The sequence below is a fragment of the Meles meles genome, chromosome X, assembly GCF_922984935.1.
Source record: "Meles meles chromosome X, mMelMel3.1 paternal haplotype, whole genome shotgun sequence".
Taxonomy (NCBI): domain Eukaryota; kingdom Metazoa; phylum Chordata; class Mammalia; order Carnivora; family Mustelidae; genus Meles; species Meles meles.
Genome location: NC_060087.1, coordinates 82,799,278 through 82,943,456, shown reverse-complemented (window position 1 = coordinate 82,943,456; position 144,179 = coordinate 82,799,278). Strand labels below are relative to the sequence as shown.

Below are 144,179 nucleotides of genomic sequence, written 5' to 3'. Positions count from 1 at the left end.
AGAGTCCATTTCTTGGTTTGTCTCTCTCTCTCTCTCTCTGTTTTCCCCTTTGCTCATTTGTTTTGTTTCTTAAGTTCCACATATGAGTAAAATCATATGGTATTTGTTTTTCTTTGACCTATTTCACTTAGCATAATACTGTCTAGCTCCATCCATGCTTTTTTTTTGAATAGTTTGAGAGGAATAGGTATTAACTCTTTTATAAGTATAAATATAAATATAACTCTTTTATAAACCTTGCAAATGGCAAGATTTCTTTAGTGTTTATGGCTGAATAATATTCCATTGTATATATACACCACATCTTCTTTATCCATTCATCCATTAATGGACACCTGGGAGGCTTCCATAATTTGGTTACTGTAAATAATGCTGCTATAAACATTAGGGTACATTTATCACTTTAGATTAGTGGTTTTTTTCCCCTTTGGATAAATACCCAGTAGTATGATTGCTGAATTGTGGGGTACTTCTATTTTTAACTATGAGGAACCTCCATATTATTTTCCACAGTGGCCATGCCAATTTGCCTTCCCACCAACAGTGCATGAGGGTTCCTTTTCCTACATGTCCTCGCCAATATCTGTTGTTTCTAGTGCTGTTGATGTTAGCCATTCTGACAGATGTGAGGTGATACTTCATTGTAGTTTTTTTGGCATATTTCCTTGACTGATGAGTGAGGTTGAGCATCTTTTCCTGTGTCTCCTGCCATCTGGGTGTCTTCTGTGGAGAAACGTCTGTTTATGTCTTCTGCCTGTTTTTTAACTGGATTATTTTATTTTTTGTATGTTGAGTTTTATAAGTTCTTTATATATTTTGGATACTAACCCTTTAGCAGATACTTCATTTGCAAGTATGTTCTCCCATTCCACAGGTTGCCTTTTAGTTTTATTGATTGTTTCCTTTCCTGTGCAGAAGTTTTTTATTTTAATCCCAATAGATTATTGTTGTTTTTATTTCCCTTGCTTCAGGAAACCTATCTGGAAAGAAGTTGCTGAGGTGAAGTCAAAGAAGTTACTGTCTGGGTTATCTTCAGGATTTTTATGGTTTCTGGTATCACATTTAGGTCTTTAATCCATTTTGAATTTATTTTTGTGTATGGTGTAAGAAAGTGGTCCAGGCTCATTCTTTTACATGTTGCCGTCCAGTTTTCCCAACACTATTTGTTAAGAGACTGTCTTTTTCCCATTGGATATTCTTTCTTGCTTTGTCGAAGATTAATGGACCACATAGTTGTGGGGTTATATCTGGGTTTTCTATTTTGTTCTATTGATCTTTGTGTCTATTTTTGTGCCAGTAACCATACTGTTTTGATTCCTATAGCTTTATAATATACTTTGAAGTCCAGAATTATGATGCCTCCAAGCTTTGCTTTTCTTTTTCAAGGTTGCTTTGGGTATTTGAGTTCTTTTGTGGTTCCATACCCATTTTACATTGTATGTACCAGTTCTGTGAAAAATGCTGTTGGTATTTTGATAGGGATTGCATTGAATGTGTAGATTTCTTGGGGGGTAGTACAGACATTTTAACAATATTTGTTCCTCCAACCCATGAGCTTGGAATGTTTTTCCATTTCTTTGTGTCATTCCCAATTCCTTTCAGCCTTTTAAAAATAGTTTTCAGAGTATAGGTCTTTTACCTCTTTGGTTAAGTTTATTCCTAGGTATCTTATCATTTTGGGCGCAGTTGTAAATGGGATTTATTCCTTAAGTTCTCTTTCTGTTGCTTCATTGTTGGTGTACAGAAATACAACTGATTTTTATATGTTACTTTTATATTCTGCAACTTTACTGAATTTGTGCATCAATTCTAATGGTTTTTTTGTGGAGTCTTAGGGCTTTTTTAAAATATAGAGTATCAGTTATCTGTAATAGTTTGCAAAAAGTTTGGATTCCTTACTGATTTGGATGCCTTTAATTTTTATGTGGTGTCTGATTGCCATGGCTAGGACTTATAGTACTATGTTAAATAACACTGGTGAGAGTAGACATCCCTGTCTTTTTCCTAACTGTAAAGGAAAAGCTTTCAGTTTTTCCACATGGAGGATTATAGAAGCTGTGGGCTTTTCATGTATGGTCTTTATTATGTTGAGGTATGTTCCCTCTAAACCTACTTTGTTGAGGTTTTTTATTTTTTAATCATGAATGGATGTTGTACTTTATCAAATGTTTTTTCTGCTTCCATTCTCATCCATTCTGAATCAATCATATGGTTCTTTTATTAATGTAGTATATCATGTTGGTTGATTTGCAAATATTAAACCACCACTGCAACCCAGGAATAAACCTAACTTGATTGTGGTGAATGATTTTTAAAAATGTATTTTTGACTTATTTCACTAAGCATGATACGCTCTAGTTCCATCCACGTCGTCGGAGAAAGACAACTATCATATGATCTCCCTGATATGAGGACATGGAGAAGCAACATGGGGGGTTAGGGGGATAGGAGAAGAATAAATGAAACAAGATGGGATTGGGAGGGAGACAAACCATAAATGACTCTTAATCTCACAAAACAAACTGGGGGTTGCTGGGGGGAGGTGGGATTGGGAGAGGGGGAGGGGGCTATGGACATTGGGGAGAGTATGTGCTATCGTGAGTGCTGTGAAGTGTGTAAACCTGGCGATTCACAGACCTGTACCCCTGGAGATAAAAATACATTATATGTTTATTAAAAAAAAAATTTGGAAGGGGAGGCGAACCATAAGAGACTATGGACTCTGAAAAACAACCTGAGGGTTTTGAAGGGTCAGGGGTGGGAGGTTGGGGGAACAGGTGGTGGGGTAATGGGGAGGGCACGTTTTGCATGGAGCACTGGGTGTTGTGCAAAAAGAATGAATACTGTTATGCTGAAAAAATAAATAAAATGGAAATAAAACAGAAAAAAATGTATTTTTGGAATCAGTTTGCTAGTATTTTGTTGAAGATTTTTGCATTTGTGTTCCTCAGGGATATTGGCCTGTAGTACTCTTTTTTAGTAGTCTTTATCTCTTTTTATATCAGGATAATGCTGGCAGCATAGAATGAATTTGGAAATTTTCCTTCCTTTTCTGTTTTTTTTTTAATAGTTTGAGAGGAATAGGTATTAACTCTTTTATAAATGTTTAGTAGAATTTGCCTATGAAGCCATCTGGTCCTGGACATTTGTTTGTTTTGTGTTTTTTGATTACTGGTTCAGTTTCTTTGTAGCTTATCTGTCTGTTCAAGTTTTCTATTTCTTCCTGTTTCAGTTTTGGTAGTTTATGTTGTTCTAGGAATTTGTCCATTTGTTCTAGGTTGTCCAATTTGTTGACATCTAGTTTTTCATAATATTCTCTTATAATTGTGTTTTTCTGGCGTTATTTCTCTTCTGTCATGTGTGATTTTACTTATTTGGGTCCCTTCTCATTTCTCTTGGTAAGTCTGGCTAGAGGCTGTTCAATTTTATTAATTTCTTCAAGGAACAAGCTTCTGGTTTCATTGATCTGTTCTATTATTTTCTTTGTTTCTATATCATTTATTTCTGTTCTAATCTTTATTATTTCTTTCCTTCTGCTGGCTTTAGGCTTTGTTTGTTGTCTTTCTCAAGTTTCCTTAGGTGTAAGGTTAGGTTGTTTATTTGAGAATTTTCTTGCTTCTTGAGGTAGGACTGTATTGCTATAAACTACCCTCTTAGGACCACTTTTGCTGTGTCCCAGAAGTTTTGGATTGTGGTGTGTTGTCATTTTCATTTGTTTCCATGTACTTTTTAATTAAAAAAAATAATTCATTTGTTTTTTTCATTCTGGTGTGTGATATAATGATTCAACAATTACATACATTACACAGTGCTCATCATGACAAATGTACTCTTAATCCTCTTCACCTATTTCTCCCTTTGTCCCACACTTCTCCTCTGGTAACCACCAGTTTGTTCTCTATATTTAAGGGTCTGATTTTTTTTTCATTTGTCTTTTTTCTTTGTTTGGTTTCTTAAATTACACATATGAGTGAAATCACGTGCTATTTATCCTTCTCTGCCTGACTTATTTTACTTAGTATTATACTCTCAAGATCAATCCATGTTGTTTCAAGGGCAAGATTTCATTCTTTTTTATGGCCGAGTAATATTCCATTGTGTACATAGTACCACAACTTATTTATCCATTCATCCATGAATGTACACATGTGTTGCTTCCATATCTTGCTATTGTATAAATGCTGCAATAAACAGGGGTGGACATATCTTTTCAAATTAGTATTTTTGTATTCTTTGGATAAATATCAGTAGTGGAATTACTGGATGATATGATACTTCTATTTTTAATTTTTTGAGGCATCTCCATACTGTTTTCCACAGTGGTTGCACATATTTCCATATCCACCAATGGGGCACGAGAGTTCCTTTTTCTCCACATCCTTGCCAGTAATTGTTGTTTCTTGTGTTTTTGGTTTTAGCCATTCTGATAGCGATGAAGGGATATCTGATAAGGATGAAGGGATATCTCATTGTGGTTTTTGTTTGCATGTTAAGAGACTCCCAACATTTAATACCTAAGTAATTAATACAAGTCCCTAAACAAAAATAATCATCATACTATTAATTCCTTCTTTTATTTCCTGGTTGACCCTTTTGTTATTTAGTAGCATGTTGATTACGTCCATGTATTTGTGGTCTTCCCAGATTTTTTCTTGTGATTGACTTCTAGTTTCATAGTGTTGTGGTCAGAAAAGATTCATGGTATGAATTCACTCTTTTTGAATTTGTTGAGTTTTTTTTTGTGTGTGTGGGCTAATATGTGATCTCATCTGAAGAATGTTCCATGTGCACTTGAAATGAACATGTATTCTGCTATTTTAGGGTGGAATGTTCTGAATATATCTGTTAAATCCATTTGGTCCAGTGTATCATTCAAAGCCACTCTTTCTTGGGGCGCCTGGGTGGCTCAGTGGGTTAAAGCCTCTGCCTTCAGCTCAGGTCATGATCCCAGGGTGCTGGGATCGAGCTCCACATCGGGCTCTCTGCTCCGCAGGGAGCCTGCTTCCTCCTCTCTCTCTGCCTGCCTCTCTGCCTAGCTGTGATTTCTCTCTGTCAAATAAATAAAATATAAAAACAAAACAAAACAAAAAAAAAAACAAAGCCACTCTTTCTTTTTTGATTTTCTGTTTGAATGATCTGTCATTAATGGAAGGAGGTTGTTAAAGTCTCTTTCTATTATTATAATATTAGCAATGAGTTCCTTTATGTTTGTTACTAATTGTTTTATATATTGGGACCTCCCAAGTTGGGTGCATAAATATTTATAGTTATATCTTCTTGTTTGATTGCCCCCTTAATGATTATATAGTGTCATTACTTGTTTCTTGTTACACTCTTTATTTTAAAGTGTAGTTTTCCAATATAAGTATTGCTACTCTGGCTTTCTTTTAGCATTCATTTATGTCATAAATATTTCTCTATCCCTTCACTTTTAATCTGCAGGTGTCTTTAGGTCTACCATGAGTCCATTGTAAGCAGCATATAGATGGGTCTTGCTTTTTTTTTTTAAAATCCATTCTGATACCCTATTTCTTTTGATTGGAGGATTTAATCCACTTGCATTCTGAGTAATTATTGATATATATGAATTTAGTGCTATTTTATTACTTGTTTTGTCATTGTTTCTGGAGATTTTCTCTGATCCTTTTTTATCTTTGTCACTTTTTTTGGTCTCTCCTTTCCACTCAAAGAGTACCCTTTAATATTTCTTTAAGCACTGGTTTAGTGATCAAAAACTCCTTTAGTTTTTGTTTGTCTGGAAACTATCTCTCTTTCTATTGTGAATGATAGCCTGGCTAGGCAGAGTATTCTTGGCTGCAGATTTTTCCCATTTAGCACATTGAATATATCATTCCACTCTCTTCTTGCTTCCCAGATCTGTTGGGTAATCTGTAGCTAGCCTTATGGGTCTTCCCTTGTAACCAAGGACTCCTTTTCTCTTGCTGTTTTTAAGATTTTGTCTGTATCACTATATTTTGCAAATTTAATTGCAGTATGTCTTGGTGTTGGCCTGCTTTTGTTGATCTAAATTTTTTTTTATTTATTTGAGAGAGAGAGTGTGTGTAAGATAGAGAACACAGGAGTGGTGGTAGGGATAGGGGTAGGGGGAGAGGCAAACTCCCTTCTGAGCTGGGAACCTGATGTGGGGCTTGATCCCAGGACCTAAGAATACGACCTGAGCTGTAGGGAGACACTGAACTGACTAAGTCACTCAGGCACCCCCGCTTTTGTTGATTTTGATGGGAGTTCTTTTTGCCTCCTAGATCTGGATGTCTGTTTCATTCCCCAGAGCAGCAGTTATTAGCTATTATTTCTTCAAGTACATATTCTGCCCCTTTTCTCTCTCTTCTTCATGTGGAAATCCTGTAATATGGATGTTACTATATTTGATGGAGTCCCTGAGTTCCTAAGTCTACTCTCATGTTGTGTAATACTTCTAATTAATTCTTCTTTCTCTCTTTTATTCAGCTTCACGAATTTCCATTACCTTGTCCTTTAGGTCACTAATTTGTTCTGCTGTTCATTACATCAATCCTGATTTCAATCTTGATTATTGCATTCTTCATCTCTCATTGATTCTTTTTTAGCTCTTTATTTCTGTGGTAAGGAGCTCACTGATGTCTTCTGTTCTTTCCTGAAGTCCAGTGAGTATACTTAAGATTGTTGTTTTAAATTCTTCATCAAGCATATTACTTATATCTGTTTTACTTAGATCTCTGGCTGTGGCCTTCTTGTTACTTCATTTGGGATAAATCCTTCCATCTTGGAATTTTATCTAAGTATATGCTTCTTCTCTGTGTTAGTAATGCCAGTTATGTCTCCTGGACCTGAAAATAATGACCTTCTGAAGAAGCAGTCATGTAGTGTTCAGAGCCTGATGCTTCAGGTAGTGTCTCTGGTGTGTGCTACACATGCTGTGCTGTTGTGTTTTGGCTGGTCTATCCTTCAGGCTGGTCATCTGTGAGGCTCTCCTTGCCTGCTGTGGGCAGTGTTTGGTCCCTGGGCTGAAAGTGGCGAGTTTTAACCAGGTTTTTTCTAATCTGCTTGTGAAATGATTCCTGACACCACCTCTACCAGAACTGAGGCCCTGCAGAACTCTCTGGTTGGATTATGTGGTGTGGGCCAGGGTTTAGGCTGGTTTTCCAGGCCAGAGGTATGTTGTGCTGGGGCTGAGGCAAACTTGACTGAGAAGGGCAGTCCAGTCAGAGCCAGAGCACTGGGGGTTTGGGTTCACTGTATGCAAGATAGTCTATCAGTGTTGGTGCTGTGCTGCTTCCTGCAGGTGCGTCTGCATTTATGCTGAGGGGTTGGGGAGAGAGATGGTACCAGCCAGCCCTTTTGTTCCTGGAGAGATACCTCCATGAATGCTGACTCTCAGTGATACACTCCAAGAAGAGGGAATCGTCTCCATATTGTGTGCCTCAGGTGGTCTTTGGATTGCTGTTTTCATGCTGTCTGCCCCCAAATATTTGCCTTTCTTGTGTCTAAGAGCAGTGCAGTGCTCTCTAGGCTGTATCCCAGCCAAAACCACTGATCTTTAAAACTCTAGGCTTTAAGTCCCACTGATTGCAAGAACTCACAAAATTCAGATTCTCTTGTTTTCTAAGCAATGGCTTTGGGAAAATGTTCTCCTTGAGCATTCCCTTGTGTGCTCCTCCCTCTTGCCCTTATTTGCAACTAGGGCTCCCTCCCTCCATAGCACCTGCAATTGGTTTCTCCCCTAAATCATGTCCCTACACTTCCTACCTTATTCAATTTGGCTTCTTCTCTCCCTTTAGTTATGGGGTTTGTTCTGTTAGTCTTCAGGCCAATTTCTGGGATATTTATGTATTTTATATATGTTTAGGATCGTTATCTAGTTGTGTTCATGGGGCATGATGAGCCTAGCATCCTCCTACTCTGCCACCATTTTCCTTATCCCTCATTTTGAGTTAATTTTTATAAATGGTGAGAGGTAAGGAGTCTATCTTCATTGTTTTGCACATGCTCTGCACAAAAGATTCACAACAGTTGTGTTTCAGTTTCAAAAGGAAAGAAAACTGTATTATTATTACAGAAACCCAATAGAAACAGGAGAAGAAAGGAATATACACATAAATGAAGGTAATAGTAGTCAATAAATGAGAATAAGGCCAAGTTACATCAAATCAGTTACTTACAACATCCAACCTCATCAGCTGGGGAAGCCCTGTGGAAACAGCCAGGCTGGACCCTCTATTGAGAGGCCTGGGAGGAACATCCTCCCCTCAGGTGAGACTTCCAACTGATCATCCCCATGAAGGCCATATTGATAGGACAAATATCAGGGTTTGAAATTAAACATTTGTTTGCCTATGTGCAGTTTGGTGTGAGCTGAATTTCCATGTTATCATATTTCTATATTTTCAAGGAGCTTGGGCAATGTATGTTTGCCTCCCCTCCCAGATTCTTTTCTGGAGGCCAGCCCAACCTGGAACAGGAGGGGATGTGAGAGAAGATTTGTGAACTCTTGGCATCCAGAACAGAAGGGATAGTTCTGACCTGGAGACCAGATAATATATTTTAAACAATTAGGCTTCCAAGGTTACTCACACAGCAAAAGTCTCATAAAAAACATTCTTATCCTGTCTGTGTATATGCAGGTCCAGATGGTCAGTTATGTAGGACAAATCACAAAAAACATTTATCTGTACAAAACAGCATGTGGATATCCAATTGTACCAGTATTATTGGTTAAAATGTCTATTCTTTTCCCATTACATTTCCTTGACATCCACTGGTCTCTGTGTCTCTTTGTGCCAGTACAATAAGTGTCTTGATTCTATAGGTTTGTAATGAGTTTTAAAATCAGAAAATATGAGTCCTTCAATTTTGTTCTTCTTTTCCAAAATTAATTTGGCTATTCTGAGTCCCTTTGAATTTTTATATAAATTTAAAATCAGCTTGTTAATTTTTCCAAAGAAAGCAGCTAGGATTTTGATAGGAATTGTATTGGATTTGGGAATAAATTTGGGATGTGTTGCCATACTAACAATATTAAGTCTTCTGATCTCATGAACATGGGTTGTTATGTTGGTTTCCTATTGTTGGTGTAACAAATTTCCACAAATCTGTGGCATAAAACAACACAAACTTATCTTACAGCTCTGCAGTTCATAAATTTGAAATGGGTTTGTTTCACTGTGTGAAAATCAAAATGTCAGCAGGGAGAATTATATTTCCTTGTCTTTTCCAGCTTCTAGATGCCACCTCCATTCCTCATGGCTCATGGCCCTTACTCAGTCTTCAAACACAGTAGTGTAACATGTTTTAATCCCTCTCTCCAACTCATACTTTTGCCTCCCTCTTATAAAGAAACCTCTGTTACATTAGGCCCACCCAGATATGCAAGATAATCTTCCCATTTCAAGATCCTTAATCACATCTGTAAAGTACCTTTCTCTATGTAAGGTTATATATTCACAAGCTTTGGAGATTAAGATGTGGACATCCTTGTAGGCCATTACTCTGCCTAATATAGGTATCTTTTCATTTATTTATATCTTCTTTAATTTCCTTTAATAATGTTCTATAGTTTTCAGAGAGGAGGTTTTATACTAGTTTTGTTAAATTTATCCCTTCATATCATAGATTGTTTTCTTATTTTTATTTTCATATTGTTCATTGTAGAAATACAATTGATTTTGGGATTTACAAAAATCCAATTGTGTTTACATAAATAAAACTGGATTTTTGTGTATTATTTTTGTATCCTTAAGCCTTATTGAACTCATTTATTAGCTCTAATAATTTGTGTGTGTGAGTGTATTATTTAGAGTTTTTTGTATACAAGATTATGCCATCTACAAATAGAATGTTTCTTCATTTCAAACTGTATGAATTTTATTTCTTTGTCTAGCTTAATAGCCCTGGCTAGAACCTCCAGTACAGTGTCCAGTAGAAGTGGCAAGAGCAACATTCTTTTTTTTTGTTTTTATCCTAGATGAAAGCATGCAGTCTTTCACCATTAAGTATATTCACCATTAAGTATATTTCACATTAAGTATAGCTGTGGGGTTTTCATAGATGCTCTTTATCAGGCTGAGGATATTACCTTCTACTCTTAGTTTGTTGGGTATTTTTATCATGAAAGGCTGATTAAATTTTGTCACGTGCTTTTGCTGCATCACATGTGCTGATCATGTATGTTTTGTCCTTCATTCTATTGATATTTTGTGTTATGATATTTGTGTTATTGATATTTTGTGTTATGTTGGTTTTCAGATAATTTCATTCCTGGGATAAAATTCAACTTGGTCATAGTGTATAATCCTTTTTTAGCTAACTGGATTCAGTTTGCTATTATTTTGTTAAGGAGTTTTGCATGTATATTCATTAGGAATATTGGCCTATAAATTTTTTAATGTGATGTCATTGCCTGGCCTTGTTATCAGAGTAAAACTGGTATCAATGTGAGCTGGAAAGTGTTCTCTCTTCTTTCATTTTTTGGAATAATTTGTGAATAAGTCATACCAATTCTTCTTAAGTATTTGGTGATTCACCAGGAAAGATATCTGGACTTAGGCTTTTGTGTGTGTGTCTTAGTCGGGGGGGGGGGCATAGTTTTTTGATTATTGATTCAATGTATTTTCTTGTATGGGTCTATTAAATTTTCTAGATCTTGAGTCAGTTTTGGTAGTTTTTATTTTCCTAGAAAGTTATTCATTTCATCTAGGTTATATAATTGTTTGGACATACAGTTGTTCATAATATTCTCTTATGATTATTTTTACTTCTGTAAGATTAACATTGATTTCTCATCCATAATTCCTGATTTTAGTAATCTGAATCTTTTCCATTTTTACCTTGGTACTCTAGTTCAATGTGTGTCAGTTTTGTTGATCTTTTCAAAAAATGAACTTGGTTTCACTGATTTTTATATTGTTTTTCTTTTCTATTTCATTTTTTCCCACTCTAATCTTTATTATTTTTCCTTCTATTTGTTTTTGGTTTAGGGTTTTCTTTTTCCAGTGTCTTAAGGTGGATATTTACATTACTGATTTGAGATTTTTCTTCTTTTTATAGGGTAGAAATTTACACTACAAATTTGTCTCTAAGCCCTGTTCTAGCTGTATCCCAAAATTTTGGTATACTGTGTCTTCATTTTATTCAACTCAAAGTATTTTCTAATTTCTCTTATAATTTCTTCTTTCATCCATCGTTTATTTAGGGATCTATTATTTAATTTCCACCTATTTGTGGATTTCCCATATTTGTTCTTTTATTGATTCATTATTTCACTTCATTTTTTAAAAAGATTTTATTTATTTATTTGACAGACAGAGATCACAAGTAGGCAGAGAGGCAGGCAGAGAGAGAGGAGGAAGCAGGCTCCCCACTGAGCAGAGAGCCCAATGTGGGCTCGATCCCAGGACCCTGGGATCATGACCTGAGCCAAAGGAAGAGGCTTTAACCCACTGAGCCACCCAGGCACCACTTCACTTCATGTTTATAGGAGAACATACTTTGTGTGATTTAAATCCTTTTAAATATATTGAGGTTTGTTTCATGGCCTAGTATATGGTCTGTCCTATAAATGTCCTGTGTGCACATGAGCATAATATGTATTCTACTGTAGTTAGGTAGAGTGTTATATAGATATCTGGTAGATCTATTTGATTATATAGTGTTGCTCAAGTCTTAAGTTTCCTTGGATATCTTCTTTTTTTTTAAAGATTTTATTTATTTATTTGACAGAGAGAGATCACAAGTAGGCGGAGAGGCAGGCAGAGAGAGAGGACGAAGCAGGCTCCCTGCAGAGCAGAGAGCCCAATGTGGGGCTTGATCCCAGGATTCTGGGATCATGATCTGAGCTGAAGGCAGAGGCTTTAACCCACTGAGCCACCCAGGTGCTCCAAGTTTCCTTGTATATCTTCTGTCTACTTTCTAGCCATTGTTGAAAGTGGGTTGTTGTAGTCTCCAACTATTATACACTATGTTTAGAAAGTCTAAAGTCCATTATTTGTGGTGGGGTATTGAAGCCTGCAATTCTGTTCTTGAATTGTGTATCTTTTCCTTCATTTCTGTTAGCTTTTGCTTCATTTATTTTAGGACCTATTTTATTAGGCCTATAAGTTTATATTTGTTTATAATTGTTATATCTTCTGATAGATTAATCACTTTACCATAATAAAATTGTTACCTCTAGTGACTTTTTTGTTTTAAACTCATATTTCTGATGTTAGTATTGCCACACCAGCTTCCTTGTGGTCGCTGTTTGCATGATACAACTTTTTCCTTCCTTTCGCTTTCATGCTATTTGTATCTTTGAATTTAAAGTATGACTCCAGTGCACAGCAATTAGTTGGATCTATTTTTTAATCCAGTCTGACAATCTCTGCCTTTTAATTAGATTGTTTAATTCATTCACATTTAATGTTATTGATATAGTTGGATTTGTACTGGCATTTGAAATTTTATCTTCTCTAAGTCTCATGTATTTTTTGTTACTTTTTATTTTTACTGCTTTCTTTTGCATTATATGTGAATACTTTTAATGTAAAATTTTAACTATTTTAATGATTTTTTCCTTGTATTTTTTATGTTTATATAATATTTCTATATTATGTATTAAATAATAAATAAATATATTAAATAAAATATATTTATATTACCTTTTTATATTTATTTTTCACAGTGGTTGCTCTAGGACTTATACCATATACATCTTAATCTATTAGAATCTATTCAAATTTGTACTAACAATTCAAATAAGTATGGAAACATTAGCCTTATATAGCTCTATTTCCACTTTTCCCCTTTTTGTGCCATTATTATTATAATATTTATGTGTTGCAAACCAACAATACATTATTATAATTAGTACTTTATATCATTTTGTATCTATTAAAGAAGCCAAGAAAAGAAAGGAGAGGAAGTATACATTCACAAAATTTGTATTAACTGTCTTATGTACCATTTTTCATTGTCTTAACTTGTTTTTATGGATTTGAGTTATAGTTGAGTGTCACTTCATAACTCCAATACATACACCTTTCTCCCACCCATTCCTGTGTGCTATTGTTATCATATATATTACTGTATGTAATAAAGTTAACAATACAATTATATACAAATTGTTTTATGTAATTGCTTTTTAAAATAAGTTACAAAAGAAAGGAGAAGAAATAAGCAGTTATACAATATTTTATAATTGTATAATTGCCTTTATTAGTAATGTTTTTTTTCTGAGTAGTTTTAAATTATTGTCTGAGGTCACTGGCTTTCTGGTTGATGATCTTCCTTAAATATTCTTATAAGGTACATCTATTAGGAATGAATTTTCTCAGTTTTTCATTATCTTGGACTATTTTACCACCATTTGAAAGAAATCTTTTAAGATACATGAATCTTACTTGATAGCTTTTTTTCATTCAACACTTTGAATATGTCATTCCACAGCCTTCTGACCTTCATTGTTTCATATGGGATTTCCTTGTATGTGATGAATTGGTTTTCTCTTGTTACTTTCAAGATTTTCATGTTTTTGCTGTTGGCATTTTTACCGTAATGCACCTTGGTGTGAGGTTTTTTTTTTTTTTTTTTTTTTGTATTTATTCTGTTGGAGTTCACAGATTCCTAGGTATGTAGAATTACAGTTTTAGCAAAATTTGGGACATTTTCAGCCTATTTCTTTGAGTTTTCTCTGCTTCTTTCCCTCTCCTTTCCTCCCAGTACTCCCATTATGTGTATGTTGGTGTGCTTCATGGAGTCCCATATTTCTCTGAGACTTATTTTGCTCTATTCTTTTTCTATGATTCAGATTATATAATTGCTATTAACTGGTCTTCAAGTCTGCTGATTCTTTCTTCTTCCAGTACAAATCTACTGTTGAATCCCTCTAGCAAATTTTTTGTTTGTGTTGTTGTACTTTCAACTTCAGAATTTCTATTTGGTTCTTTTTTATAATTTTATCTCTTAGTGATATTCTCTATTTGATATGATACTGTCACTAAACCTTCCTTTATTTCTTTAAGCATGATTTCCCTTTACTTATTTGAACATATTTATAATGGTTACTTTGAAGTTGTTTTCTGTTAAATCCAACATCTTCATCACTCTTTCAGGCACTTTCTATTGCCTATTTTGTCTCATATATGAGTCACTCTTTGCTGTTTTTTTGCATCTCATAATATTTTGTTGAAAATAAAACATTTTAGGTAATATATGGTAGCAAGTCTGGATATTGATTCCTTCTCCCACCCCTCTAGTTTGTGTTGGTTGTTGTTTGCTTGTTTATATGTTTAATATCTTGACTAGACTATTTTAATAAAGTGTATTTTCCATGCAGTGTGAAGCCTTTGATGTTGCTTCTCAGATAGTGCAGACTTGAACATGTGTTTCAGCAGTGTTGTATTTAAATGTATCTCTCCCTCTTCTTTCTGTTGAGAGGACTAACTCTGTTGGTATCACACTCAGTTGTTGGACTCCACTATTGCCTATCTAACTGCTCTATTGTTTTAAACAATGCCCTGGGGCTTACATTGCTCTACAGTTTGATCCAATTAAAACTGGGCTCCTCTGTAGGGATAGTTTTTGAGGCACATGTTTGAAGTTTGTTCTTATCCTTGAAGGGTTAGTCTTAGCCTTCTATTTCCCTCATTGTTTCTGGTAAATTTGTTGGCCTAGAGTTTACCTTGTTGCTTTCATGGATTTATTAGTCTTCTCTTAATTGCTTACCACCAAAATGTCCATTGTTTCCAAGACCACCCTTAGTCTTGAACTGCCCCACATTCTGTTTTAAATTAAGTCAGTTCCTAGGAGGAGAACTTTGGAGCTCTCTGTTATTATTGGCTGCCTTGCCCCATAGGGCAGGGGGAAAAAACCCCAAAAAACAAAAAACAAAACCTCCGAGCTATTCTCTGGGGACTGTTTGGATACAGAAGCCTCTGGTCCTCTCAGTTTTCTTCTTCTGACATGGAGACTTTACTTTTAGAGTGAGGTGGAGCAAGGGCAATTAGGGCCCCAGTATTCTGGCCTGCTCGGTGTGGCACAGAACCTCTGCTCTGAGAAGGAGCTGAATAAAGGCAGGGTGCCCCAACTTCTTGGCCATACTCACCAGAAATTAGCTTTTTCAGCTTGGAGTGGAATGGGATGAAAAGTGCTGGCTTGTTTCTCCCAATGAAATATGGTAGCCCTTGTTTTGGAGCAAGAGGTTAGAGAGATTTGTGTTTTTGGCCGCATCTTCCTGGAGTGGAGCTCCCATTTAATTCAGCTGGGGCTGGGGTGGAAGGGAATGGGTCTTGGCTGAACTGCCACAGATTCTTGACTTTCTTACTGAGTTTTAGTAGGTTTTCTTAAAGACGTGTTTCTGTATTTACTGTTTACCCTATAACAATTTCCAGGGACTTTAAATGGTTGGCTCTTAAAATTATTTTCATCAGTTGTACTTGCTTCTGGAGTGGATCTACAATGCTCCCCATATGTCATTCTGGATGTGAAATTCCATCACTTCTATCTTTAACAAAATGCTACTTTGTGTGAGAAATTTTATAGTTTGGTGGATCAGATAGCACTCAGTTCATGAAGACAAGTGTGATTTGTATAGTCACTTTTTGTCTTATGGTCAGGTATTCAGTCTCTATCAGGACCCAATAGTAAAGCAGTAGCTATTTTTCAAATGCAGAGCAGTTAGCAATAGAGGAGGGCATGGCCTTACTCATAAGCCATAGTGATTTTTACAGTGATTTCTGCCGTGGCTTGTCAGGGTTTTCATATTACTTCTCTGCCTGATATAGACATGAAATTTAGAATAGTATTGGGCCTGCTGGGGTCCAATAAGACCCAAGGGCCGGATCAACTTCCACTGCAATCAAGACCTGCTTCAAAGCTGTTTCTTGCTCTGAGCTTCATTCAAAAGTGCAGCCTTGCAAGGTTCCTGGTAAGTGGGTTAGAGAAGCATAATCAAATATGGTAAATATTGCCTTCAAAATTCAAAGAGACTCACCAAGCATTGTCCCTCTTCTTTATGGTAGATGGTACAAGTGCAGGGGGTTATATCCTATTTCATAAGGAATATACAGACATACCCCATACCACTGGACACTTAGAACTTCAGCAACTGGAAGGTGTTTGAATTTCTCCAAGGTTTATCCCTTATCCTCTAAAATACATACGTCCCACCAAGACATTTATTTCTTTGTTATTTCCTACTCACTGGGTTCATATAGCATAATATCATCAATAGAATGGACCATTATATTGGGATAGCAAGACAATCAAGTAATTTCTAGACTGGTCACCGTTGGTAGTAATTGATTTATACTTGTTCTATTACTAAGTAATGTTGTTCACTTTGATCACTTGATTAAGATAGTATCTGCCACCTTCTTCATTGTAAAGTTCATCCTTTTACCTTTTGTAATTGGTAAGTATTTTGTGAGGAGATACTTAAGAATTATGTAAAAAAGTTTATTTACTTATTTATATCAGTATGAACTCATGGTTTCCTATCCTACCCAATAATTTTTTACTCTCATTGATCTGAGGCTCAGATTTTCACTGATGTGGCCAGCAGGAGTCCCTTCAGGCTGGCTTGTTTGTCCTTCTGACATGCCCTGTCAGTCTCTGAGCACTTTCTTGCTTCCTTACTGTCCAGCACAAAAAGTTGTTCCAGGCTTATTTTATCATTTTCCTGGTCCACCCCTGCAATAAACCACTTGTTCAAGGTGCTCTGATTTCTTTTAGCAGAAACTGGTATTTAGAATATATGGGTACTATGTGTGATCATTGCTTGTAGGTCCTCTCAGCAGACAGAGCTAGGAAGTATATGTAAAGGGGTGTGTGTGTATTTATTTCTTTAGCTGTCTATATATCTAAATGTATATATACATATACATATTTATATCTACACTAATTCATTTTTAAAAAGATTTATTTATTTATTTTAGAGAGAAAGAGAATGTGTGAGTATGGGAAAAGGCAGAGGAAGGGGAGTGAGAATCTTAAGCAGACTCCATGCTGAGTGCAGAGCCTGATGTAGGCCTTAATCTCACGATCCTGAGATCATGTCCTGAGCTGAAACCAAGAGTCAGATGCTCAACAGACTGAGCTACCCAGGTACCTCTGTATTTGTATGTATATATATTTGTTGTTTCTACTGATTGATTGATTTTTAAGGTCAATTAGCCGACCTGTAGTACATCATTAGTTTTAGATATAGTGTTTAATGATTCATTAGTTGTGTATAATACCCAGTGCTCATCAGATCATACGCCCTCCTTAAGATTTTATTTTTAAGTAATTTATACACCTAACATGGGGCTCGAACTCACAACTCTCTGAGAACAAGAGCTGCATGCTGTCCTATCTAATCTAGCCAAGTGCCTTTACACTTACTTTTAAATTGAAAACCATGAGTTCTCATCAGTATCTTCAATTCCAACCCAATACCACAAGGCTCATTCTCGTTTTTTTTTCTCTTTCATATTGGTAACTCTCTTCTCTGACAGTGAGAAACCTGGCTTCATTTATCCTTAATAATTTCATTAGGCCATGTGTATGTAATCTGCATTTCTTCCATTATCTCTTCTTCTATGGAGATACCCTCCTAACCCCACTCTGTCTTCAACACCTGATACCAGGCCACCTCTGCATGGATACCTTCCTCATCCTTCTTGGCCACTGACACCCTGTACCAGGCTATGTTTTGTGGGCATACCCATTCTATCCCATTAAGTTTCTGATGTTGCACACTGCCTACGCCACCCCTCTTCCACTGTGTGGATGTGCTGTTAACTCCACATAGGTTTTGACATTACATGCCAGACCACCCCTCTGCAGAAATGCTTTTCACACCCTTCCCCACTCAGGTTCTAACCCCTCAATGCCAGGATGTCCCTCTTCCCACATCAATTTTTTTTAAACACTGCTTTGGCTCTGATACCCCACGTCAGGCAGCCTCTTCTGGAAACATCATCCTAACTCTCTTTGAGTTCAAACACCCCTCTCTAGGCTGCTTCTTTACCTGTAAGGAAATTGTCCTCATCTTGTATGGACTGTCACATCACATGCCAGGAAGTCTCTCCCTTTCATGGACACTGTACTCACTCTTCTTGGATATGACACCTCACGCCAGACCTTACCACTGCATGTATGCTTTCCTTGCCCTGCTCAGGCTCTGACACCTTGCTTTAGGTTGCCACCTTACCCTCATGGATGCACTCTTCACCTTGTTCAGGATCTGACATCCTGTATGAGCCTGCCTGTCATCATGGACATCTTTCTTACTCTACTTGGGCTCTGATATTGCATGCCAAGTTGCAACTCTGTAGGCCTTCCTCATCCTGCCCAGTTCTAACTTCACATGGTGAGTTGTGCTCCAGCATGGATACCCTCCTAATCCCACCTAGGCTGGGATATCCCAGCCAGACCACTTCTCCCATTAATACCTTTCTCATTCTACTTGGGCTTTGACACTGTCATCAGGCCACTCCCTCTGCAAGGGGCTTTCATTTCTCATACCACACAGCTCCCTTCACTCCATGTGGACACTTTCCTCACTGTCCTTGGACTCTGGTAGCCTATGCCAGGCCACTCCTCCTTGGGGATGCCCTTCTTGCCCTGCCCTGGCTGTGAGTCCCTATACTAGACTGACCTCTAGTATGGATACTCTCCTAACTTTACTTGTGTGCCAGCACCCTATGTCTGGTCATTTCTCTACATGAACTCTCTCTTCTCGCTATTTTGGCTTTGACACTCCATGTTAGACCACCTCCATATCTGCACAGGTGCCCTCTGTACCCTACTTGGGCTCCATAAACTTATGCCATACCTCCCTTACCTCACTCAGGCTCTAACTGCCTGCCCTCCAGATGCCTCTGTTGCTCTGTCCCCAGCAAATGGCTTTCAAATGGAATTTCTCAGGAATGGGAGGGAAGAGGAAAGACATCAGTGCATGTTTTAAATGCCTTGGTGGGGGGAGTATTGTATGTGTCTTCCCCAGAGGTATGGTTAGGGGTAGATCCATTCCATTACATCAGTTTCTCTGAACCTTTGGATTCTTTCTAAAGGATGTCAGAGAAGTTCAGGCATTTTGACATCAATGACTGCAGGCCATCTCTGAGTCTAGGCTTTTTTTTTTTAGTTTTTAACATTTATTGAGGCTTCTTAACCAAATCTGTCCATATCATGATGGTTACAAACTTCCTAACTCTACTCATCCTTTCAGTATGTTTTGGAATGGGGAAAAATCTTATAATCCAAAAATCCACAACAATTAAAACAATGTTGGAAACTGCCATAAAAACACAAGTGAAAAACTCCATCTTTTTAAAAATTAATTAATTAATTTATTTATTTTCAGCGTAACAGTATTCATTGTTTTTGCACCACACCCAGTGCTCCATGCAGTACGTGCCCTCCCTATTACCCACCACCTGGTTCCTCAACCTCCCACCCCCCCCCCCCCGCCCCTTCAAAACCCTCTGGTTGTTTTTCAGAGTCCATAGTCTCCATCTTTTTTAAGAACCACAAGATGATGAATTCAGGAAGAACACACACAAAAAAATTGTAACTGAATCAATGAGTCTAGACTTTGATTAATTTAACAGACCATTACCACACACTTTAGTGCTTTAGTCAACACTTTAAAGTTTGAATTCTGGATGAGTACATCAATGAATTTTACCCTATTAAGTCTTATATTTCTTCCCTCTTGGTCAACACCCTTAAAACTCACTTCCATATATGCTTTCTATGCTCTTGCCAATACAGGGAGGTCTGATGAGTCTTTTGGGGTATAGGCTTTCTCCAATTTGTGCTATTTTGGGATCTAACTGTCCTCATGGACTTGGAGAACATGAGAATGTGGATCTAGAGGAGGCTAAATACTATCTTGTCTGACAATTGCCCCAGGGTATTTATTGAAAAGACTGTAAAGACTATGCATATTTTATGTTAATCAATTATCTCTTTCTCACTTCCTTTTCCTTGCTTCCTTGATGAAGAGTACTGGTGGTGGCTAATGTTATAATTTAGGTTCCAGATAGGAACATAATTGAATCAACATCACCTCATGATGATATATTGTCATAGATTTTGTGTTTTCTCTGTTGGAGATGAGAGAGTTCTTCCTTTGCACAAAAGACAGGAATCACTTCTGATGCACAAAAGACATGAATCACTTCTGATGCACAAAAGACACGAATCACTTCTGAGGAATAAGGGTAGACTTTGCTGATTATTCTTTGCTCTTGTTCCCGTCCAATTTCTACTCTTGTGAGCCTCGTTCTGTGACCTAGGAGGTTTATCCCTGCAGACTGTATATTCTTAATTCTTTTGCATGTTGGCTTGTAGTTGGGTTTGGTAAAGGGGTAGAAATGGTAAAAGATTGAATAGTAGAAAGAGAGGGGGATCAGGGTATTTCTTCCTCACTCCATCCTTGCTCTGACTCTGTCTCTGGCAATAGTTTCATCCCTGTACAACTGGAATACCTACTGGGCTCCTCTTCCATGGTTCTGGCACTCACTGGGCTCTGGTAACTCTGTTACTTCCCTGACCCTTTGGCTCTAGGGATGGTAATGGTTTCCCACTCATACTTTACAATTCACTGTTTCTTCCTATGACTCTGACCACTCACTGTAAATAGCCTTTTTACAAACTGTTAATCTGAACCATCTAAGTGAATTATTTTGTTGTCAGAGCCCTGCTGATAAAGTCTGTTTGTATCTTCATTCTTTGCTTTATCTCCATGATTAAATAACAATAATTCTGGAAGTGGAGAACTCCCCACTTGGGTGTTTTTCTGTACACTTTCTGGGTGTTCTACAGTGCTTGGAGATAGAGCATCAGGGAAATAAAAATGATTCATCTAGGAAAGTTACTTTTTTAAAAAAGAAGTTTAATAAAATCTATACAAGTAATACATGGTCCTGATGGAATATTTAGGAAACCACAAAGAGAAAATAAAATTTCCAGTGATTCCCCTCTACAGAAATAACCACTAATAACATTTTAATAAACACCTTTTTAAACTGAGTTTACATTTCCTAAAATATCCACAATTCCTGAAGCAGTGCTAACTTGAATTCTTGGGCTTTTAGAATTTTCACAACTTCCCACATCGGCGGTAGTATGTATAAGGCAGGGGCAATTGAAGAAAAGAGAAACACAGTGGAGGAGGAAGCAGACCTGGAGTGGTTTCATAATTCAGCACCTTTCTAGACTGTCATATTTGATGCACTGGATAGACCCCACCCACTCCAAGTCCTGCTGGGCTGGGTTGGGCTTGTGTGCTCTCTGGGAGGGGCTGCCTTTTCCAGTTCTCACACTCAGAGGACTATAAGCCAGAAGCATGGGTAAATAAGCCACAGTTGCACAGCTGGCTGCCCTATACAAAGCTCCTTTGGAATACATGGAAACCTCTAGAGCCTAAGGCAGCCAGCCCAGAGAGAGAGAGAGAGACGTTAAGAACCAATTAATTCTTCAGCAGCCCTGAAAAGGTTAATCCCAAATTAACTGCAGAACACAAATGTGTTCCCACAGGGAAGAATTTAATCTTATTGTGGGTAATAACTTCAATCTTCAGAACTGGAGCTTATTTTCTAGATGCCAAGGTTATTTTGTTTTCCCTCAGAATCCAAAGAGCCAAAAATCCCTGCTATTTGATTCCTGTGTCTCCTCAAAAGAAATTACACTATTATGTATGTGTAGAACATCTTGTACCTATCCCCTATATTCGCTTTTCCACTGCTTAGTGTTATGCTGACCCCAGATAATCAACCCTTTTGTCATCAAGGTTATAAATTAGACTGGGTCTATAAAATAGACCACAAATTAGGGGAATCCGCACAGGCAGAGATGTACACACAGAAGAGTTACTCTGAGCTAGCTGATTGGTGCCAAAGTACAACTTTTCTTCCTGAGGAATGTCCTCTCTCTTTGTCTCACTACTTCAGAGCAACTGAAGCATCAGCTTTCTACCAGTTTCCTCCTCTGGAGAGTTAGCAGTAGCAACAGAAGGATGGAATTTATATATCATCCTTCTTGCTTGTCCTTTCTTTCTTATTCTATTGTTCTTCATGCCTCTAGTTTCACTCTAAACAGATCCTGTTGTGAATCTACTTTTTTAAAAAAGAGTTTATATATTTATGTATGAGAGAGAGAGAGAGAACACAAGAAGAGGGAGGGGCCGAGAGTGAGGGAGAACCAGGTTTCCTGCTGAGCAGGGAGTCCAATGCAGACTGGGATCATGATCTGAGCTGAAGGTGGAGGCTGGTATCATGACCTGAGCCAAAGGCAGAGACTTAACCAACTGAGTCACCCAGGCACCCCATGAATCTGCTTTTTTAAAGACCTAAAGAAAGAGATATCATGTGAAAAATCTGTCATAGGCCAATTGTAGGACTTAAAGTACAGAGAGAACCAATCTTCCTATTTAAAAACAGAAGGCTACCTTCACTTTAACTCTGCTAGTTGAATATGTGTCTTTTGGAAATCTTGTAGCACCTTTTCAGTTAATATTGAGGTGAGCTAGTCAAACGTTTACTGAGCTTCAAATAGAAAGGTATCTGGGAAGGGTGGACTCTCAGTAAACTTGTTTGCTCAAAATGAGTGCCAGGATTCAACAAATTTGCTGAAGCTTCCTAGTAACTGCCTGCACATCTTATTTTTGTCAAGCTTCATTCTCACAGACCTTTGTCTACATATTAAGAAGAATCTCAAGATTGTCAAGCAGGAATGCAAGAAGAACAACAAAGAGAATTTTAGGAGAAGGAAGAGGGGACTAAACCACTATTCCTGTGAAGCATTAGATATGGTCTTAGGATAGTCTTCAGTGGTGCTCTTAATAATAAATAATAAAATTAATAATTAATTAATACTTAATAATAAAAGCAAAGTTGTACAATCCTCGCTTTCTTCTGATTCCCTGTAAGGGAAGGATTAGCTTAGCAATGACATAAAAGACTACATAAAAAGAACTCTTCTGATTGTTTTCTGGAGTACTGAGATTATTTTCCACTCTACAGAATTGGGGAAGGAGAATATTTATTAAGCTTTTTCTTTAAAAGATTTTATTTATTTATTTGACAGAGATAACAAGTAAGCAGAGAGGCAGGCGGTTGGGGGGGCGGGGTGCAGGATCCCTGCTGAGCAGAGAGCCCAATGCGGCTCCATCCCAGGACCCTGAGATCATGACTTGAGCCGAAGGTAGAGGCTTAACCCACTGAGCCACCCAGGAGCCCCGGGGAGAAGGAGAATATTGATGAGAACTCTGAGGGGATAGAAAGGATAACAACACTTTCGGAAAGAGGGAAAGACAGACTGAATCCCAGAGGCCTTTGGCTAGGAAGTAAGTCTGGGCCTGAGAAAGGACCCTGAAGTTGCGATTAGAAAGGCCTATATGTGGGATATATCACCTATCATAGTCTATTGTTATCATAATGAAAATTTGCAGATGAGAAACCAAAGAATAGTGAGATAAATGCCATATTCACTTTTTTCATATGATTAATTTTACCAGTTCATAACTTTTGATTCCCAGCTCAGACATGATCTCATTGGACGATAGTGCCTCCAAATGGAAATATACTGAAGGAAAATGTGTCCTACTCAAGTAGGGATAGTCAAACAAAGAGATAACTGGTTTTAGAGTGGATGCCAAAATATTGTTTTCCTTTTAAAGTTTAACAGAAGCGAACAAAATGTTGTAAGTATTAGAAGATATCGTCTGCCTTGAGAACTTGATTTTTATGTGCTTTAAGCATGGGATCATCTTAGCATGGTGTAATAGAAGGACATTGGATTTAATGACTTATTTCTTCACTTAGAATTAATGTTACCTAGCTTCTCTGAGCCACAACTTTCCCATCTGTAGAATGGAGATAATAAAATTGCCTAATTTATAGTGCTATTGTGAGGATTAAAAGAGATGATGCATATAAAGCACTTTATAAAAATAGCTCAACAAATGCTCATTTCTCTTTCCTTTTCCACTTATACAGAAGTTTGTCTAGTGTGTTTAGCTTGAGTCAAAAATAGTGGCTCTAAACCGTTCTCTGAATTTAGTTAAAACCCTTTGGGCCATTTGTAGAATGGTCCATCTCACCATAAGTGTGCATTTTTCCAAATATGGGTTTTAGCATACATTCAGATATACTTTTGCTCATCCAACAAGATTAAGTGAAACCCCAGCCCACAAGAGCTTTATCTTTATTACTTCTTTTTCCTCCTCTTCATTATCTTAGACCCCAGAAGACAGGACTGAATATCACAGGCAGCTCCATAATTCAGCACAAGAGTAACAAAGCTAGAAAGTACATCATTGTCGAGAGGCTTTGCTTGTCCTCAGGCAGGGTTTTCTTAGCCTTAGCACTATGAATGTTTTCACCTAGATTCTTCTTTGCTGTGAGACACTGTCCTCTGTACTATAAGATGTTTAGCCTCATCCTTGGCCTCTACCCACTAGATGTGAGTAGCACCCCTTCCCTGTGTTGTGACAACCAAGAGTGTCTCCAGACATTACCAAATGTCCCCTGGGGAGGGGGTTAACATTGTTACCAGTCTTAGGAGAATCAAATCAGCTACCTGTTTGGCATACAAACATCCTATAAGGAAGACAAATGAAATCTTTAGGAGTGATTGGAAATTCAAAGGACAAGGAAGAATGGGGGAAAAAAGAGTTCAGGCAGAGGGACAGTCTAGATTTAGAAAGAGAACCTAGTTCATATGCCAGGCCTCATCGATACAAAGAGTCATAAAACATACGTCCTCCTTTTGAGGAGCTCACATTTTAGTGGGAGAAACTGCCACTTGAACAATGAGAACACTGGAGTGAGTGCTAGAGGAGGGGCACCCATCCTCTAGTGCAAGGAAGGCTTTCCAGAAAAGATTACATTTGAACTGAAGCATGAGTAAGTATTAGTATGAAGAAGATAAAGGGAAGATGGAAGAGATGTAAAAGAATTTGATGTCTGGAGGGAATTGCAAATCATTTAGATTGACTGGGAGAAGAGCACTCAAGAACAAGGAGTGGTGGGAAAAGAAGGCCTATTAAGCTAGATAAGAAGCAGATCTTCTAAGCAATGTTAAAGAATCAATTCTGAGAACTACCAGGAGTCATTGAGTTTCTCCATGATCCAATTTGGATTTAGGGAAGATTACTTTGGCAGTAGTGTGGAAAATAGATTGGAAGTAGGGGGACTTATTAGGAGGTTATTGTTGTAACCCAGATGATTATGGCCTGAGTGGTGGCAGTGACATGGAAATCAAGACCTATTTAGGTGGTGAGAGCAACAGGATCTGGGGTCTAAGTAGATAGGAGGACAGTTTTTGGCTAGTGCTACTAAAGGTTATTCACTGGGATGGAAAACATGGCGACAGAAGCTTGGAAAGAAGACGAAGTTTCAGTTTGGGAAAGTTGAATTTGAGGTGGTTGTGATCATCGAGGTGGGGATATTTGGTAGGCATGAAATATATGAGTCTGAACATCAGGAGAAAATTTAGGGTAGAGTTATAAGATTGAGAGTCATCAGGGGAAATTGGAGCCATGGGAATGAATGACATCATCTAAGGAGAATATCTGAAAAGAGATGAGGGCAAGGATATTCCCATGGCTTGTTTCTTCATTTTTGTCACCTCCTCTAAGAGTCTTTCCTTGAATGTATAAAATATCACCCTTCTCACTTTCTATTTCTTTACCCTGTGTTTTTGTTTTTGTTAATAACACATCACAGTCCTTTGTTATATATGTAACCCATTTGCTTCATGGCTATTCCCAGATATTTACAACAGTTTAATTCACTAGCATTAAAAATAAGTTAAACCGTTCAGAATAACAATTTCCATCTCACATTCAATTTAAAGCTTCTCCTCCAGCCCCCAACCTCTGGTACAGCTTGATTAGAGATCCCATTGGATCTCTAGGGAAAAAGGGGCCTGTTCTTTCACTCTCCTTTCTGCACCTCATCCCCTACTTTCTCTGCTGCTTCTTTGTGGTTGAGGATTGGGTAGGGAGAGGGAGTATTAGAGGGAAAACAAGAGGCTTAATTCACTGAAGCTGGTGTATTCTGGCTATCAATACCCTTTGTGAGGTTGATGTTCAAATACTGTCTTTTATTTTATTTTTTATTTTTTTAAAAATTTAATTTATTTGACAGAGAGAGAGAAAGAGAGCACAAGTAGGGGAAGCAGCAGGCAGAGGGAGAGGCAGGCTCCCCACTGAGCAGGGAACCAGACAGAAGGCTTGATTCCAGGACCCTGGGATCATGATGTAACCCGAAGGCAGCTGCTTAAAGCCTGAGCCACCCAGGCACCCCCCAATACTGGTTTTTATTGTGCTGTGTTTTTGTGGTTTCTTTAGAGACCCCTTCACTCCACAACCTCCTAGTGGGGACCTCTACCCAAACCGTTCCATGATGGGAACAATGTATCTTCTGACTGTTTTCCCACACAACTTATTCTCATGTGATTGTCATTCTTCTGCTAGAATTACCAGCTACACTGCGAGGAAACTATCTGGCCAATAGAAAATATGGTTTCTTGGAAGTCTAGATACTTTTCTTTGCCTTGCCACTGTCAATAACTTCAACCTGGCTTCTGTCTTTAGATTTCTTCGGGTTAAAGTCAAGCATAAGTTTCTATCTTCTCCAGACAGCACAGGACATAGGTGAGGTTCCCTCATGGACTCTACTCCAGTGGCCACATGGGCAGGCCTAAACATTTCTGTAGTACAGTAAGCCTTCAGGCTGGAAGTAAGATGCCAGTAAACCTTCTTGAAAGGTTTAATTGGGATGTGTTTACTTGGCTTGAGGAGAGGAACCATAGTGATTTTTACTTCTATGAATTCCCTTTAAAAAAAATCTTCTTTTCCTTCCTCCAATTAATCTCTAGAATTCTACTATATAAATTGGAGTTGAATGGTGAAGAATGATAATTGAAACACTAGTTTGGTCACCTCTTAGCAAGTCCTATTTGATATATTTGCTTATCACTGAGAGGCGGTATAGAGAACTAGTTAAGACCAGGAAGAAATAGAAAACCTGAACAGGCCCATAACCAGTAAGGAGATTGAAACAGTCATCAAAAATCTCCAAACAAACAAAAGCCCAGGGCCAGACGGCTTCCCAGGGGAATTCTACCAAACATTTAAAGAAGAACTCATTCCTATTCTCCTGAAACTGTTCCAAAAAATAGAAATGGAAGGAAAACTTCCAAACTCATTCTATGAGGCCAGCATCACCTTGATCCCAAAACCAGACAAGGATCCCACCAAAAAAGAGAACTACAGACCAATATCCTTGATGAACACAGACGCAAAAATTCTCGCCAAAATACTATCCAATAGGATTCAACAGTACATTAAAAGGATTATTCACCACGATCAAGTGGGATTTATTCCAGGGCTGCAGGGTTGGTTCAACATCCGCAAATCAATCAATGTGATAGAACACATTAATAAAAGAAAGAACAAGAACCATATGATACTCTCAATGGATGCTGAAAAAGCATTTGACAAAGTACAGCATCCCTTCCTGATCAAAACTCTTCAAAGTGTAGGGATAGAGGGCACATACCTCAATATTATCAAAGCCATCTATGAAAAACCCACCGCAAATATCATTCTCAATGGAGAAAAACTGAAAGCTTTTCCATTAAGGTCAGGAACACGGCAGGGATGTCCATTATCACCACTGCTATTCAACATAGTATTAGAAGTCCTAGCCTCAGCAATCAGACAACAAAAAGAAATTAAAGGCATCCAAATTGGTAAAGAAGAAGTCAAACTATCACTCTTCGCAGATGATATGATACTATATGTGGAAAACCCAAAAGACTCCACTCCAAAACTGCTAGAACTTGTACAGGAATTCAGTAAAGTGTCAGGATATAAAATCAATGCACAGAAATCAGTTGCATTTCTGTACACCAACAACAAGACTGAAGAAAGAGAAATTAAGGAGTCAATCCCATTCACAATTGTACCCAAAACTATAGGATACCTAGGAATAAACCTAACCAAAGAGACTAAGAATCTATACACAGAAAATTATAAAGTACTCATGAAAGAAATTGAGGAAGACACAAAAAAATGGAAAAATGTTCCATGCTCCTGGATTGGAAGAATAAATATTGTGAAAATGTCTATGCTACCTAAAGCAATCTACACATTTAATGCTATCCCTATCAAAATACCATCCATTTTTTTCAAAGAAATGGAACAAATAATCCTAAAATTTATATGGAACCAGAAAAGACCTCGAATAGCCAAAGGAATATTGAAGAACAAAGCCAAAGTTGGTGGCATCACAATTCCGGACTTCAAGCTCTATTACAAAGCTGTCATCATCAAGACAGCATGGTACTGGCACAAAAACAGACACATAGACCAGTGGAACAGAATAGAGAGCCCAGAAATCGACCCTCAACTCTATGGTCAACTAATCTTCGACAAAGCAGGAAAGAATGTCCAATGGAAAAAAGACAGCCTCTTCAATAAATGGTGCTGGGAAAATTGGACAGCCACATGCAGAAAAATGAAATTGGACCACTTCCTTACACCACACACGAAAATAGACTCCAAATGGATGAAGGACCTCAATGTGAGAAAGGAATCCATCAAAATCCTTGAGGAGAACGCAGGCAGCAACCTCTTCGACCTCAGCCGCAGCAACATCTTCCTAGGAACAACGGCAAAGGCAAGGGAAGCAAGGGCGAAAATGAACTATTGGGATTTCATCAAGATCAAAATCTTTTGCACAGCAAAGGAAACAGTTAACAAAACCAAAAGACAGCTGACAGAATGGGAGAAGATATTTGCAAACGACATATCAGATAAAGGGCTAGTATCCAAAATCTATAAGGAACTTAGCAAACTCAACACCCAAAGAACAAACAATCCAATCAAGAAATGGGCAGAGGACATGAACAGACATTTCTGCAAAGAAGACATCCAGATGGCCAACAGACACATGAAAAAGTGCTCCACGTCACTCAGCATCAGGGAAATACAAATCAAAACCACAATGAGATATCACCTCACACCAGTCAGAATGGCTAAAATTAACAAGTCAGGAAATGACAGATGCTGGAGAGGATGTGGAGAAAGGGGAACCCTCCTCCACTGTTGGTGGGAATGCAAGCTGGTCCAACCACTCTGGAAAACAGCATGGAGGTTCCTCAAAATGTTGAAAATAGAACTACCCTATGACCCAGCAATTGCACTACTGGGTATTTACCCTAAAGATACAAACATAGTGATCCGAAGGGGCACGTGTACCCGAATGTTTATAGCAGCAATGTCTACAATAGCCAGACTATGGAAAGAACCTAGATGTCCATCAACAGATGAATGGATCAAGAAGATGTGGTATATATACACAATGGAATACTATGCAGCCATCAAAAGAAATGAAATCTTGCCATTTGCGACGACGTGGATGGAACTAGAGCGTATCATGCTTAGTGAAATAAGTCAATCGGAGAAAGACAACTATCATATGATCTCCCTGATATGAGGACATGGAGAAGCAACATGGGGGGGTAGGGGGATAGGAGAAGAATAAATGAAACAAGATGGGATTGGGAGGGAGACAAACCATAAATGACTCTTAATCTCACAAAACAAACTGGGGGTTGCTGGGGGGAGGTGGGATTGGGAGAGGGGGAGCGGGCTATGGACATTGGGGAGGGGAGGCGAACCATAAGAGACTATGGACTCTGAAAAACAACCTGAGGGTTTTGAAGGGTCAGGGGTGGGAGGTTGGGGGAACAGGTGGTGGGTGATGGGGAGGGCACGTTTTGCATGGAGCACTGGGTGTTGTGCAAAAAGAATGAATACTGTTACGCTGAAAAAATAAATAAAAAGGGAAAAAAAAAAAATCATATATAAAAAAAAAAAAAAAAAAAAAAAAAAGAACATAGACTCTGGAGCTATACTGTCTGACTTCAAATCTTGACTTAACCATTTGATCTCCTTGTACTTCAGTTTTTTTATTTGTGAAATGGGAGTAATAATAATATCTACACTGTAGGATTTTTGTGAGGAATTAATATGTATGTGTATCTTAGATTCTTACCTTAAAACGGTATTTAGAGTGATGATAAGTGCTATGTGTGTTTGCTATTAGTGCTATTGTTTATTTTTCTTTGGCTTAGAATGTAACCTCTATGTGTGTAAGAACTTTTTTGTTTACTGCTGCATTTCCAGCTACTAAAACAGTGCATATAAGAGGCACTAATAAATGTTGGTGCTCTCAGATTCCTTCTGAATAAATTAATGTGACATTTAAACCTTAAATATTAAGATGTGGACAGAGAAAGTGGGGTTTGAGATGATTAAGAAAGATAGGTAGAGAGATAGGAGAACCAGGAGGCCGTGATGTTCCAGAAACCACAGGAGAGGAAAATTTAACAAGGAAGGAGTGGGCAATAGCATCAAACATTGCTAGAATGTCAAAGGTAAATAAAACTAAAATACAGTCAGTACATTTTGTAACAAGGAACCCCTATATTTCACTTTCATATCCTGGTAAGTAATGGTGTTTTTTCCCCAGAGATGCTTTTATTAAAATGAATAACCACTCAGAATAAATCTTTGAATAGGTCTTAAAGTTTTTAGCCCTGCATTATCGAACTCCAATGAACAAACCAGTCCTGCACTTACTTAATTTTGTCCATAAACACAAAGGACCCAGTCTCAGTACAATTTGGTACATTTTCCCTTGACCTGGACTCACCTCTTGAATCAAACAACAAAACCTGTTGTGAACATCTGCTTCTAACTCCATGCCACTTCCCCTCCCAAGTATGTTCTTCTCCTTTCCTCCTACCCCTTCTCTCTTTACAAAACTATAAGTGAATGTATAAAAAAACTCTTACAACTTAGTAAGTAATAAAAAGATAAATAACCCGATTAAAAAATGGCAAAGGATCTGAATAGACGTTTCTTCAGAGAAGATATACTGATGGCTATAAGCACATGGAAAAGATGGTTAACATCATTACCTATTATGGAAATGCAAATCAAAACTATAATCAGATACTACTTCACACCCACTGGGATGTCTGTAATAAAAGAAACCAGTACTAACGGGTGTCTTTGAGGAAAAGGAGAAATTGAAACCCTCATGCATTGCTCGTAGGAATGTAAAATAGTACAGCCATGTTGGAAAATAGTTTGGTGATTCCTTAAAGGCTAAACATAGATATAGCTATTCTACTCCTAGGTATATAGACAAGAGATTTGAAAACACGTGTTCAAAAAAATCTCATACATAAATGTTTGTATCAGCATTATTCATAATTTCCCAAATGGGGAAATAACCCAAATGTCTATCAACTGATGACTGGATAAGCAAAGTATGGAGAATTCAATGGATTATTATTCAGCCATAAGAAAAGAATGAAGAATGATTTGAATGATGTCACCAATAACAATGGAGAAGAGAACAATGGAGAAGAGAAGAAGAGAATTGAATGGTTACAATTAGCCACTGAATAAAATCCAAATTTCTTTAAAAAACAAGATTTTATTTATTTATTTGACAGAGAGAGACACAGCAAGAGAGGGAATACAAGCAGGAGAGTGGGAGAGGGAGAAACAGGCTTCCCATGGAGCAGGGAGCCCGATGTGGGGCTTGATCCCAGGCCCCTGAGATCATTACCTAAGCTGAAGGCAGATGCTTAATGACTGAGCCACCCAGGCACCCCTAAAGTCCAAATTTCTTAACTTGACTCATAAGGCTAACAGAGTCTAGTCTCTACCCAACTGTCATGGGTTAAATTGTGTCCCCCGCCCCCAGTTCATATGTTGAAGTCCTAACACCCCAGTACCTCAGAATATATTATAACTTGGAAATAAGACCATTGTAGATGTAACTGAGTAAGATGAAATCATTTGGGTGGATCCTAATGTCATATGACTGGTATCTTTATAAAAGGGGGAAATATGAGCACAGGGACACACACACAGGGAGAATGCCATGTGAAGATGAGGGCAGAGATCAGGGTAATGCTTCTACAAGCCAAGAAATGCCAAAGATTGTCAATAGACCACCAGAAGCTAAGAGAGAGGAACACGGAAAAGATTCTTACAGCCCTCAGAAAGAATTAATTCTGCACCTTGTTTTCAGACTTCAAGACTCCTAAACTGTGAGACAAGAAGTTTCTGTTGTTTAAGCCACTCACTTTGTGCTACTTGGTTACAGCAGGCCTAGAAAATTAATATACCATCTTTCTAGCCTCATCTATTATCATTTTTTCTTTACACTTTCTGCTCCAACAACACTAACTTCCTTGTGCTTACTTCCTTTGCATAGAGCTGGTGTTTCTAGCCTTTTAGTTTTTGCTTATGCTACTCTTCTGCCTGCAACTCCTTTTTGGTCTAGCTTAGTCCTACTCATGCTTTAAGATTCAGAGAAGCTATTACTTTTTCCAAGGACCCTTCTTCACTGACCACTCTCCACAAGGATTGTATAAATAGCCTTCCTCAGTGCTCCCACATATCCTGTGTCTTTCCCCAGCTTTGTACTTTCCATACTGTATTATAATTTTATGGATTTTCTGCCTCTTTCCACCCCACACAATATACTGTGAACTCCTTGAGGAAAGGGTCACTAAAATCCTACAGCTTACTAGCACAGTATACTTTGCACATAGTAGATGCTCAATGCATTTCTTTGAATGAAGGGACTTCTTTTTTTTAGCGTTTATTCATTTTCTTTTTTTTCCCATAGCACCTATTAAAGTGCTTCACACATAATGGGTGCTCAGTACCTCTGGCCAGTGGGTGTCAAATAAGGACATTTGGCAATATCTGGAGACATTTTTGGTTGTCACTACTGGCATCTAGTGGGTAGAGGCCAGAGATGCTGTTAAACATCTTAGAATGCACAGGATAGCTCCCCAAAACAAAACACTATCTGGTTCAAAATATCAATAGTGTGGAGGTGGAGAGACCCTAATCTTGACTGAATAAGAGACTGAATCTACTTTTTATATCATATACTCACTGCAGACCACTAGTATACTAAATTTGCTTTGTCAGGAAGCCTGATTTTTTTTTTTAACAAAAATAAACTATTTCCTGACAAGAAATGAAGGGGGGAGTGTTCTGGCATCCAGAATTAAGATTTTGGCAATTGAAAAGTACCTGATTAATAACAGAACAGACATATAAGTTACAATATCTTTAAATCTGAAATACTCTACAACAGTGAAAACAAATGAATGAGATATATATATGTCTAATTTTCACTATACACACACACACACACACAGTGTATATATACTATATACTATATTTCACTCTCTGTGTGTGTGTGTGTGTGTGTGTGTGTGTGTGTCTCAACAGGGATAAATCTCCTAAGCATAATGTTGAGTGAGGAAAGCAAATTGCAGAAGGTACATACAAGAGTGATACTGTTTAGGTAAAGTGCTACATGTAGTTTAGGGGTAGACACATATACAGTAATGCATAAAGAGATGCATGGAAAAGATCAAGAGTAAATCTGGTGAATAGTGGAATAGTGAAAACCTCAGGGCAGAGGTATATACAGAGGGCTTCAATTGCAGTGGTAATGCCTTATTTCATAAGCTGGGTAGTGGGCGTATCTTTGTTATATTATTCTCTATATATTTATGTATTTTTGAAATATTTAACACTTTTATAAAAGAGCAATTGCTCAATACTGAGGCATCCTATTGGGTTGAGGAAAATCTCCATCTTGTTAGTTTACACTAGCCAGAATTCCCTCAATGTGTCAAAATTGAATGACTCATTGAATCCAATCATTCTCTATGGGACAGGGTCTTACATACTATACATAGGGTAATATTCCATAAGTTGCTGTTTGCATTGTCCTGCAATGTCTAAACTTGGTGATAATCACATATTTATTGAAATTTCATGTTATGCAGTCTAAAAATATCATCAATTTTAGTATTATTCATTATTTTTCAAAACTATGAAAATGTCCTTTGATGTTCATCATTTAAAATAACAAAGTAATGGGAAGGGGCGCCTGGCTGGCTCAGCTGGTTAAGTGGCCGACTCTTGATTTCCGCTTAGGTAATGATCTCAGTGTCCTGGGATCAAGCCCCACGTCGGGGTCTACACTCAATGGGGAGCCTGCTTGAGGAATCTCTCTCTCCCTCTTATTCTGCCCCTCCCCCTGCTCACACATGCTCTCTTTCTCTCTCAAATAAATAAATCTTTTAAAAAAATAACAAGATAATGGGAAAAGAATGGTCTTTTCAACAAATGATGGCAGGAAACAGGATATCTACATACAAAAGAGTATGAGATTGAACGCTTACTTTACAACATATACAAAAATGAATTAAAATAGAACAAAGACCTAAACATAGAGCTAAAACTATAAAACTATTAGAGGAAAACATATGGACGTTGGATTTGCCAATGATTTTTTTTTTTTGGATATGACATCAAAGCACAGACAACAACAACATAATAAATAAATTGAACTTCATTAAAATTAAAAAGTTTTGAACATCAAAAGATACTATCAAGAGAATGAAAAGACAACTCACAGAATAGAAGAAAATATTAGCAAAGCATATATCTGATAATGGATTAATACCCAAAATATGTAAAGAACCCCCAAAACTCAACAAAACCAAATCCAATTAAAAAATGGACAAAGGACTTGAATAGATATGTCTCTGAAGAAAATATTAAAATATTAAAAAATATTAAAATATTTTTTAAAAGATTTTTATTTGACACAGTGACAAATAAACACAAGAAATGATGATCAACATTGCAAGCCACTAGGGAAAATGTAAGTCAAAACCTAAATGAGATACTACGTCACACTTATTAGCGATGGCTATTATGTAAACAAAACCCCCCAGAAAATACCAAGTTTCTGTGAGGATATGGAAAAATTGGAATCCTTGTGCATTGCTGCTGAAAATCAGTTTGGCAATTCCTTAGAAAGCTAAATATAGAATTACCACATAATAAAGTGATTCCACTTCTAGGTATATGTCAAGAGAATTGAAAGCAGAGACTCAGGCACTTGTACACCAATGCTCGTGGCAGCATTTTTCACAACAGCTGAAAGACGGAAGCAACTCAAATGCCCATCAACTGATTAACAGACAAAATGTAGTGTATTCATAAATGGAGTATTATTCAGCCTTAAAAAGAAATTCTGATATGTGCTACAACATGGATTTGCTTGCACTGGATCTCTTACAATATATAGTTATAAGATTTTGAGCACAGAATCCTTGCGGCAAGCAAGGAGGGGCAAACAGAAGTGGACAGCACAAAGTCTGTGCAAAAAGGCCATTGCCTAATTTTGTTTTGGTTCATTGTTTATGTTTCTCTTTCTCTGTGTATTTGCAGTTGGTTCAGTGAGACTGTCTTAAGTAAAAGAGTCAGATCCTCACATCCTCTTTAATGAGGTGGACCTTAGAGAGTGAGAAACTGCAGAGGTAGAAATAAAAACATAAAATAATATCTGGAAGTTTTGCTGAAAAATAAGGGGATTGAACTAAATGTTTTCTGGAGTCCCTTCTGGCTGAGGGGGTTTCCAGTTTCTGCTAAGCACCACCAGCAAAAAAAGGAGCAGAAAAGTGCTTGGTCTGAATTCCCACAGGCCACATTAGGGAGATGGAACACTTGCAAAGCCTAGGGCTGAGCACAGGGTCCCTGATTGCTGAGTTGGCAAAGATAGAACAAAAGGATTTCCTTTTTGAAGTAGCTTCTTCACACTTCAGGCTGTGCATGGGGTACTAAAGGGCTAAAATATGGAAGAAAACTTTAGGTAGAACCTGGGAGCTTAATTTTACTGTTTTATCTGCTAGAATTAAAATGATTTTTTTCAGGGCACCTGGATGGCTCAGTCAGTCGTGTCCAACTCTTGGTTTCAGCTAGGGTTGTGATCTCATGGGTCCTGATATGGAGGGCCCAGTCAGGCTCCAGGCTCAGTGGAGAGTCTGCTCCTCCCCCCACTCTCTCAGGTGTGCTTTCTCTCTCAAATAAATAAATCTTTAAAAATGATTTTTTCTAAGATTTTTTATTTTTATTCTTTATTATTTATTTTAAAATAAGACTTTATTTATTTATTTGACACAGAGAGAGAGCAGAAGCAGGGGTAGTGGCAGGCAGAGAGAGAGGGAGAAGCAGGCTCCCCACCGAGCAGGGAGCCCTATGCAAGGCTTGATCCCAGGACCCCAGGATCATGACCTGAGCTGAAGGCAGATGCTTAATTAACTGAGCCATCCAGGCGCCCCTCTTTTAAATATATATTTTTTTATTTTTAAAGTTTTTATTTATTTGAGACAGAGAGAAAGAGAGAGAACACAAGTGGGGAGGAGGGTCAGAGGGAGAGGGAGAAGCAGACTCCCTGCTTAGCAAGGAGCCCAATGAGGGGCTCAATCCCAGGACTCTGAGATCATGACCTGAGTGGAAGGCAGATGTTTAACCCACTGAGCCACCCAGCTTCCTAAGATTTTTCAAAAATAATTATTTATATTATCAAAGCCATACAGTTCTCATTATATTGAAGTTGATAATACAGAAAAGTAGGAGGAAAAGAAAAAAATTCATTTAGTTCTACCATGTGCAGACAACCAATACTAGTATTTTGCATATTTTGTTCGTCTTTTTCTCATGCATATTGACCCATCTTCATTAATTGTGATCATATTTTATATTTAATGTTGTATCCTACTTTCAATTACTATTAGAGCATAAGCATTTCCTGTCATAAACTATGTGTAAATGTTAGTTTTATTGGTTATATGATATTCCATTATACAACTCTATTATAATTTACTTAACCATTAAGTTTTTGGTTAGTATTTTATTATCCTAAATAATACTGGGATTAACATAGTTGTACAAAAATTTCATGTATTTCTGTTTTCTTTAGGACACATTCATTCACATATTATATAAATATGAGTGAGGGTCTTCTATGTGTCAGGTACTATGCTAGGTGTCAAGTTTCTGCCTGGGGTGGCATGCTATTATTTATTGAGATAGGAAACACTGGAGGAGGAGCAAATTTAAGAGAAAACATGGTGTGTTCAGCTTTGGATGTGTTGAATTTGAGGTACCTGCAAGACATCTGAATGGAGATGTCAAGAACATAGAACTCAGTGAAGAGGCCTAGATAAAGTTATAAAATTACAGTTGTGGCCACATCCATATTTAAAGCCAGGTGATCATTTAGGGAGAAAATACGCTGCCTAGCTCTGAGAATGTCTGATGTTCAGAGGTTAGATAGCAGAAGTGGAGTCTACAAAGTGATTCTGAGGAGAGGGCAAAAGGATAGGAGGAAGAGCAAGAGTATGGCATTATAAATGTGACAGGAAGACTTTCAAGTAGGAGGAAATAGTTAACAGCATTAAATATAGGGAAGATGTCAAGTAAGATAATGATTAAAAATGTTCCCTTTAGGGACGCCTGGGTGGCTCAGTGGGTCAAGCCGCTGCCTTCGGCTCAGGTCATGATCTCAGGGTCCTGGGATCGAGTCCCGCATTGGGCTCTCTGCTCGGCAGGGAGCCTGCTTTCCCCTCTCTCTCTGCCTGCCTCTCTGCCTACTTGTGATCTCTCTCTGTTAAATAAATAAAATCTTTAAAAAAATGTTCCCTTTATTTATTTTATTTATTTACATAGATTTATTGACATGGAGGTCATTCATTGGTTGGGTATTTCATTGAGCACAGTTTCTGTGGAGTGTTGGGGAAGAAAGCCAAATTGCTAAGTGAGAGAAGAGAACAGAGATTGCAAATGTACCTGCAAAGTACATTTTCAATAAATTTGCTCATAAAGAGGAGCTGGAGAAGTACCTAGTTTGTAGGGAGGATTTTTTTTTTTAAGATGGTAGACTTGGGTACCTTTAATTGAGCATGGTTAATAGCTGATGTGAAGAAGGGAAGGAGAGAGAGAGAGGAGGGAGAGAGGGGGACAGGAATCTACAATTACTGGGTAGATGTAAACACTTTAAAACCTAATGATATATATTGCTCACGTGCCTTCTAAAAGGGTTTTTAAGCAGCACACACTCCTAGGGCAATTATGAAAGAGCTCTGGTTTTGGTAACTACTGTGTCGTCAAATGTGATAAAAACAAACAAAAACTTTACCAAAGAATCTCATTATTGCTCTAATTTGCTCTTACTTCATTACTAGTGAGTTGAATGTTTTTAAACGTGTGTGTGTGTGTGTGTGTGAATTAAATCTATGTCCTTTGCCCCCAAACGTTTCTATTTTAGACACTTTTATTTGCCTAAAAGTTAAATGATCAGAATGGTATCATATTTTATCTTCCCAAATCATATGGTCTAGAGTCTTCATCTTATTTTTTTTTAAAGATTTTATTTATTTATTTGACAGAGAGAGAGAGAGATCACAGGTAGGCAGGGATGCAGGCAGAGAGAGGAGGAAGCAGGCTCTCCGCGGAGCAGAGTCAGATGTGGGGCTCCATTCCAGGACCTTGGGATCATGACCTGAGCTGAAGACAGAGGCCTTAACCCACTGAGCCACCCAGGCGCCCCTAGAGTCTTCATCTTATAAGTACACGACAGTTTGACAACTTTTGGCTCAGCTAAGTGGAAGAGGCAGGAGATTTATCATCTGAGTGACCACAGATGGAAGTGAAAAGGGGGCCATGTCCAGTCTTGGACCCCTATCCTTAGCCCTTAGGCTCCCTTTCCTAACCCGGAGGGCATCCCTCCAGTGACTTAAGTCTTTGGCTCTCAGACCACCCTTTCGGCGGCGCGGCCCCCTACTAAGGGGCCCAGAGAGCTGTGCGGCCCCTTTAAGAGTCCAGCTCCTCCCCGCTCCAGGGAAAGTTGCAGCTTTTTCCGCCTCCCGGGAGGGTGAGTAGGGCCGGCCGCCCGAGCAGGATTGCTGCCTTCCCGGAGCCGGAGACCCTCCCTTGAATCCGGCACTGGGAAGTCTCACCCTCTCGCGGCACCTGTTGCAGGTGACAGGTATGTCCGCGGCCAGCGGCCGCCCCTTCGCCCTCGGTCCCGGTCTCCCTCGGGCCCCTAGCCCCTTTTCTCTGCCTAAGCGCCCCCCGCCCCTATCTCAGGGACCCGCTCCCTTCTCTACCCCTCTATCCGCTCTCCCAGTCTTTCCTTCTCTGTAGCTGACCGCCGGTCCCCTCTCCCTTGTCTGCTCTCCGGACCGCACCCCCGACGCTTTGACTCCAGTCTGCTTGGGGCGGTCCCTCCCGGCCAGTTTGCGTTCCTTCGGGCCTCTTCTGGCCCCTTCCCTGGCCGACCGGTCGCTAACGGGGGCTGTACCCTTCTGGGCTGTGCCTCCTCTGGGTCTCGCCTCACGCAGAGTGGCTGGGCTTTTCCCGCCAGACCCAGCTGGAACCCCTCCGGAGTTGGCCCTGGGGGCGGGTGGGGTCGAGCTCCTAGCGGGAACTGCACCCTCAGAGACGTCGAGTCACCTTTGCGGTGGTTCCTCTCTCAGCGCTTGGCCGTCGCGCTGGTCTCAGCCTGGCACTGCTTCCGGACCTCGTACCTCGCGGGGTCAGCTTCTCTGGCCTCGGTAGGTCCACCTGAGGTAAAGGCTGGAGGCCGGTTGGCTGTGGATCCTGCCTCAGTGGACTCCCACTGCGCCTGTGCTGGGGACCCACGGGTGTGCTCTGGAGTTGAACTGCTTTCTCTTAACACCCTTCAAGCAGGCATCAGAGGTTTGCTCGTGGAAGAGGGTCTCCAGAGCCCTCAGACGAGGCACAGAATGCTCTAATCCCCAGTGATGGTTTGTAAGGGGCCAGAAAACATGTTCCTCCAGACCCCCAAAGTTGAATGTGATTTTTTTTTTTTTTTTTTGGCGGTGAAAACATTTGCTTATAGTTCTGGTGAACGAACAGGTGATCTGTTTTTCATTAACTGAGATTTTCTTCCCCCAGTATGTACCCTGCTTCTTCAGGACAGGAGGAGCTAGCATTCCGGAATATTGTTTTTGGCAGGGTTGACCCTAGGCCTTGTGCATTTAAGTCTGCACTGCATCCTGGACCTCCTATTTTTAACTGGCTTCTTTTCTGTTCTTTAAGCTCCCCACCCCTACTCCTCATAAACCCATGGATATTAAAGTGTTAATAACCTAATGTGTTTACTTCGCTGGGCTGTGGAGAGAAAGATGTTTAATGCAACAGAGTTGCGGCCCCACCAATGAAGTTTTTTTTTTTTTTGTAGTTGTAGTTTTTTGTTTGTTTGTTTGTTTGTTTTTAAGCACCTGCTGGAAATCCAAGTAGAAAAAGATCACCAACTTGGCTTGTGAGAATTCTCCTGGCAGGGACTGAACATTTCTGGTGCCACAATTTTAGGTTAGAGCAGTGAAATGGAGCTTGGAGGTCTATTCTGGGATAATTGGTCAGTGAGTGTATGTGGCATTCTGGTTGATGCTCTCTGAGCTCTCCCTCTTAAGGCTACTAATAATGGTGGTTAGGATCTGTTGAGCCATGCACAATGCTAAATTCTTCACATAGTCAACTCATATAATCCTCATGATAACTCTGTGGTACACACTACAGTTATAACCATATTGTGATGGAAAGGAAACTCAGAGGTTAAGCGCCTTGCCCCAAATCACCCAACTGATGAGGGGCCTAACTGGGCAGAGCTTGTGTTCCCATCCTTTGTCTTACCACTTCTGCTGTCTTAGATTTTAGGAACACTAAATAAATAGTTCACAGGGGAGGACTAAGTGGTTAAAAATTTCCCTTCCAAGCTGAAATGTGAGTTTTGGTCCTTGACTTGATTTCAGATGTGCTGCCGAGACTTGGGACCACTGACTTCACTGATGTCTTACCCTCTTCACCACTTCACTTCTAGCAGGGGGCCAGTTGGCACATTATTACTATAAGCACGCAACCCTGAGTGTACCTGGCTGAATGAAGCCTGTGGGGCTCTCAGCTCGGTAGTAACTGTCCTGAAGTTAGAGGGTAACCCTGGATTCTAGGGATGTGTGTCTGATTCAACTTCTTCCTTTCCTGCGGGCTAGGGAAGAGATGAGGGAGTGTTAAGTGATACGGATTTCCCAACAGCCCGCCCAGAGAGCCTGAGGGTGAGTTTGTGCTTGTTTTATCCTGGGGTGGACAGAGTACCTTCTGCAGCCACAGCACCAGAGAGAAAATGTTCTTACCGATCCCATCTGTAGGCCTTTGATCCAAATGTTTCTTTTTCCTGAAAAGCTAGCTTGCCTCCCAAACTCACTCTCCTGCTGTTCATTCCTATTCACCTCTCAAGAATTAGCTCTCAGGTCCTCTCCTTTAGTACAACCTTACTGAACACACAATTCCTTCTCTGGAGCTAAATTACCAGTTATCCTGTCCTAAAGCACTTTGTTTACACCTCAGGAACACCCTGAACATCTCTCTTAGTTGTTTTTCCACCTGGAAGGTTGTAACCTCTTTTAGGGGCAAGGTCAGGATCTTGGAGCTCCCTTTCTCTTAAGTACAAGGGATTAATAAATACTCATGCTAGGCTGGAGATACCAGGCCTTTACTTGGTGGCGGTAGAATTGAAGTCCACCAAACAGCTTCCTGAGGCACTTGAGATCTGACAGGTAGGAGTTTGTACTTAAATGTCACTTCAGCGACGCCTTTCCCTAACCACACTATTTAAACTTGCAACCCCATCCCTGAACATTCTGTATGCCACTTCCCTACCTTATTACTCTAATGTAACATATTGTGTGTGTGTGTGTGTGTGTGTGTGTGGTTTTTTTTTATTTTACTTTCTTCTTGCCTGTCCCTTCCATATCCTTCCATAATATATGTTCCATGTGGGCAGGGATTTATGTTTTATTTACTGGTAAGAGAGCCTGGCACATCATAGGTGCTTAACTAATATTTGTGAAATGAATCAATGAGTGACATTACTCATTGTTCTAGGAACTGGAATGCTTTTGTGCTCTCCTGGCCTAAAAGGAAGTATCCCTAGTCTGTCACCCTACCCCAGGCTCAGTTCCCACACAGCTTTCCTTCTGCTGAGTTTTGCTTTGAGACTGGGTTCCTGATGACAACTTTTACCTCGTTGGAAGTATTTCCTCTCTCTCTCTCTTTAAGGCACTAGTCTCTGAATGGAAACTTCTAAAGTGAAAATGGAAAGAGGTCAGGCTTCTTGTTGGTGGGAAGGGGGATTTGCACTGAGAGGAGCGATGTGGATTGTCAGATGTCTTTAGGCTTATCAGGCATTTGGCGGGCTCAATAAGCTAGAGAAAGTTACTGTGTACTAGGGAAATGAACAGCCAGAAAGAATTTAAGGTGGCACAAATTTGGCTTTTGGCCTCACGTTTCCCTTAGATTTTTAGGCATGAGGTGGTTACTGGATTATAAGCTTTGTGGAAAAGCCACTGTTGAGTGCTGTGTGTCTAGTACTTGACTAGTTTAGTTTTATACTAGGAGAATTATGCAGTGTGAGGAAACCACTATGGAACAAAAAAGAAAAAAGGTATAATTGTGTTTAAATGTGGTTTGAAATAGTCAGAAAAGGGGGGGTGGCACCTGGATGGCTTAGTTGGTTCACTATCTGCCTTTTGCTCAGGTCATGATCCCGGAGTCCCAGGCTCCAGCTGCATTGGTCTCCCTGCCCAGTGGGGAGTCTGCTTCTCCCTCTGCCCCTCACCCCACTTGTGTTGTCTCTCAACTAAATAAATAAAATCTTAAAAAGAAAGGGGGAAAAAAGAAAGGAAAAAGGAAAGTGCTTGGGTGCTTCCTTGGATTAAAGCCTCTGCCTTTGGCTCAGGTCATGATCCCAGGGTTCTGGGATCAAGCCCCCCATGGGGCTCTCTGCTCAGTGGGGAACCTGCTTCCCCCCCTCCTCTCTGCCTGCCTCTGCCTACTTGTGATCTCTGTGTGTCAAATAAATAAAATCTTTAAAAAACAAAAAAGAAAGGAAAAAACCCTAGAATTCCTTAAAAAACAAGCTTGGAAGGAGTTGGGCCCTTAAAATGGTGGTATATGTGGGATTTTCTGTCATTTGATGTATGTTAACTTCTTTAAATCTCAAGTTTGTATTAAAACTTCTGCTCAGCCTCCTCTTCTACTAAATTTATCTCCCCAGCCTCTGAACATTGGAGTGACCTAGGGGTCAGTTCATGTACTTTTTTCCATCAAGAATCCTAGAAGCAGTCTTCCAGTCCCATGGCTTTAAATTTAAACAGATAAATAAATAAATAAATACCATCTATCTATACACTTATCACTCCCACATTTACGTGTCTGACCCAAGCCTTTCTTCTAAGCTGCAGCCTCATACATCCAATGGCCTATTTGACAGCTCTACTTGGATGTATGTCCAATAGATAATCAAATGTGACATGGCCAAAACAGGACTCCCAGTTCTTCTCAGATCCCCAGCCCTTTCCCTTAGCCTTCTCTATCTCAGGAAAATGGCACCATCATCCATTCAGTTGCTCAGGCTGAGAACCTAGGGTCACCCTTGATTCCTTCCCTTCTCTCACCTCCCCACATCTAATTCATCAGCAAGTCCTATTGACCTGATCTTCCAACTGTGTCATATATTTTGTTGCACATCTCCATCTTCTCTGCCTGTTACCCTAGTCCACGCAACACAAGGCTGCAATAAATATCTTTGCAGAAGGCCCACAATGGATGTAGATACAGATACACCCACACAAATATTTCTGTAGGATAGCTTTGTAGTAGAATTATTGGGTCAAAGGATATTTACATTAAAAAATGTGAACAGGCTTCGACAGAGTGACCTTCAGGAAGGTTTACACTCTCACCACAGAGAGTGCTTTTCTGCATGTCCTTGCTGAGGGTGGACAGTCTTTCTAATTTTTGCCCGTCTGATAGGTGAAGAATAGTTTAACTTGCAGTCCTTTTATTACTAGTAAGGCTGAGTATTTTTTCATGTGTGTTGGCTCTTTGCGTTTTTCCCGAGACTTGTTCCTTAAGACCCTTTGCACATTTTTCTTTTGGGTTATATATTTAATTTGTTTGTAAGAACACTGTGATATTTATTCATTGCCTGTTACACAGTGCAAGATTTTTGCTCTTGTCATATGTCATAACTTTGTTCATGCTGTGTACCCCTCTTGTAATCAGATAAAACACACTATAAAACATTTTGAAAAACATGTTCATTAGATTTGGCAATTAGGAGGTCAATGATGACATCAGTACAGCAGGAGAGAAGGCAGATTGTAGAGGATTGGGGAGTGAGCATGAAGAAGGCCTGATAAGGAACATGATATATACACTTCAAGGAGGCTTGGCTACAATGGGAAGGAAAGGGCGTTTCCTGTAGACTGTTGGGTACAAGGAACAAGACCATCTTGTTAATTTTGTTTAGTTTTAAATATAGGACATGAGCCCATTTATATGGAGATGGCATAGAACTTGATGGTGCATAGTTGGTGAGGAAGTAGAAGGGTGCAGGCTCCAGAGTGAAAGAGGTGAAAAGCCTGGCCTTAGAGAATGGAAAGTAACTCTTCCACTGAGACTGGAGGGAAAGGGGCAGGACTGATGACACTGTGGAAGGACAAGATTGTGAGGAGAGTCCCACCTGATGTAAGGGCTGAGGAACTGGGATAGCATTTGAGAGGGATAAAAAGAGGAGTTTTTAGAGGCCTGTCATCCAGATTGCCACATCACAGCAAGCCAAGAAAGGCTTGAATAACTTGAATTTGTCTCCACCCCAAGTCACAGAATCCTGTATCCATTCTCTCCAGCAGCACTCATCAGTCCAGATGTAGAAACAGAGTGTAGATGATCTAGTTTGGGGATTTTTCTGGGTAGCCATGACAGAAATATAAGAGGGCAGGAGATTGGACAGTGCTGGTGGAATAGTTGAAATGGTGGAACCCTGTGGAACTCGTGTCTGTGACTAATTCTACTTTGAACTTGAGTAATTCTTAAGAGATGGAAAATTCTTGTGGCATCTTGTACTGTTTGTTGTTTGTAGCTCTGTTAATTCAGGCATCAGAATAGCTTTAATATCAGTGTCCTTAAATTATGGTTTGCAACTTACCAGAAAACGTGGGTTGATTTAATGAGGGCCTATAATGTGCCAGTTTCTAGGGGAAGTACTTGAGATATAGTGGAGAAGACGACCATGGCCTTTTCTTCATGGAACTTACTTCAGCAGAAGAGGTATGTGTTAATGTATCACATAAGTAGTGATTTCATCACAACTGTGATAAGCTCAATGACTAATTTTTTGGAAATCACATTGTCACATTGCTCTCTCTAACAGGTTTTATCAATTTACATTTACCAACAAAGTAAAATCTTCCCTTTTTAAAATTGAATACTGTCTTTTTAAAAATTTTGGGGCACCTGGGTGGCTCAGGAGATTAAACCTCTGCCTTTGGCTCAGGTCATGATCTCAGGGTCCTGGGATCGAGCCCCGCATCAGGTTCTCTGCTCGGTGGGGAGCCTGCTTCCCCCCTTTCTCTGCCTGCCTCTCTACCTATTTGTGATCTCTCTGTCTGTCAAATAAATAAATAAAATCTTTAAAAAAACTTTTTTTTGCTGAATTGATAGGCATGCATGAAAACACTTTCATTACCAGTAAGAGTGAAACTTTTTCTTTTTTACAGCTATTGGTCATTTGATCTTCCTTCAAGAATTATCTGTTCATGCTCATTTTCTGTCAGCTACTTAAGTCTCTGTGTTTTTGGTATATTTCTTTTCTGTATTTGAACCCATTAACCACCCTTCTCTGTCTCCTCCCTTAGCTCTGGAAACTCTAAAATGTATTTTACCCAGTCTCTGGCCATTCCCTTTTGATCTTCTTTGAATTTCTTTCTTATCTACTTTAGAAATTTTGATGTGACTAGGGATTTGACTACATTTTTATTACTTGACCCAGCAAAAATAATACATAGGTCTTCTGTTCTTCCAAATTCCATTCCCCAAAGGTAACAATATTAAATTTATATATCTTTCCAGACATTTCCATGCCTATATTAAATATTTCCTTCCTCTCATCCATCCATCTACCATCCATTAATTCTGTCTGTACTTGTATGTTAAAAAATACAAATGGAATCATAATGTTTATGTATTGCAATGGATTTTTACTTAATATTTTTGTCAAGCCTTCAATGTCAGTAAGAGTAGAAGTATCTCTTTTTAACAGTGACATAGGTGTTTTCAAATGTGTGTGTGGAACGAGAAGGTAAAATGGCAGACCCTAAACCTGTCTCATCCCTCAAACACAGCTCGATAATTATCAGATCATTCTGAACACCCAAGAAATCAATGAGAGGTCTGAGAGAACAAAAACTGCAGGTCTGCATGTAGAAAAGCGACCACCTTATGGAAGGTAGGAGATGCGGAGAATTGAATTGGGGGAGAGACAGCTATGAATACAGTGATGGATTGGGAGCCTGCTTATGGAGGATACTGCTAAGTATTATAAGCAGAAGAGCACAAAATCTGAACTTTTAGAAGTATGCTACAGTGGGGGATGGGCCTGACTTAAAGGTGCTCAGGTGACAAAGTGGGGTGGAATCCCAGATGTGACACTGTGGTCTGAGTATCCCCTGGGTTGCAAGAAGAATGGGTAGTGCTTAACTGCTGCATTGTTCCCAGGCCTGGGAGCAGGGACTTGGGCTGAATGCTGAACCGTGGTGCTGGCTTTCTGCTCTGTTTTGCCGTAAACTGTGAATTGCTATGCAGTACTGTAACTGCTTTCCTTTAATAGGCTGGGAAGTGGCAAAAACGTGGTGAAACTCTCCCCCAGAGGAACACTGTGCGTCCATGTCATAGGAGTCCCTAAAATTTGGAATTTTCAAACTCAGTCGCAGGCCTGAGATGAAAAAAAGTTAAGACACAGGCAGGGTGAATGCAGGGTTCTGATGGAAATCGGGGACACAAGAGTGATTGATTGCTCCTCTGCAAGGGCTCACTAAAGATAGGGGGCATGAACTTTCAGCTCTAGGCCTAGAGAGCTGGGTGCCACGATATTCATCCCACCAATCAGCGCTGAAAGCCCTCAGGGAGCAAAACAGTGCCACCCAGTGGAGGTTGGAGCTGCTTACACCAAGTCCCACCACCTCTGCATCCTGGAGGTGCATTTCCCCTAGTGCAGTTGCACTTGAGAATCAGTACAACAAGCCCTTCCCCAGAAGACCAGCAGGAACAACTTGCTTGCACCAAGTTTACCGATGATAGACTGCTGCAAAGCTTTAGCGCTAAGGGAAAGCAGAATCTAGTTTTCTTTTTCCTTTTATTCTTTATTTTATTATTATTTCCATTTATTATTATTTTCCTTTAAAAAATTTAAAATTAATTTTATTTTTTGTTTACTTACTTACTTAATTTATTTTGGGACCTAGATTCTTTTTAACAAGCAGGCCAAAACACACCCAGGATATAGTTTTATTTTTTTTCCCATTTCTTATTTTTGTTTTGTATTTCTTCTTTTATTTTCTGGAAAAAATGAGGAGACAGAGAAATTCACCCCAAAAGAAAGACTGGGAAGCAGAACTCACAGCCAGGGATTTAATTAATACCAATATAAGTAAGATGTCTGAATTAGAATTTAAAATACTGATTATCAGGATACTAGCTGGCCTTGAAAAAAGCATAGAAGACACTAGAGAATCCCTTGCTGCAGAAATAAAATAACTAAAATCTAGTCAGGTCAAAATTAAAAATGCTATACCCAAGATGCAATCCAAAGTGGAGGCCATAAAAATGAGGATGGACCAAGTAGAGGAGTGAATCAGTGATAGAGAAGATAAAATTATGAGAAATAATGAATCTGAAAAGAAGGAAAGAGGGGTGCCTGGGTGGCTCAGTCAGTTAAGCATCTGCCTTAAGTTCAGGTCATGATCTTGGGGTCATGAGATGGAGCCCTATTTTGGGCTCCCTGCTCAGTGGGGAGTTTGCTTCTCCCTCTTCCCCCTGCTCATGCTCTCTCTCAGTATCTCTCTCTTTCTCAAATAAATAAATATTTATTTAAAAAAAGAGGGAAAGAAAGGTAATGGATCACGAAAGTAGACTTAGGGAACTCAGCAACTTATTAAAATGTAATAACATTTGTATCATAGGAATTCCAGAAGATGAAGAGAAAGAAAAGGGGCCAGAATGTTTATTCAAAAAAATTATAACTGAAAACTTCCCTAATCTGGGGAAGGACACAGACCTCAAAATCCAAGAAGCAGAGAGAACTCCCCCTAAATTCAACAAAAACCAGCCATTGCCAAGGCATATCATAGTCAAATTTTCAAAATACACAGACAAGGAAGGAATCCTAAAGCAGCAAGGGGAAAAAAAGTCCTTAACCTACAAGGAAAGACAGATCAAGCTCATAGCAGATCTGTCCACAGAAACTTAGCAGACCAGAAGGAAGTACAGAAAATATTCAACGTGCTGAATGGGAAAAATAGGTAGCCAAGAATTCTTACCCACCAAGGCTGTCATTCAGAATAGAAGGAGAGATAGAGTTTCCCAGCCAAACAAAAAACTAAAGAAGTTCGTGACCACTAAACCATCCCTGCAAGAAATTTTAAGGGAGACTCTTTGAGTGGAGGAAAAAAAACACCAAAAGCAGCAAAGACTAGAAAGGACCAGAGAACATCATCAAAGAGACCAACTTTACAAGTAACATAACGGCACTAAATTTCTATCTTTCAGTAATCACCCTGAATGTAAGTGGACAAAATTCTCCAAATGACATAGGGTATCAAAATGGACAAAAAGCAGGATCCATCTGTGTGCTGCTTCCAAGAGACTCATTTTAGACCTAAAAACACCTGCAGATTGGAAGTGAGGTGATGGAGAACCATCTGTCATTCTAGTGGATGTCAAAAGAAAGCCAGAGTAGCCATACTTATATCAGACAATCTAGATTTCAGAACAAAGACTGTAAAAAGAGACGAAGAAGGGTTAAAGGAGAAGGGAGTTGAGGGAAATTGGAAGGGGAGATGAACCATGAGAGACTATGGACTCTGAAAAACAACCTGAGGGTTTTGAAGGGGCGGGGGGTGGGAGGTTGGGGAACCCGGTGGAGGGTAATAGAGAGGGCACGCATAGCATGGAGCACTGGGTGTGGTGCAAAAACAATGAGTACTGTTACGCTGAAAATAAATTAAAAAAATACCTTTATAAAAAAAAAGAGATGAAGAAGGGCATTATATTATAATTAAGGGGGTTATCTACCAAGAAGATCTAACAATTGCAAATAATTGTGCCCCCAACTTGGGAGCACCCAAATATATAAATCAACTAATAAGAAAGAAACTCATTGATCATAATACAATAATAGTAGGGAGCTTTAACACCTCACTTACAACAATGGGTAGATCATCTAAGCACAAAATCAACAACGAAACAATGGCTTTGAATGACACAGTGAGCCAAATGGACTTAACAGATGTATTTAGGACATTTCATCCTAAAGCAGCAGAATATACATTTTTTTGAGTGTTTGTGGAACATTCTCCAGAATAGATCACATACTGGGTCACAAATCAGCCCTCAACAAGTACAAAAAGATCGAGATCATAGCGTGCATATTTTCAGACCATAGTGCTAAGAAACATGTCAACAACAAGAAAAACCTTGGGAAGACCTCAAATATGTGGAACTTAAAGAACATCTTACTAAAGAATGAATCAGTTAACCAGGAAATTAAAGAATAAATTTTTTAAAAATGGAAGCAAATGAAAATGAAAACATGATAGTCCAGAACTTTGGGATACAGCAAAGGCAGTCTTAAGAGGGAAGTACATACCATTGGGTATTTACCCTAAAGATACAAACATAGTGATCCGAAGGGACACGTGCACCCGAATGTTTATAACAGCAATGTCCACAATAGCCAAACTGGAAAGAACCTAGAAGTCCATCAACAGATGAATGGATGAAGAAGATGTGGTATATATATTCAATGGAATACTATGCAGCCATCAAAAGAAATGAAATCTTTTTTTTAATTATTATTTTCAGCGTAACAGTGTTCATTGTTTTTCACCACACCTAGTGCTCCATGCAGTACGTGCCCTCCCTATTACCCACCACCTGGTTCCTCAACCTCCCACCCCCCCCCCCGCCCCTTCAAATCCCTCTGGTTGTTTTTCAGAGTCCATAGTCTCTCATGGTTCATCTCCCCTTCCAGTTTCCCTCAACTCCCTCTCCTCTCCATCTCCCCATGTCCACCATGTTCTTTGTTATGCTCCATAAATAAGTGAGACCATATGATACTTGACTCTCTCTGCTTGACTTATTTCGCTCAGCATAATAAAAGAAATGAAATCTTGCCATTTGCAACGACGTGTATGGAACTACAGGGTATTATGCTTAGTGAAATAAGTCAATTGGAGAAAGACAACTATCATATGATCTCCCTGATAAGAGAAAGTGGAAATGCAATGTGGGGGGTTTGGGGGGTAGGAAGGGAGGGAGACAAACCATGAGAGACTCTTAATCTCACAAAACAAACTGAGGGTTGCCGGGGAGAGGGGTTTAGGGAGAGAGTGGTGGAGTTATGGACATTGGAGAGGGTACCTGTACCCATGGGGCTAATAATTCATGTTTATAAAAAAATAAAAAATAAAAATTAAAAATAAATAAATAAAGAGGGAAGTACATACCAATACAGGCCTACTTCAAGAAACAAGAAAAGTTTCAAATACACAACCCAACCTTAAACCTAAAGGAGCTAGAAAATGAAGAGCAAATAAAGCCTAAAGCCAGCAGAGGGGAAATAATAAAGATTAGAACAGAATTAAACTATATAGAAACAAACAAACAAACAAAAACCCTAGTAGAATGGATTAACAAACTAAGAGATGGTTCTTTGAAATAATTAATAAAATTGATAAACCACTATGAGACTTATCAAAAACAAAGGAGAAAAGATCCAAATAAATAAAACCATGAATGAAAGGGGAGATCACAACCAACACCAGAGAAATGCAATTATAAGAGAAAACTATGAAAAATTATATGCCAACAAACTGGTCCACCTGGAAGAAATGGACAAATTCCTAGAAACCAACAGACTACCAAAGCTGAAAAAGGAAGAAATAAAAAAAATTGGAGAGACCTGTAACCAGCAAAGAAATTGAATCAGTAATAAAAAGTCTCCCAACACACAAAAGTCCTGGGCCAGATGGATTCCAAGGGGAATTATACCAGCCATTTAAAGAAGAGTTAATACCTATTCTTCTCAAACTGTTCCAAAAAAGATAGAAGTGGAAGGAAAACTTCCAACCTCATTCTGTGAAGCCAGCATTATCTTGATTCCAATACTAGACAAAGACCCCACTAAAAAGGAGAATTACAGGCCAATATCTCTGGATGAACATGGATGCAGAAATTTCATTAATATACTAGCAAATTGAATTCAACTGTACATTAAAATAATTATTTATCATGATCAGATGGGATTTATTCCTGGGCTGCAGGGGTGGCTCAATATTTGCAAATCAATCAATATGATACACCACATTAATAAAAGAACAGATAAGAACCATATGATCCTGTCAATAGATGCAGAAAAAGCATTTGACAAAATGCAGCATCCTTTCTCAATAAAAACCCTCCACAAAGTAGGGCTAAGTGGAACATACCTCAGCATCATAAAGGCCATATACAAAAGACCCACAGCTAATATTCTCAATGGGCCTCTTGATGGAGAGGAGAAGGAAGTTGAGGGAAATTGGAAGGGGAGGCGAACCATAAGAGACTATGGACTCTGAAAACAACCTGAGGGTTTTGAAGGGGCGGGGGTGGGAGGTTGGGGGAACCAGGTGGTGGGTAGTAGGGAGGGCACGTATTGCATGGAGCACTGGGTGTTGTGCAAAAACAATGAATACTGTTACGCTGAATAAATAAATAAATTAAAATATCAAAAAAAAAAACCAACCCCCAAAACTGAGAGCCTTTACCCTACTGTCAGGAAGAAGACAAGGATGTCCACTCTCACCATTACTATTTAATGTAGTACTGGAAGTCTTAGCCTCAGAACAAAAAGGAATAAAGGGCATCCAGATTGGCAGGGAGAAATCAAACTTTCATTATTTGGAGACAACATGATATTCTATGTAGAAATCCTGAAAGACTACACAAAAATTTGCTAGAAGTAATCATAAATTCAGCAAAGTTGCAGTATATAAAATCAATGAGCAGAAATTGTTGTATTTCCATATACCAATATGAATGAAGCAGCAGAAAAAGAAATCAAGGAATTGGTCCCATTTGCAATTGCACCCAAACCCATGATATCTAAGAATAAACCTAACTAAAAAGGTGAAATATCTGGGCTCTGAAAATTGTAGAACACTTATGAAAGAAATTGAAGAGGACACAAAGAAATGGAAGAGCATTCCATGCTCATGGATTGGAAGAGCAAACATTGTTAAAATGTCTGTGATTCCCAAAGCAATCATACATTTACTGCAATCCCTATCAAAATACCAACAGCATTTTTCATAGAGCTAGAACAAACAATCCTAAAATTTGCATAGGACCACAAAAGACCCTGAATAGCCAAAGCAATTCTGAATAAGAAAAACAAAACCGGAGGCGTCACAATTCCAGATTTCTATCTATAATGCAAAGCTGTAGTTATCTGGCACAGAAACAGACAATGTTCAATGGAACAGAATAGAGAACCCAGAAATGGACCCCCAATTGTATGGATAACTAATCTTTGACAAAGCAGGAAAGAATATCCAGTGGAAAAAGGACAGTCTCTTCAAAAAATGGTGTTGGGAATGCTGTACAGAAATGAGCAGAAGAATGAAACTGGACCACTTTCTTATACCATACACAAAAATAAATTCAAAGTGGATGAAAGACCTAAATATGAGATAGGAAACCATCAAAATCCTAGAGAACATGTGCAGCAACCTCTTTGACCTTAGCCATAGCAACTTCTAACTAGACACAGTCTCTGGAGGCAAGGGAAACAAAAACAAAAATGAATTATTGGAACTTTTTTTTTAAATATATTTTTTTAAGATTTTATTTATTTATTTGACAGAAAGAGAGATCACAAGTAGGCAGAGAGGCAGGCAGAGAGAGGAGGAAGCAGGCTCCCTGCGGAGCAGAGAGCCCGATGCGGGGCTCGATCCCAGGACCCTGAGATCATGACCTGAGCCAAAGGCAGCAGCTTAATCCACTGAGCCACCCAGGCGCCCCAAATTATTGGAACTTTTAAAAAAGATTTTAAGAGACTCTTAAGATAGAAAACAAACTGAGGGCTGATGGAGGGACGTGGGTTGGGGATGGGCTAGGTGGGTGATGAGTGTTAAAGAGGGCACTTGTGATGAGCACTGGGTGTTGTGTGTAGTGATGAATCACTGCATTCTACCCCAGAAACCAATATTTCACTGTATGTTAACTAACTAAAATGAAAAAAAAGGGAATAAAACCAGTGACATAGTATTCCATTATATATGTACCATAGTTAACATAATCAGTTTCTTATTGATATATGTTTATGTTGTTGTATAACTTTTTTGTTTATTCAAACACCAAGCACCCTTATGATATATATTTGTATGTGTACTTGAATATCAGTAGGATAAGTTTTTCAAAATGGAATGGCTCCACCGAAAAGTGGTAAGTGGTGTTAAAGATCCAGAGAGTCTAGGAAGATAAAGACTGGCTACTGTCCCCTGGATTTAGGAGGTTCCTGGTGACCTTAGAGCAATTTCAGGGGGTGAGTGGGCTGGAATGCTAGACTTGGTAGGTCAAGAATTGAGTGGGGATATGAGGAGGTGGAGGCACTGAATATGGAGAATTTCTTAGAGAAATTTGGCTCTAAATAGCAGTGAGAGTGGTAGTAGGGAAAAGGCTGAGATCTAGGGATGTTTCTTTTTTTAAAGATTTTATTTATTTATTTGTCAAAGAGAGAGAGAGAGAGAGAGAGAGAGAGCTCCAGAGCGAGCACACAAGCAGGGGAATAGCAGGGAGAGGGAGAAGCAGGCTCCGTGCTGAGTAGAGAGCCCTATGTGGGGCTCAGTCCCAGGACCCTGGGATCATGACCTGAGCTGAAGGCAGATGCTTAACCAACTGAGCCATCCAGGTGTCCCAAGGGATTTTTTTTTTTAAATTTAGGAGAGACTTAGACGTTTAAAAGCTGATGGGAAGGAAGAGATAATTGATGGAGCAGAGTCCTTACAGGGTGAGGTTTTTATGCTGGATAGAAGAGGATCCAGAATGAAGTGGAGGGATTACCTTTAAACAAGAGGAAGTACATTACTAGGTGGGAAGAACAAAAAGTGAATATAGATGAAAATAGATTTATAGATTTGGTGGCAGGAACTTGTCTGAGGGCATTTATATTTTTCTGTGATGTAGGAAGAAAGGTCATCTTTAGATCAGGGTTTGAAGTGGGGCAAGGGTTGGGTTGGAGATTTGCAGTTCTTTTTTTTTTTTTAAATTTCTTTTCAGCATAACAGTATTCATTGTTTTTGCACCACACCCAGTGCTCCATGCAATACCCACCTCCCTAATACCCACCAACTTGTTCCCCCAACCTCCCACCCCCCGCCCCTTCAAGACCCTCAGGTGGTTTTTTTTTATTTTATTTATTTGACAGAGAGAAATCACAACTAGGCAGAGAGGTAGGCAGAGAGAGAGGAGGAAGCAGGCTCCCTGCGGAGCAGAGAGCCCGACGCGGGGCTCGATCCCAGGACCCTGGGATCATGACCTGAACCGAAGGCAGCGGCTTAACCCACTGAGCCACCCAGGCGCCCCCCTCAGGTGGTTTTTCAGAGTCCATAGTCTCTCATGGTTCATCTCCCCTTCCAATTTCCCTCAACTCCCTTCTCCTCTCCATCTCCCCTTGTCCTCCATGTTATTTGTTATGCTCCACAAATAAGTGAAACCATATGATAATTGACTCTCTCAGCTTGACTTATTTCACTCAGCATAATCTCTTCCAGTCCCGTCCTTGTTGCTACAAAAGTTGGGTATTCATCTTTTCTGATAGAGGCATAATACTCCATAGTGTATATGGACCACATCTTCCTTATCCATTCGAGATTTGCAATTCTTAAGGAAGGCTTAAAATAGCTATTGTGGTGAACAGGAAAGCATAGTTGGAGTGTCAGGCAGTATTGAGGTCAGCTTGGTGACCAAGAATCATATTGATAATAATCTACCAGACTGTGATTTTTTCCAGTAGACTTCAGTAGCTCCAGTGCAGGCATAAAGTTTTTATCAGATATTTGCAATGAATATGGGTCATTGAGTATATTGGCAGAGTGAAGTTGAAACAATAGAATTCAAACTGCCTAGGAGAGGAAGTGAAGACAATTAGGAGCTGACAGAGCAGAAGCAGAAGGGTATTTGAATTAATGAAATCAAAAGTGAAGTCCTGGATGATAAGCTCTTAGGTGTGTCTGAATATATTTGGTATTTTTGTTGCCAGCTCATTTAATCAACAAATATTTATTGTATGCATATTATGAGCCAGACAATGCCCTGGGCACTGAAGGTATAGAGATGAACAAAACAAAGTCCCTTCTCTCATACAGCTTGCTGTCTGGTGCGGGAGATTGTTCATTTTTATAAAGGGGCATCCTCATTGATATGCTGATTACTCTTTGTGTAGTTATATTTAGAACTAATAATGAATGATAAAGTGAAATATTTACATATATAGGGTAAGGAAAGTTCAGATAGACATTTTGAGTGCCTTCCTTATTGTACGTTATAGTAACTGAATTATGAAAATTTATACCTCCCCCCTTAAAACTTTTTAAGGTAATTTCATATGCTATGCCAGAAATGAAGATAAAACAAAGATATACACACATAATTTGAACATTTTAGCAGTTTTAATTTTTTATGCTTTAGGATTTTTTAAATATCTACATTGCTTCTAGCTGTAGACCAGATGTCGATATTGCATGTACCAATCTGGTTCTAGGGATTTAATGTAATGTGTTAAGTAATTATGGTTAAGCAGTTTAGGAGGGAAAGAGAGTATGTCCATACTTTTACCTTTATTTTATATTCTCCAATTTATGCCTCCTCTTTTGTGTATATATACTTATAGATATGTTAATATTTTATTTGAAAGAAATTAGCACTTATGTCTTATAGGCCTTAAATAAACCTTAAAATGATCTGCTACATATACAGTTAAATTTAAGTTCAACCACAGGTTATTTGATTGTGTTTTAAGGTTTCTGTGGCCGTAGCTAGATCACAGCATCCCTAAAATTAAAAAAGAAACCAAATGCATGAAATCACAGTTATGTGTGAACATGGGATGGATTAGTCATGAACTATCATGATTTGTCATCTAAGGGGACTGTGTGGGTGATTTTTAAGTGACATGGCTTGCAAGAAAGAATTAGATGATTAGCTAGAGTTCGGTTTAGAAATCCCCACCATCTATGACCCTGGTAGAAGAGGGTCTTCCCTACAAGGGTGATGGTTTATAAAAGCTCATTGACTAAGGAAAGATAATGGTGTTGTACACAGTCATGGGACTTATTGAAAAATGACAATGTGTCAGCTCTTACCAGACTTAAAAAATATTTTGTACATATAAATGACCTGGATTTTAAAACATTATATTTTTTTAGTGGGGAATTTTTAATCTGTTTAAGCCTCTGGGCTGTTAAGGAAACAGCTGGGCAGAGAAGAGGATAAACTGGGCATCCGTCCCCCCTCCATCAACCTCATGGGGCTCTTGGGAGCTTTCCTGGCTTATGTGACAGGTAGCTTTAAGTGTAGGTCTTGCAAGCTGGAAAGCCAAAGGGGATTTGACATATATATGCATTTCTCTTGTTGCCAAGGGTGTATTTGGACACATGGTCTCATTTTTATGATCTTTTATATATACTTACTTCTATGTACCATGTTTATGGAGATCTGCCTTCCAGGATTGGTAGTAGGTTTAAGACGTCTGGAGTTGCTGAGGAGAAGGAAATGAAGTGTGAAATCATGAAAATTAGACCACATTTCCATGTATCCAAAAAAGAAAAAACCACCCTTCAGGAGAAATATATATATATTAAGACACCCGACATCCCTCTGGGGCTTACTTTATTTAGAGAAGTATGTATTATTTTAAGTGGGAATTTCTTCAAACCATTTATGAGCAGAATTTGGTGGCATTGAAAGGTAACCATGTGGTTTCAATCTGGAGGAAATTGTCCCCAACTGTGATTCTAAGAACTAACAAAAGAGATTATATTTTAGTTACTTCCCCCATATGCTCCTACTGTCCTTTAGAAGGGATATCCTGGATGAGGCAAGATCAGGGGACTGAGAAAGTAAGCCAGACTGAGAGCCTCTCGAACGTTCATTTGTTACTAGCTGAGGATTAAAAAAAAAACAAAACCCAAAACTCCAGTTACTGAGTGTAAGGTGTCCCTTTTCCAAATTATAAGCAATATTATCAGAAAAAGAAGAGACTGTATAGTATAGTGGTTAAGAGGTCAGACCTTGGAACCAGACTGCCTGGGTTCAAAGACCAGATTGTCTCTCATAGGATGTATGACCTTGGGCAAGTTACTTGCTAGACATGTGCCTGCCTCCCTTTCCTTGTTTGTAAAACATGATAATATAGTATCTGCTTCACAACATGATCATGAGGACTAAATGACTACATTTATAGGAAGTGCTTAGAAAAGTGCTTGGTACATAGTAAACATTATGAAGTATAAGCTGCTTCTCCTCCTCTTTTTTCATCTTCATCAGTTGGTGGGTATCTTTAAGCTATCTGAAACTGCTAATGCCTCAGTGTGTGCAAACTCCACTTTTATAGAACCTGTTTTGAGAAGGATTGTAAGGGGCAAAAGAATCTTAGTGTAAACGCTAAATCAGAATCTTGTAAACTTCAGAGCTACTTACAAATTTCTCATTGTTAGGGGAAAAAAACCCACCAATTTGGCTAATGTAACACTTGAGAATGGACCTCACTGCAGGCATGCCTGGGCACATTGTCTGAGATTGCAGGGATCTAGATGCCACTTGACCATTAGGAAGCCTCAATTGCCCTTTGGGTTTGGGGCCTTGATTCTGACTCCTCTACTTTATTACGGCTCTTGTTTTTCTTCTTTTGATCCTATTTTTTAAATTGTACTATTTTGTTATGTTTTATGTATCTTTTTAAGTCATATTAAATCCCATCTGGAACAATGTATAAATAAATAGTTTTTCAACTGGTCATATCCAATTACTAACATTTACTTAACATTGATGCTTGTCAGCCTATCTCTGTGCAGAGAGGTATGGTGACTTTCCATCTGGAAAAGACTACAAATATCACAGTGAGATGTCAAAACAGCCATATGCTCATATCTTTTTCAAAGCAAATGGTTAATAATAATTAAAATCAAACAGCTGCCAAATTGGCTGCTTATTCCAGACTGGGCACTTTTATGTGCCTTTTACTATGCCTTTTACTCATGATGTACACTGGAATCGTCACAGCCTTAGGCAGGAGCTCCTATTATTAATCACTGCTTTTACAAATGGGGAAATTCAGACTCAGGGAGGTCAAAAAACTTACTCAAGGTCACACAGCTAAAAAATTAGTGAAGGTCTGTTTGAAAGCCGGGCAGCTTGGTCTTAGATCCAGTGCCTATAGGCACTAGTATAAGCAATACTTCTCTTAATTAGAAATCTAGCACATTAGAACCTCCAGTTCTAGTAGAAGAGACTGTTCTGTTTTATAGAACGTTCACAGGTTCTGCAGGTTTTACCTGAGTGTAATGTCTTCTGTATGCCCCTTTCCATCTCTACTACCACTGCCTTCTACTTTGGGCTCTCATCATCTGCCCCCCCCCCGGATTTTTTTTTTTTAAAGATTTATTTATTTGACAGATAGAGATTACAAGTAGGCAAGTAGGCAGAGAGGCAGGCAGAGAGAGAGAGAGGAGGAAGCAGGCTCCCAGCCAAGCAGAGAGCCCGATGCGGGGCTCGATCCCAGGACCCTGGGATCATGACCTGAGCGGAAGGCAGAGGCTTTAACCCGCTGAGCCACCCAGGCGCCCCCCCCCCGATTTGTATCATAGACTTCTCAAATCTATATTCTGCATAACTATCAGAATGTTCTAGCAAGTCTTTGCCTTACCTAAAACTCTTCAATGGTTCCCTTTGTCAGAGGCTAATTATCCATGTTTCTGAGCATAGTATTTCAAACTCTTCCCTTTGCATGATATGATTCTCACCCCTTGTCTCTTCCACACCCCCCCTTACAATGTCCTTTCCAGTACTATTATATTGCTTGCTCATATCATGTTGCTTTATGCTTCTGTGCTTTTGTAAATGCCGTGTGCTCTACTTGGCTTCACCAACTGGTCCACATTATTTACAACCAGTTCATGTGCTACGGCTGGTATCTCTTTCTAGTTCCCTTCCCCTAAACTGGAGTAGGTGTTCCACGTTGGTGTTCTCATTATACCTTGTGAATATATTTCTTGGATCACCATGTTATTTTATGGTTATCTATTTAAGTGTCTCTTTTAATAGGCTGTGAACTGCTTTTGGGCAGGGGCTGTACCTGATTTTATCCTTAGCCAGTTAACATAGCCCTTAGCATGTAGTTGGCCCTCCTAACTAGGGAGTATTCTGTAAATAGTGCGAAATACAGAGCTTCAGGTCAGGGAATGAAGTGGGGTTTTAAGAACTAAAACCACACGAACATTCAAAGTTAACTACCAGGGCAGTAGATGGAGGTCTCACAGAAGAATCTTTGGGCCACATACATTATTTAATCCAGGAACCAGAAGGGGCTTGGGGGGGATGGGAATAGGGGTCTAAAGAAAAGTTGGAAAAATTACCATATTAAGTGTCTAAAACAGGTATATTTTATTTATTTTTTAAAAAATAGTTTATTTATTTGACAGACAGAGAGAGAGAGATCACAAGTAGGCAGAGAGGCAGGAAAAGAGGGAGGAGGGAAGCAGGCTCCTCGCTGAACAGAGAGCCCTATGTGGGGCTCGATCCTAGGACCCTGAGACCATGGCCTGAGCTGAAGGCAGAGGCTTAACCCACTGAGCCAACCAGGCGCCCCATCATCAGTTTTTAAAGATTCATTCATTCATTTAACACAAAGTCACTCAGTATAATGGGTAAATGCAAAAATGAAAATAGTTGCTGTGTTAGAGAGCTTGTGGATGATGTGTTTGTTTTAAAACTTTTCCTTCAATGTAATCATAATAGTGTTTTACTCCAATAAAAACATGACATGTAATTTTTTAAAAAGATTTTATTTATTTATTTGACAGACAGAGATCACAAGTAGGCAGAGAGGCAGGCAGAGAGAGAGGGGGAAGGGGGCTCCCTGCTGAACAGAGAGCCTAATGGGAGGCTCGATCCCAGAACCCTGGGATCATGACCCGAGCCGAAGGTAGAGGCCTTAACACACTGAGCCACCCAAGCACCCCTAAAACAGGTATATTTTAATAAAATATTTAGAGTTATTTTCTTAGAGGGATATCTACCCTAAAATTGAAAGGGACAGTTGATAAAATGTCTAACACTACCCAATGTAAACATTTTATTAACTGTAAGCAGTGTTGTATGTTCACTCAGCTGTTACCAACCCAAAAAAATGTTATCTGTTGATGCCTTTGTGCATAGGTGGCTGGATCCAAATAAGGAGACTTGCGGGGGGGGGGGGGGAACCCTGCATCTCTGGAAGCTTTCTTTTCATGGAATCTTTTTTTTTTTAAATAAAGTATGCAGATTTACCACATAATCTATTTTGGTCTCACTTCTGTGATCTAAAATTCACTCTTTTACCTTTAGATTTTCAAATAGTATTTTTTTCCAAAGGGAGTTGGATTTTGCCAGCTTTTAAGCGCTCTACCGCATTCGTGTTTTGGAAACCCACACATATAATAAGTATTCATTCTGAGAATGCTTAAGATTGGTCTGCTTCAGATACTGTAATTGCCTTGGTTACAATTAGTTAACAGAGTTCACTTCGGAATGTACTTCATTCATGGCAGCACAAATCCTTATTTGCTGCCCTATTTGCCTCAGGGCAACTGCATTACAATCATCAGAGTGATTTATTCTTTCCTAATTAACGTACATCATAAATATATTCAAGCAGAATCACAATAACATATGGCAGTTTGTAAAAATGGTTTCCCTTCATCCTCCTTTAAGCAAAACTTGCCCAACTTTTTTGATCATTCTCCCTTACCACTAAAAATTTTGATCACCCCTAATATATGTATATTTACTTATAAATGGCATAGTAGCTCTACTAATATTATGTAAGACATTCATTTCTATAAAAATAGAAATAAAGGTACAAGATGAAATGAATACTTTAAAATTAATTTTAGTATTTATCGGGGCACCTGGGTGGCTCAGTTGGTTAAGCAACTGCCTTTGGCTCAGGTCATGATCCTGGAGTCCTGGGATCAAGTCCTGCATCAGGCTCGCTGCTCAGCAAAGAGTCTGTTTCTCCTTCTGACCCACCCCCACCTCGTGCTCTCTCTCATTCTCTCTCTTTCTTGAAATGAATAAATTAAAAAATTAATTTTGGTATTTATTCATGGTATAATAACATTTGCACTCATTTTTTCCTTTGCTCTCATTTTGATGAGAACACTGACATTAAATGTGCTTTGTTTAAACAAAACATTGGTTTATGATACAGCTATTCGAAAGCCTGATTCTAAGTCCTATTTATTCTTATACTTGATTCAAGTGACTGTCAGAGCTGAAAAAAGAAACAGAACATATAAATCTAACAATAAAAGAAGCCTATTGTTGAATGCACTTACCGAATAATGATACTCATAGTTCTGGGAAACAATTATGCAAACATTTTGTTGCTGTTTCATCTTCTCAGCTCTGAGCATGCATGCTGTCTTTTCACATTTTTTAATTCAAGTATAGTTAACATACATTATTATATTAGTTTCAGGTGTGCAACATAATGATTCAACAATTTTATATGTTTTTCAGTGCAGTCACTGTGGGAAACACTATGGAATTTCCTAAAAACAATTAAAAATAGGGGTACCTGTATGGCTCAATCAGTTAAATGTCTGCCTTCAGCTCATTCATGATCTCAGGGTCCTGGGATCAAGCTTGCATTGGGCTCCCTGCTCAGCAGGGAGTCTGCTTCTCCCTCTGCCTCCAACCTTTCCCTTCCTTGTGTACGTACTCTCTCTCTCTTTGTGTCTCTCAAATAAATAAGTAAAATCTTTTTAAAAATTAAATATAGAATTCCTGTATCATCCAGTAATTCTACTACTGTCTTTCCACATTTTCAACAAGTGGTTCAAAACTCACTGAAATTCTTCATGGAAGTGTCAGAAGATAAAACACATGTTTTAGGCAACAAAATTAAATAATAATGAAAATAATTTCGAATTTACTGTGTATTGTTTATTCCTTATAAAGGAAATCTTTTTGCACAATGAAGGAAACCATCAGAAAGGCAGCCTACCGAATGGGAGAAGATACTGCAACTGATATATCTGATAAGGGGTAATATCCAAAATATATGAAGAACTTACATAATGTAACACACACAAAAAAATCCCTGAATAATCTGATGGGCAAGGGAACTGAGTATTTTTCTAAAGAAGACGTATAAGTGGTCAACAGACACATGAAAAGATGCTCAGTATCACTAATCATCATGGAAGTGCAAATCAAAACCACAATGAGATATCACCTTACACCTGTCAGGCTGGCTAAAATAAAAAAGACAGGGATGTCTGGGTGGCTCAGTTGTTTAAGCATCTGCCTTTGGCTCAGGTCATGATCTCGGGGTCCTGGGGATTGAGCCATGTATTGGACTCCCTGTTCAAGAGGGAACCTGCTTCCCCCTTTCTCCTGTCCCCCTCCCCCGCCACTTGTGCTCTCTCTCACTCTCTCAAATAAATAAAATCTTTGGAAAAAAACACACAATAAAACGAAAATAAAAAAATAAAAAAATAGCAAGTGTTGGTGGGGATGTGGAAAAAAAGGAACCCTTGTGTGCTGTTGGGAATGCAAATTGGTGCAGCCTCCATGGAAAACAGTATAACATTTCTTCAAGAAGTTAAAAATAGAATTACTGTAAGATCCAGTAATTCCATTACTTTTGAATTATGAATTTTGGGTTATTTACCCAAAGAAGATGAAAACACTAATTGAAAAAGATATATGCACTCCTATGTTTATTACAGCATTATTTAAAATAGCTAAGGTACGAAAGCAACTCAAGTGTCCCTCAGTAGATAAATGGAGGGGTGTTTATGTGTGTGTGTGTGTGTGTGTGTGTGTGTGTAGATAGGTAATGGAATATTACTCAGCCATACTTAAAAAAGAATGAGATCCTGCCATTTGCAATGATATGGGTAGACCTCGAGGGTATAATGCTAATGGCAATAAATTAGTCAGAAAAAGACAAATACCATACAATTTCACTTGTATGTAGAATTTAAGAAACAAAATAAATGAATAAAGAAGAAAGACAAAAAAAAAAAAAAAAAAAACAACAACCAACACCCAGATTCTTAAATACAAAGAACAAACCTGTGGTTCCCAGAGAGGAAATGCTGGGGAGTAGAATGAAATAGACAGGGATTAAGGGTAGACTTATCTTGGTGAGCACTGAGTAATGTAGAGTTGTTGAGTCATATTGTACACCTTAAGCTAATATACCACAGTATGTTAATTATACTTCAATAAAAAATAAGATTCACAAAAAAATAATAAAACACCTCTTAGAAGGAAAAAATTAACCCCTCTGACATAAAACAACATTTTACTGTTTGAATACATTTAGAGTCTCCTACTATTTTATAGGTATTCTGGGGTGGTAAAATTCTGATTACAAGATATGGTTATATTTAATTTTAAAACTTTAAAAAAGAACTTTATTGACATATAATTTAATATAATTTACATATGATAAACTACATTTTAATAAGTACGGAATTTTATAAATTTTGACATACGATATACCCATTAAACCATCACCAGAATCAAGGTAGTAAACATTCATTACCTTCTAGTTTCCTTGTGCCATTTTGTAATTTCCTTCTTGTCCTTCTCTGTACTTTAACACCCCTCTCCAGCAACTACTAATCTGTTTTCTGCCACTATAAATTAATTTTCATTTTCTAGAGTTTTCCATAAATCATGTATTTTGTGTTCTTTTTGTCTGAATTTTTTCAGTCAGAATAATTGTTTTGAGATTGATCCATATTGCATATTGCAGTAGCTTATTTCTTTCTATTGTTGAGTAGTATTCCATTGTGTGGATAAACAACTTTGAAAAAAATCCATTTACCTCTTAGTGGGTTGTTTCTATTTTTAGGCTATTATGGGTAAAGCTTTTATTAGCATGCACATGAAAGTCTTTGTATGGACATATGTACTAGTTTTTCTTGAGTAAATATCTAAAAGTAGAAAGCCTGGGTCATATGGGAGATATATGTTTAACTTTTTGAGAAATTACTAAAATCTTTTCCATTGTAGCCGTACCATTTTATATTCCCACTACAGTGTATGAGAGCTCTAATTGTTTTAAATTTTGGTCAACATTCGGTACATTTTTTATTTTAGCCATTCTAATAACTGTGTAGTGATATCTCATTGTAATTTTAGTTTGCATTTTCCTTAATGATTAATGATGTTGAGCATATTTTTGTGAGTGTATTTGCTACTTATATATTTTATTTGGTGATGTATTTGTTCAAATTTTGTCCATTTAAAAATTTGGGTACAAAACAAACTGGGGGTTGCTGGAGGGAGGTGGGATTGGGAGAGGGGGAGCGGGCTATGGACATTGGGGAGGGGAGGCGAACCATAAGAGACTATGGACTCTGGGGGCACCTGGGTGGCTCAGTGGGTTAAAGCCTCTGCTTTCGGTTCAGGTCATGATCCCAGTGTCCTGGGATCGAGCCCCACGTCGGGCTCTCTGCTCCGTGGAGAGCCTGCTTCCTCCTCTCTCTCTGCCTGCCTCTCTGCCTAGTTGTGATTTCTCTCTGTCGAATAAATAAAATATTAAAAAAAAAAAAAAAAGAGACTATGGACTCTGAAAAACAACCTGAGGGTTTTGAAGGGTCAGGGGTGGGAGGTTGGGGGAACAGGTGGTGGGTAATGGGGAGGGCACGTTTTGCATGGAGCACTGGGTGTTGTGCAAAAAGAATGAATACTGTTACGCTGAAAAAATAAATAAAATGGAAAAAAAAAATTTGGGTTGTGTGGGTTTTTAAAATTATAGTTTTGAGAGTTCTTAATATGTTCTGGATACAAGTCCTTATCAGATACAGTATTTGCAAATATTTTCTTTGGGTAAATGGCTTGTCCTTTTATTTTTTTCATCAGCATCTTTCAAAAAGCAGAATTTTTAATTTTAATGAAGTCTAAGTTATCAGGTTCTGAATGATGTTTTTTCGTGTCATATCTAAGAAATCTTTACATTTTTGAAACTTTTGCTCATGGATATCCTGTTTTTCCAGCATCGTTTGCTGAAATGACTATCCTTTTTCCACTGAACTCTCTTGTACTTCTGTCAAAAATCAAGTGACTACAAACATAAGGTTTTATTTCTGGAGTCTTCTGTTCTATTTCTCTGTTTGTCTATCTGTATGCCACTACCACTCTCAATTATTGTAGATTTATAAGTCTTAAAATCAGTTTGTGTAAGTTTTCTAACTTTGTTCTACATATATTTGTACCTCACAATATATTGTTATGTACATTTTTTACTTTTAACAATTATTTTATTATTGAAGTATAGTTGACACATGTTACATTAGCTTCAGGTGTGCAACATAGTGATTTGACAAGTTTATATGTTTTGCCATGCTCATAATCATAGCTACCATCTGTCACCATAAGATACTATTATAATACCATCATCTATATTCCCTGTACTGTACCTTTTATTCCTGTGACTTATTCATTCCATAACTGGAAGCCTCTATCTCCCATTACTCTTCACCTATTTTGCTCATACCCCTACATCTCTCCCCTCCAGAAACCATCAGTCTATTCTATGCATTGATGGGTCTGTTTTTGCTTTTTTTTGCTTTTTTTTGATCATTTGTTTTGTTTATAGATTCCACATGTAAATGAAATCATACAGTGTTTGTCTTTCTCTGTCTGACTTATTTCACTTGGCAAAATATCTTCTACGTCCATCCATGTTGTTGAAAATGGCAAGATCTCATTTTTATGGCTGAGTAATATTCCACTCTGTGTGTATGTGTGTATATACACATCATGTCTTCTTTGCCCATTCATTCTATAAGAAAAAAATATTTTTACCCACATAGTTTGCCATTGCATGTGCCCTTCGTTTCCCTTTGTAGACCTATAGTTCTTGTTTTTTTTTTAGAGGATGGGTAAGGGCAGAGGGAGAGGGAGATTGAGAATCTCAAGCAGCCTTCACACCCAGTGCATGAGCCCGACACCAATCCCAATCTCACCACACTGAGATCACAACCTGAGCCGAAATCAAGAGTCAGATGCTTAACTGACTGAGCTACTCAGGCGCCTCTAGACCCATATTTTTATCTAGATTATTTTTCTTCTGCCCAGAAGACTTTAACAATTTTTATAGCACAGGTCTACTGGCAATTAATTCTTTCAACTCTTGCATGTTTGAAAAAGGCTTATTTCACCTCTGTTTTTTGGGTGCTATTTCACTGGCTTTGGAATTCTAGGTTAACAGGTTTTTATCCTTTTAGTATTTTAGAGATGTTCCACTGTCTTCTCGTTTCATGGTTTCCAATAATAAACTTCCTTTCATCATCGTCTTTGTTTCTCTGTGTGTAACATGTACCCCCTGCCTCCAACCTTGAAGATATTCTCATTATCTCTGGTTTTTAAAAAGTTTGACTGTGGTGTGCCATATGGTATAGTTTTCTTTATATTTCTTTTGCATGAAGCTTATTGAGTTTCTTTGATCTGATTTTCTAGTGTTCATCAAATTTAGGAACATTTTGGCCACTGTTTCCTCAAAAAATTTTCAGTGTCCTCATTTCCTTTGATGACCCCAATTACATGTACATTGACCAGCTTAAAGTTGTTCTACAGTTCATTAATGCTCTGTTTTTTTAAAGCCTTTTTTTCTTACCATTTAATTTGGATAGTTTCTATTGCAATGTCTTCACATTCAGTAATCTTTTCTATTACAATGTATAATCTGCTGTTAATCCCATATTGTATACTTTTCATCTCAGACATTGTCATTTTTACCTCTAGGTTTGAATTGGGTATTTTTCTTTAATATCATCCATGTCTTTTATTTAACTTTTAAAAGATAGAATACAGTTAAAATGACTATTTAAATGATCTTTTTTTTTCTAATTCTGACCTTTCTGTCAGTTCTTAAGTCAGTTTTTGATTTGTCTCCTCATCATGAACTGTATATTCCTGCTTTTTTGCATGCCTGTCAATTTTTTTAACTGAAGTATAGTTGACACATAATGTTAAATTAATTTTAGGTTTGCACTGTGATGATTTGGTAACTCTATATGTTATGCTGTGTTGAGCTCACCTCAAATGTACCTGTACCTCCCATTCCCCTTCACCTATTTATCCATTCTCGCACCCTCTTCCTCTCTGCCAACCACCAGTTTGTTTTTGTTCTCAATATTTATGATTTTGTTTCTGTTTTTTGTTTGGTTGTTCATTTGTTTCGTGTTTTTAGATTCCACATATAAGTGAAATCATATAGTATTTGCCTTTCCCTGTCTGACTTATTTCACTTAGCATAATACCCTCTAGGTTCATCCATGTTGTTACAAATCATTACTGTTAATTTGAATTTTACTTTGCTGGGTGCTGTGTATCTTTTATATTACTACAAATACACTTGAGCTCTGTTATGGGATTCACTTGAGTTTCTTGGAAACAGATTGATCCTTTCAGGCTGTTTTGTTTAGTTATGTTAGGCAGGACTGGACCAGTACACAGTCTAGGGCTAATTCATCCCCATTATGGAAGCAAGACCCTTCTGAGTACTTTTCCCCATGCCCTGTGAATCATGAGGTTTTCCAGTTTGGCTGGTGGAACAGTCACTACTCCTGGCCCAGTTGGTTCTGTCCTTGACCTTGCGTAATTTCATCATAGGCATGCCATGCACTGATCAGTGCTATGCTGAATACTCAAGGGAGACCCTTGGCAGCTCCACCAAACATCTGTGTGCAGCTCTCTCAGGTATTCTCTCCTATGTAGTTTAACCACCTGCGTTTTCCCAGACTGTCAGCTCTGTCACCTCAGCTCAAGTTCGCCAGGTTCTGCCTACATTCCTGTTCCCTGCACCATAGTCTGAAAAGTGTCTCAAGACAGTGAGCCTGGAAAATCCGAGGTCTCACCCTGTTTGTTTATTATCTCTCAGGGATCATAGTTATTCATTGCCTGATGTTCAGTGTCTTGCAAACACTGATGCTTCATGTATTTTATCCATTTGGGGCAGTGGCTTCTTTCAGGCAAGGTGGAAATCCATTTTTTGTTACCCCATCTTAGCTACAATTAGAAGTCCACTGACATTCTAAAATCCCAAATTTTCATTACCAATGTTAATTTGTAGCCCAGTTTCAATTCTCACCTTTCAAAAATGTAGACACCATCACATCTCTTACATTAGCCATATCAGTTCTGCTTATCTATGTTCAACAGTATACAGAATCTGACATGTAGCAGTATAAATCTTCTCACAGGCAGTCTGACTCCAGAGTCTGTGCCCTTAACCATGACACCATACAGCTTCAGGAAAGCAAAACCACGTTTCTCTTAGCTCTATTGCTGCTCTTACATTTCCATGAGTTAAATTTAAACATATAAATATAAATAGAATTTGGGGTGAAAACACCCAGTAAACATTTATTGAATTTATACTGTGGATCAGACAGTGTGCTAAATAAGTTCCTGGGGGTATGAAGTTTAGATGCAGTGCTTTCCCCCAAGGAGGTTACATATGGTAGAAGTTTCTAGTTTGAATATGCACCATATGTTGGGGAGAGGGATCAAGGTACCCAACAAATTAAACACAAAGAAACCTGTTTATTTGCTGCCTGGTGCAGGGGCATTATTTGGTATTTTTCTGATTCATATCAGTTTCCATTTGGGGAACACTGACAATGATTTTTAATATAAATACTATTCTAAGGCTTTCTATATTTTTGATAATTTTTAAAAAATATTTTGGGTCCTTGTCCAAGGTCAAATAACTAATAAATAGCAAAGCTAAGATTTGAACCCAAGTCTGTCTTACACCACTATATTCAGTATTCCATGCTTCCTATGAGTTTGACCCAGGTTTAGTTTTTATAACTGGTCTTCAGAATTTAAAATAACTGGGGAAAGCTCTCCCCGCCTCTTCATGAAAACTAGCTGCTAGTGTTAATGTTCACTTATTATTATTTTCTTCTAATCATAGATTTATGGTATAATTTAAATATATTCACTTGGATATATAATTGAGAGAGGTATGTTAACCTTCCATTTTGGCAGATTTTTCAGCTTTGCCTGGTTTTTATATTTCCATTACAATATTATTCTGAATTTTAGCAGTAAATGTGTGTAATTTTCTAAATAAACAAGCCATCTTTTCTAAAATAACTTCCAGTGGGTATGAGGTCCCACAAGCATGCAATATTAAGATATTTAATCTGAGAGGCCCCTGGGTAGCCAGTCATTTAAGAGTTTGCCTTCAGCTCAGGTCATGATCCTGGGGTCCTGGGATCTGGCCCCCTGCTAGGTTTCCTGCTCAGCAGGGAGTCTGCTTCTCCCTCTGCCATTACCTCTGCTTGTGTTCTGTCTCTCTCTCTCTCTCTCTGTCAAATAAATAAATAAAATCTCAAAAAAAGATACTTAATCTGAGTCCAGACACCCCACAACGAACATGGAACAAATTGTCCATCAGAGCTTGGGTTTGGACACTCATGTTATCTGAGCCGTGGTCTTCTCAGTAGATAATCCTTGTTCTTTTGACTAAACATCTGTGACTGAATTTCAGTGAAAAGCCTTAACAAGTATTTCTGAGCTTTGGTTTCTCCACTAAATCCTAGGATTCATCAGCTGGGAGAATATGAAAGGTCACAGGTTTCCTAACTTTGAATCTGTCTGGTTTTATTTGTGCCTCCATTATTTTTCCAAGTTATGTTTTTCAAAACAGGTTACATCATTTACCATTACCATCATTTACCATTAAGCCCTTTGCATACAAAAGCATTATTTTTATTCCATATTTTCCCTTTTGAATTTCTAGAATACATTCTATGGTATGGGGTTGATAGTGGTGGTAAAACAGGCAGCAGGTTTCTTTAAGATATTAATGATTGATTTAGTCCAGTTATAATTTTCATTTGACCTGTGAATTATTCAGAAATGTAAATTTCCAAAATGCTTTGGCATTAAAAATGATCTCTTGTTATTAGCCTCATATTTAATTTCCCTGAGGTCAGAGACCATGATCTGCATGAGAATATATATATATATATTCTTATATATATATATATATTATATATATATAAATATATATATATTATATATATATACATATATTATATATATATACATATATTCTTATATATATTATATATATATACATATATTCTTATATATATATATATTCTCATATATATATATATATAAATATATGTGAGATACATATATATCTCACATATATTTCTGAAATTTACTGAGACTTGTATTATAACCTAGTACATGATAATTTGGGGGATAGATGTTCCATATGTGTTTGAAAGGAATGTGGTTTTGCAATTGTATATAGATTTCTGCATATGTTCACTAAATCAAACTTATTTTGTTGTTCAGCTTGTTTATATATTCACTAATTTTTTATCTGCTGATACTGTCAATAACTGAAAAAAGCATATTAATCTTTCATTTTGATGTCCGATTTTTCAGTTTCTCTCTAGTATACTTGATCTTCCTTTATATATTTGGAAGTGCTTACTTAGTGCATACAGGTTTATTTACTCTATGTACTGATATTCTTTATGTGTTATAATGCTTTTATTGTCCTGAAGTTTTATTTTTAGATGTTAATATAGCTACATCAATTTTCTTTGAGTTGGCATTTACCTGGTATATCTTTTTCCATCTTTTGTGTTTTCAGTCTTTCCTCATCTTTTATGTTTTAGATGTGTCCCTTGTAAAATGGCACATAGCTGGATTCTAAAAAATTTTATCCGGTCTGTTAACCTCTGCATTTTAATGGGTGAGTTTTACTCATGTATTTTTTTATTTATTGATATACTGGAGTTTGTTTTTACCATATTCTTTTTGTTATTTCTCTCATTTTTTCCGATGCTTTCCTTTTTCTCCTTGCCTCAGAAATTTTTTTCTTATCCTGTTTTCTTCCCTCCACTACTGATTATGCAAGATTGCGTCTCTGGCAAACTGGCCGGTAACAGGATTAGTGTTTGAAATAGCAATCCATGGTCAAAGGTTGGGTGAGGGTGGGATATAGCTTTTCTGAAAGGAGTCAGATTGGCAAGTTATAGGAGAGAAGAGGCAGGGAGCTGAGGAAGTTATGGGTGATGGATTTTAAAATCTTTTTTTTCTTTACAAGTGTGAAACAAGGATGTCTGATAGGACCTGGAGGAAAAGGAAGTGGGAGTGTGGGGTGAGATGAATGAAAGCTTAAAAATAGAACCTGAAGAGACTAGGTAAAGGAACTGAACTCAGGGCAAGTAAAAAGACTTATGGGTAATAGTGAAGGTCCACCTGAGGCTGGAGACCAAACATTGTGTAGGACTTGGGTATAGGAACATACAAGGCAAGACTATAGCATTGGTACAGGTTTGAGATTTTGATGGGCAGTTATAGCAGAGGGATGAAGATACATGTATATGGGAGATACTTGTGAGAATCATTAAAATGTTGAGTCATTTGGAGTCCAGGATAGGTTGGGAAGGAAAATAGATCAGCAGGAGGCAAGTAGACCAAGAGAAAATGAAAGGTGGCCTCAAGATTGAGACTGTGGTCTTCATGAGGTTGAAGAACAGGTTTAGTGGGAGTGAGCTGTGGTAAGAAAATGGGGATTCTTGAATTTAAAATTTTAGAAGGAGGCAGTTCTGGTAGATCAAGTCCATGAGTGAAAAACAAAGGGAAGATATACAGTATTAGCAGTTCCATTTTCTTAGGATGTTGTCTTTATTTCCTCAACAATGTTCTTACCTCCCTGGCTCTTGATACTACTTTTTCTCATTACTGTACCAGTGGGCCTGTGTCATCACAGAACTCTGCTGCCACTCCACGAATCTGGTTTTGTGCTCATTCCCAGTGTGCCTGTGCTATCCTTGGTCTCTAGCTGCTAGGCAGGTCTTGACACCTGTTTTATCCATGAGAGGCTGATATTTTGGCCAGTGCTTCCCTCCCAACCACACACAGGAGAATCCATTTGCACAATGCTTTTGATTGCTCTGTTCAATATTTTATTTATTTATTTATTTTTAAAGATTTTATTTACTTGTTTGACAGAATGAGAGAACACAAGCAGGGGGGTCTACAGAGGGAGAGGGAGAAGCAGACTCTCCACTGAGCAGGGAGCCCAATGCGGGGCTGTATCCCAGGACCCGGGGATCATGACCTGAGCCTAAGGCAGATGCTTAACTGACTGAGCCACCCAAGCACCCCACTGTTCAATATTTTATAATTGCTTTGGCTATAATCCCGCCTGGACAGAGCCAGTAGAGTAGTAGCTCTAGAATCAGATTGCCTGAACTTGAATCTCAGCAACTTTGTTTACTTTATTATTGGGCAGGTTAACCTAACCTCTCCTGACTCCTCGTCTATAAAATGGGGATAACAGTAGTACCTCATTCTATTCTTAGGGTTGTTATGAAGATTAAAGTAGTTAATATATATAAAGTATTGTGTTGCCCAGCATTATAGTCACTTCTCAATAGATGGAACCAGTGGGATGATGACAGCGATGATGATCAACAATAGTGGCAGCATGTAGAACACTATGTGGTAAATACTCCATTAGGCACTGGGCCAGATACGTAGAAAAATACTGAAAAAGTCCTTGTTCTCATAGGCTATATATATTCTCCTTGGGTATAAAAACTAAGAATTCTTCCTCAAGATTATCTCTGAAAGGGTCTATTTAAAAAGCTTATTATCTTTTTTTTAAAGATTTTATGTATTTGAGAGAGAGAGAGCATGCACAAGCAGGGGGAGGGGTGGAGGGAGAGGGAGAAGCAGACTCCATGGTGAGCAGGGAGCCTGACAGGGGGCCCGATCCCAGGACCCCACAATCATGACCAGAGCTGAAGGCAGACATTTAACTGACTGAGCCACCTAGGCATCCCAGAAGCTTAGTATCTAACAGTTCAATAAGACCTAGAAATAACCAAGAAACTGTTGAGGTTTCAGAAACCTTATAACTATACTGTATTGTTTATACTTTTTATTGTCCTGTAGGTAATCAGTTAAAAAAAAAGAGTAAAAAGGGGCTTATGGTCTAGTATCAAGGGAGAGCAGAAAAAGAAAATAGGATCCTCATTTCCTTTCTCACTATGTCGACCCTGAGCTCTTTGACAGCCGTGACTACCAAATCTGTCCTTTCAGATACAGTTCCTCTTCTGAGGACCAGCCCTGTGCCTCCAACTACTTTCTGGGCCTAATTACAGTGATATCCTGTATGTAGTGCAAACTCAGTATGACTAAAATGAAACTTCTTGCTTTACTTCCACACCTGGTTCTTTTCTTATAACTTTTACCACTGTTAGGATTGTCACTAATCCATCAGTTGTTAAACCCAAACATGCAATGTAGGCATCTTTGACTTTGCCTTCTTCATCCTCTTAGTCACTCCGTTCTGTCAGTTCTGCTTCTCAAACTTTATTACTCTGTTCTTTGTCTTGCTGCCCTGGTTTCCACTTGCTCTGAAGCAGATTCAGCAAGTACATGTATTCCAAAAATGGGTTTCAAGGGTTGTAATTGGCCCTTTAACACATATTATTTCATTTTTTTGACAACTTTGTGAAATAGATCATTTTGTACATGAGAAACCAGAGGGCGACAGAAATAAAAAGACTTGCCAAGTTGGCTAGAGGTGCACTTAGTAAACCTAGATAGTCTTTTGTCTGGACTATTACAATAATCCCCCTGTTTCCTTTGAATTTTCTTTTTATAGGATTTAGAAGTGAGATTTTTTGTGTAGAAAAAAATCATAACCATTTACAATAAAAAGTAAAATATGCCACCTCCCAATTCTATTCCCCAAGAGAAACCAGTGATTATGATTTTTCTTCCAGATCTTTTCCTTTACATATACAAATGTATAGATAAATACTTTACCAAAGAAATCATTCAGTATAGTCTGGAAACTGCATTTTTTTCCACTCTGAGATATATTTTCATACAGCCCTACCACGTTTTTTAATGGTTGCATAGTGTGCCATTATATGGCAGTATGGTTTTATTCAAAGAACTTTTTTGCTTTGCTTACAAATAATACTGCAGTAACATTCTTGTATATGTACTGTTGTATGCACATTTCTATGAATATTTTACTGGTAGATTCTTAGAAGTGGTATTGCTTAGCTAAGGAATGTACGTATTTTACAATGCGTCATATACTTTCAGAATGTACTTCAATTTGTCTTTTGAATAAATCTTTTGTACTAAAGTTAGAGTGATCTCTGTAAAATGGATTTGATCATGTGATTTCCTAACATCAAAAACAAAGCAACAACAAACACGTTGGATGGACTTCTATTGTCTGTGTAATAAATTCAAAAAATCTTAAATTTTTAAAAATGAGCGTTATAGGGGCACCTGGGTGGCTCAGTTTGTTAAAGGTCTGTCTTCATCTCAGGTCATGATCCCAGAGTCCTGGGATTGAGGCCTGCATCAGGTTCCCTGCTCAGCAGGAAGCCTGCTTCTCCCTCTCCCACTCCCCCTGCTTGTATTCCTTTTCTTGCTCTCTCTCTGCGTCAAATAAATAAGTAAAATCTTAAAAAAAAAAAAAGAGAGAAGAAAATGAATCAATCGGGGCACGTGGGTGACTCAGTTAGTTAAGCAGCTGCCTTTGGCTCAGGTCATGATCCAGGGACGTGGGATCAAGCCCTGCATCAGTCTCCCTGCTCAGTGGGGAGCCTGCTTCTCCCTCTCCTTCTGCCCCTCAGTCCCACCCCCGCTTGCGCTGTCTCTCAAAAGGTAAATCAAATCTTTTTTTTTTTTAAAGAATGAGGGTTATAAAATTTAGCCCAAACATCTTTCCTATCATTCCCCCGACCACCACCAAAAAAAAAAAAAAAAATACTGTTTTCTAAGGAAAAATCCACCTATTCTGTAAAATCTTCCATGTGTACAGCTCTTTCTCTTCTCTGTCTATGCAAGGTAGAATTAATTACTTTCAAAACCCTCAGGTTCTTTTTCAGAGTCCATAGTCTCTTTGAAGGGTCAGGGGTGGGAGGTTGGGGGAACAGGTGGTGGGTAATGGGGAGGGCACGTTTTGCATGGAGCACTGGGTGTTGTGCAAAAAGAATGAATACTGTTACGCTGAAAAAATAAATAAAATGGAAAAAAAAATTAATTACTTTCTTCTTTAGGTTCCCATAGCATTAAATTTATTATCCCTTTGACAGCACTTTGTGCATTATACTGTATTATGTGTGTCTGTCTACCCTACTAGTCTGTGAACTTCTTAAGCACAAGAACTGTGTCTTACTCTTCTCTGTAACCCTAGCACTTTGTTCAGTGCGTGTTGGAGTGGGTGCTTAACAAATGTGTGTGTAATGGGTGAAGATACTCTTCAGGTAGTGGTAGCAATCAGAACTTTGGGAGATAGAGTAGGTGATGGAAGTTTTGGAGCGCAGCGTAAAGCTGAGTCTGAAGAACATGGAAGCTGGTCAGGCAAGGAGAAATGGGCTTCAGCTGGCAGATGTCCCCATGTGGTTTTCTTCTCCACTACAGAGACCAGCTGTCTGATTATTTGGATTAGACTTGGGACTTCAGAACATGTGAAGTATTGAAAATTGGATGATTGGGGATTCACTTGGTGTCAGGAAAGTTTGACTTAGCTGTTCTGTGGTTATTTCAGACTAAGATGCTTATGCTGAAAAGACTCAGCTCTTTTCCAGAGTCATGAATATGTTTTTCATCTTGAAAAATCAAAGCCTCCTCATTTTCAGGGCAGAATTCAGGTGGGAGTAGGAATGGTAAATAGGTCAGATACTTCTACATTGTCTTTTTTAGCCTGACTTCAGGGGACAGTAGCCTACTAAGAGGCTCTAGGGCTGTGGATCTACTCTGGAGTAAATACCTATGTGAAAATAGTTCTCTTATTTCAGGCAGCTGTGGTGGCTCTCCCGGTCTGGTTGCTTTGAAGAAGGAAGAGTAGAAGAAAAAACAGAATAAATCATGTCAGAGATACTTGACCTCTCTTTTCTGTCTGAGGTGGAAAGGGATTTGATCCTCAGTGTTCTACAACGAGATGAGGAGCTCCGGAAAGCAGATGAGAAAAGGATCAGGTAAGAGTTCCAGAAAAAGCCAGTTTTATCTGGACCTTTCCTTATACTGCCCATGTGACTTTCAGAGGACCTTGTGTACAGTTTATAGTTCCTCACTGGGTCAGGTTGGGCTCTGAAGTTGTTGCTTCCACAGAACCAATAGTCTTACTGTCTCTACCCCTCAACAACTTTCCATTCCAACCTATGCAGATTGTGAATGCGCTTATGCTTCTCTCTGGGGTCTTGGCAGGCGACTGAAGAATGAGCTACTGGAGATAAAAAGGAAAGGGGCCAAGAGGGGGAGTCAACACTATAGTGATCGGACCTGTGCCCGGTGCCAGGAGAGCCTGGGCCGTCTGACTCCCAAGACCAACACTTGTCGGGGTTGTAATCACCTGGTGTGTCGGGACTGCCGCATCCAGGAAAGTAATGGTACCTGGAGGTGCAAGGTGTGCACCAAGGAAATGTGAGTATCACTTATGGAGAGAGAGAAAAGGAAGTCCCAGCTATGGGGAAGAATTTCCCTCCTTGGCCTTTGTTAGTTGAATGACAGGAGCCATTAAAAAAAAATCCTCTGTCACTTTCTTTTATTCTTTCCCAGAGAGCTGAAGAAGGCAACTGGAGACTGGTTTTATGACCAGAAAGTGAATCGCTTTGCTTACCACACAGGCAGTGAGATAATTAGGATGTCCCTGCGCCGCAAGCCTACAGGTAGTGGTCCTATTTGGAAACGTTTTTGTTGTTGTTGTTGTTGTTTTGAGGTGCCTTGACTTCAGTAATAGACCACCCGATGTTGAATCCTATTATAGTCTTACTGGTAGTATCTTCACTTCATGGGCTCTGTGGGGGAATATAAAGATTATATTGCCATCCCTTCTGCAAGTGTGATATGTTCCGCCCCCCCATCACCACCACTCTGCCATGCTTTTGTTTGTCTTGAAGTGAATAAAAGAGAGACATTGGGACAGTCCCTTCTTCCTCAGTCACAGATGGATGATATCTGGCCAGGAAGAAGGATCATTCCGGAACAACAGAAGGAACCCAGGTAAGAACTAGTAATCATTTACAGAAATGCTACACATTCTTTTAACTTATTTTAATATTATTTTAAACCTTTTTTCTATTTATGAAATAATAGCTGTTTATTTACAGGAAAATTTGGAAAGCACAGAAAAGAATAAAGAAAGAGGGGAGAAAAATCCTAATCCTACCATCCACGTTTAAACATTAACATTTTGGCATATTTACTCCGTTCTTTTTTTTAAAAAAAGAAACATTTATTTATTTGAGAGAGAGAGAGAGAAAAAGAGAGGGAGGGTGTGCATGAGCAGGGAGGAGAGGCAAAGGGAGAAGAAAAAGCAGACGCCCCTCTGAACAGGGAGCCCAATATGGGACTCAATCCCAGGACCCTGGGATCATGTCCTCAGTCAAAGGCAGATGCTAAACCAACTGAGCCACCCAGACACCCTTACTCTGTTCTGTTAAGAACAATTTAAAGATGAAAAAAATTATGCATACTCATTATTAAAAATTTAACCAGTATAGGAAACAAGGAAACAATAAATAACGCTACAAATCACCCAAATTCCTACTAGCACAGTATTCACATGTGAAAATTATTTCAGATATCTTTTGTGCATAGAAGGACGGGTGGGTGGGTAGACTGAAAAATTTGTATAATATTGGATCATAATATATACATTGAAAGTACACTATGGGGGCGCCTGGGTGGCTCAGTGGTTTAAGCCGCTGCCTTCAGCTCAGGTCATGATCTCAGGGTCCTGGGATCGAGTCCCACGTCGGGCTCTCTGCACTGAAGGGAGCCTGCTTCCCTCTCACTCTCTCTGCCTGCCTCTCTGCCTACTTGTGATCTCTCTCTGTCAAAATTAATAAATAAAATCTTTAAAAAAAAAAAAGAAAGTACACTATGTAATTTTACTTGAATTTAACAGAATAAAACAGAAGAAATAAAATTGAAGAATTGCCCATCTTCAACAAATGTTTCTTTACCATAAAAGATACTAGTCATTAATATCTTTCTAAGTTTAAGAAAAAAGAACATTGAGTAGTTAGTAATTTTTTTTCCTAGTATCTTTTTGGTAACACCCTTATTGAGATATAATTCACATACTATACAATTCACCCATTATAGTGTATAATGCAGTGGTTTTTAGTGTGTTCACAGAACCGTGCAACCATCAGCTCAACTGATTTTAGAAGTTTTCATCAGGTTAATAAGAAACCCTGTACTCTTTAGTGATCACTCTCTCCAACTTCCTAATCCTTCCCCACCCCTAAGCAATCACTGATCTACTTTCTATCTCTATATATTTGCTTATTCTGGACATTTCACTTAAATGGAATCAAAGAGTATGTGGTCCTTTGTGACTGTCTTCTCTCACTTAACGTAATGTATTCAAGGTTCATCCATGTTATAGCATATGTCAGGACTTAATTTCTTTTTATTGTCAAACTATTCTATTATATATTCTAATAATATTCTATTATATGTATATACCACATTTAATTTATCCATTCATCTGTTGATAGACATTTGGGTTGTTTTCACTTTTTGGTTATGATAAGTAATGCAGTTATGAACTTCCATTACGAGTTTTTGTATGGACATAACATTTTCATTTCATTTAGGTGATACCTAGGAGTAGAGTGCTAGGTCAGTCATTTAGTCATTTTAAAAAATCTACCTGTTTCAATATTATCAGTGGACTCTCTGCTATGAAAGAGGAGGAGATTAGCTTTCTTCTACCTTCTCCCAATGTTTTCCCCTACTCCCATTTTTTTAAAAGATTATTTATTTATTTATTTGACAGACAGAGATCACAAGAAGGCAGAGAGGCAGGCGGGGGGGGGGGGGAAGCAGGATCCCCGCTGAGCAGAGACCCTGATGCGGGGCTCGATCCCAGGACCCTGAGACCATGACCTGAGCTGAAGGCAGAGGCTTTAACCCACTGAGCAACCGAGGCGCCCCCTCCCATTTTTTATTACTCAAATACTTTTGCTTTGTCAGCACTTGTAACATTTACATCTGTTATGCTAACATAAATCATCTGTTTTATCTATCCGTTTAGTGTTAGTTCATATTTAAAGGGATTGTATGCTTATAACCAGGGCTTGGACCACGGGTTCTCTATGTTTTTGATTTCTTTCCTCTCATTTATTTCTTGGTTGTTTGCATTTTTTCACTGAGAAGTTCCTTCAAGAAGGGCTTGCAAAAGCTGTATTTATTTCACTCGTTCATGTTAAGAATGTCTGCCTAGTGACTTTATACTTGAGTGATATCTTGGCTGGAGAGTGTATTCTTGGGTCACACTTTCTTTCCCTCAGAATGTAGACATTACTCCATTGTCTTCTGCTACCGAATGTGACTGTGATGAAGTGTGAGGCTGGCTAGCCTTTTGTTTTTCTCTCTTGCAGGTAACTCTGTGTGTGTGTGTGTGTTTGCGTGCGCGCACACTTCTCAATGGTGATCATCCTGCATCATTTCCCCCTAATATGTACCCTTGAAGAGTCCTTTCTTCATTGCTGGAAAATTCTTCTGTATCATATCCTCGGAACTTTTTTCTCTTTCATTAGTTAATTTTCCCACCTTAGGAACATTGGATTTCTTGTTTCTTTATCCTCCTTTTCTGTCCTTTCCTTTTACTATCAAATGCAAGAAAAAGGAAAGGTAAAAGCAATGAACTGTGATTAATCCAACCCTTTCTTCTGTGCTGTTACTTTGGTTTTCAAACATTTTCTTTCTTCCCCCTTTCCCCTTTCATTTTGCTGATCTGATATACTTTTAGAATGAATTATCTTGGGGTATCTGGGGGCTCAGTTGGTTAAGCGTCAGACTCTTGGTTTCATCTCAGATCTTGATCTCAGGGTCATGATTTCAGGCTCATAATCCCAGGGTCGAGAGGTCAAGCCCTGCCTTGGGCTTCATGCTCAGTGCAGAATCTGTTCAAGATTCTTTTCCTCCTGGCACGTATTGCATGGAGCACCTTGTGTGGTGCATAAACAATGAATTCTGTTACGCTGAAAAGAAATTTAAAAAAAAAGATTCTTTTCCTTCCTCTCTGATCCTCTCCACCCCATTCACCTTGCTCTCTTGAAGTAAGTAAATAAATAAATAAATATCTTTTAAAAAGAGAATGAATTATCTTGATTAGGTTTCAATTTGTTCTTCGCTCTCGATCTTCCTTTTTCCCTAATTTTGTTGTTTTATCATTTTTCCTGTTTGAGCTCTTTTGCTTTATCAAATCTCTATTCTTATTAAGTTCCTATATAGTATAAAGCACTCACAAAAAAGCTGCTTATTTTCTTAGAGTTATATTATTCTCCAGAATAGTTCTTTGCTTTTATTACGAGTTATTTCTACTTTTCTTTACCCCATGGCATATTTATATATCTGCCAGACCATTTCTTCTCATTTTACTCATGTTTAACCTGGAAAGTTCTGCCTGTATCTTTTATTTGCTCTGATATAGTATGTGAATCCTCCTTGACAGGCTTCTCACCTCAACTTGAGACAATTTATCTCTTCCTTACCCCAACTGTACTTTCAGAATAGAATATTCCTTCTGATATGCTTCTTTTTTGGAACTGAGGGAAGGGCAAAAGGCAGCTTGGGGGTCTTGGGTTTGGGTCTGCTAAAGTTCTCTTAAATGTCCAGGCTCACACAGTCCAGCTCTGGGTGATTCATCTAACTCATACCCATGCTCCCCCGAGATGACATACCTCAGGTGTCGTGTCTGTCTCTGTTGGGATCCTCCAGTGGTACCTGGGGCTATAAATATTGAGAACTTTTATTTTCCTAGACTCATTCCAAGACTGTCTACTCACTCATTTTGTCTGCACATCTCTACATCAGATGGAATTTTGCTGAGCTAAATCTTCTGTTTTCTTAGTCATGACTTTTTGAACTTCATAACTTGAGGCTTTACTTATTTGGTTGCCGCTGGTGAATTTTTTGGCTTTTCATTTGGATTTTTTTCCCTAACTCTCCCTCAGCCAAAGGGAAACGAGTTAATCACATCTTATATGATTGTTGAAAAGCAATATAGAAGTATATAAAACAAGTCCCCAGTAACATCACTGCTTCTGCCCCAGACTGTTGTTGTTAGTAGGCATTACAAGTTTTGGTGTATGGACTACCAGTGTGTCTAAATGTACAAATACTGATTGTATTCTTAAATTTTTATTTTTAATTTTTTTAAAAAGATTTATTTATTTACTTGAGAGAGAGACTGAGAGAGAAAGAGTGAGGGCACAGAGAGAGGCAGAGGGAGAAGCAGACTCCCTGCTGAGCAGGGAGCCTGATATGGGACTCGATCCCAGGACCCTGAAATCACGACCTGAGCTGAAGGCAGACATCCAACTGCCTAGGCCACCCAGGCACCTGGATTCTTAAATTTTTAAACTCCTTTTTTAAAGGATCATACTACATACACATTTATGATAAAAAATGAAAGAGAAAGAATTTTAAAGACTCAATAATATAGATAATCCTCTAGAAAATTGGCAAAATATCTGAACAGACATTTTGCTAAAGGCAATATACAGATGTCAAATAAGCACATAAAAAAGATGCTCAACATCTTTAGTTATTAGAGAAATACAAATTAAAATCATAAGATACTACCGTATAACCATTAGGCTGGCTAAAATTTAAAAACTGACTATACAAATTGTTGGTAGGACGTGTAGAGCAAATGGAATTCTTTTTTTTTAAGATTTTATTTATTTATTTGACAGACAGAGACCACAAGTAGGCAGAGAGGCAGGCAGAGAGAGAGAGAGGGGGAAGCAGGCTCCCCACTGAGCAGAGAGCCCAATGTGGGGCTCGATCCCAGTACCCTGGGATCATGACCCAAGCCTAAAGCAGAGGCTTTAACCCACTGAGCCATCCAGGCGCCCCAGAACTGGAATTCTTATATGTTGCTGGTGAGAATGTGCAATAGCACAGCCCCTTTGAAAACCAGGTTGGCAGTAGTTTAGTTAAATCTGCATTACTTTACCTCTTCAACAAATGGTGTTGGGAAAATTGCACAACCACATGCAGAAAAATGAAACTGGACCATTTCCTTACACCACACATGAAAATAGACTCGAAATGGATGAAGGACCTCAATGTGAGGAAGGAATCCATCAAAATCCTTGAGGAAGGGATGCATGGGTGGCTCAGTTGGTAGGACGACTGCCTTCGGCTCAGGTCATGATCCCGGAGTCCCGGGATGGAGTCCCGCATCGGGCTCCCAGCTCCATGGGGAGTCTGCTTCTGCCTCTGACTTTCTCCTCACTCATGCTCTCTCTCACTGTCTCTCTCTCAAATAAATAAATAAAATAAAAAAAAATCCTTGAGGAAAACACAGGCAGCAACCTCTTCCACCTCATCCGCAGCAACTTCTTCCTAGGAACATCGCCAAAGGCAAGGGAAGCAAGGGCAAAAATGAACTATTGGGACTTCATCAAGATCAAAAGCTTTTGCATAGCAAAGGAAGCAGTTAACAAAACCAAAAGACAACTGACAGAATGGGAGAAGATATTTGCAAATGACATAGCAGATAAAGGGCTAGTATCCAAAATCTATAAAGAGTTTATCAAACTCAACACCCAAAGAACATATAATCCAATCAAGAAATTGGCAGAGGACATGAACAGACATTTCTGCAAAGAAGACATCCAGATGGCCAACAGACACATGAAAAAGTGCTCCACATCACTTGGCATCAGGGAAATGCAAATCAAAACACAATGAGATACCACTTCACGCCAGTCAGAATGGCTAAAATTAACAAGTCAGGAAATAACAGATGCTGGCGAGGATGGGGAGAAAGGGGAACCCTCCTACACTGTTGGTGGGAATGCAAGCTAGTGCAACCACTCTGGAAAACAGCATGGAGGTTCCTCAAAAAGTTGAAAATAGAGCTACCCTACGACCCAGCAATTGCACTACTGGGTATTTACCCTAAAGATACAAACGTAGTGATCCGAAGGGGCACGTGCACCCAAATGTTTATAGCAGCAATGTCCACAATAGCCAAACTATGGAAAGAACCTAGATGTCCATCAACAGATGAATGGATAAAGAAGAGGTGGTATATATATACAATGGAATACTATGCAACCATCAAAAGAAATGAAATCTTGCCATTTGTGATACCCTGGATGGAACTGGAGGGTATTATGCTTAGCGAAATAAGTCAATCGGAGAAAGACAACTATCATATGATCTCCCTGATATGAGGAAGTGGAGATGCAATGTGAGGGGTTTGGGGGGTAGGAAAAGAATAAATGAAACAAGATTGGATAGGGAGGGAGACAAACCATAAGAGACTTAATCTCACAAAGCAAACTGAGGGTTGCCTGGGGGGAGGGGGGAGGGAGAGGGTGATGGGGTTATGGATATGGGGGAGGGTATGTGCTATGGTGAGTGCTGTGAAGTGTGTAAACCTGGCGATTCACAGACCTGTACCCCTGGGGCTAATAATACATTATATGTTTATAAAAAAATTAAAAATGTATATAATATTAAAAAAAAATATGTGTTACTTTGTGATTCAGCCATTCCATTCCTTGGTATTTACTCAAGAGAAGCAAAAGCATATGTCCATGTGATGACTTGTACGTGAACGTTCCTGGCAGCTTTGTTTGCAATAGCCAAAATCTGAAAACAACTTAAACGTCTATTAACAGGTGAAGGGATAAATTGTGGTTGGTTTATACAGTGGAATACTACTCAGCAATGAAAAGGAATAAACTGTTGGTTCAAACAATAACATGGGTGAACCTCAAAATAATCATGCTGAGTGAAAGAAGCCAAACAAAAGAGAGGACATACTATATGATTCTATTTATATAAAATTCCAGAAAACTCAACCCACATTTTAGTGACAGAATGCAGATCAGCACTTTCTGTCTGGGGACAGAGGCAAGGAGAGGGGGAAAGGATATGAAGGAGCAAGAGGAAACCTTTGAGAGTGATAGATGAATTCACTCACTTAATTGCTGTGATGGTTTCACAAGTGTATGTATATGTTAAAACTCACCAAATTGCACACTTAAGTGCTTGCCGTTTACTTATGTCAGTTATAACTCAAGGTGTAAAAGGAACATTGTGGGGCACCTCGGTGGCTCAGTGGGTTAAAGCCTCTGTCTTCGGCTCAGGTCATGGTCTCGGGGTTCTGGGATCAAGCCCTGCATGGGGCTCTCTGCTCGGCGGGGAGCCTGCTTCCTCCTCTCTCTCTCTCTCTCTCTGCCTGCCTCTCTGCCTACTTGTGATCTGTCTGTCAAATAAATAAATAAATCTAAAAAAAAAAGGGACAATTGTAGAAAAATCTAACATTCATATCTTTCCATGTCCACACCAAGTGTCTCTTTCACTCTTTTTGCCATCTTTATGGTGTTTCATTGTGTGTATATACTGCAAGTTTATCCCTTTTTCCCTTTGGATAAGGCTAAAAAACGGCTTTTATTTCCCGAATCCGATTAACACATCTGACATCATTGGTCAGAATGTAATTTCTGAAATCCGCTGCTTCTGGCTATCTATGACCTCTTGTCTCATTGGGCCCAGAAGACTTATTTATCCTAAACATGGAAGCATATTAAGTGGCCATAAATGATCTTTGCCATAAAATTATGGAGACTCAGAGGTAATCAAATTCAGCCCTCTTCCTTTTACAGAAAAGAAAGCCAGATAAGTGATTTACCTGTGATCATACAGATAGTTAGAGCCCAGGACTCCCATCTCTTAGTCTATTTTTTACTGCACAGATGTCAATAATTGCCTTTTTGCCCTACGGTTATTTGTATCAGCTCTGGATTAGTACATATTCATCTTTAGGAAAAAATACAAGCAGAAAACACACTCCATGAGCTATTGTTAAACTGCCTCTCTGGAGGAAGGGTTCTGCATTGGGATCTTTATTCATTGGAGCAAAGGGGGAAAAAAGAACAATTCTAAAGTAAAAACGAAATCAACTTCCCTGCTGTACCTTGGACTATAAAGCTAAAATATTTCTTAAGAAATGACCACCGTTTTACCTCTTGCAGGCCCTAGGATTTCAACCCCTGCTGTCTATTTTCATAAAGCGATTGCAAACATCATGTGATAACTTGGAATCTTTATTCTTTACTGCCTAAGACATTATAGATTCTGGTTATTTTGTTCTTTTTTTTCTGGGTACTTTGTTCTTTGTGTATTAGTTCATGCATTTTTAATTTTTATTTTTTTAAAAAGATTTTATTTATTTATTTAGCAGAGAGAGAAATCACAAGTAGGCAGAGAGGCAAGCCGGGGGGCGGGGAGCAGTCTCCCTGCTGAGCAGAGAGCCGGACACGGGGCTTGATCCCAGGACCCTGAGATCATGACCCGAGCTGAAGGCAGTGGCTTAACCCACTGAGCCACCCAGGCACCCCATAGTTCATGCATTTTTTAAACAAATGTCTATGAATGCCTGCTATTTGTCAGGCACTGTTTTAGGCCATGGGATACACTGGTAAATACAAGGAAGTCCCTTGCTTGAGAAGCTTAGATTTGGGGATGGGGAGACACGACAGTAAGTAGATGAATATATCAAATCAGATGTTGACAAGTGCTATGGAGAAAATGAAGTGGGCTAAAGGGATAGGGAGTGCCAGGAAAACACGTTGTGTACCATGCTGTTCTACTTAGGGAAAAGTCTTAATAATACGGTTATATCTGAGCAAGGACATGCAGCAAACGAGGGAGCAAACCCACTTGCGGGAAAAGCATTGTGGGCTGAGAAAGCAGAAAGTATAAAGAGCCTAAGGTGAGTTTGTATTTGGCGTGTTTGTGTAATCTGGAACCGAGTGAGCAAGGTAGTGAGTGGCAGGAGATGAGGACAGCAAGGATGAGAAGCAGATGGGAAGCATCTGGGGGGATGAAAAAGGCTGAGAAGCAGATCATGTAGGACTTTTTTGGCACTTGTAAGGACTCTGTCTTTCACTCTGAGTGACAAGATATATATATTTTTTTCTATTTTTAAATTGAGGTAAAAATCACATAATGTACCATTCATCATTTTTGCAATTTTAAGGCACACCACTCAGTGGCTTTTAGTACTTTCAGAATGTGGTGCAACCATCGCCATGGTCACTTCAGAACATTCTCATCACTAAAGAAAGAAACCCTGTACCCATTAAGCAGTTGTTCCCCATTTCCTCCAGTCCCCAGTCTGCTTTCTGTCTCTCTGCAGTTTTGCCTACTCTGGGTATTTCATATAAATGGAGTCATATAAAATACATCTTGCTTTTTTCACCTTGTGTAATGTTTTCAAGTTTCACCCATGTTGTAGTGTGGATCAGAACTTTATTTCTTTTTATTGACAGGAATATCTCATTATATGGATATACCATGTTTTGTTTATCCATTCCTCCATTGGTAGACATTTAGACTGTTTCTGCCTGTTGGCTATTGTGAATAATGCTGGTCTAAACATTCAATGCACAAGTTTTTGTGTGAACACATGTTTTCAGTTCTCTTGGGTATATACCTAGAAGTGGAATTGCTGGGTCATATCGTAATTCTATTCTGGATTTATATTTTATTTTAAAAATTCATTTATTTTAAAGATTTTATTAATTAATTATTAATTATTAATTATTATTGTCAGAGAGAGAGCACAAGCAGGGGGGAGTGGCAGGCAGAGGGAGAAGCAGGCTCCTTGAGGAGCCCCTGGATTTATATTTTAAAAGCCCCTGGATTTATATTTTGACTATCCTATCGAGGATAGATTATGTAGGGACAGGGTAAAAGTAGGGAGTTCAGTCAGGAGGCTGTTGTGACCATATCATGACCAGTAGCTAGATGATTGTGGTTTGGACCAAAGTAATGGCAGTGGAGGGACTAAGAACTGGTCAGATTCTAGACATAATTGAAGACAGAGCCAACAGTATTTGCTAATAGATTGGGTTTGTATTGTGAGAGAATGAGGGGAGTTAAGGGAAACTGTTAAGATTTTTGAACAAGAAAAATGAAAGGAGGAAATTGTCATTTGATGAAATTGATGGAAGAACAGGTTTGGGGAGGATTAGGGCCTTAGTCTTACACTTGCTGTGTCTGAAACATCCAAGTAGGGATGTTAAGTAGGCTGCTGGAAATCCAAGCCTGGTGTTTGAATGAGAGATAAATTTAGGAGTTACTGGTTTATAGAGGATATTTAAAGCCATGAAACTAGATGAGATCATTTAGGGATAATTCTAGATAGTGATGGGAAGCGGCCTAAGAAATAAGCCTGGACACAATCCGAAAATTGGAGGTTTAGGAGCTGAAGGACCAGCAAATGAACCTGAGAAGGGGACTGCAACAAGGTCAGAGGACCAGGAGAGTGTTGTGTCCTGGCAGCGAAGTGAAATTAATTGATATTCTTGAGGAAGAATGATTTTTCCCTTTTCCTTACTGCTCTTACAAATTCCTTGAGGCCCAGGAATGGTGTCCTCCTCTTTAGCAATGAGGACTGCTGTTTTGAATGCCCAGGGTCATCCGTAAAGCTGAGAAAGAATGCTGATCTTTTGAATATGGTCTTTGAAACATACTTCTTATTTATGTGTCTACTTTAAGCCCCACTGAGGGGATTCAGTCAACAAATACAGGAGTGCCCACTGTAAGGTGGTTTTTCTTGTAGGCATGGGGAACACAGCAGTGAACAAGATATGTGGTTACCGATCTCAGAGAACTTAGTCTAATGAAGGAGAAAAACAGTAAATAAGTCCTTTGTTTCAATTATTGGGTAAATTAAATAATTTGTTTAAAAGACATAGATAATTACATATGTGATGACTGCTACTAAGAAATCAGGGCCCTTTTGGAGCATATAGGAAGGTAACTAATCCAGACTTGCAGTGGGGACATAGAGACATCTAGAGGAATTAACATAGGAGAGACCTGAAGAAGGAGTTGATTTAGCCAGGTGAGGAAAATGGTCATTGTGAAAAGAACATCCCAGGCAGAGAAAAGAGTAAAAGGGAGAACTTTGGCATATTCAAGGAAACAAAAGAGTTTAATCATTCTGGAAATGTACAAGGAGGGTGGAGATGAGTCTGGAGAAATGAGCAGGGTGCAAAATCCTAAGGGTTGTCTTGCCATGGTGAGGAGTTTGAACTCAATCCCAACAGCAAGGAGGAACTGCTGAACAGTTTTTAAAGTATACTCAGATATTTATCTTAGAAAGATCACTCAGGCTACCAGTGTGAATGGGCTGGAAGGAAGCCCGACTCCCGGCAGGAGAGTCCATTTCCTCTACATGTCAGCTCTTGGTTTTTATTCTAGTGTGCTGTTTGAAGTGCCCAAGCCAAAAAGCGGAAGGAGTGCACTGGAGGCTGAGAATGAGAGTCTGGATAGCTACACAGCTGACTCGGATAGCCTGTCAAGGTGAAATCCCTACGAGTCCCTGTACCTCCACTCATCCCAAGTCTCCATTTTGTTGTCTGGTTCAGGATGCAGGGCTCCTGTAATGTAGCTTCACTGTGGCTGACTTCTGTCCTCAGCAGGTCAAATGAAGTATTTTCTCTGACCTCACCACAAGTCTTGTCAGTAGTACATCCACTGTTGGCTCTGAGCACAGCCTTCTGGGGCACACTAATTTCCACAGGCTGCTGCATCTTGAAGGAGTCTTCTTGGACCAGTAGCAACTGCCCCTGATGTCCCTTAGGAATAGAGGAGTGAGTGTGTTTGTGCAAAGTTGCTTATCTGATTGTCTGCATTCCTTCAAGACAAATCAGATGTGGAGTATTACCTTCTGGATTTGGTTACTACAGTGACCCCAAGCCAGTAGATCTCCTTCCATAGAGCTTCCATAGACTGGGAAGGTAAGGAAGTGATTTTGTTGTAACTTCTCTATCTACCTCCAGGAGAGACTCTCTGGATAAATCTGGACTCTTTCCGGAATGGAAGAAGATGTCTGCCCCTGCATCTCAAGTGGAAAAGGTAAGCTTTAGTTATTGGTCAGTTGGGATCAGTTTCTCTCTCTCTCGTTCTCTCTCTCTCTATTTTCTCGCTTTCTTTCTCCTTTCTCAGGAGCAGTTTACATCAAGAATTCAACAAAACAGATTTCAGTTCAGATTCACTTGGGAGCACTCAAGGTTTTGGTTAAAACATGAGAAAATATGTTTCATATTACTTCCTAGGATTAAATTAAATTCCTAAGGTTAAATTAATCTTTCCTTTAACTTTGTATAGTATAACAAAAATCTGAGCCTTGTTCTTCTTAAGGCTCTTTTCCCTTTCTCCATTCTTCCACCTACCCTACAATCCTTTTCCATTTCCTTGCCCTTATTCCTTCCTAGGAAACTCAGCCTGGGGGTCAAAACATGGTATCTATTGATGAAGGTGAAATGATATTTAAGAAGAACACCAGAAAAATCCTCAGGCCTTCAGGTAGGTTTCCCTTTATGGCCTTTGAGATTGAAGTCCTGTGTACCCTGGATGTGTTCTTGGTATGGAAAAGAGTAGGTCTCTTATGCTTGGGTTTTTGGTCTTCCATTCAGAATATACTAAATCTGTGACTGATCTTCGCCCAGAAGATGTGGGACATGAAAGTGGCTCCTTGGGAGACAGAAGCAAATCTGTCCCAGGCCTCAGTATAGATATGGTAAGTACCCTTGTATTGGTCACTATATGAAATTGTATAAATCTAGAGCTGACCTTAGTACTCAATACTCTTAATCAACCTATTTAATTCTTTACGAAAAGGCAACATGAATCTTGATTCCTCCGAATGCCTAAAGTAAATCTGGTTGCTGAATTCCTTAAAGAAAAAGATTGTCCTCACTTTCTCTTTATCTTCTAATATGTTGCTTGATATATAGTTGGGAGTTCAAATACTTATTTTGATAAAAATGTAAAGGGATGTTTGGATTGGGGCAGTCGAATGGGAAAGAGATATTCTTATCTTGTTCTTTTGAGATTGGAGAAAGACGGTGGGAATATAGTTTTGAAGCCTGAAATGGAAGACCTAAAATAAGGATAATGTGCATGCATGTGCGCATGACACCTCAGAGATGATCAATAATTATGGCTCCCACTCAAGGAAGTTTATTAGTCTTTGAACTTTTTCTGACTTTATTAACTCTGAATCTATATTTACTGTTCCAGGAAGAGGAAGAGGAAGAAGAAGATATTGACCATCTGGTGAAGCTGCATCGTCAGAAGCTGGCCAGAAGCAGCATGCGAAGTGGTTCCTCCATGGTAAGTTCTATTAGTCCTGTGGCTACAGACATGTTGGGGTACCAGGAATGAAGGAAGTATCTGTCTAGAGCAGAGTCAGGACCTGGGGAAATCATCCTAGTCTCTCTTTCCAGGTGAGTGAGATGCATTTGTCTATTCATATCCTCAGTTTAGACCGTAGTTACGTAGGGCACAGCTAGGTGACTTTCCTCCACCTCTGCCCTGGAAATAGTCAGGTAATTAGGCAATTTGGGCTAGAGATGTTCTTGATCGGAGCTTTGTGAACAGTAAACCATGACTTCCCTAAAAAGATAAGAGGACTGAAGTGAGCAAGGTAATATTTCTTCATCAGAGTCTACTCCAAATCTCACATTTATGAGCATTGTAACGAGAGGGGCCCTGGCAGGGTTAATTTGCATCACGGTATGATTGAAGAGCAGCAATATCAATCAGAATCATGAAGTTAAAGGCACATTTAAGAATTAGGGCCTAGTTCTGTCAGAACTATGAAGATTGGTGTTTAGGGGACAGACAGAGAGTTAGGAGCTAAGGTGATTGGGGTTTGCTCCTACTCCCACACAGGAATAGAATGGCAGGCTTACAGAGCTGATTCCTACCTGAGAGGAAGAAGTCTTTTCACCTCTGGTGGGATTTCCCTCCCAAATCTGACACAATCACTTTTTTCTATAGATCTTAATAGGGCTAAGGCAGGTAAAAGAAACACACAGACACATACAGAGAAACACACACACAGTGGAATATTACTCAGCCATCAAAAAATGAAATTTTGCCTTTTGTGACAACATGGATGGAGCTAGAGTATATTATGCCAAGTGAAATTAAGTAGCTCACAGAAAGACAAATACCATATGATCTCACTCAGATGTGGAATTTAAGAAACAAAACAGATGAACATATGGCAAGAGGGAAAAGGAAAAAAAAGGAGAGAGGGAAACAAGCCATAAGGGACTCTTAAGGATAGAAAACAAACTGAGGGTAGGTGGAGGGAGGTGGGTGGTGGATGGGCTAGATAGTTGATGGGTATTACAGAGGGCACTTGTTGTGATGAGCACTGGGTATTATACATATGTGAGGAATCACTGAATTCTACTCCAGAAACCAATATTGCATTGTATGTTCACTAAAATTTAAATAAAAAAGAAACCCACATATAATTAAGGTACTTTGTTTTAATAAGTAACTGGCCCCTGCTAGTCAACGTGTTAGCATATATAACATGACCAGAAGAATAGTTTCATCTTACCCATACTCCTTGTCTACCTTCTGGGACAGGTGAAAACTAAAAATAAAATTTGTAAAAAGAGGGGAAGAAGAGAAGCTAAGAGCTCAGGTGAGCCATACACTGATTATTAAGCTTAGCAGTTGCTGACGTGCTATGCACTGTCTCATCCTCTGGGGCTTCTGAAGATTTTGTTTTGTTCAGGGACTATGGCTTTGTTGTAAGGGAAAAATGTGAGCAATGTGGGAAGAGCGATTATTTGCCAGATGTCTGTGGACACTTTATCTGCAGAGTACAATTGGCAGCATGACGAGTATCTATAGTGAAGCTGGCGACTTCGGCAACATCTTTGTGACGGGCAAGATTGCCTTTTCCCTGAAGTATGAGCAGCAAACACAGACTCTGGTCATCCATGTGAAGGAGTGCCACCAGCTGGCCTATGCAGATGAAACTAAGAAGCGCTCTAACCCGTGAGTGCTTCTGGAACCTGACTGATTCTCTGAGACGAGAGCTTGGACCATGGCATCTGTGTGGGCACTCTTGAACTGAGGTTATCACTTCCTGGGCAGACGAGGAGGTGTATTTGAGAGTGGCATGGAGAGATGTGGGAAAGGGACAAGGGCTGGGAACATGCTAGAAGGACATGTCTAAGAGGGCTTGCTGTGACATTTTCATTTCATGATGGCACCTGTATATGGAGAGCAGAGAAGAATGGGCTTGAGAAAAAACAACAAATGACTCCACACTGTCCTTGATTTCTAGATATGTGAAGACTTATCTTCTGCCTGACAAGTCCCGCCAAGGAAAAAGAAAAACCAGCATCAAGAGGGACACCATCAATCCACTGTATGATGAGACCCTCAGAGTATGTATCTAGATCCCGAGAGTAGAACACATTCTGTCTTGTGTGCTGAGCCATAGCGATTCCTCTGCTGCAGGGCAAGACTGGGTGATACGGTTTTCTGTGGCCACGTGTGTGTCTGAAGATAGGCCATGGGCATCTGTTCACACACTGACCCCTCAGAGAAGAGAACAAAAGTGTTCTAACTTTCTTGCATTGTTGTGAAATTGGAGAGTCATGAGACCACAAATCTCATTTTACTTTATTTTATTTAATTTTATTTATTTTTTTATCTTATTTATTTATTTATTTTTAATTTAATTTTATTTATTTTATTTATTTGAGAAAGAAAGAGAGAGAGAGAGAGAGAGCTCATGAGTGGGGGGATGGGGCAGAGGGAGAAGCAGGCTCTCCGCTAAGCAGGGAGGCCCGGATGCAGGGGTTTGATCCCAGGACCCTGGGATCATGACCTGAGCGAAGGCAGATGTTTAACTGATGGAGCCACCCAGCTGCCACCACAAATCTCCTTTTAAAAAGTCATTTGGGATCAGAAGTTTCTGTGGCAGTCTGTTTTGAAGATTCTGTTGTTCTTGCACCCAGTCAAGGAAAAATTTAGTTTCCAGGTCCTACCATAGGATGTGGAAGATTTTTGTGAAATGGGGGGTAAGTGAAGGCTTTGACTGAGGAAACTCAAAGCACTTAGGGACCAAAGTAATTTGGCATTCAGGATTACGGAATTTGGATATGGTTGCTCAGATTTTGGAATAATCTTTTCTGAGGAATTACCATGAACTAATCATCTTGGACTTCTTTCTTTCACAGTACGAGATCCCAGAATCTCTTCTGGCCCAGAGGACTTTGCAGTTCTCAGTTTGGCATCATGGTCGTTTTGGCAGAAACACTTTCCTTGGAGAGGCAGAGGTCCAGATGGATTCTTGGAAACTTGACAAGAAGCTGGATCATTGCCTCCCTTTACACGGAAAGGTAGTCTTCTTTAACAACTCCTTACACAGGTTGAATCTGAGGTAGCACAGTCTGCAGGGACCTCTGCTGCTAGCTGTTGGTAGCGTCTTTGAATGAATTTGACCGTAACTTCAGAGGCACTTGCATGTTGAAGGTGTTATCTCCGTGTAGGCCAGGCAAAGGATGAAGCTATGGTTTTCCTTTGAAAAGTCTTTCATATGTGTTTCAAGCTTTGCCTCATAACATTCCAGAGGCTGGGCATATCCTAACATCCTAACTTGCACCTCTTCTCCAAGCTAACCTTCTGGGTGTCTCCTAATCACTTCTTTTCCAAGCTCCTCTTTTCACTTAAGAAGTGGAAAGTAAAACAATTCAGGGAGTCCTAATTGTGCTCTTTGTCACTCAAGCCAGGGAAAATTTTACTTTGGTGATGGCACCTCAGGCAGGATTGTAGCAGTGTCCAAAACAGTGCCTGGGATCTGAGTGCAGGCCAGGATTTGCCAACTAGGTAAGTCACCCCTATTATAAAATAACTTAGGTAAATCACTTAACTTCTGTGAATCTCAGTTTATTCATCTACAAAATGGAGATCATAATAATATTCCTCTTTTGCAGGCTTGTCCACAAAGGGCCAAGCAATGCCTGGTACCTAATGGGCATTCAGTAGGTTATTGTCGTTCTGGTTAAGATGAAATTTCTAAAACAGAGTTAGGATTTCTTGATGATCTGGACTGTTCAATGGCAAGGTTCCTTGGTAAACTTTTTTTTTCACTAACATTTTCCTTTTTAATTGTTATTTTCAATTAGCCAACATATAGCACATTGTTAGTTTTTGATGCATACACTAGCATTTTCAATGCTAAAAATAGGACATGGTGCATAGACTATTTTTGAAAGGAAATATAGGAAACTAGTAGCAGTGGCTGCCTCTGGGAAGAGAGACTGAGGTGAGAAAGCGATTTAGTTTTCTCTGTATGCCCTTTTAGAACGTTTGAACTTTTTACCATGTCTATATATATTGCTTATTTTAAAAATTAAGAATAAGAGGATTTGTGTGCATGTGGTTGGAAATTGCAATGACATAGAAGTATATAAAAAGAAAAGTACATTCCATTCCCTAGAAAAAAGCACTATTATCAACTACTTGGATATCTTTATAGAGATTTTATATTGAGCAGCATGAATATGCATGGAGGGATTTTATTTTTTCCTTTCTGTACAGCTAGGCTTGTATGAACGTCATCATGTACATATATCTTGATTTTTTTCATTTGACAATTCATTATTTATCATGGACATCTTTCTCTGCCATCACTTACATATCTGTCTCATTTTCATTGCTGTATAGTGTTCTTTCATGTGCCCATATTATAAATTGTTGGCTTTTTTGCTGTTAAAACTATGCTGTACTATATCTTCACATTCTTATGTGAATGTAATGTAGGAGAAATTTCTGGTGGTAGAATTGCTGAGTCAGTCATGCAATATTTTGATAGCTACTTCCTTCCATAAAAAATATTAACGATGTTAAATCTGCCCCTTTAAATACTAATAAAGACAGGAAAGCAATTATCACCAATCTATAGCATATTACTGGAAATGTAGAATCTCTCTCCTTTTAAAAAACATTTTATTTATTTGAGAAGGAGAGAAAGAGAGAAAAAGAGAGCGAGTGTGCATGTGAACACAAGCTGGGGGAGGGGCAGAAGGAGAGAGAGAAGCAGACTCCTCAATGGGCATGGAGCCTGATGAGGCTTGATCCCAGGACCCCAGGATTATGACCTGAGTGGAGGATAGATACTTAACTTACTGAACCATCCAGGCACCCCAGAGATGTAGAATTTCTTAAGCATCTGGCACGTGAGTCATTCTCTCAAAGGCTTATGGTTGATATAATGATACTGGAAATGTCACCCTAAACTGTTATGAACTACTGCCAATAAAAGTGTCTTACATCAAAAGAAAAAAAAACTGCATTAAGATGGAGATATTTTCTCTTTGCAATTATTTTGAGCTAGAATAGAAATATGCTACTGAAAAAATACACCAGTTTTTAGCAAAGGCTAAACCCCAGTTTTAAGAGTCTACTGAAGTTCACAATCTGGAAATGAATAAGTTGTGTAGACATTTATAAACAATAAAAAGTCCACTCTGGCATTACATATCTATTTTTAACTTAAAACACTGCATTTATTGCCTCTGATCTATCACCCCCACCCCACCCAGCAATCCATTTGCTACCATTCAGCTCCTGTTCTCTTCCTGGAATCCACCTTCCTATTCATTTGTATCTCTCCCATACACTAAACTGTGAATCTGGGTATGTGGTACATTCTTCCAAGCCAGTGGGAATTATGCCTTCCCAGCATTGGTATACTCCATGGTGAGGACCTAGGTGAGAGGAGCCCCAGTGAACACAGGCAGGTGAAAGGGCAAGTCTGGTCTGTACCAGCTCATGATCTGGATACCAAAGCATAAAGAACAAAATCATGCCCAGAGAGCCAATAGAGTAAAGCAGTTCTGGTACCAGCAGCCAAAGACAATAGGCCACTTGCTGCTCATTCCAGACATTCATTCATTCATTCTTATACTAATTCAGTAAATATTTGTGGAGTACCTACTATGTGCCAGGTACTTGGCTAAGTGTCAGGCCTACTAGGCCGAGCAAAACTAGGGTGATTCCTGTCCTCCAGCCATTTAGGTTCTAGTGGTAGAGACAGCCATTCCTCAAAAGTAATGTACAGATAAAATTAGAAATTGTGGCATGCTCAAATCTTAGCAACAGATTCTACCTAGCCTTCAAATCTCTGCAAACTCTCTCTTTTTTTAAAATTAATTAATTAATTTATTTGTAAGACGGAGATCACAAGTAGGCAGAGAGGCAGGCAGAGAGAGAGGGGGAAGCAGGCTCCCCGCTGAGCAGAGAGCCTGATGTGGGGTTTGATCCCAGGATCCTGGGATCATGACCTGAGCCAAAGGCAGAAGCTTAACCCACCGAGCCACCCAGGCGCCCCTGCAAACTCTCTTTAAAAAAAATACTTTTTATCTTGGAAAGTCATACAAACAATACATACCATTCTCTTGAAAAAGACTGTGTATATATATGTACACACACACACACACACACACACACACACAGGCAAAAGTGAAAGCCCCCTTTCCTTCCTTTCCTTTCCCAATCCACTCCTCTCTGGAGAATAAACAAGTGTTAAGTTTGTATGTATCCTTCAGGGTTTTTCTTTTTCTTTTTTTTGGTAAGGAGAAAAAGATACAGATTTATCCTATGCAGTGTAGTATAGTGGTTAAAAGCATAGACTGTGGAACTAGTCTGTCTGAATCTGAATCCTGCCTCTGCCATTTGCTAACTGTGTGAACTTGTGTAAGTTACTTGACCTCTCTGTTCCATAATCTGTAACATGGGGCTAATAGTACCTATAGTGTCATACCTATGTGTAATCTTGAGGATGACACAAAATGATATACTTAAAGTACTTATAACATAGTAAGTACTATGTAAGTGATGATTATCATTATTTATATACATACATAATCACATGTACAAACATGAACATATGTCAATATAAGCAGGATACTTTTTCTGCATTTTGCTTTGTTGACTTACTAGTATGGCTTGGGTATCTTTCTCAGCACGTATGGATTCCCTGGGTTCTTTTTGATGATTGCATGCTGTAATCCAGATGCCATCTGCGGGCATTAAAATCGCTCGCTTAACCTTTCCTATATTGATCAACATTTAGGTTGTTTCCACTTTTTGGCTTTTACTAACAGTGTTGGTAGCAAGATTCCTCATCATGGTATCCGTCATCTGTGAGTCTGTGTGGCAACTTCACTGGAAGACCTTTGAGGGCATTTGGAATCTAGTCAGTGTATCCCCGAAGTAGCAAAACAGTGGGCATTGCAGAAGAACTTCACTGGTTTTTCTCCAGCTCCTTCTGAAGGAACTGCCTTAGAATCCTGTGGCTGCCATGGCCTAGGCACCTTGGGTTGTATCCATAAGGAGGATTCTCTCATGTCATGAAGCTGTTCTAGGGGTCAATTTTCGAGTCTCCTCAGTGAGAGGTCCCAAGAACTCCTGAGAAGCCCTGCTTGACCTGTCGGGTTTCCCTGTGTTTCAGATCAGTGCTGAGTCCCCGACTGGCTTGCCATCACACAAAGGCGAGTTGGTGGTTTCATTGAAATACATCCCAGCCTCCAAACTCCCTGTTGGAGGTGACCGGAAAAAGAGTGAGTTTTTTTGGGGGGGGGGTTGGGAGGTATGCTGGATGTACAGGGCATCTGTGAGATAGTGCAGCTGGTGGCCAGCTCTGTTGCTGAGACAAGATTGAGAGCTTCTTGGATCATCTCCTAGGGAAGATTTCTTTACTAAGAAAGACTTTTCTGCATCATTTTCAACCAGAAGGGAATATCTTAGGGTTGGCACTCATTTTTTTTTAGGCCATTAAACTGACTTGGTATCAGTCCAGGTATAGCAAGCTTTTAAGAGGGCAGATTAGAACAGAAACTTTGGGGGTGAGAAGGGGTGGTTGCATGGGGTGGTGAAATGTGAGGGACAGGAAGTTAAAGGTCAAGACAGAGTAAATGAACACACTGGGCACTGTGCTAGTGACTAGGGACATGTAGATGAATAAGATATGTTTACCCTCCCTAGAGAATCTTAGTGTAGTGAGGATGACAGTCATATGTTGAAAGAGCACAGATACAGGAGTGATGAATTCTCTCTGGTTACATTTGGGGAGAACTTGAAAGAGGAAGTAAGGACGAAACTGGACTTCAGAGGATGGGGTGAGAAGAGCAGTTCCAGAAGAGATAGCAAGAGGAAAGGTTTTAAAAAGGCATGGTAAACGTGGGGTTGGATGTAAAGTGTGAAGTAGTGAACTCCTTTTTTTGGTGGTGCTGGGGGTATGGTTTGTATATGTGGGAGTGGAGCTGCAGTTACCTGACTGAAAAGGGCTTTGAACATAACAGTAAGGAGTTGAGTTTGATCCATTGGTGCAGTGGGAAGCCAAAGTTCTTGGAAAAACTGTTGCAGAGTCTAATCCATAGGATACGGGGTTCAACAAGATCCCCAAGAAGGGTGTGTGGGATGGCTAGAGAAGAGAAGCAAGGATGGGACCGTAGGAAAGAGCAACACTTTAAAGGATGAAGAGAGGACAGAAAGCTAATGAGGTAGAGGGTTATTTTAGGAAAGAGCTTGCAGAAGAAAAGAGCAGAGGTTGTCAATACTGTTGAAATACAACTGTTTGTCAGGCTGGTGAGGACCGGGAAGACAGGCCTCATCAGTGTTAGGTTGTCTTTTCAGTGGGTTAGTGGGAGCAGAAGCCAGATTTCACCAGAAACTAGGCTGAGTGAATGAAGCAAAGAATTAGAAGTCGTGAGTGGGAACTCTTTTTTTTTTTTTTTTTTAAGGGTAATTGATGGTGAAAGAGAGGTAGGGGTAAAGGGAGATTTTCCTTTTAAAGGATTTTTTTCTTCTTTTAAGAGATTTATTTATTTGAGACGGGGGGGAGGAGCATAAGCGAGGGGGAGGGGCAGAAGGAGACAGAGAAGCAGACTCCCCGATAAGCAGAGAGTCCAATGTGGGGCTCAATCTCAGGACCCCAGGAACATGACCTAAGCCAAAGGCAGACACTTAACCGACTGAGCCACCCAGGTGACACTTTTTAAAGGATTTTCAAAAGAAGAGGTGAGATTACTGTATATTTTAGACTGAGGCGACAGGACTAGTAGAGGAAGAGATATTAAAAATGGGAGGTGGGTTCTCCCTCTGCCTCTCCAGCCTCCATGGCTTTTGCTCTCTCTCACTCATACATACTCTCTCTCTCAAATAAATGAATAAAATCTTTTAAAAAGCAGAGGGGGAGGGGCTGCGCTCCTGGGTGGCTCAGTGGGTTAAGCATCTGCCTTTGGCTCAGGTCATGGTACCAGGGGCCTGGGAGGAAACCCTTTATCCAGCTCCCTGCTCAGCAGGGAGTCTGCTTCTCCCTCTGCCTCTCCTCCCTGGCTTGTGCTATCTCTCTCTGTCTCTCTCAAATAAATAAATAAAATCTTAAAAAAAATGGAAGGCGGGGGTTGAAATTGATGATGCCTGATGCGTCCTGTGAAGTGGGCATGGGATCAAAAACACACATAGGGGATTTTAAGTCATTCAACAAATATCAGGCAACTTCACTTCTCTAAGCCTCCACTTTCCCATCTATAAATTAGGAATAAGAGTAGATAAACTGTCTACTGTTGCTTTGACAATTAAATGCTTAATGTAGAATCGGGCACATAGCCAGTTTTCTAAAAAGCATTTATTGCTACTGTCATCCTTACTAGTTAAGTCAGGCACTCTGTTAGGTCCTGAGAGTGGAAGTCAGATGTGGTCCAGTTGTCATGGAGCTTGCTGCCTTCAGGAGCCAGGGATGGAAGGTGCTCTGTAGGCAAAGGTCAAGAGAAATCTGAAGCGGGGAGGGGATCAACTTGTTATGGCTGACCTCCCTTGCAGGTAAAGGTGGGGAAGGGGGAGAGCTCCAGGTGTGGATCAAAGAAGCCAAGAACCTGACGGCTGCCAAATCAGGAGAGACTTCAGACAGCTTTGTCAAAGGGTGAGTCCCTAGGCCAGCACCAAACTAACCAGTTCTGGGACAAGGAAACTAAGAGAGGAGCCCAAATTAACCTTTCTCTGTGGATATTATCCTTGTATATCCCACCACCTCCAGCAGCCAACTCTGTTCCTGAAAACAGGTAATGGGACAACCTCTACAACCACCTTTGTCCTGGTCTGAGCTCAGTTTGGACTGTGCTATAGTGTGGATTCCCAGAGAGGAGGGTTGGTAGACAGACAGGCTGGACTTTTCCTTTGTTACAGACTTCGGCTTTATTATAATGAATCCTGAATCAAAAGCTATATCCCCTGACTGTTAGGATTTAGGAACTCAGCCTGTCCTCCCCACAATACTGAAGAAACACCAGCTCCCCCAGCCCCAATGATAGATCATCCCGCCAACTTAAGTTCTCTAGCAAATTATGGTTGGCTAGGCCTATAATTAATGACTGTTGGTTTTCTTGAAAGAGGACCTTGTCCAGGAGGAATGGAATCAAATATTTAAAACCCATGTTTGGTTGAGTATAGATAAGAGTTTATTAATGACACTGTATTAATTTTCTCTCCAGGTTAAAGAAATTGAATCAGGTGAATGATCCAGTGGGGGTAGTGGGAAGCCTGCTTCGGGATATCTGGAGGAGGGAGTGTGTGCTAGCATCCGCCTGACGACCTCCCTCCCTGGGCTAGGTCTGCACCAGGGGAAAGGGGAATTTAGACAGGTATTTGCCAGCTTTGAGTAGGTTGTTGATTACTCCCTGCCCTCTGCCAGATACCTCCTTCCCATGAGGAACAAGGCCAGTAAGCGTAAAACTCCCGTGATGAAGAAGACCCTGAATCCCCACTACAACCACACATTTGTCTACAATGGTATAAGGCTGGAAGATCTGCAACACATGTGCCTGGAACTGACTGTGTGGGACCGGGAACCTCTGGCCAGCAATGACTTCCTGGGTGGGGTCAGGCTGGGTGTTGGCACTGGTGAGAGCCTGTCCCCAGTCTTGACTATTTTAAAGGCCTCTTGCACATTTTTCAGTCATCATATACCCGTAGCCCTTCCTTTGGAGCCTCTCTATAGCAAAAGTAGTCTCCTTTTCTTTCAGTTAACATCTGGTCACAATTGACTGAATGCCTACTATGTGCAGGCCTCAGGGGAAGGCTGAGCTCATGCACTGTTAATGGGTACACATGAATGGGACCCTGATTGCCACGGATGCCGCCATCTTACCACCAAAAAAATCTAAAAACCTACCTGCATCTGTACGGATAATTTCCATCTTCTATCCTGTTGTAACAAAAGAGGGGCCTTTCTAGCAAAGTCCATGCTCTTTCCAAACATTCTGGATCATACCCTAACCTTCTTAACCTCAAGCTTTTGGAATCTTCTCTCTCTTCTGTGTGATCACTTTCATTCCCTCTACCTCCCTATTGGAGGAGAAAACTGATACGCTCTGATATTGCCAATCTTTAAGAAACAGAAATTAATCTTTTCTTGACCCTACATTCCCCCTTTTAATTTCTTTAAAGGAATTGTCTCTACTTCCTCGCATCTCTTTTAGTCCTCAGTCCACTGTGATCTGGCTTCTGTCTCACCACTCCACTGAGCAGTTGCTCATAATAAACTTTTGTTTTCATCTTACTAGAATTTTCATGTGATTTAGCCTAGCTGATCCCTCCCTTTTTCTTGAAATACTTAGCTCCTACTGATTCTGCATTTGCTTTGGAGCCTTCTCATTCTCTACCGAAACTCTAAATACTGGTGTTTTTCAGGGCTGAGTCTTGAATACTTTTTCCTCTCTGCAGTCTCTTCATGCCTACAGCCTTAAATACTATTTGTATATTAAGAAGTCATATAAAGCACTTAACCCGAAGTGTCTAGAATGAGGTTTTCACAAATGCAAGCAAGTTCATATCAGTCCCCCACTTAAAACCCTTCGGTGGCTCACTCCTGTGCTTAGAAGACAATCCCAAGTTCTTGCCATTCTGATAGGCCCCTCCAGATTCTGGACCCTTTGTTCCTTTATAATCTATCCTTATATCACTTTTCCGCTAGCTCTCTGTGCTCCAAACACAATGACTCTTTCTGCTCTCCAAACATAGCAAGCTCATTCCAACTTCAGAACCTTTGCAATTATTGTTAACCTCTCTCTGGCTCCTTCCCATCCTTCGGTGTTCTACTCAGATGTCTCCTTAGAGAGGCGCCCAAACCATTCCAGCTAAAGGAGGCCCTAATCTAGGCACCACTGACCACCCTCTTTAGTTACTTCATGACACTTATCTCACTATCTGAAGTATTCTTGACTTTCTTGTAAATGTTGTGTTTCCTCTATTCAAATGTAAGCTGCCTATAAGGCAGGACATTTTTTTTTTTTTTTTTTTGCTTTGTTCACCACTGTATCTCCGAAGCCTCAAAGAGTACCTGGTACACGGTAGGTACTCAATAATTGTTTGTTGAAAAAAATGAATGTACAAGACAGTAGTAATGAGGCCACATCTGATCTGAACCTCAGGCCTGGAGTCTATAGCTAGAGAAAAAAAGGTGTTTAGCTGCTGCTTCTCCCTCCCCTCACCACCCCCACCTTCTTTTTTTTTTTTTTTTTTTTTTTTTTAATTTCCAGTCGAGTTGGCAGTGATAGAAAGGTAGTAGCTCTGGCATGAGGTGTTAGACATAAGAGCTCTGTCATGGCCTCAGAAGGAGAGGTCTGAAGCCACTGTGTGCTCTTTGGAGTCTCATTTCTTCAATCTGAAGTCTCCTGATCGAGTCTCGGGAGCACAGAGACAGCCTTGCCAAGTCACTAGGGAGCAGTTCCCGGACGGCCATCCCCATCCACCCATCTCCCTAATATGCTGTCTTTTGTGGGATGGCTACCCTTGCCATGTAACCCCTCTTTCCTGGGGGGGGGGTGGCTGAGGCATGGGTTCCCTGTTCAGCTGCTGCTCTGGTATTTCTCCTCAGGGATCAGTAATGGGGAAGTGGTGGACTGGATGGACTCGACTGGGGAAGAAGTGAGCCTGTGGCAGAAGATGCGACAGTACCCAGGGTCGTGGGCAGAAGGGACTCTGCAGTTGCGTTCCTCGATGGCCAAACAGAAGCTGGGCCTATGAGTCCCCGTCCTTCTCTGCAGGTCCAGCCCTGTCCTGGGCAAGTCAGAGGACATGAAGAAACCAAGAGCAAAGATTTATAATGTTGTGTGTGTGTGTGTGTATGTTTGTGTGTTATGTATGTGTGTGTGTATAAACACGTATTTCTACAATTCTCATTATGCTAGAGAGACTCTTTCCCTTTTCTGAAGTAGGCTCAAGAGTAAGGGTCTGTTCCAAATGTTTTTATTTGTGCTTCATCTAGTATATTTCCAGAGTCCATGCGTATATCCTTATGATATTTAATTAACTTAAAATCTTTTAAAACAAGGTTTTTAAAAATAATCTCCTGTCTTGCAACGCTTTTCCTCCTTCCCCAGGAAGCTCTGGCTACCTTTGGCATTCATACAGGTCTGTGTTGGAAGGTGTGCCTGGTCTGAGGCCAAGGCTCTGGGAAGCAGGGTTGGGTTACTAAAGGCAGGAGAAGATGGGAGAGAGGTGAGCAGGTCTGCCCCCTTCCTTCCTAATTTCTGTTTTTAACTCCATTTTTACCTTGATAAATTTCTGGAACTTGGCTTTTAACTCTTCTTGTTCTTAAGCAGTTTTTGTAGTGCTCGGGTCTCATGCTTTCCTTTGAAATGCTAAGAAAATTCCCAAGTTCCTTCCAGCTCCAGACACCTTCACTAGACCTTTAGAGAACCCTTAAAATGGAGCTGCTTTAGGAAAAAAAAAACACTTTAGTTAGGTAGTGACTGAGTCATGGACATGCCCCAAATGGCTTCTCGGTGGTCTCATAGGACCCGACTGGCTGAGAGTGAAATGTCTCCCAGCCCGTACTGCATTTTTGCATTTTATACAGATACAGCTGTTGTTGGAGAGCTCCTCATTTCGTTAATAAAAGACATCTTCACCTTCATGTGCCACATCTTTCTGAGCGCTTGTGTCTGCGGTGTGGTACCACACAGAATATGGTCTAAGTACCATCATGCCAGCCAGAATAGCCAAGTACTGTCTAAACTGGCCCAGTGTTGGGGCGCCTGGGTGGCTCAGTTGGTTAAGCATCTGCCTTCGGCTCAGGTCATGATCTGGGGTTCCTGGAATTGAGCCCCACATTGGCCTCCCTGCTCAGCGAGGAGCCTCTCTCTCCCTCTACCCCTACCCCCTGCTTGTGCTCTCTCTCTCACACTCCATCTCAAATAAATAAAATTAAAAAAAAAAAGTAAACTGGCTCAGTGTTTCTCCAGACTGGGCACTGTTAGTACTCTAAGAATGTGTTCAGAGAACCTCCTAGTTATTCTGACTTCCTTCTTGAAGTGACTTCAGTTTCTATTTTTCCTATTGTTTCCTAAACGTGACCTAGATGTAATGTGGATGTGATGCGTTGGGACCTTTCTAAGAAGGGTCTAGTGACCTGAGGTTCTTTTCTGAAACTCACTGTACCAAATAGACCTTTTTATCCTTGCAAGTGTATCTACACAAAGTTGTTTGTGAAAGGAGTCTATACCAGAGAAAATATCCCTTTTGGCAGAGTCTGCTGATTTCTCCTAGAAGGGCCTTTAGATCAAGGGCATCTGCTGTGGTTTCTACTATATAGGTGAGCCAGATGGAGGAGTGTTTTATAAAAGGTTTGTTTGGTGTGGCTTGATGCTATAATGGAAAGCATAATTTGGAATCCTGGCCTGTAACTCGCTCCTTTGTTCTCCACGCCCTGAAATGTATGTGTGCTTCAATAAAGCTTTCTCACTTGTCCAGTGTTTGCATTTGTTAGTTCAACTGAGGCTTTTCTCTCTGATGTCCTCACTTACTGCAGTTGCTGTTCAGTGGCTTGATGGGGAAGAACCAAAGAGACAAATACCTTCCCTAAGCATACACTGTACTGATTGGAAGAAAATTTCCCTTTCCCTGTGTTGTTGCCTGATACCTCTGCTGAGTTCTGACCTGTTGACCTTTGTGTTTGGTATCTATGGAGAGACCTGAGAAACCATCTTAAAATTGGCACCACTTTTCTTTCTCTCTTAAGTACCAGAGGAACTCCTTCTCAAGCTTTGTAGCCCCCTACCACTGGAAGGAGAAAGTTATGCACAGGGGAAGGAAGATGTTCTCTGCTGTGTTTCTTTCTGGATCCTTCGATATCTCTAGGGGGTAGGGCCTTTTCCTTTCACCTCTTCTACCATTATTTAGTTTTGGGAAATAAATAACACAGATGCTAAGCAACCCATCTCAGAAATAAGGTCCTGGGTTTCTATGGAGAGCCCAAGTGATTCTTGACCTCTTGTGCAAAAAGACATCAATATATATTGAAGGTCTTTTGTGTACAAAGCTTTATGCTAGACACGTTATATGTCATTTCCTTAATTTCTCCAAGCACCTTATGAAGTAGGAAAATTTCCCTTTTTACAGAAGAGGAAAGTCAAGTCCACTATTGTACAACAGAGTTGGCCTTTGAATCAAGGTCTGATTTCACTGTATCATGCTACTTCCTGCAAGGACGTTATATGTGTTATGGGTGAAGAGTCAAAGGAAGCGATGACTCTGTTTTTCTAAAATATCTCAAAGAAATAAGTTTAGTCTACAAGGTAAGATAATCAGGATGCTTTGGATGTTACCTAACCAGCTGACGGACTCAATGGCTTGTGCACATTAGTGTGTGTGTGTGTGTGTGTGTATGAGATATATGGGGAGATGGAGATGGGGGTAGTTGGGAGGCAGAGAGAGAAAAAGAGATTGTACAAGGTTGTGGTGAGGCGAGCCCCCTTGTCTGGCTGTGAACTTGATTCTGTTGCCACCCCCTCCCCCTACTTTAGAGGCTGGGATTTTCTGAATCATAAGGCAAAAGAGGTTACAGTGAGGCTTAACCTAAAGAAAGCAATATTGACTTGCCTGTCTGACTACTCAATAAAAAGAAAAGCTTCTCAGTTTTTTGAAGCTAGAGGAACATTTCTATCAGGCCCAGGTGGAAACTCTGTTCAAGTTGTCATTCATGTTGTCATTTGGGCCTTTGACCAGCTGGCATGCCCTGGCTTGCCACTTGAGGTGTAAGTGATAAAGACAAGGCAGGGCATTTATTCTGACTAATGTGCAATCTTTGCCTTTGGAACCATAGACCTAGTCTGACGGGAGATTTCCCACATTAGCTCATTGTATTTTGTCTTCTGCCCATAACTTGTCTTTTGACTTTCCAAGCTCCTGTATTTCCCTGGAGGGAAGAGGGAGAAGGGACTTTTTTGCTCCAAGTTTGATCATTCACTCCATGTCCTGGTCCACTCAGCCACTGCCTCACTTTTTATTTTGCATTTTACAAAGGAGATTTCCACTAAGCCTGCAGTGGAAACAGCTTCTTTTTTTTTTTTTTAATTTTTTTTTATTTTTTTAAATTTATTTATTTTTTTCTGACTCACTACTGTCCTCACTGATCTGGGCTCATGATTTTTATCCCATTCTTCTTCTTTGGAGAGTGGATTTTCTTGGGTTGAGAGTTCCCAGTTCCCTCTTTCCTCCTGGGTCCACTCCCAAGTCTTGTGCTGAGTAGGACTACTTAGAGAAGTTGAAACCCTTATCTTTGCTTGGAGCAGTCAGCTGTCTTAAAATGACAAGTCAAAAAGGCAGGGGCAGTATAGCATAATATTTAAGAACATGGACTTAGGAGCCAGCCTGCTGATGTTTTAAATCCCAGCTTGCACTTACTAGCTGTCTGATCTCAGGCGAGTTGCCTAACCTCTCTCTGCCTCAATTTTCTCATCTGTGAGATGGGACTAATCACAGGACCTGCTTGAGAAGGTTCTTGTGAAGATTCCGAGTTGGTGGATAGAATGTTTAGAATGGCACTCAGTACATACTGAGGACTCAAGCATTAGATCTGACTCTCCACTCAGCCTGCTTTCTTCTCTCCTCTAATTTTCCACTGGGGACCCCTAGGCAAAGCTGAAGGAGAAATGACCCTGGGTTCCATGAGAGTTAAAAAGAAAGTTCTCAAACATTATATGTTAATAAAAAATAAATAAAATAAAATTTGCAAAGAAGGGGAGGGGGGGAAGAAGAAGGTTCTCAGCAGCATGGGAAGGATACCTTTTCTCAAATAAGGACACACCGTAAAGTGTTGCTGCATTTCAAAATGGCCCAGCCTCAAATTTACTTTGAGGCCCCGCTCTTAAAGCTTGATTTTGGGTTGTGGCAACTCCTACCTGCTCTCTGCTCACCTCTTAAAAGGGATCTGTTGGGCATCTGTCTTCGGCTTAGGTCGTGATTCTTGGGTCTTGGGATCGAGCCCCTCATCAGGCTCCCTGCTCAGTGGAGAGCCTGCTTCTCCCTCTCCCTCTGCTGCTCCCTGCTGCTTGTGTTCTCACTCTCTCTCTCTCATATTTCCTTTTTAAGGATCTGAGTAGGGCCACTGTGTGGCTTAGTCATTAAGCATCTGCCTTTGGCTCAAGTCATGATCCCACGGTTGCTGGGATCAAGCCCCACATCGGGCTCCCTGCTCAGCAGGAAGCTTGCTTCTCCCTCTCCCACTCACCCTGCTTGTGTTCCCTCTCTCCTTGTCTCTTTCTCTGTCAAATAAATAAAAATCTTTTTTTTTTTAAAGTATCTGAATAATACGTGAAGGTGAATCTTTTTTTTTTTCCCTTCTCCACTAGTTCTACAGAGGGTTGGAGTGATGGTTTACAGGTTGCCTAGATCATGATCTGAGGGCTTCCCTGAGGAAGGGACAGCCATAGCTGCCTTTTGCTGGGGAACTGGAGGTTCAGTAAGAAGAGATTTTTGCCTATGAGCCAGCTGGAGGGGCCAGGACCAAACATTCTGCTCTGGCCTGATCCATCTTCCTCAGCAGCCTCCCATGGCGACATTTTCCTTATTTTTACATGAAACAGTGGTTAACATCACATTTGTAAGCCAATCCCCTAAAAGAGCAAAGGACAAGCTCAAGATCTTGAAGCTCCCACCCAGCGCTTCCAATGATACAGCTCACCTGTAGGGGAAAATCCCCCTACACTTGCTTACTTACATGTCCTGCTTATCTGTTGTGACAGTGCTGCCCTCTGCTGTCACCTCCGGATAGAGGAACCATTTCAAACACAGCCAGTTGGTGTATGAATTGAGAATTTACTTATCTTGGAAGACTTTGGAGAGTAGCGCAGGGGACCAGATTGCGAAAAGACTTTCACCCCCCAGCCCATTGCCCAGGACTTGTCCCCAGTCCCTGCCTAGCTTCATATGCTCCTCCAGTGCTACTTAAAGCAGAGACTTGCTTAGGGAAACTATTACACAGCCCCACAAAGGGGCCTGGGAATGTCCCAGAATTGGTGAATCTCACCCACCTCAGAGTCCTATACCTAGAACCGTGGGGAACCATTTCTGCCTTTTATCAGGCCCCAGTTTCGGCCGACTAGGAGACTTTTCTCTTGACCTCCATCCGTGCCCTGGCTCAAGTTCACTCGCACATGTCCCTTTGCTCCCGGCGCTGGATCAGCTCTTGGTTGCTCAGCAGGTAGTCATCAATGAATGTGAAGATTTCCTCGGGGGTGACAGGTTCCATGTAGCGTTCCCGGTCAATTCCCTGCTTGTCAATCAATACCATGTTGAAGTAGGAGGGAGTGAGGCGCTGAAATTGCCTAGAGAGAGGAGCCCACAAAGTGTGAGTGAGACCTTCTCTGGGCTTCATCCCACCACACTCTACCCATGGACTAATTCATTCCCTACCTGATCTCTTGTCCCCACCCTGTCTCCTACCTCAAGCCCCTTTGTTTTTTCTCTGTTCCAACCCTAGTCTTGCTGTTCCTTTGCATCTAACTCTGCTACACCATCCCTTCCTTACCCCAGATGGAGCAACTGTCAGGCTATGCTTCCCTCATAGGCCCCTTTAAGCAGGACTATCACATATACGATGTGAGCTGCACAGAATAACTCCAGGGAGCACCAGTCATATGTACTATGATGCAACTAGTGTTTTCTAGAGTTGGACTGGGCATAACTGGCACAACCATACATGGCAGCCCTGAGATTGATTAATATTACCTGGTCAGCTCTTCTATTTGGAGATGCAAGTTTGTAGTCTCCTTCCTCTGTGTGTTTCCCAGGCTCTCCCCTACCTGGGACTGAATCTTTCTGTCCCCACTGCAACAGCCTGAGAGGCAGGTATCGTTTATAGAGAACAGCAAGCAATGATAGCTTTATTGGCACTGAGTGTACATGCAGGCATCGGAGGGGTGATAATGGATACATGATGAGAATAGTCCATTTCTACAACCTGTCCCCAATAGTCTTCTCTTCGCCCAGGGTCCAGAGGTGTGTGATTCAGATTTTAGTGTCTAAAAAGATGCCTTTTGCTCCTTTGGAGACTGAAGACAAAGAGATGAGGCCATGAGACAACAGAATCAGAGGCTTCTCTGAGTCATGTTTGGGTCTGTATCTCAGCCCTGGCTGTGATTCAGAGTCACCTGAGGTGCCTTTTGAAAGCACCCTCCTGGGTCACCTGGGTGGCTCAGTCGTTAACGTCTGCCTTCAGCTCGGGTCATGATCCCAGGGTGCTGGGATCGAGCCCTGTGTCAGGCTCTCAGGGAGCCTGCTTCTCCCTCTCCCTCTGCCCACTGCTCCCGCTGCTTATCTTCCTTCCCTTGCTGTCTCTCTGTGTCAAATAGAGTCTTTTTAAAAAAATTAAATAACAAATAAAAGCACAGTCCTGAGGTAGTTTGGGGTGGAGCCTGGTCATCAGTGTTTTACACTCTCCCCTCTGCCCATTTGATTTTAATATTCTACCACTCTCTGGTTTTATCTATCGCATCCAAAGAGTTCAAACACAAGGCATGCCTCAAGAGGGTAGTGTCTGTTGCTTCTCCTCCAACCCTCCCATTACCAGCGTCCTGCCTGGAGTTTCTGTCCCCTCCCCTTCCCTGTGGCCTCCAGCCTGGACCTGAGCTCCTCGATGATGTTGGCTGACAGCTGTTGCTCCCGGATGCGCCCCACCTCCTGAGGTGGCCGCCCCACCAGTTCGATCATGGTCACGTGGCGCTGGTCCAGTCCACAGGTGGATTGCTGGGAGAGAAGCGAAGGTTTGATGGAATAGGTCCTTAGACTCAAACCCAAGGCTACTTAGCTGATTGTTCCTGGGACCACCCTGAGTCAGTGTAGGAAAGGAGGGGCTTCTCCCCCAACCATCATACCGTGGGGTTCAACTGCCTCTTTCCTCTGTCATTCCCAGCTCATTTGCCCTAACAGTATCTCTTTTGTCCCAGTGAAATGTACCAAACCTGTCACACCATGCGGTGTAGAAAAGCGAAATGTAATTGATACATTGCAGGAACATAATCTCTCCTTGTTTAGTACTGAATTGGCTTTACCCAACCAACATGGGCTCTTAACAGATGTCTGTGGTGATGTGATTATAATGGTTATTGTTTATTGAACACACATACCTAATGCTTTGCAGGAATCAGTGAATCCTTACAACACCCCTAATGAGGTGGTATCATTCCCGTTCTGTAGGGATCACAGTAACTTGCCCAAATTTGCATGACAGTAAGATGCTGAGCCAAGACTCAAACTGAGGGCTGATACTGCTTGCCCAAGTGTATGCTCCTTACCACTAGGCTGCATAGCCAGGGCCTTCTCTCAGTCTCCAACAGTTCTTCAAATAAGGGCCGGTGCTCTTTTCATTACCTTTTGTTGCCTTCCTCACACTGGGCAGGACACCCTATAACCCTATCCTGGCTCTTTGTCTTGCAGGGTCACCTTTGAGCCAGTTACCCAGAGCAAGGTTTAAAGCAACAGTGAACACTCTGGGGCACCCAACCCCTTATTTAATCTTTGAGCTACTCCTCTAGTCCTGAACCTCAGAATCACTGTCCTTACTGGCTGCTTCCAGTTCCTGCTCTTGCTTTCTGTTCAAGCTGAGGTAATGTCTTTGTCCGCCCTTTTTGGGGGGTGGGGAGAGATTGCTGGAGGCATTAGGCCGGTTTTGGTATGGACACCCAGGGTCATCCCTTTGATAGAGCTGCTGCCATCATGAGCCTCTGAATATTGACTTAACAACTTCTAAGATTTAACCTTTAGAAATCCCCCTAAACAGCATCTTCTCTTACCTGGGTGTCTAGACCCTTGTAGCTTCTCAGAGCTGTTTCTCTTGGTTCCAGCTCCTGAGAGCTGTTTCTCTTGGGTCTCTTGGTCCCATTAGTACTCCATGAATTCTCTTCAAGAACCTTTTTATAAGACCCAATGAGTATATCTATTGTGTCTTATCTATCGCTCCCTCCTGCACAAATGGCTTTGGCTAGGTAACGCTTAGTAATGGAGTGGGCTTAGGGGATAAGTAAAGGAGCTAAGCCCTAATTAGGAGGTGGGTCTCACCTGCAGCATTGAAATCTGCATTTTATAATATCGGTTGGAGGGATCAGGAGCTGAGATGATGAGGAGTCGCTGTTTCTCATAGAACTGATCCAGAAGGCCAGCAGCAGAGTTGACATTGACATTAATCTTCATAGCTAGGGCAAGAGCATATGGGCAGTTCAGAGTACAGCCTTTCCTTCATTCTAGCACAGGTAACAACACCTTGAGGAGTTGCAGTCTTTCAAGTTAACTCTTTTTGGTTGTTTCTGCCTTTCCTCCTCCAAAGTAACCCTGATCAGTATGTCCACCCTGCCCGTCGCCCCCCCCAACAGCTTTCACTCACGGGCACAGATGGGTGGTGATCCTGACCACTGGCGGCTGGACTGGCAGACCCGGGAGGAGGTTCCTTGGCGTTCATAACCTCCATCACAGTGATATTCACAGGTGGCACCATAGTTGTCCCCTGCCGAGGTGCAGGTGAGGTAGCCATGCTGTGGTGGTTTTAGAGTTGGGCAGCGTCTCACTGTCAGGGAGGGGTTTATGTTAGGGGCTATGGTATCTCTTTTAGGAACAAAAGGTTAAGAGGGTGCCCATGCTGTGTTTTCTAGATCAGGAGACCGAGGAGGATCAGAATGAATGGCTTCTCTGTGTTTTCAGTGGCCAAGGGTGGAGCCAGAATTTTCCTCCTAAGGAATTAAAGCTGAAATGTACACAAAGGTGTTCATAAAATCTGGAGGTGCAGGGGAGTATACGCATTATCATAAAAAAGAGTATCCATCTGTAAAAAAAAAAAGTTTGTTTTCAGACCTTATAGACACCCTGCACAAAGATGACCATCTTGCATAATGAATTTTTAGTATCAATAATAAATTGGAGAAGACTTGAATATCCATCAGTGGTAGAAGTGTTAAGCAAGTCAAAATATATTCTTAGAAGTAGATTAATAGGGGCGCCTGAGTGGCTCAGTTGGTTAAGCGTCTGCCTTCTGCTCATGTCATGATCCCAGAGTCCTGGGATTGAGCCCTGCATCTGACTCCCTGCTTGGAAGGGAGTCTGCTTCTCCCTTTGCCTGATGCTCCCCATGCTTGTGCTTTCTCTCTCTCTCTCACTCTCATTATATCTCAAATAAATAAAATCTTTTTTTAAAAAAGAAGTAGGTTAATATGTTCTCACTGAAAATATTTCTGAAGAATTTTTAAAAAGCATGAGAAAACTACCTGTGTTGTAATGAAAGTGAAAAAGAGGGATCTAAGATTGGGTTTACAGTATGAGTTCAACTCTCTAGTTTTTTTAAAGTCTATGTAGATAAAAGACTGGTAGGAAAATCCCAAAAGATTAACAAAAATTGCCTCCGGATGATGGGGCAATAGATTCTTTCCCCCTTTGTATATTTATTTCCAAAATGTTCAACGATGAGCATGAATTATTTTTATAACAACAACAACAACAACAACAACAACAAAATCAAAACAATACAACACAACCCAAAGAGAAAGAATCAGGCTGCCATCACCAACCACCAATTTCAGCAGAGGTCAAAGACTGAGAATGAAGCCTCATTAGATTTGATAATTAGAAGACTAAGAAAAGAAATACAGAGTATCTTCATGAATTTTATCGAGATTTAGAATGAGACAGTCTTACTGGGCAATCAGGGTTTCTGAAGCGTGTAAACACATGTAATGCAGCTTCCTGAATGACTCTGTGTAAGTGAACTTGTTTTTTTCCCTCTCCCAATATCAAAGAGTCATCTGTTTCAGGCACAGAGGGGAGAGGGTTGTGGTGGGCATGGAAAGAGTCAGGGTGGAGCAGGCATAATGAACAATGTAGAGATGGAAGACTTCTTTCTGACCTTGTACTTTCACAATGAACTTGCAGCTGGCTCGGTTATAGGCTCGATCGTAGGCAGTGTATCGAATCACATGCTCTCCTTCGGGAAAGTGAGAACCAGGCTCAGGGCCACGAAGTGTCACCCTGCATGGGACCGGGTAAGAGAGCCATTAAGGAAACAGACTCTTAGAACTGGGGTCTGGGGCACATCATTACGGTGGCATCAGCCTGTGAAGTGTGGTGTGGGCAGCCCGAGAAACCACTGGGAGGTATAAGCGGAATCCGTTCCTCACCTGGTGATGGTACCATCAGCAGAATCTTTGACCAAGGGTGGGTCCCAATACACCCGAGCTGTCAGTTTCTCTGGCTCTGCCATCTTCTCCCGTGAGTGGGGACAACGGATCTTGGGGGGATCTAGGTCTGCCAGGGTCAGAAATCAAGTGCTGACTCATGGGCCCCCTACCTTCCCTGGAGGGAACCCATAGAAGCAATACCTCCCCACTGGGTAGGTAAGAGACACACCGCGGTTCAAGACGCTCAGTGCAACTGGGAGAGGAAGCCCAGCACCAGGGGGAAGTGACCACTTTGTTGAGTTTGTGCCAGTGTGCCACCCTCACAGCAAGTGGCAATGCCTCTGTGGTGAGAATTCCCCATCATCTGATGCTATAATGCCAGGGTGGCTCTTTGCCGCAGGACACATGGGAGCCACCACCATTTACCTACACATACGGGCTCGCCTCCACTCCATTGCCCATCTTCCATGCAGATTCGGCTGCGATCACCTTCCAAGTGGTAGCCACTGGCACAGCTGTAGTCACAACGGGAGTCAAGAAGCACCCCATTTGTGCAGGTGTAAGTGCCACTAGTGATGAATGGCAGCGCGTGGCATCTCATCTCTAAGGGAGGACCAAGTGGCAAGCTCAGTGGCCTATGGGACTATCTGGAGGTGATGCCTGGGCATCTAGCACAGGCATAATCATATCAGAGGCAGCAGAAAGTACAAAAAACCCTACCCCAACCTGTCCTTACATACTTGTGCCCAGCTGCCTTTTAATTTTCATATCCTAAAACACAGCAATACTCTTGGAGGTCGGGGGTGTCTTGAAGAAGTGAATTACTTGTTAAAGTGCATGGACTTCTGAATCACACCCAAGTTTGGATCCCAGCTCCACCTCTTACTAGCTCTGTGACTTGAGCAAATTACCTTATCTCTCTCTGTGTCTCAGTGCTTTCACCAGTAAAATACGGATATTCCATAAGATTGTTGTGCAGGCTAAAAGAGACAATGCATATAAACCTCTGGACTCATTTAGGGCCTCAGTAGCTGTTTTCCGAACTTGTTCCTCAAATCCTAGATGTTCTTTAGCAAATGCAAAGCTCCCCTTTGAGTATAATTTTGCGGTTACAACAGCACCCCTCAGCTGAGGCTCACTTTCATGTGGAAGCAGGCTCATCTTATATCTGGGTGAGAATACAGGTCACACCAGTGCCTGGAGGGCCAGACTTGGTGGTATTTGATTAAAGAGGAATCCTTGGGCTTTAGACACCACATGTGCTAAAAGTGTAGACTGAATCTGTGAATTGCTTGTGAGCCTGACTGTGAGTTTGCCTAAGTCTAGTTGGAGATACCTGACACTTGAGAGAAGTAGGCAAGTCACACTTTAGGTTATCTAACTTCTAGCTCTGCATATGTTCGGTTATTGGAACTTTGAATAAAAATTCTATGTAATCTATGTTTGTTTGGCTTCTAGACCAAATGAGAATTGAAGATGAATGCCTTTTATGTTTTCTAATAACCTCTATTTAAAGACCTATGGAAGGGTGACTTTCTTGAAATCAGGGCTAAGGACAAAGGTTTGTCTTTTTGGATAAATTTTTATTCCTATTATTATATGACAGTGAAAATGACCCAAGGTATTTGCCCTTTTCTCTCTAAAGGGGAAGGACAAAGACAGATTCAGGGTTCAAACATAGTAATTAACTCATTCCAAGCACCTGGAAATATGGGTGTCTCCATTCTTTTAACTAATTTTATGTTCATTTATAGGCATATTGTTTTAATTTTGCAAGCCCAATTCAAGTTCATTTTGGAAATGAATGGATATACGTCCAAAGCCATATTACTTACAATCACCTAAAAGCATGTGGCAGCTTCTTTCTTTCTGGCTATCAAGCCTCCCTTTTCTCCGCAGCATCTTCTCTGACCAATGCCATCTCTCTCTAAATGCTCACAGCCATACATCCACTTATACCATATTCATGTGCACACATTTGTGTTTCTACCCCATTCGTCGGTAAGCAGCCTGGGAGTAACCAAGGAAATGAGCAAGCTCTTGAAGAGACCAATGCAGGGTCCTCCACCCATGGTGGTTCTACGAATGGTATTCAGCGATGGACATACAGATAGACAAAGTTCAGCTGCTAAACATGGGTATGTTGTGGAGCTTGAATAAGAGGCAGGGATTTGGGAGCTGAAGGGGACATGATTTAGAGTGTATGTATTAGTGTTTCCACATTATAGCCTTAGGGATTCTTCTTGACTTTCAGAAGAAAATGAAGAATAGCAGATGTCTCATGCCTTCACTGCCAAGGCCTTCTAAGGCCTTAGGGCAGAAAGTATAACAGTTCACCTTGAGTGAGAAAGAGTCCGAGACCACACACATCCTTGATAGCTCCAGAGAAAGGCCCAGGTTTACCCTAGGTCCCAGTCCTAAACTTTATATGTACTCCTGGACCCTCTGAGTCAGAAGGGCTGGTTGTTGCTTAACTGTCCGTATTGCTTGGGCAATAACCACAGGGAGAGAAAATGAACTAGAATGTTAAGATGGGGAAAGGGCCTGCAGGGCACCTGTGGAAAATTCTCAATTTGCATTTGACAGAGGGCATAGTGACATTTCCAAGCATATACCCTCAAGTGGCTGACTGGCTGGCTGACCTCCCCCACATACACATGTCCGTACATACACACACAGCACTTACGCCTGCAGTAGGCAGTTCCAGACCAACGGCGGCTCGGCAGGCATTGCACCGACTTTCGTCCGATCAGTCGAAAGCCGCGGTCGCAGGAGAGCTCACAACGAGTTCCCAGGCTGCTGTGATAATTTCCTCCCCTTGGAGAGTAGCATGTGGCTTCTCCATCCTGGATATTCAATGTATAACACCACCGGGGGACTGTAGCAATAGAAGAAAAGTAAGACTGAGGTCCAGTCATCAAGGCAGTATGGTATTGGTGAAAAGATAGACACATCAATCAGTGGAACTGGATAGAGAGCCCGGAAATAGATCCACATAGGTCTGTCTGCCAAAATGATTTTTGACAAAGGCGCAAAAGCAATTCAATGGAGGAAAGCCTTTTGGACAAATGGCGCTGGAGTCATTGAACTTCTATAAGGCAAACAAAATGAAACAAAACTTCGGCCTAAGTCTTATAACTTATACAAAAATTAACTCAAAGTGGATCATGGACCTAATTGTAAAAAATAAAATTATTAAACTTTGAGAAAAAAAAACATAGGAGAAAATGTCTGGAATCTAGAACTAGGCAAAGACATCTTAGACATGACACCAAGAACTTAATTCATAGAAGAAAAATCCACACCATGTAACCTTGTCAAAACTAAAAACTTGTGTTCTGTCAAAAGCACTGTGATAGACAGGAAAAAACACAAACTAGGAGAAAATATTTTCATTATTTGCAAATAACTGACATAGGACTAGTAGCTCGGTTATAAAAAGGACTATCAAAACTTAACAGTAAAAAAGCAAACAATCCAGTTAGAACAAGGGTAGAAAACATGAACAGACATGTCACTGAAGAGGTTATACTGATAAGCAAATAAGTACATGAAAAGATGTACAGCATCATTAGTCCGTAGAGAAATGCAAATTAAAACCACCACAAGACACCATTATACACCCATTAGGATGTCTAAATTAAAAAAAAAATACATCAAGTGTTGGTGAAGATGGAGAGAAACTGGAACTCTCATACGCTGCAAGGGCAAATACAAAACGATACTGCGACTTTGGAAAATATTTTGGTATTTCCTTATGAAGGTGAATACACACTTGCTGTGCACCTCTACAAGTCCACGTTATGTATTTACTCAAGTGAAATGAAAACCTGAGGGGGCGCCTGGGTCGCTCAGTCAGTTACGTGTCTGTCTTTGGCGCAGGTCATGATCCTGGGGTCCTGGAATCAAGCCCCACATCGGGCTCTCTGCTCAGTGGAGAGTCTGCTTCTCCCTCTCCTTCTGGTGCTCCCCCTGCTCATGCTCTCTCTCTCTCACTCTCACTCAAATAAATAAATAAATAAATAAAATCTTTTTTAAAAACCTGTGTTCATACAAAACACTGTATTCAAATATTTAAAATATCTCAATTCATACTTAACAAAATCTGGAAACAACTCAAATGTCTTGTGGCCGAATGGTTAAACTGACTGGTTTATCCATATAAGAAGGAAGGTCTGACGCACAGGACTACAAGGATGACCTGCCAAGGCAGGTTGCGAAGCAAAAGAAGCCGCATACCAAAATAAATAAGTCTGCATACCAAAATAAATAAATAAATAAAAATAAAAAAAAACTCTGCATCCCGTAAGATTCCATTTATATGACTTTCTGGCTTAGGCAAAATACAGGGACAGATCAGTGGTTGCCAGAGATCAGAAGAAAAGGTTGGGGATAACTTCGAAGGGGCAGCCCTGGCAAGTTTTTGAGCTGATGGAACCATGGTGGTTGTTACCTGACTATATGCATTCTTTGAAATTCATAGAACTGTACCCCCAAAAGAATGAATTTTATGGTATGTAAATTTAAAATGACTAAAAAAAAATAACATAAATATATAAACTAGAGAGAGGAAGGGAATGTGATACCAAAGAAGGCTGCTTAGGAATGAAAGTCAGATCCCAGTTTGGTACTGAGCACGAAAGGTAAAAGAGCCCTTAAATTATAAAGACATTAGAAAGATGCCTCATTTGTTACACAAAATAAATGACTCTTCAGTGGGTTCACATTTTTTAAAAGGTTTTATTTATTTATTTTGCCAGAGAGAAAGAGAGAGAGAGTGGAGAGAGAGAGCAAGCCCAAGCAGGGGAAGCAGCAGGCAGAGGGAGAAGCAGGCTCTGTGCTGAGCAGGGATGGAGCCCGATGCAGGACTCCATTCCAACATCCTGAGATCATGACCAGAGCCAAAGGCAGCTGCTTAAGCAACTGAGCCACCCTGGTGTCCCCAGTGGGTTCAGATTTTAAAGGAGCACATCTAAACAGGCAGACGGCCACATGCCTAGGGAGGCATATATTAGGATGACACAGATCTTTTAGCCCAGGGTTGGGAAGGCTAAAGCCCCAGAAAAGCTCATTTGGTTCCTGAATCCTGGGACAAAAAAGGGGGGGGAGGGGCTTTATTTATTTATTTATTTTTATTTATTTTTTTTTTGGGGGGGGAGGGGCTTTAAACAAAAGCACATCAGGAGCTAAAGGAACAGAGAGAGGCCAGGAACATCTGCCTGAGAGCAGCTGGCAAATAAGACAGATGACAGTGTGGAAAAACTGTCCTCTAAACAACAACACACTTGCGGCTTCCAGTACTAGTTTTTTTTTTTTTTTTAATATTTTATTTATTTATTTGACAGAGAGAGAGTAGGCAGATCACAAGTAGGCAGAGAGGCAGGTAGAGAGACAGGAGGAAGTAGGCTCCCCACTGAGCAGACAGCATGTGGGGCTCGATCCCAGGACCCTGAGATCATGACCTGAGCTGAAGGCAGAGGCTTAACCCACTGAGCCACCCAGGTGCCACCCCCCCCCCCCCGTGCTAGTTTTGAACCCAGGCCTGTGATACACGACTGCCATCTGGGGACCCCGTCTCCAAATTACAGCAAGTCTCTTCAGCACTATAGTTCCAGAGCTGTTGATTATGTCACCACACAACTACTCCACATGGGAGGCTGGGACCCAACAACCACTCCCATTCTCTTGCTCGCCTGTATTCTGCCAAGGAAAATACACATCAGATTGCAATGAATGGAACCAGCAAGCTCTGTAAAGGGAACTACGAAGTTCAGGATAAACGCTGAGATGGTAAAAGAGGGCCTCCTTATTGCAAGTTAAGTTCACATTTGCTGGCCCAGAGGAATCTTAGCATAAAGAAAACACATGGGAGGGCTGGAAAAGAGTAAAAACACTATTCCAATTTTGTTTTCACCCCAGCTTTATTAAGGGTGCAATCGACAAATAAAATGATATATATATATATATTAAGGTGTACAACATGCTGTTTTAATATACATATACATTGTGAAATGATCTCTGCAATCAAGTTGATGAACACATCCATAATTTCACAGTTACCATTTTTTTTCGTAGTGACCACCCTGAAGATGCAGTCTCCTAGCAAATTTCAATTACACAACACAGTATTATTATTCACTATGGTCACAGTGTTGTACACTAGATGCCCTGAAGGAGGAAGGCAACCTCTGGGACCATAGCCTGGTGAGGCTGATGGTGCTGACAGCAGTGGGTTCTAGAATATTTAAACATAGGCTTCTGACAGTTAGAAAGAGAAGTGGTTATCTCCAGGTGCCCTGAAGAGCAAGTAATTCCAGACGGACCTCATTTCCTTTTTGGGTAGGGTCACTAGACTGGTAGAGCAAGGTAAATGGGGGGCACATGACATGGAAATAAGGCACGTGACAATGCCTTTCAGGCTGCTGATGTGGATTAGATGTAAGACATATGTACAGGAGATGTGACAGTATGGCCGTGGAAATTTACAATCAGTTCAACAACTGTACCCAAAAAATGCTGATGGGAAACTGAAACTAAGGATGTGGCTAAAAATTGTATGGCAAAAATGTCCGGTAGGAAATGTGTTAGCCGTTACTGAGTAGCTACCATGTGCTGGGCACAATGCTTTACACATATATTTTTTTATTTTCACATCCATCATTTCATACAATTTGCAACAGCCCTGTGAGTTAGATAGGTGTTCGTCCCTGTTTTGCAGATGGGGAAGTAACTTGCCTGGAGTCCCTCGGCAAGTATGGGGCAGAGCTGGGATTCGAACCCAAGCTTTGTCTGGCTCTAAAGCCTATCTTTTTTTTCTAATCACAGTATCTGCCGCTGCAGTGCATTAGGCTGCTATTTGGAAGTATAAATTTACGTTTTTGAATAGGTAACATAGTCACATGATTTGAAACACAAAAAGTATAAAAACTTACACAGTGAAAAGTCTCCCTCCCAGCCCTGCTCCGAAGTCTACCCCCACTTAGTCCCCCCATAAAAAATCACTGTTGTTTCTTTATGCATATAAAGTATGTATTGCTCTAGATTCTTTTTACTGCCCTTAAATTTTTGGGAAAAAAAAGTTTTACTTATTTATTTGAGAGAGAGAGAGAGAGAGAGCAAGGGCATGAGCTGGGTAGGGGCAGAAGGAGAGGGAGAAACAGACTCTCCGCTGAGCAGGGAGCCCAAGGGAGAGCTCAGTCCCAGGACTCTGGGATCATGAACTGAGCTGAAGGCAGACTCTTTATAGACTGAGCCACCCAGGAGTCCCTACCCCCTTCCTTTTAACACATAGGGTAGTGCATTATGCTACTGTTCCCACCAATGCTTTCAAAAACAAACTTAATGTGTTTCAGAGACCTTTCCATATCACTACATAGCATGCATACAATTTATTTAAATGAAATAACATTTATAAAATACACAGCACAACAACTGGAACACAATATGTGTTTGTCCAGGGCGGAAATTGCTGGCAGGTAGAGGGGCTGGGACTTGAAACTCAGACCCATGTCCTCTTCTCTGTGCAGCTGTCCGCCTATCTCTTTTTGGGAATTAGAAGAAAACAAAGTGCTGACAACAGAGGTGAAAGGGCCTCATCTGTGATTTTCTTGAGATTACCCCAGCAGAGTTACCAGTTTTTCTAGGGCTGAAGCAATATACAGGAAAATTGGTGCCCCCGGAGAATGGTCGGTATACTTCAGACAAGGGTTTCTGACTCCATGCCAGGAGGCGGGATAAGGGAATGAAAGAAAGTTCAGGATTAGCCAAAATGGCACCAAACTACATGGTCAGCTGGCTCTAAAATCATGATCTGGTTTTTACTAGTTAACTTTTTCTTTCTTTAATCTTTTTTTTTTTTAAATGATGGGTTATGTTATGATGAAAGAGATGGAATGAGCGCGGTTTTGGAGTCCGACAGACCCACCTGGATCTCGATTCCCGCTCTGCCATCTCTGAGCTCTGCTGCTCTCTAAATTTACCTTCTCTGAGCTAAGTTTCCTGTTCTGTAAAATGGGGATACTAAACCGGTTTCCTAGGGCTTTTCTGAGAACCATATGAAATTGCCTGTGTAAAATATATCTAGCCCTGGGAATAGTTCCTAAATCAGTGTCTGGGTTTGAGCTGCCTGCTCATTTTGCTTCAAGCAACAAGACGTTGCTGCCAGACTTTTTTTTTTTAACAGAAAGTCCCACTCACTACAATTGCAGAGCCAGTGTGAAAATGCAAAGACCTTACAAGGGAGGCTGGGATCTTGGGCTGTATTTTCCCAGCCATCCCCAAGCCACTCAACAGTGATAACCTCACTCAGTTTTATGTCCTGAGATTAAGTTCCCAAAAAAGCCATGAGACACTTGATCCCAAGGCCAAAGGCCACCATGTCACTTACATTTTTCTAAGGAGCTTTATGACATTTAAAAATAACCAATGACGCAGGTTAATATTAATTGTAGGGCTGCCGGACCCCTGTTTGTTGCTTTTCCCCTTCAACTTCTCCCATTTACAGTTTCCTACAATCTGGGTTCTGTTTCCAGGATGGCAACCAACCAGTCAGCAAACATTTCTCAAGTACTACTTTTTAAATAGCTCTGCAGGGGTATCACACATGGCTTCTTCTGTTAACAGGTAATTATTTTGTTGAGGGTAACAAAAAAGTAAACCCAAGGGGCAGCACATAATGAATGCCAAATGAGTGGTCCACACAATAAATATTTATTACAGAGGAATTACATAGTAGGTACTCAGTAGATATTTATTGAATAAATGAGTGGAAGGAAATGAGGGAATGGATGAGGGAAAGCTCAGTGTGGGCTAAAGCCATCAGGGACCAGAGTAGAGTTCTCGTAATCTGGCTGAAGCATAGATTTCATGTGGGGAGAAAGAGTAATGAATTCTCAGCCTGGGCAGCTAGACTGAGGCCAAATTCTGTTAGAAATAGTCCCAGTGGGTACCACAAGCTAAGTGGATTAAGGGAAAAAAAAAAAGAAGTGGTCACAGCAGGCCTCTAGGTTTGGGGAAGGGGAAAACATGAGTCTGAGAAACTAGTTAGGAGGCAATTGTCATTATCCCTGTATGAGGTAATAAGAGTTTTAATCCCATGAGAAGAAATGATAGTTCTTGGTGAATGGTGAGAAGTGATGAGGAAAAGGGACTATTAAAAATGCCATTGATGAGAAAGGGGGAAACCTCTTAGACTGTTGGTGGGAATGCAAACTGGCATAGCCACTCTGGAAAACAGTATGGAGGTTCCTCAAAAACTTAAAAATAGAACTATCCTGTGATCCAGCAGTTGCATACTCGGTATTTGCCCAAAGGATATAAAAATACTAATTTAAAGGGACGCATGTACCTTGATGTTTATAGCTTCATTATCTACAATAGCCAAATTATGGAAAGAGCCCCATCAGCTGACAAATGGATAAAGAAGTTGTGGTGTGTATATACAATGGAATAGTACTCAGCCATCAAAAAAGGATGAAATCTTGCCATTTGCAACAATGTGGGTAGAGCTAGAGTGTATTATGCTAAGGAAATAACTCATTCAAAGAAAGACAAATACCACATGATTGCACTCATATGTGGAATTTAAGAAATGAAACAAACAGAGGCACAACAAAAAAAGACTCTTAACTATAGAGAACAAAATGAGAGTTGCCAGAGAGGAGGTGGGCGAGGGGGGTTCAGTTAAATGGGTGATGGGTGGTATGAGGGGCACTTGCTGTGGGACACCTGGATGGAATAGTCAGTTAAGTGTCCAGCTCTTGGTTTCAGCTCAGGTCATCATCTCAGGGTTGAGGGATCTAGCCCCTCGTCCGGTCCTGTGCTCACTATGGAGTCTGCTTGAGATTCTCTGTCCCTCTCCCTCTGTCCCTTCCACTTGCGTGTGTGCTCTCTCTCTCTTTAAAATAATAAATAAATCTTTAAAAAGAAAAAAAAAGAAGGGTACTTGTGATGAGCACCGAGTGTTGTATATTAGTGATGAGTCACTGAGTCCTACTGCTGGATCTGATATTACAATATATGTTAAATAACTGGAATTTATTTTATTTTATTTTTTGAGAGAGAGAGAGAAAGAGCATGGGTGGGGGGGTAGGAGCAGAGTGAGAGGGAGAGAGAGAATCTTACGCAGGCTTCATGCCCAGTGTGGAGCCCAATGTGGGGCTTAAACTCATGACCCTGAGATCATGACCTGAGCTGAAATCAAGAGTTGGATGCTTAGAGGTGCCTGGATGGCTCAGTCAGTTAAACGTCTGCCTTTGGCTCAGGTTATGATCCCAGAGTCCTGGGATTGAGTTCTGCATTGGGATTCCTGCTCATTGGAGAGGCTGCTTCTCCCTCTTCCTCTGCCTGCGGTTCTGCCTACTTGTGCTCTCTATCTCTCCATCAATTAAATAAATAAATCTTTAAAGAAAATAAAAAATAAAAAGAGAGGCTTAACTGACTGAGCTACCCAGGCACCCTAACTAACTACTGGAATTTAAATAAAAACTTGAAACAAAAATGCCATTGAGTCTTTTTTTTTTTTAGAACAATGGCATTATTATCAAAAGCCAGAAGGTCAGTGGTTGAGCTTTTTTCAGGGAAGATGAAAGAATTTAGTTTTAGATAACTTTAGATGGAAGTTTCCAGTAGCAGTTGGAGATCTTATCTGGGAACTCAGGAGACATGTCAGGGTTGTATAAAGTTCAGATCCATGCCTCATTGTCTCTTGTCACCTCTAGAGAGCCTATCTCCTTTCTTAGCTTGAGCTATGACCAGAAGAGTGAAATGGCATGGAGCCCAAGTATGTGGGGTGGGGGATGGTAAGAAGAGAGGGTTTTGCTCATTGCTGCCAAGATACTAGAGAGATTGAAGTTTCAGAAAGGGCCATATGATCTAGGCATTGGAGAGAATTGTGATCTTCAAGGAATGTTGTTTCTGCATGGTATTTGTGGGTGAGTGGGAAACAGACCTCACAGAGTTTAGGAGTTAGTGGAAGCAAAGGCAACAAAGCAGTGGGTGTGGACAATTTGGCAGCAAGAAGATAGGTAGAAGGTAGCTAGAAGAAGCATAGAGAAACCCAAAGCTCTGATCATTTCTTGAGAAACTATTTTCTCAAGTAGCTTTCCTACCATTTACCTTCTTCTTGCCAAGTATAATGTTTGAAATACACTCACTTTTTCTCTGCAATATTTGACAAGTAGATAGCTCATTCTTTTCCCTTTCCTTAAAACTCTCTTCTCATGTGGCTTCTGTAATATGATAACTACTACCTGGATCTCCTTCTACAGGGCTGACTTCTAACTATCTTTTTCCCTTGTTGGCTTCTCTTCTCCTACTCACATCTGTAAATGTCCTCCTAGGCTCTGATTTTTGGCCCTCTGGTCTCGCAGACAGTTTATCCGTCTAAGCTCCATCTTCCTACTTCCCACTGCCTATAGGGTACCTTCCTCAAACTAATTTTCCTTTCTAACTTTGTCTTTCTGAGAGGGGTCTTACAGGTTTCCCAGGTATTCAGAATAGATGCTTTCAGGTATCTGTTTGTTTCTTAGCCTCTTGGTACATCACATCTGAATCAAACCTTGTCATCTCTTTCCTTGAAACATCTCTGGGGTTCATCCTTACTCTCCATTTCTTAGCCACTACCCTCAATCATCTCTGACCACTGTTATGATTACTGATTAAGGTAATGAAGAGTCTCCCTGACCCAGGATCTCCCCTTCCTGAACCCTTACTTCTGTACACAATAACAAGGTCGATATTCTGAAATTATCATTACCACGCCCCCGTGCAAAGACATATGACAGCTCTTTATAACTCCAAGTACAACAGCTAAACTCTTCTGCCTGGCTTGCAAAGCATAGAAACAAAGAATCTTAGAAATGGAAGAGATACTAGATATCACCTGGTCTAACTTGCTTTCTCATGTAGGAGTCCCTCCCTATTCAGCATTCTTCACAGATAGTTCTCTGCCTGACCTAAGAGAGGTCCTTAGATCATGGAGCCTTTCCTAATTTTTGTCTTACTCTTTATACTCAATTTTATTTTTTCCTACTTCCTCCACATCCCACCTCCTCCATTTAGGCTGGTTTCTTCTTAGCTCCTTCCCCCGTTTTGTTCTTACCTCTCTATCTGTGGCCAACTGTTTCACCAAATGCCCTCCCCTCCTTTCTCCAATTCTCAAAATTCACACACCATTCAAGGCCTAATCTAAACATCATCTTTCATGATTCTCCCCCTGACTTCTTTTTCTTACCTCTTATTGCATTTACTGCTGCCACATAGTTTCACACTTACTTGCCCTACATGTGCTAATTTTATTGCTCTCTCACCCATCCCCCACTCCCACCCTGCCCCCGGCAAAACGTAAGCTCCTTGAGGAGGACAAAACCTTACCTTAGATTTTGTATCATCCACAAGCTTACCCTGCACAGGACTAGGCATACAGTAGGTATTCAGTCAATACTTAATAATATATGGGTAACCTTAGTGCTAAAGAGTTAAGGTTATACAGCAAATCAGTAATCAAGTTCATGATTGGAAATCATGGCCCCTGATTCCCTGAGCAGCAGTTTTGGTACATGTGAGCAAAGCTGGGTGAGGATGCTTCAGGGAGGGTCCAGGCCTGAGAAGCAGGGAGGTTTTACCTCGGTAGTCTAGGGCAGGGGCCCGTGGGACCTCTTCAGCATATACTTCATTGTAGCTTTCATCTGGGTAGTAGCCTGAACCTATAATGAAGAAGAAAATACCAAGATGACACACTAAAATCTAGCTCAAGTCCTTCCCAACCTTTCCCCCTATCCAACGTGGTCCCTTCCTGAGGACATGGCACTCCATGGGGGAGTCATCCAGGTGGATATTTAGTGGGGAAAATTTTGCCTTGTAAGGCTGCAGAACTATTGTACATAAATCTCAACATCCCAGGTGCATAGAAGGAGAACTCATGTTCGGGGGTTAGGGAGTGACTTACTGGTAGCACAAGAAGCTTCCATTCAAAAGAAAAAAAAAATGAACTTCTTGACTATCCATCAGTCCCACCAGTGGAGACTATAACAGACCCATTTACTTGATGCAGCATACATGGTCTTGGTGAGCTACTGATGACCAAGCTCTGAAGATGGCCTGTTATTCCAGGTAGGAGGAGAAAAATAATCTGAGTAAGAGTCTTCCACTAGTGACAGGCCTGCTCATATTCCTCAGAGAGAAACAATTCCTCAATCTCCCACTAGCCCATAGGGCACCACCTTTTTGCCATTTGGTTGTCATTGCCAGGGGTAGCATGACAAACAGAAAGAGGGTTCAAAAGGCAAGAGGGAATGAGTGTAGTTTCATGTCTCCAGCAGTTTGTCCTGGTTTGGAGCAAAAGGAAGGCAGAGTCCTTTGGAGAAATGTCCTGTTCCTCTAATCAGCAGAAGCTTTAGCAGGGAGCTGCTGAGCTAGGAGATCATTCCCAATCCAGCCCCATTCTGTTAAGTGGCCCAGTCCCTGGTGGAGGCAGGTCTGCAGCTGTCTGGAAGACTAAACAGTGTGTTCCACCAGACGACAGGAAATCATTCATGAATACAAACTGATTGGAATACAACTTAGTCCTTTCCGGAGTGAAGTTTCCGGAAGTTTTCTTTCCACCCTCTCTGAGCCCTTATGCATGCCTAGGAGTACAGCAGCCGGCCATGCCAGAGTCAGAAAGCAATTCCTCATTTCCAGGAGAGGTATGCTTTCAGGACAGGGTTGGGTTTTAGTGCTGGAGCTCTTTGGCCCGTGTAAACACTCAGACCACAAGCTGGTCTGCCTCTGGAGGAGGAGGCACGCCCACCCATGCCCCCCACACGAAAGGGTGGAGCAGAGCGCTATATGATGACGCTCCTCCATTCCCCACAAGCCCGGACTGGGGGGTAGAGGGTGTTGGGAAACCATTCCAACCTGACGAACAAGGGAATAAATCAAACTGAATGTTTGCCTTATGAAATCATGTCTTCATTGGTTTGCCCTCATTCCAGAGGAAAGAGTTCATTTTTTTCCTTTCCCTTTATTATTATTATTTTTTTCTGTTTTCCCAGTTAGGTTCCTTTCTTGGCTTTCCTTTGTTTCTCCTTAGGCCTCCTCTCCCTTTTCTCTCTCTTCCCACATGGGAGGGTTCTTTGTGGGGCAATGAATTCTTGTCAGCTGTTTCAGTTTAGTATAGCCTCAGAGCCTTACAGCTTCTGTAAACAGGAGACCAGATGTGTGGGATTCCATAAAGCATTAGCCCCAGCACTCTGGTTCCGAGTTTGCTTGTGAAGGAATGCCCAGCAGAGAGGAAGCCTCTCTCCTGCAGCAACAACAGCAGGAGCAACACTACTGCTCACATCACTTGGCACTTCCTTAAAGCTCAGCACATCCTTGTACTCTGTGTTCAGTCCATTACATATGTTATCATATTATGTCACCCTAACATTTCAGTTATGTAGACACTGCTATTGTTCTCTGATATACAGATGAAGACACAGGCTCAGAGAAGTTAAGGGAGCAGCCCAATTTCTCCAAGCTAGGAAGCAGCAGAGTGGGCTTTCCGGCTCAGGCCAGGGTGGTTTGATCCCCTGATACCAAACTCAGATACTCCACTAAAGATGGCAGTAAGAGAACGCTTTGGACGATATCCAGCAGAGGAAAAAAAAAAAAACAACCCAAAAATCTTTCTTGCAATCCAAGCTTTTTGTTCTGTGTATGGGATCAAAGGCCACAAAGCAATTTGGATCATTCCAGAATTACAGGGGCTGTGGGCAAGCTGAGGGGAAGATTCAGTCAGATAATTACAGTCTCCAGCAGGGTGCAGAGGTAGCTAGACCAGGGCCAACTTTGCATCGCGATGGGAATGGGCTTAGGCCCCCTTACCACTTGAAGCCTTTCCATTTACCTCTCTTTGCCTGTCTTGGGGTATTTTATTTTGCCAGTTAAGATACTGAGATGAGAGATAAGAAAATAGAGGGGCACACTCCCGACATTGTTCCATCTGCTTAACCCTTTTCAGCACTGGGGAAGAGTTCAGGCAGCATTCCTCAGTTCCTTTCCATCAATCAGAGATTACTGTGTGGTCTTTTACTGGGTCCTTTCAAATTTCATAGTACTGTCAGACCCTCTAAGTACTGCCCTTCAAAAAGGTATGGTGGGGGGCGCCTGGGTGGCTCAGTGGGTTAAAGCCTCTGCCTTCGGCTCAGGTCATGATCTCAGGGTCCTGGGATCGAGCCCCGCATCGGGCTCTCTGCTCCGCAGGGAGCCTGCTTCCTCCTCTCTCTCTGCCTGCCTCTCTGCCTAGTTGTGATTTCTCTATGTCAAATAAATAAAATATTAAAAAAAAACCCAAAAAGGTATGGTGGGAAACATAACTAATAGTTGGAAACTATTTTAAGATCCACACTGATGCTTGGGTTATAGCCACAAATATAGTCTTACTTCCTGAACTGCACAGATATGCCAATCCACACTTTATAACTCACTGCTCACTTCATTAATATTCTTAACCTTTCCCAACACCTGCTGATTATTCCTGGATCCTTTTTCTAATTATCCCTGAATCCATACTTGGCTGCTTTCTTTGTGTCATTCCTGCCGAATCAACCCTGGCGATCAATGGGGTGACAGATGTCGCAGCCAGATCGCCCTCACATCCTCCTTGTGTCATTCCTATTGGAGGACAAAACTCTAGCTTTTCAATAAACAACGTTGAATGAAGAGAGAATGGTCAATAGATAGCTGTTGAATGAATGAATGAACAAATGAGTTTAGACAGCTAAGTTTAGCAAGTTTACACAACTTTACAGCAAGTTTAGACAGCTGAGCTAGCGATGTAGGGGAGGATTATCAAAAAATTTCTGAATTTCTCTCATCATGAAGCCTCCTAAGAACAGAAGAAGGCCGAGTAAGTAGGTTTGTAGGGCTCTCAGAGACCTCACCAACCTGGGCTCATCAGAAGGAGCCTCATGATTGTTGTGGAAGTGGAGAGTGCCCGCTTTGCAAACAGCCCTTTGAAAGTCTCACATAAGTCTAAATTTTTTGTTTGTTTGTTTGTTTTAAACTTCTCTGTCCTCAAGACTCCAGTAGCTCAGGCTTCCACTCTGGAAAATGTAAAGGCCTTTGTACTCCATGAGTTTTCTTACAGGTGTCCCAAATTGGGCTTCAAGCCATCTAATCTCCACTCCCTAGTCCTATGGTCTTTGGCTGGATTTCCGTCTTACATACTTGAACTGAAGCTAGGGGGAGATTGGCGAGGACAGCTGCACATATTATCTCCTGGAGACTTAGGGGGTCCTTTCACCCCAAACGGTGTGTACTCTGCCAAGGGCTTGACTTGAATTTCTTCATCTCAATGTCAGCCCTTGTGCTTCACCCCCTACAAAGCCCAGTTAAGCCAAAGAGGAGAAGAAGTTTGCATATTTGTTTGAAAGCTTGATGCAGCTGCTCCAGACAAACAGAGCTACTGCCAAAAGCCTCCACCAGGAGCTAAGGGCATGTGGAAAATTTCAGCTGCAGGGACTGTGGCTGTGATTGAAGCAGTTTGTTATTTACTCATCTCTGGATATTTTCCTAACTCTATTGGTTGGGTCTGACTCCTTCCCCTACTCCTCCCAGCCCCCATGAGGGCAGACACTGTAGGCCACAGAATATTCTTAGCACTTGGAATGCCAGTTGGGCCCCAACAAAAACCTCTGTCTGCCACCTCATTATCCTTCCTTCACTTCTCCCCCTCCCCCTTTCCCTCTCCTCACTGAGTCTGTTCTCTTCAGCTCCCTATGTTTTTAGGGCAAAAGGATGACACATTCAGGAATCCAGAAAACTCTATACCTTCTGAAGTAAGGAATAAGCCAGTAGGGACCGGAGAATTACTGTTTAAGAGACTGTGATCTGTATTGTCACTAACACCTTTGACAGAAAGGGACTATAAAAATCTTGTCCTATAAGTGAGGTCTGGGGGAGAGAGAGGGAGGGAGAGACTGAGGTGGGGGGGGTGGGGAAGGAGAGAGAGAGAAAGGAAGCTGAGTGCAGAAGCAGGTGAGATAATGGCCTCAAAGGCCATGTTGTCCAACCCTCTCATGTTTGTGTCAATGCAGCCTGTTTTTAAATATCTCTTGTTTGCCTCAAAAGGCTCCCTTGGTAGCCAGTTGCAATGATTAACTTTCTTTGTTGTTGCAAACAATAATTCTTCATTTAATTTAAGTGTCTCTTATTGCAGTCTAACTCTCCCTTTTCCAAGACTTAGTCTAGGTCCTGCCTTCCTTCGAAGTAATGGGCAACAGGTCCTAAAACTTACCTGCATACCATGTTGGTGTCACTGCTGGAGTGAGGAAGAGCAGGAGAGATAGAGCTCCACTTTGGGTTAGTTGACCAGCCATCTTTGAAAGGAGTTGGGATGAGGGGAGGTTAGGGAGGTAAGAAATATAGATATGTGTCCAGAAGTACCAAGGAAAAGGAAAATATCTTTCAGAAATCAGCCATCAGTGAACTTCCAAAAGTGAGAAGTAGCAGAAATGCAGGATCTGTGAGGAAGAAGAGAAAATGTTGAATTATTCAATGCTTGTTTTATTGTCCCCCTTGTAAGGATCTTCCATCTTGCACAATAACAAAACTCTATTTGTCATTTCTGACCTCTTTTCCTCCCAAGAGGGGGATGACATAAAACAATCAATTCTCAATTAATCCTAGTGAGATCAGATGCAAATGTTCCATTGTCCAAGTTATAAAGAGGGACATGGAGGAATCAAGATCGGGAAAGGGCCAACATAAAGTCATATAGAACCTAGAGGGAATCCTGTGATCGAAAAGCTACCAGCTGATGGTTTCATCCATTTAACTAGTATTTCCTAACCACTAATCTGGGAAAGCATTAGTTTGTATGGACTAAGAGCTTGAAATCTGGAGTTACATAGATCTGTGTATGTATCCAATTCTGACCATATTAGCTGTGGGGTCTTGAAATCTTCCTTAACTTCTCTGAGCCTCAATTTCCTCATCTATAAAATGGGAATAATAATAGTATCTATCTTACAGAAGAGATTATTGCCTGGTATATAGGGAAGCAATAAATATATATTAGATATTATTATACCCAATTTTGTATTAGGACTAGATATTTCCTTTCTCTAGTCTCTCAAGTATGAACCATGGCCTGGCTCTTTTTTTGGCTTTGGGTTTTGAGACTTAGTGGCTTATGGCTTTCCAGTCTAGCCTAACCTTCTAGTTTTACTCTGCCGAGCCAGCAGGAAGTCAGTGAGGTTGGAAAGAACCTACTGAGGTACGTGAGGAGAGGGTGAGTAAGCTCCAGTTGCCCTCTCACTTCCTGTCCTGTCCTCACTCTAATGGGATGAATTTTGTGGTTCCCAGTAAACAAATACTTCATATAAGACAGTATTAAACTTGCTGCCCATTAGTATAAACTGGCCACTGAACTTTTCAGCAAGCACTGATTCACCCACACGCTCTCAATGAAATGCCATGCTCAGGGGAGGAGTCAGTCCCAGAAAAGGAGATACAAAAAGATGGCAGATTCTGGCCAGAGTCCTTAAGGGACAAGAGAAGTCCAAGAAAGGCAAAAATTCATTTTCCAATTCATTGCTACTTGGCTTCAGATTTTGTCCAGAGACTGGCAAGGAAGCAAAAAAAAAAAAAAAAAAAAAATTGAGAACAAGCGAGGGAGGCAAGGAAAGTGGAAAGGTGTGGGAAGGAAGCTAGAAAGAAAAGAAAATTTGCCAGGGTTGAAGGCAAGAGATAAACGCAGAGTGAGGGAACAAAAGGACAAGAAAAGTGAGATGAAGGAGAGATTCAGGAAAATGAACAACTAGGTAAACTAATCACTAGCCCCTCTCACAGATGCATCCTCAATCCAATTCCTTGGTTCTGGAGCAGGGGCTGTCCTTTTCAGACCCACTGCTCTGCATCTGTGAAGGTTTCCTTGCCTTCCTCCTCCCTGGATCTGAGACTGATACTGAAAACCTGACTCAAGGAGTCAGCCACCCCTGCTGCGGGCCGGGAAGGTAGTGGGGACCTGTATCTGCAGCCAGGTCATAGCTCAAATGGCAAGCAGCATATGATCCAGTTTCATAAAAGAACCCTCCCCCCACCAGCCATGTTGCTCATGTCCTGGGTCTCATTACTCCCCATAGTTGTGAAATGAGGTAGTATATAGCATGAAGGGTTAAGCAGCAGATCTTACCTGTTTTATATGTTTTGGTGCTCTCTTTCTTTCCCCTTCTTTTTCTCCTTCCTCTCTGCTCCTCACATCAGTCGGAAAAACTTCTATTTTAACATTCCTAGAATGAGTGGCTCTTGGTCTGTCCGGGCCTCCAGGATTCTGTTAACACTGCCCAGATGTGAGGACATCCGCATCTGCCAAAAGTTTCCTTAAAGCTATATTATCCCCAAAGCTATAAGCTATTCCTCCCTCGGAGAAGGGTTTTAGAGAGGTAAGGGAGAAAGAACACAAAGATTAGAGGCACACAGTCCGTCTGCCACAAAACAGGGGGAAAGTGTGAATGGTGCTGGCCCAGCGCCCGTGAGTATAGTGATGACTAACAGAGGCTGGCTGAAGGGCCTCCAGAGATGGGGTGGTACTGAAGAAACCTTCTTCTTATGACTCAGCATGACATCAGGATTGAATGAAAAGGAATTTCGAAAAATCCAAGGAGAGGGGCAGATTGTAGCTGACTTTGACATTCCCCAGAGATTTCCCCAGTAACTCCTCAGCACTTCCCAACGCGGAGTTGCCTTGCCATCCATATATACAGGGTCAAACACACTTGGAGACCCTCTCACGGATAATATAACGTCTATGGACTTCAGTTTTTGATAAGATTATGTTGTTTACCAAAATACTACGCACTTTTTGCCTGAAGGCTCAAGGCTGATTTCCTGTAATAAGAGCGGAGGGAAAGCTTGCTAAGAAAGGCCTTAGTGGGAGGCTGTTTAAGCAAACCTCGATGATCTGTGCATGTCAAGGTTATAGCTGTTGCTGAGCTGTTTACCAGGGACCTTTGATTGAGAGATATGCTTCACTAAGCAAGCTTTCTTTTCAGTATCTGATAATGAGAGTACTCTAATGTAGTGCAGACCAGCTTTCTACATTCTTCCTCCTCTCAGAGTGGACATTTTTGTCTTTGAAAAATCAGTGATCATGGAAGAATTTTGTTTAGCTGTTGTAGAAAGGGTTTCTTCCCTGTGTGTGCAAGCAAACTGGTAACACCTTCTCAGTTGTAAAGGGAAGACCCGTGCTTCTGATAATATAAAGTTCAGGACCAAGCCCATTTCATGTCCAGTCCACCAATCAGAAATATGTATTGAGTGTCTAACAGTGTGATAGCGGTAAAAAACAAAAACAAAAAAAAAAAAAACAAAAAACAAAAACTGAAGACATGATCTTGGCCTCACTTACTCAATAAATTTATCATGCTTCTACTGTGTTAAGGAGGGTGGACAAAGACAAAATCCCTCATAACACATAATTAATTCGACAATATTTACTGAACATCTGTTATGTGCTACACACTGTTCTAGGTACTTGAGAAACATCAGTGAGCAAAAGAGACAAAGATTCTTGCCCCCATGGAATGGAGAAGGCAGACATTTACTAAAAATGTTCTTTTAAAAAAGATTTTATTTATTTATTTGACAGAAAGAAAGGGAGAGAGAGCACACAAGCAGGGAGAGCAGCAGAGGGAGAGAGAGAAGCAGGCTCTCTCCTGAGCAGGGAGCCCAGTGCAGGGCTCGATCCCAGCATTCTGGGATCATGACCTGAGCCGAAGGCAGACACTGAACCAACCGAACCACCCAGGTGTCCCTCAACAAAAATGTTCTTGATTACAGCTATGTGTGTTTAGGGAATTAGCCTTCACTGGGCATCTACGATAAGCTAAGAAGGGGGAACAGAGGTGAATATGAACTGTGTGATCCTTCATCTAATGAAGCTTACCCTCCAGCTCCCAGAGGATTTATATTTAGGAGGGGAAATAAGAGGGACTCAAACAATTAGAAAACAATACAAGACCATGTAAAATTCTAAAAGCTATGGTATAAACTGTGAGGACCCTGTGAATACTCTGTGGGAAGAGGTAGACCATGGTCTGTTCTCAGGCAAGGCAAATGACATAAACAAGAGCTCAATGTTAGGTCAGAAGGGGATGGGTAACTGGTTAGAGGGATCGAGAGAGTGATAGGGAACAAAATTGAATAAATCAACTAAGGTCAGATTGTGAGGCCTTTGAAATCAGGTAGAGTTCACTCTAAACTCATGCATATCTGTTCAGTGTGTGTGAGAGAGAGAGGGAGAGAAAGAAAGAGATGGAGAGAGAATTAGAGAGCACAGAGGAACATATTCTACTAGGGTTGTTTTCTTAAAAAAAAAAAAAAAAAACAAACCTATACTGGCCCCCCGCTTGGCAAAGAGTACAGTCCGAGCTCTCAGCAGGTCATACTATACCCTTCACAAGCAAGCCCCATCTATGTCCTCAGCCTAGTTTTAAACATTCACCTCATGACTCGTTCTGGACATACTGAACTTCTTGCTCTTCCTTTCATACTTTGGTGGCTTTGCACAGATATATTTACTCTACCCTATTCCTTTCCGTCCTTTCCTGAACTGTTGAGACTGTATCCATCTTTGCTGCTGAGAAATTCCCCTCAGCCCACTCCAGGCAGATCTGCTTTGCCTGCCTTTGCTATCATACCACTTTGTACGTGTCTCAATTATAGTTTTATCGCACTTAGTGTCATTGTACACCCATGACGATCTCTGTCCCCTACTTTACTAGTTTGTTCATCTCACACTCATCTCTGTCCTGTCTCCTCCTCGACTATGAAAGGCTGGGGGCAACAACCCTGCCTTAGTCTTCTTCATTTCCCCAGCACCAACACAGGGCGCAGCACACGCTAGGTCAGAGATGCAGCATAAGGCCTCGTGTCCCACTCAGAGCTGGAAGGAGCAGGACAGAGGGGTGGCAGAGAGAAATTAAAGAAGAAAGGGAAGGGGGAGAATATGGAAATCATAGGGAGATCAAAGTAAGGGGATAAATAGGAGGGACAACGTCACTGTGAAGCACTGAGATGGGCAATAGGAAGAGCTTATGCAAAACAAGGGGGACTAATTTAAAAAAAAAAACAGCATTTCTTCAGCCCCTACTATCTGTGGATAACACTCTATCAGACACTGTGGGGGCATAAAGTGCAATAAACCACCTCTCTGTATGATTTAGTTGGGAAGTTAAAACAAAGACACACAAAGAGACCAACAACAGCTATACATACAAATGTAAAGTTCTTAAAGTTCAGTACCATTTTCAATGTGAAGACATTTAGTATGAAGTTCCTTAGCAGTCAATAAGGTACTGTTTTAAGAAATATTAGATATGGAAACTGACTTGTCCAGATAAGATCTCAGCAAATCTTAACAAAACTAAATGAGAAACAACTTTTTAGAATACCAACTAAGGCAAATTGATATGAAATTGTGAATTTTAATATCATTTAAGAGTTCCTCATTAAGAGTTTCTCATTTCTATGGGTTCCAAATTGTGTATTATGAACTTTTTTGAAGAAGGAAAGATCAGGACTGGAAAGAGAGGAGAGGATTCATGGAGAATCTGAAAGGAGTAGATGGGAAAAAAGTGAATGAGAACTAGACACAGAAGAGAATTTCAGAAAAGGAACAATGAGAATACACAAGAGGCAACAAGAATAAAGATATTCCTATTCAGGAAACTAATTTTTAAAATTGTACATATGAATTATCTATTTAAATGGTGATGTTCAAATTATCTGCTTAAATGATATTTATCTGACAGCTATAATGTGAAAATATGAGATTTTAAGAAAGTAAGCAGGACATGCTTTTAAATTTTATGATGGGCACTTAGCCAAAGGTAATTGAAGGGATTCTAGAAAAGGTACTAGAAAACGAAAATGGGAAGGACATTATGTGAATAAGGGGTAAGATGTATTCTGAGTGAAACAGTTGATGTTGATGTTTTTTTCACTGGTTCCTAAGACTGGGAACAGTAATGTTCCAAGACATTACCAAGCAGCTCAACTTAATTATTTTGTTTATGACAGTGTGATCCTGGGGTGGCTTAGACATTCAGTTTAATTAATTTAATTAATCAAACCTTAAGTCACTACTAAATGGGTAGTCTCACAGACCAGCTCTGACCAAGGAGCTCAACAGGGATTGGCTGAGCACCAAATGAGCTCATCAATTGAGCATTGTGTCCTAGGGCATTGGGGAGAGTATAAAAGGGGGCGCAGGAGCCTGCCACACTGGCTCTTCAGTAGTTTCTGAACATGTAGATAGCAGGAGTAAGACAGGTAAGTGGAGAAGAAAACAGGTACTCTTGTAATTAACTAAGGGTCTGAGTTAGTGTGAGTGGTCAGACTATGAGGTTTGATACTAGAACTAGAAGTGTGTGGGGGCGGGGGTCAGGGGTACGGATAAAGGGGGCAGAGGAACGCTCTCATTGAGTTGGGGTTGGGATGCGCCTTAAGTAGGGAGTAGGAATTCAGAGTGGGGTTGAAGACAGGGAAGGGAGCAGGGAACAGATTTGCTTATTGGGAGATAATCATACTGGTCGATTGCAGAACAGAAAAGTCACATTGGGAAAGCAGTAGGAAATAAGCTGATATCATATTTGCTGGAGGAAGCATAGTTTAAATGCCAAGGAACAACATTAAAACTTAATCTTGAAGGTCACAGGAAATTTATAAGGGACACAAATCCCTACTAAATATTGAATGTAAAACAAAAAGCAACAATACTTAAGGAAACTATATTCCTTTTTCCTCTCTTTTCAGCATCAAACATGTGTTTTTGTGGTCAGAAAGAGGGAGGAAAATAGAGTGAACCAGAAAAAGTATTGACTTCTCTGCCTTGCCACTCTGGGACGGGCAGGGTTACTTCTTAGGTGATTGGGCTACTGGAATGAAGGCAAAAGTAAAACTCAACAAAAACCCCAAGTACAAGGCCGAATTGGGGAGATCATCAAGGCTCTTGTGCTTCAGGGGCTTTTAAAAGCCGTTGTTAGTGGCTAAATGAACACAGCAGTCTTTGCTTGTGTTATTCCCAGTCAAGACAGCTGTTTATACAACAGCAGCCATGTCTCATCACAGAGTGGGCCCTGTTTCTGGTGAGAGAAACAGAAGTTGGCAAAGCTTCATCCTCGGCGCATCAGCCTCTGAACCTGTTTCCTCATCTGTAACATAAGGGCAGTGGCAGTTTTGACCTCACAATAGGGGCTTTTGTGATGTAGACATGAGTTACCACCTGTCAAGCGCTTAGCAACCATGGTTGCTACATAGTCAATGGTCAGTATTCCAGTTACTATATAATATATAATACAATGTAATATCAATAACACAATTACATATTACAGTATTAATACTTTAAAGAATAAATGCATCTTATGATTTATTACTTATGAATTACTATTTACATTGCCTTAGATGGGATTAGATGCCCCTTTGTTCTGGGTTTGGGCCCAGACCCAGGCCTAAATTTGAAGTAAACTGAACTTCTGGGTCTAGTACAAGGTACTGTGGCCCTAGGAATATTTAATTCCATGTCAGCCCTTGGTTTAATTTGGCACTGAGTGTTACTCAAACAAAGCAGGGTTGTAGTGACAGAGGAAGGGAGAGGCGGAAAATCAACACATTCTTGGAAGTAAAATGTGGCTTTTGCTTTGACTATTTTGTTTTCTCTTCAGCTACAAAAATAATTCTTCACTCTTCTGGCTCACAACAAAAATCCCTTCCAGAACATGGTACAATTCCATTTACGATGACAAAGAGTTAGCAAGACTTCCCTTGATACTTATTTTAATATAAGAACCCCTCAAATAGTGTTATTTAGCCTAAGAAGAAAGCTTTGCATTTACTTGGAGCCTCCCTCAACCTCATTTCCTATAGTGACAGCATGTTTGTTACTTTCAAAATTGACATCTGCTATATTCCCTGATAACCTTCCTTCGGTGTTTATAGGTGTATAGTTGTATCATTTACTCATTCTCTCCATGTGTTTATATGTTAGGCTTTTAAAGTTTCGGGATAAAATTTTAGTGTAAAGGCTGTTGGTGAAATATTCACTCTCCAGTAGTTGCTCTCTTGGACCTCAGACATCTGGCATGATGCTAGAGGAGCTGGTCCCAGGTCAATATTTGAGGTACAGGGAAGCTGTGTGTAACCAAGTTAATGGAACTTTCTTGTCTGGTACTGTGGTCTATGCTTAAAGCAAGGTTTCAAGCAAAAACAGTTTGGGTATCAATCTCTCCTAGACAGTACAATAGCAATACAGGAAACACTGCTGTGAAGTTAGGCTTGTGTCCATTATGATGCGACGGGTTACCTAGGTAACTGATACTATCTTCTACTCCCATTCTTCCAAGAAACAGCCACACTCAGTGGACACACAGTCTCTGCCCTCAAAGAGCTTACACTTTAGTTGAGAAACCAGACCTTAAAACATACTCTGTGTTGTCATATTGACCAACCGGTTCATGATACATAATACGGAAACGTGGAGCTACCTACATATATGAGTTAATAGGAAAAAAAAAAACACGCTTCCATGCTTCAGATGCCACCCATAATTCACTAGGACTGTCCAATGATAAACTTTTCTTGAGTTGACTTGTTTTTGGTTGACATTACAATGCTCTGTCTCACCACGTGGGTAAAAGAACATACAGATCTATAGTATTGTTGGTGTTAGGTATCAGTTCAGATTTCCTAGAAGTAACTACTTTTTCTCATAAGGATATATTTTTATGGAGGAAGCAAGAAGGTCCAGAGAAAGTTTCACAAAGTGCATATTTTCCACTAAACAGAAAATTAAGTCTTGACACCCAGTGGTGATCTTTTCTTCTTGATTACACCTGTCCTGAATTTCTAGAAAGATGAATGCTAGAGATCAAACTAATGTCCTTGAGTAAAATGGTAGACCAGGATGCCTATAGCACTTCATTAATTCATTTGTATTTAATTCATTTTGTAAATGTGTTTTGAACCTGACTAGATAAAAAAGACCTCCCTATTCTGAGGTTCCCATGAAAAGTAAATGACCTATTTAAATTGAGGGCAATTTGAATGGTTCATTTGGTCACTCTTGAAGCCTAAAAGGTGCCAGACAGCAGGAAACAGAATCTATAGTGTCTAGGCTCATTTCTTCCCTGTAACAATAGGCATAGAATTAACCCGTTTTTGTAACTACTAGCTCAAATATCTGCACTTATTCTTGTGGGCTGAGCAAAGCACATGCAGATGCATCCTTTATGAAATAGAGACATCCCATTTCACAGATGTATGGAACTTCAAATGCCTTTTAAGGCTAGAAAGATCTAAGCAATTGGGAGAATTTTAGGGGAATGGACAGACACTCCACAACCCAATACCATATGTAGCTTGTGTTCAACAGGGGAGGGGATTGAAAAGCACAGTGATTTCTAGTTTTGGCTTTGCTCTTAGATGTGTGACTTTAGGTTTCAGCCTCCTGGAAAAAGAAATCGCCCAATTCCCCCACTCAGGTAGATTTCACTTTTGCTCAGTTTGTGTCTAAAAACCTATGACTAGGTTTTTGCTTTGCAATCTGTTTCTCTTTGAAATAGGCTTCTTGGTATTTGGCCATGTAATAAAATACTCCTGGGTCACTTTTAACCTCTTTTCATTTCCTTTCTTTCCCTCTAGGGCACCAGGGGCCGGCGAGGCCGAATCTCAAAGCGCTGCTGGCGCTGCTGGTGATAGAACAATATGATCAAGTTATAAGGGCGGGGGAGAGGTGGGGGGCGGGAAAGATTCAGAGAAAAAATGAAGAAAGCTCCACTTGAAGATCTAAGAAATTCCCGGCACTAGAACCTTTGCATACAGTTTTCGGTAACCTGCAGCAGGGGGCGCTCGGAAATTGTCGTCACTTTCCGGGTAGCCTCCCAAGACTTTACCCTCTAGAAAACTGTACGGTGTTTCCGGCTTTTCTCAGTTGTAGACGCTCGTAAGTTTCCGGCAGTTTCCGGGGAGACTCGGGGACTCTGCGTCTCTCTCGCTCCGCTCCGAGTGCCCGGTGCGGCGGGGCAGGGTCTTGGGCCAGTCATGGCGTCCCCGTCTCGGAGACTGCAGACCAAACCAGTCATCACTTGCTTCAAGAGCGTTCTCTTGATCTACACTTTCATCTTCTGGGTGAGAGATGGAGCCCGGGGACGGGAGAGGGTCCTGGGCTTGGGTGAGGGGTGTGACCCTGAGCAGAGGGTGCGCAGGTCTGGGGGATGAGGAGGGAGGCCGGCCCGGGGGTGGGGGGAGGGAGACGCAGGTGGGGTTCGGAGGCTGTAGCTGCCGGGACCCCGGCGCCGGCGAAGAGTTACTGGGGCCCCAGCTGGGGCATCTTGACCGCGCCGGGGTCAGGGTCCCGGAGAATGGTAGCCAATAGGCTGTGCTGGGACACGGACGTGCTTAGGGCTCGAATTCGCCCCAGGAAGGGAGCGACACCCAAGAGCTCGCAGAGGGTGACCCCGGACCGTTGAGAGAGGCGAGGCTTGCCCCGCCCCTCTGTGGGCTCACCCGCATAATAGTCTCTTTCTTTTCACTGCTTCATAAGAGGGGAGTATTTCGCAGGTAAGTATGGTAATGGCTGTACTCCCGCCAACCTATGCTTGGGCTTGCTTTTGTGTACTGTCCCTTTGTACGCTTTCCTCCTCTCTGAACTGGGGTGGGGAGAAGGGAGAAGTTTCTGGAACTCATAGAGACTCTTTTTTCCCTCCTCCAGGAAGGTTTTCTTCCTATGGCGAGAGTAAAGCAGTTGAATAAGTTGTTGTCCCTAGGACAGATAGGCCATGGACTCCGGTTTGTACCAAAAACAAAACAAAACACCAACAAAAAGAAACAGATGGGTTTAAGAATTTTGTTAAGATGCCTTCTCTAGCTGTCTGCCTGGTTTTGCCCTGGCTACCTGGGCTACCTGGTGATCTAGCGTGGATTTATCAAGGCCTATCCTTACTTGCAGATCTCCTTCCTAGCCCTTGTCTCTCACATTCCAGCCACTGCTCTGTGGCCACAGACTGCTAAGTCATTTCTCATACCTGTTGTTTCTTAAATACCTGGTGGTTTGTGGTTTGAAGGTGCTGCGGTATACAGTGTATAACTTTCTGTTCTCTGATTTCCTACGTAGATCACTGGAGTCATCCTTCTTGCCGTGGGTATTTGGGGCAAGGTGAGCCTGGAGAATTATTTTTCCCTTTTGAATGAGAAGGCCACCAATGTGCCCTTTGTGCTCATTGGTACTGGTACTGTCATTATTCTATTGGGCACCTTCGGCTGTTTTGCTACCTGCCGAGCTTCTGCATGGATGTTAAAATTGGTGAGTCCTTCTTTTCCTTAGAATTGATTCTTGATTTTAGAAAAGTCTTATATGTTGTTGACTTTGTTTCTTGAAACTTGCCATGGCCCTTTGAGTTTCTCCTCTTTCTTCCTAAGTAACATCTCTGCTGCCAGTTCCCACTTTTGTTGTGTTTTCCCTGTGCTTTTTAATAAAAACATGCTGAACTGATTGAGTAGACTATTTTTTTTCTTTGACTACCCTTGTAGCTGTGATGTATCTTATTTCTGCTGACTTGGACTTTCTTTTTATCCCACAGTATGCAATGTTTCTGACTCTCATTTTTTTGGTTGAACTGGTCGCTGCCATCGTAGGATTTGTTTTCAGACATGAGGTAAGCCTGAATTTGGGAACCTTAATATGTTAAAATTTATCCTCCCAGAGATAAAAGCAGTTAATAGTTCAGAACACTTTTAAAGCTTACTATTCAAACTGTAGCTGACAATAATGGCTTTTTTGTAAAAATTCCAGCCCACTTGTAATATAAAAAAAATTTAGAAAATTTTAGACTGACAGTTACTAGATGAAAATTACAGGTACCCATAATTACATGGATTTCCAGTTCTTTTCCTGCGTACAAGTACCTATTAAAGTGGAGATAGTACAATTTATAACCTTACTGATAGGAAAATATTTAAAGCGCAAAACTGATAACACAACTGTATTCTCCCTTATGCCACGCTTTAAAAAATTGGATATACTTAATGCAGATCGAAACTTTAATATTGCAGTAGAAATTGGGCTTCCACTGTTAAAACTGGGGTTGGGAAATCACTCAGTGAGTATTGAAGGCTCCCCAAAGAGAGTGTTTTACAAAGTGGCAGTGCAGTCTTCTAAAGTAAGGTTTTGTAGCTTAAAAATCCTGTAGGCATCGAATTTTAACTTAATTTAAAATAAAGAAAAATTGGGGGGGGATACAGCAGTAGAGAGCTGCCACTTTTGAATAAAAGCTCCTATAGCACTTTGAACTCGAGCAGTTATCTTTTATTGTAAAATTTTGCTTAGTAATCCCCTCAGCTAGATTATAGCTCATAGAGGACAGGATTGGACCATAGAAGTTAATTACCATGCATGTTGCTGCTGTCAAAAATATGACCCTTGGTCAGATGTGGGGGATTTTTTTATTTGGCATAGAAACCAAAAGAATTTTCTAGAATCTTTATTTACTGGCATTGCATTTCTTTGCTGTAGATTAAGAACAGTTTTAAGAATAATTATGAGAAAATTTTAAAGCAGTATAACTCTACGGGAGATTATAGAAGCGATGCAGTAGACAAGATTCAAAATAAGGTAAGTGGTCATAGGTGATGGCTTCTCAAAAGGGGAACACATCCTTACCCTTTAGAGAAGAGGATAGGCCCCTGACTACTAGATGTTGTCCACTTGTATGACATTCTTACTACAATTAAATCAGGAGAAAATATGCCCCTGGAAAAGAAGTGTGGGATGGTACTAAGTGACATATCTCCATTTTCTCCTTATCATTCTCCTCACATGTACACCTCTTCTCTCCTCACATCACGGACCAAGTACTGTTAGTACCACTATAGCAGGAAAAGGTGGCCAGTCTAAAAGGGTTACACTTGGTATTTAGAAAAAGGAGCTTATCTCTTGAATTATAATGCCAGTTGAGAACAGACACATTAAAATATTAAGATAGACATCATTAAGTATAATGTTTTGAGCACAAATTGCAATCTAAGATGATAGGTTAAGTGTTTGACTACCATGCTGTGATGTGAACTATGAATGGTTTTGTTGGATTTTTTTTTCAGTTGCATTGTTGTGGTGTCACCGACTTTAGAGATTGGAAAGATACTAATTATTACTCAGAAAAAGGATTTCCCAAGAGTTGCTGCAAACTTGAAAATTGTTCTCCACAGAGAGATGCAGATAAAGTAAACAATGAAGTAAGGAGCCTTCAATTTTTTTATTTGAAAATATTAACTGAATACAGAGTTAACTCAGTTTTTAATTTTCCCTCACAATAGATACGATCTGAAATAGGTGGGGCAGGTATTATTCTCATTGAACAAATGAGGAAACTGAAGCTCAAGACAATTTGTTACTTGAGTTCACACAGCTAGCAAATAACACTTTTATTTTTTTTAAGGTTTTATTTATTTGACAGACAAAGATCACAAGTAGGCAGAGAGGCAGG

General features: G+C 40.5%; 3 protein-coding genes across 8 annotated transcripts in view; 2 read left to right on the top strand and 1 right to left on the bottom strand.

Moving 5' to 3' along the window:
• Window positions 1–38,813: 38,813 nt before the first annotated feature.
• On the top strand, window positions 38,814–104,981 carry SYTL4 (synaptotagmin like 4). Of its 6 annotated transcripts, none has more exons than XM_045996244.1 (19): window positions 38,829–38,927; window positions 67,955–68,041; window positions 70,993–71,069; window positions 76,159–76,338; window positions 76,568–76,783; window positions 76,919–77,028; window positions 77,260–77,362; window positions 88,613–88,714; window positions 89,194–89,269; window positions 89,629–89,719; window positions 89,830–89,933; window positions 90,437–90,529; window positions 92,040–92,218; window positions 92,511–92,613; window positions 93,412–93,573; window positions 97,689–97,797; window positions 100,061–100,160; window positions 100,929–101,137; window positions 103,113–104,981. In XM_045996244.1, the coding sequence occupies exons 4-19, from the start codon at window positions 76,229–76,231 to the stop codon at window positions 103,259–103,261; spliced, it is 2,016 nt and encodes a 671-aa protein (XP_045852200.1). In that variant the 5' UTR covers window positions 38,829–38,927; window positions 67,955–68,041; window positions 70,993–71,069; window positions 76,159–76,228; the 3' UTR covers window positions 103,262–104,981. The 6 variants fall into 6 exon arrangements, with proteins under 6 accessions (XP_045852201.1, XP_045852200.1, XP_045852197.1 ...); XM_045996241.1 differs by lacking the exon at window positions 67,955–68,041 and adding an exon at window positions 44,995–45,073; XM_045996242.1 differs by lacking the exon at window positions 67,955–68,041 and adding an exon at window positions 44,995–45,073 and having other exon boundaries at window positions 70,968–71,069.
• Window positions 104,982–108,352: 3,371 nt separating this feature from the next.
• On the bottom strand, window positions 108,353–133,105 carry SRPX2 (sushi repeat containing protein X-linked 2). Its single transcript, XM_045995624.1, has 11 exons — window positions 132,836–133,105; window positions 130,937–131,162; window positions 126,300–126,380; window positions 116,363–116,554; window positions 114,103–114,279; window positions 113,677–113,803; window positions 113,406–113,527; window positions 111,897–112,076; window positions 111,575–111,708; window positions 110,142–110,263; window positions 108,353–108,843 (listed from the first exon to the last, which is right to left on the bottom strand). Exons 2-11 carry the CDS (start codon window positions 131,016–131,018, stop codon window positions 108,663–108,665), a joined length of 1,398 nt encoding a protein of 465 aa, XP_045851580.1. The 5' UTR covers window positions 131,019–131,162; window positions 132,836–133,105; the 3' UTR covers window positions 108,353–108,662.
• Window positions 133,106–140,613: 7,508 nt separating this feature from the next.
• The window catches only part of TSPAN6 (tetraspanin 6), a 7,299-nt gene continuing 3,733 nt past the window's right edge, over window positions 140,614–144,179 (top strand). The window contains exons 1-5 of the mRNA XM_045994500.1: window positions 140,614–140,826; window positions 141,812–142,000; window positions 142,278–142,352; window positions 143,210–143,308; window positions 143,794–143,928. Coding sequence (XP_045850456.1) covers window positions 140,740–140,826; window positions 141,812–142,000; window positions 142,278–142,352; window positions 143,210–143,308; window positions 143,794–143,928 — 585 coding nt within the window. The 5' untranslated portion in view covers window positions 140,614–140,739. The remainder of the gene's footprint in view (window positions 140,827–141,811; window positions 142,001–142,277; window positions 142,353–143,209; window positions 143,309–143,793; window positions 143,929–144,179) is intronic.

What these genes read in the sequence shown, in the direction of transcription:
- SYTL4 (XM_045996245.1), top strand. Translation starts at nt 76,229, where the DNA reads ATGTCAGAGATACTTGACCTCTCTTTTCTGTCTGAGGTGGAAAGGGAT. An exon ending in GCAGATGAGAAAAGGATCAG is followed by an intron (nt 76,339 to 76,567) that starts GTAAGAGTTCCA and finishes GGGTCTTGGCAG; the next exon opens with GCGACTGAAGAATGAGCTAC. An exon ending in GCCTCCCTTTACACGGAAAG is followed by an intron (nt 93,574 to 97,688) that starts GTAGTCTTCTTT and finishes CCTGTGTTTCAG; the next exon opens with ATCAGTGCTGAGTCCCCGAC.
- SRPX2 (XM_045995624.1), bottom strand. Translation starts at nt 131,018, where the DNA reads ATGGCTGGTCAACTAACCCAAAGTGGAGCTCTATCTCTCCTGCTCTTC. An exon ending in GACACCAACATGGTATGCAG is followed by an intron (nt 126,381 to 130,936) that starts GTAAGTTTTAGG and finishes TCTTCATTATAG; the next exon opens with GTTCAGGCTACTACCCAGAT. An exon ending in CCCTGCCCTAGACTACCGAG is followed by an intron (nt 116,555 to 126,299) that starts GTAAAACCTCCC and finishes CTATTGCTACAG; the next exon opens with TCCCCCGGTGGTGTTATACA.